This window comes from Canis lupus, chromosome 34, assembly GCF_003254725.2.
Source record: "Canis lupus dingo isolate Sandy chromosome 34, ASM325472v2, whole genome shotgun sequence".
Taxonomy (NCBI): Eukaryota; Metazoa; Chordata; class Mammalia; order Carnivora; family Canidae; genus Canis; species Canis lupus.
The window spans coordinates 3,666,399-3,783,525 of record NC_064276.1 but is presented as its reverse complement, the minus strand read 5'-3'; the positions used below and the strand labels follow the sequence as shown (position 1 = coordinate 3,783,525).

Genomic DNA, 117,127 nt, shown 5'->3' with positions numbered 1-117,127 from the left:
GGTGTGATCCTGGGTCCTGCAGCCTGGGGTGTGATCCTGGAGACCCAGGATCGAGTCCCACATCAGGCTCCTTGCATGGAGCCTGCTTCTCCCTCTGCCTGTGTCTCTGCCTCTCTCTTTCTCTCTCTGTGTGTGTGTGTCTCTCATGAATAAATAAATGAAATCTTAAAAAAAAAAAAGTTAAAAAAAAAGTGGGATAAAAAAAAAGAAAACCTTCAAACTCTCAGGGCAGATTTGAACGCTAGAAAAAGCTGAGTCATTCAGAGCTGAGTCTGGGGAGCAAGGTGAATGATCAAGTTTGAATAAATAAGGCATTTTTGGTGAAAACTGAGAGCTGCCGTTAAACAATGAAACCGGTTTTTCTTTGTGACTCTTAACCTGAATCTCGGGCAAAGACAGCTGTACTCTTTAAAAGTATTTTTTCCCGGGATGACCCACCATGACCTTCTTTAGAGGGGCAAATGTAGGTGTGTTTGTTTTATTTATTTTTTAAAAGATTGTATTTATTTATTTATTTATTTATTTATTTATTTATTTATTATTATTTATTCATGAGAGAGAGAAAGAGAGAGAGAGGCAGAGACACAGGCAGAGGGAGAAGCAGGCTCCATGCCAGGAGCCCGATGTGGGACTCGATCCCAGAACTCCAGGATTGCGCCCTGGGCCAATGGCAGGCGCTAAACTGCTGAGCCACCCAGGGATCCCTTTTTTTTTTTTTTTTAAGATTTTATTTATTTATTCATGATAGACACACAGAGAGAAAAAGAGGCAGAGACACAGGCAGAGGGAGAGGCGTGTTTGTTTTAAAAGCCAGTCGTATTCATTTATTGCCACAAGTGCTGTCTAAACACAAAGCTGAATAGGCCAGAACGATGAAGGCAATGTCCCCCCACAGGCGTCAAGCTGCTCGTTCTGTAAGATGTCCGAGCTGCAGGAAGGAGTCTGTCTGTGGACTGTTACCCATTTCCTTTCCTTTCCCTCCTCACAAAAGTAACAGGGCCCCCCAAGTGAAAGAGCCTCCTCTGCAGGACCAGCTCTCGTCCCTATAGCCCCAGAGGGGCTCCCCATCTGACTATTTCCAGCCTCTCTCCTAAGTGGCTATACTTGGGTCATCCGGAGTTTTTAAGACAGGCCCATTTAGCAGTCCACCCGACATCCATCCCGACCCTCTGCCTTGGTAGCAAAGAACCACCATTCAACCCAGATAAATACATTCCTCTTGCAGCCAGAGGCCCACTGAATGAAAACAGAAGTCATCCCGGCGTCTGTAAAATCTCTAGCTTTCCTGACGAAAGGCACAGACATGGCCACAGCCTGCCCTCGTCTCCCTTCTTGCTGTCTTGAAGGTACACATGATGTCTGGGGCTGCAGCAGCCCTTTTGAAACCAAGAGGAAACAAGATTGAGGATGAAAAGGCAACTTGATGAGCCTGGGTCCCTGGTGCCATCGCTCAGCGGTGACAGTGAGGCCAGCAAGCTCAGACTTCTGGGCTTCCTAGCCTACAGGAACCACAAGGCCATTTGCTATGGCAGCCGGACTCTCTGCTCCCAGCAGCAGATGCAGGCTGACCTAACACATCAGCCGCCCCTGTGCGCATCAAACACATGACCTGCACAGCTGTGCGGCAGGCGGGCAGGCAGGCAGGGTGGGACACTGAGGCCGATCGTTCTTGTCTTGACAGAATCTTGGAATCAATAGTTGTAACATAATTTTTAGAGTCTTATGTAAAGTGCACGAAAGCAATTGTATATTAATAGTTTGAATCTGCAAATGACTCATGTGTTTGAGAGGCCATAATCTTTAGTGGGTGGCAGGGGGAGGGGATCAGATGCTGGTAAGACCCCTGCTCCGGGGAGACGAGAAAGGAGCCTGTGCTAAGCACACACCTGCTCCGCGCCCACGCTGTGCCAGAGGCTCCACCTACATCACGGCGCCGAGTTCCCACACCCTCTTAGACGAAGAGGTCTTACTCTCTCTCTTTCATGCATTTTGAACACGAGTCTCAGAGAGGCTAAGTATTTTGCTCCAAGTCACACAGCTGGTAGAGCAGACCTCAAGCACGCCCGACGCATGAGTAGACTTGAGTCACACTTTCTTGATAGAAATCTATCCGAAAAGAGCCCAGTCCCCACCTGAGAAGCATACTGTTTCCTTGGAGGGGGGAGATGGGGGCAAAATTCATAACTTTAGAGGTTCCTGATTTCCTCCTCCGATGCATTAGCTGAAGGAAATTGCTGGGTTGCTCTCTGGAATATTTAGGGAGAATGTGAGTTAGAAATTGCTGAAAGAGACATTAATAGATGCGAAGTTTCTGTCATGATTAAACCAATGCAGTGTTCATAAGAAACAGACTGAAGAGCCCATCTGTTTAATTCTCCTCTCTTCTTACGAGGACACAGCAGAACCGTGATGGAGTTCCGGGGGGACAGCTCGTGCAGCCCCCCTCCTGCCACCTGTGTGAAAAGAGAGCTCAGGGTCCGTGTCTCACATATTGTAGGCAAATATCCTGTGCCCACACAGTCTGTTCAATTAGCCTCATTCCTACCCAAAAAAGTCCTGAATGCAGTACTGCAACCAAGCGAGCGGATCGAGGGTGTCTGTAGGACAGTTAGCGCACAGTTAGGCGACAGCACGTCTACGCTGATGTCGTCTGATGTCACCCTCCCAGATGGCATGCTCGGAGGAAGGGGGTGGAGATTACCTCGCTCCACGTCATAGGCTGAATTGTGTCCTCTCCTCCTGCCTCAATTCATGTGTAGAAATCCTGAGTCCCGGGATCCCTGGGTGGCGCAGCGGTTTGGCGCCTGCCTTTGGCCCAGGGCGCGATCCTGGGGACCCGGGATCGAATCCCACGTCGGGCTCCCGGTGCATGGAGCCTGCTTCTCCCTCTGCCTGTGTCTCTGCCTCTCTCTCTCTCTCACTGTGTGTGACTATCATAAATAAATAAAATTTAAAAAAAAAAAAAAGAAAAGAAATCCTGAGTCCCAGTACCTCTAACGGACTTTCCTTGGAAACAGAGTTGCTGCAGATGTACTTAGTTAAGATGACTTCATGAGGGCAGCCCCTGGCCCCTAAGAGGTGTCCTTCAGAAAGGGAAAATTTGGACACAGACACATGCACAGGGAGTTGGGCACACAAAGATGAGGATAGGGGTTAGGGTGAAGAGCCCACGAGCCATGGAACGTCAAAGATTTCCAGCATGCCCCCAGCAGCAGGGGAGAGGCACGCACCCCAGTGGGGTGCATGCCTATGTGCACATGCGAGCATATACAAGTATGTGTGTGTCTATATGACAGTGTGTGTGTGATGGTGTACACATAGGTGCGAGTAGACATATGCATAGGTGTGTCTTGTGATTGTGTAGGTGCAAGTAGTAGATGTATGTATATGGGTCTGTGTGTGTGTACACGTAGGTGCGAGTAGACATATGTATATGTTTGTGTGTATGTGATTATGTATACGTAGGTGCGAGTATACGTTTGCATTTGTGTGTATACTTGTGAGTATGGATATGAGTATGTGGGACCGTGTGAGTGTAGGTAAGTGTATAAATGTGTATGTGTGCATATGCTGCGTGGATGTGTATTTAGCAGATGAGAATGGTATGTGAGTGTGCCTATATTTGTGACTGTTTGTGAATGTGTGTTGGCATGTTTATGTTTGTGTGCATTTGTGTGCACATGTTAGTGAGTGAGTGATGAGCATGTGGGAGAGAATGAGTGTTGTGTGCTTGCTTGTGAATATGTTCACATGGGTGATGGTATGGGTGGGAGTGTGTGTGGGAACCAGTCGTGCGGGAGATGTCACAATAAATGTCAGAGGTTTTGTCGCCTGTCACTCTCCTAGCAGAGCCTGAATTTACCACTGGAGAGAAGACCACTGAAAGGTCCCTGGCTGCTCCGAGAGAGGGTTTGGGTCTCACAGGAGCCCAGTGATTCGGAGCCCTCCCCTCCTGATCCCTGGCACCTGTAGATGAGGGGGGTCCTTGGGAACGGATCCCCGGATGTGCACCGCAAGGAAGAGGCTGGTTGGGGCATTTTTACGGGATAGAAACACCGGGAACACGTCACTGTTCCACACGGGGGATCGTTTAATAACTCACCATACGCGCACATAACGGCCTATCATGCAGCCATCGCGAATCAAATTCTCAACTTTTTAATGCCTATGAAAGTTGCTGTGATGGTGGAGAACACCAGGGTTCAAGCTGCAGCTGTAGTGTCTTGAGACTCGGGAGCCTGGCATACTTTCTGGGTTCACATCGGGGTTCAAAGTCAAGGTTGCCATTTGCCAGCTGTGTGACCTTGAGCAGGTAGCTAGATTCTCTCTCCTCATCTTGGTTTCTTCATGTATAAAAGGGGAACGACAAGAGTGCCCACCCCTAGGCAGGGTGTGATAGTAAAGGGTCTCCTGATACAAGGCACCCCCCCCAGTTTGTGGCGTTGCTGACTTATTCGGGAATAGATACAAATTGTCCCCACTATGCAAAAGTAGAGTGTTCCTATGAAAACATCTGTAAGCCAAAATGCAAAACAAGGGAGTAATTACCATTAATTGATGTGAAATTTTTTGAGCCACCCCAGACCCCCCTGAAAATAACCTCTCTTAGGCTTTTCTGATACCTTAGGGCACACTGCTAACAGATGCACCAAGTACATGGAGATAAAGTCCAGATGCTCCAGACACAGCTCAAAGCTCTGGAGGCTGGGACACTGAGCCTGGTTCCAGCGGGAGGAGCCGGATGGGGCCACTGTCCCTGCCCCAGTGACGCTGCTTCGTACCCTGGCTCATCTCTGCGGTGAAACCAATGCTGGACGCTCTTGCTGCTTTTCACCTTCTCTCCTGAAGGTAAAAATCCTCTTTAGATTTCTTTTTTTTTTTAAAGATTTAATTTTTCATTCATGAGAGACAGAGAGATAGAGAGGCAGAGGGAGAAGCAGGCTCCATACAGGAAGCCCGTTGTGGGACTCCAACCCAGGACCCCAGGATCACGCCCTGGGCTGAAGGCAGGCGCTAAACCGCTGAGCCACCCAGGGATCCCTCCTCTTTAGATTTATTTCAGTTAGTGAAAACAGGTATGAATGTAGGCCATCATTCGTAAAAGCATAAAAGCAAAGTGAGTTTTTTTGTTTTTGTTTTTGTTTTTGTTTTTGAGAGTGAGAGCATGAACAGGCATAGGGGAAGGGGAAGAAGGAGACTCCCTGCCGAGCAGGACGTGGGGCTCCATCCTGGGACTCCAGGATCATGACCTGAACTGAAGGCAGATGCTCAAGACAGACGCTTGACCAACTGAGCCACCCAGGGGCCCCTTACTTGGCAGGGGAGACACCATGACCGTGAAGTGAGGTCTTTCACAACACAAATTTTCAAAAAGTGGGAGGACCTGTGCTCCCAGCATGGCCGATTTCAAGCTCTGGATGGTTTAACAACCGATACACAAAATTCTTGAGGACTTAACTGTCACCCTCACAAGCCAGTTGAGGTGAAGAGGGGTTGGCTCCAGCAAGCCACTGCCAGGGTTATTGTGGGGAAGAAATGAATATATGTATTAAACACTGGGAGCAACCAGTAGCACGAAAGACAAATGTCAACCATCACTGCCAACCTACTATATTTTGAAATACAGGACAAAATAAGTCAGTAGAAAGAGGAATGCATGTGCAGGTGACACTGTGTGATGCATCCAGGTACATCTGTACCTGGAAATACATCTGAGGTTCAAAAAATAATTTTTAAATATATATGTGGCTAAAATGAAGTTCACCAACATGCCAAGTGGTGGGACTATGGGCAATAGGCGTAGGTTTGAGGATTTGCCCAAGGTTGGCACAATTAGCACACGAATGTACTAATTTGTTTTAATTTAAAGGTGGGAGGAGTGCTGAAGGTGAAAACACCATCTCTTGGAAGAAGGCTGAGGAAACTCAGCCAGAGGGGAGGGCCTGTGGAGGGTTGCCTAGATGGAGGGGTCTCCTAGCTGCTGAGGTCCTGGACCTTGTCACCTCCCAGTAAGTGGCTCGTGACACCTGCATTCCTTCGGATCCAAAGGGTTGATGTTCTCTGGGCACATCTGGCTTAGATACAGAGAGAGAAAACCAGCCACCTTTCGTCTGGGGCTGTGGGCATCACTGTTGCGTGTGTCAGGTTGAAGAGTGCCCCTTGCCCCCGCCCCCCGCCTTGCCCGAGTCAGGTCCACCTGGAACCCTGGAATGAAACCTCATTCGGAAATAGTCTTTGGAGATGGAATTAAGATGAGATCATTCAAGGTCCTGCTGGAGCAAGATGGGCCCCTAAACCAAGGTGACCAAGGTCTTTATGAGAAAGAAGATGGCCATGCGATGTCGGCCATAGAGATTGGGGTAATGCAGCTACAAGCCAAGGAACCCCAAGAATTGCTGGCAGCCACTAGTGCCTGGGAGAGACGCAGGCAACAGATTGTTTCCTAGAGGCCCCAGATAGGATCAGGCCTGCCGACACCCTCGTTTTGGACTTCTGGCCTCCAGAACTAACAGAACTTCCCTTTTTTTAGGTGAGCCAGTTTGTGGCCCTTGGTTACAGGGCCCCCCCCAAATGAACACACTGGGCGGAGCCAAGAAAGGTCCCCAGCTGGGTGGCTCCTCCTCGGCCAGCAGGCCAGCACTCAGAGTGGTGTCGGGGAGCAGCAGCCCCAGCTCAAGGCTGCCCTCAAAGGGGCAAAACAGTGTCAGGAACGTGCGGGAGCCCGGACAGCTTTCTGGGAACGTTTCCCCTTTCTTCACGTTTGTGATTTGTGTGAGAAAGGAATCCTCCCTCAGCGAAGGGACAGGGTGCGAGATCAGAGGTGAAAGAGGAAAAAAAACAAAAACAAAAGAAAACAAAAAAAGAGGTAAAAGAGGATGGCTGAGTGGGAGAAGTAGCTGCTGGCTCAGCAGGTGGCACCCGGGGTGGGGGTGGGGGGCAGGAGGAAGAGGCCAAGGCTTCGGGTTGGGGGGTGGCAGTGTCACTCCCCGGCTGGCGACCGCTTGCCTCTCCCTGGCTCACCAGCAGCCCCCAAGCTCCTGCCACCACCCCAGGCCCTTCCCCCAGCTCAGCAGGGATGATCCGAGCACCAAGCACCCCCGGAAAGTCCTAGCCCAGCAGCTTAATAGTCACTTCAGAACTAGACCGGTGGCAGATTAAGGGTTGCTAATTTGGAACCAGGGACTGATGGTCTATAAAAAGCAGAGGCTTTGGGATCTGTTTAGTTTTTTATAAAAGTAAGCCATTTTAGAAACTCTTCCTACACAAAAATGATGAAGTCAGAGGAATTAGTCTGCTTTCCTCACTAGTTTCTTCTTTTGTGCGTCCTCCTTTCCAGCTTCCTATCCAAGCCCCCTGCCCGCCCCCCCATACCCCTGTCCTGAGCTTGGGGTGCAGAGGGGACTGCAGAGACCGGTCCAGGCCCCTCAAAACGGGGTCAGCACCTTTCAGGAGACGCGCCCGTCCTTCTAGGCATCAAGGCACAAGGCACAAAGGGCAAGACTGCAGGAGGGGACCACCTGGTGGTTCTGGGGTGGGGGGCCCAGCGCTCCTGCAGTGGAGGGCAGCTGGTGACAGAGGCAGCGCCTGGGAGGGACTCAGGATGGCCCTGCCTTCGGGTGACTCTGCATTTCAGAAAAGCACTCATTCATTCAGGGGAGTGAGTCAGGAAGGCCTTTCTGGGACCCCTCAGATTACACTGGAAATTACCCTGAATCCTTGCCGGGGACGCACATACCCAGAATCTGTCCTGCCTGCTGCCGGGGGCCCGGCCTGGGCCACCTCGCTTCCCTTACTCTGCACGCAGACCGGAGCCCGGAGTGTTGGAACTGGCTGGGAAGAGGGACTTCTAGTCTCTTATCTTCCTCCAACAGAGAGCGAGTCAGCAAGAGAGTAACTTTGAAACGCAGCTCTATGAACGCACACGCACACGCACACACATGCACACACACACATCCTGAAGGGAACGTCTCCAGAAAGCAAATTATGTAGAAGCTGGGAGCCTTGAGTGAACCGATTTCAGCTCTTCTCTGGTGGCAGAAAATATGTAAAGTCATTGTTTTTCTTTTTGTTTTTGAGATTTGCCCCAAACCTGTTCTTCTGGTCCATCCGAAGCCACTCAGGGCATAAGCCTCGCTGCTCCACCCCCCCCCCCAAAGCTCCCTGGCTGGGAAGAGGCCCCCATCTTCTCAGTGGCAAACTCCAGACCGTTCATTTGGAGGCACAACATCTGCTGTGCAGCTATCGAGAGAAATTCTGAAAAGCCCCCAGGGCAGAGCGAAACAGAGACAGGGGTTGGGAAGCAGGGGCACAGGGTGCCCCCGGACCCTGAAATGATTAAGCCTCCCCATCCTCATGGGAAGCAGAGGCTTTGCTCACAGATCAGATGTGATGCAGCAGAAGCAGAGCCTTGGGACGGCTCTGCCCCGGCCAGGGGACACGTGAGGCCACCCCGCTCCTTGGGACACTGGCCTGGAAAGGTCCCCATCACAGGGTGGGGACAGAAGGCCACAGAACCGCAATGCAGGACCAGGAGGATGCTTCCTTCTGCTCCTCTCAGGGGACAAAGAGGTGTCGGGCTACCCAGAGGCGAAGCCAAGGCTCACCCCATTGTTGTGCGCAGGTGTTCCCGTCTCAGAAAAGGTGCCAGCCCTGCAACAGTCAACCCTCTGCCTTGGACTCTTCTCTTTCTAAAGCCGGTTCACTGAAGTACAACATCGTGTCTACTTTATATGGTGTAATTTTTTTTTAAGATTTTATTTATTTATTCATGAGAGACACACAGAGGCAGAGACATCGGCAGGGGGAGAAGCAGGCTCCCTGCGGGGAGCCTGATGTGGGACTTGATCCCAGGACCCCGGGGTCATGCCCTGAGCCCAAGGCAGGCGCCAAACTGCTGAGCCACCCAGGGATCCCTGTACAGTGTAATTTATAGGATTATATAATACCATAGTAGAGCATTGCACATAGTGCAATAATTATATAGTATCGTTTATGTATTTATATACAGTATAATTTAGAAATTATATAATACACATTTAAATATAGTAGAATAATCATATACTATAAAACAACTGGTAGTGTTGTATGATTTATATCATACACGGGTCTATGATCTTTGTCAGATGTATAACCACCACTATAATCAAGACACAGAACAGACCCAGCACCTCCGAAGCCCCCTGAATAACTACGCCCCTTTGGAGGAGGTCTTCTCCCCGCCAACCCCAGGCCCTTTCGACTCCATCTGTCTTCTGCTCCAGCCCGGAGGCCTCCTGAGCCCGGCTGCTCTCAGAGCGTTGCCCACCCCGAGGCCCTGGGGCCTGTGCAGCTTTCTCATTGACCCCACCCATCCCGTAGTTTCCGTAGTGTTATTTTCAAGTTTAAAAATTTTCTTAATATCCCAAATTTTATTTTATTTTTACTTTCCAGGCTTTAAGGAAAGGAAAGTCTGCCATAATGTTTGCAAATATAGTTCTTAGCTTATCTCGTCTTCAATTGGAAGAACTGCCTGGTTTGACAATTAGTCACAACCTGGTAAGGATCTTAAATAATTTTTGATTCATGTCAGCCTACTGAAGTGTGTTTTGCAGGACTTACCCGTGACCGGTATACTGGTATTATTCAACAAACAAACAAAAAAAGTCCCTGAAACATGAAATTCCCTTCCAAACTTAGATCAGGTCTCACTAAGTAAAATTCCTGAAATGTCTACTGTCTCCTCATCTGGAACATGACCTGTCCAGCTTGAATAGGACCTAGAACCGTCACTGTGACCGAGCAGGCCCCTGTCCCCCTGGAAAAGGCCCCTCAGCCAGTGGGGATGGTGGCATCCAGAAGGAAGAGGTCTCATTACCGCTCATGAAGGACATCACGTGTCAGCCCAAGCTAAGCAAAAGGCACACAGTACCTCTATCCCTGTCTCCTTGGTCTTTTTAAAGCAACCGTGTATGTGATGTAGCCAGTCTGTGGGGCCTGCTCAACTCACAGGCTCCATGGGTGCAGGGTGGTGGGGCTGCAGCCCAGGATGACGCAGGGAGGCAAACCGCTTCTGGACAGGATTCCAGGTCCTGGGCACTGCAGGCCACGTCCCTGCTGCCCTCAGCCTGGGGGATGGTCGGCCGCGGGGTGAACCCGAATCTGTCCTCTCAGAGAAGGCCCCTCCCAGGCTCTCCCAGAGGTCTGGAAGCCAGTGGGGCACACGGAGGCAGAGGCTGGGGTCCTGGGGGCTGCTCTTGGTGAGGACTCACACTTCCCGGGGACTGTAGTACCTGCCCCCAGCTCCCCTGCCCAGCTACAGGACAGCCGTCCTAGGTACCCTACCATCATTTGCAGGAAAGCTTGGGCCACTGAGCTCAGCCTCTTCTGCCCCCTTCACGCCCGTGCTGGGCCCTAAGCTGGGCTGAGAGGATAGTGTGGGTGCCAAAGCCTAGAAGGAGAAAATACCAGGTGGAAGGAATGTGTTCAGATGCCTGTGACTCAGGATGTTTGGCTGGAGCAGCAACAGGGAGAGAGGGGAGGGGAGGAGAAAGAAAAGAAGAGGAGGGGAGGGGAGCGGGCCCAGCAAGGGGAAGCCAGTGCTGTGAGCTGGGCTAAGTTGGAGAGAACTCTGGGGTCCAGCTGAAGAGCTGAGATGGTGCCTTACATCAGTCTCTATTTCTGACCCTTCCTTTTATTCTTCATTATGCTCCATCATTCAAGAGGAAGAAGGATTCAGGGGAAGAGCCCAAACACTAGAAGTCCAGCCCAGAGGGGCTCAGGCCAGGTGATGGCCGTGAGAACATTCCAGAAGGAGTGTCACAGAGCAGAAAGCACTGGCTGACCTGTGGCCTTGCAGAGAACATCCTAGGGGAGAGGTGCTCATCTGTGCGCCCAAGTGCGTGCGTGAATGTATGTGTGTGAGAACATGGAGGGGCCATGTGTGCGGACACCACGGACAGCCCCTTGTCAGGGTTAGGAGCTCTGCTATTCCCACCTCCACCTGGGAGAGAGCTTCCAGGCAGCTCTCCCATGAGGGAGCAGGTGGCGGGCACACTGAGCCACCACCACACCCGCAGTTAAGCCCTGCTTCTAAGCCCAGAATAAATCACTTGGTAGAAGAACATGCTGTGCAAGGTAGAAAGGAATAGAAAGTCCCCACGCCTCCCACGCCTGTGGGACTTCTGGCAGGGAAGGGGGATGATGGAAGGCTGAGGCAGAGGCACAAACCACAACTGCACTGCCTGTTATCTAATTACTTATTACTTTTTATGCGGTGCCACTTCCCAGGAGTCGCTGTAAACATTAGCTTTGGGTCACTCTCTGTTCCCTTTCCCCTTACACCTAGGGACACAGACGACAACTCATTTAAGGACAGACCACAACCAGTCCAGAGAAGGAGGCTGTTGATGATTAGCTTAAGGTGATTTTGAGGAAGCGTTGTCTGGGGAAGCAGGTTGAACCGAGTTACCTTTTGCACTGGGAAGTTGAGTGAGGACATGAGTGGAGTCGAAGCATTTCCAGGCAGGTCCTCATCGTGTCCCATCATGCTGGTTGGAGGTCACCATCTCGATTTCTCTACACCATTCTGAAACCTGACTGACCAGGTTTCAGCTGCAAATTAGGCAAGCCTTGTTTCATGTCCTTGGGTTGACATGGAAACGCTGCTGGGCATGCACAGCCCCTTCTGGGGGAACTTCCCCCCTCCCAGGCCCTGCAGGCCACCTTCTGGGCCTCAGCTGAGCTGGCCAGGGATGGGTGGACTGCCGGCTCAAGAGAAATCCACATGGCAGCCTACAAGATGGACTGGTACAGAGCATCTTGCCCAATAAGGAAAGGACTGGGCCCATCGGCTTCCTGGTTTCTAGAATTCATCAAAAAGGAGCAAAGGGTAAAGCTGAAGTCATCTTCTGTAGGTGGAGCAGAGGCCATGGGCAGTCATGAGCTCATCAGAGTTCTGTGAGTGGAAAAATAAGATGAGTCCGGGAAAGGATGTGGGGTCTCAAGTAAGGAAGCCAGTGCTGCGGACGGCCATACAAAGACCAGATCGTGGTGGCCTCCACGGTCCAGGTCACCTCGCCTCGGACCTTTGGGACATACACTCCCAGTGCTGCCAAAGCCTGGCCCACACACGTCATGGCTTGGACCTTCCGGAGATTCTGGATCCTGTTACCTTTGTGACAATAAACTCCATCCCCTAACTTGAGGGACCGGGAGAGCCTCTGCTTCTTGAAGGAGAAAGAAAACCCATGTAACTGCATCAGGCTCTGCCACGCAGGATCTTAAAATTCTTAACAGGGGGCACCTGACTGACTCAGTTGGTCAAGCATCTGACTTTGGTTCAGGTCATGATCTTGGACATCCTGGGGTCGAGTTGTGGGGCTGAGCCCTGTGTTGGGCTCCACGCTCATCAGGGAGCCTGCTTCTCCCTCCTCATCTGCTCCTCCCCCTGCTCCTGCTCTCTCGCACACACACTCTCTCTCTCATGTAAATAAATAAAATCTTAATAAATAAATAAATAAATAAATAAATAAATAAAATTCATAATGGCACAGGGCCATGATCAGAGCCTCAGGGCCCGGCCACTCCTGTGGGTGGGTGATTCCCAGCCAGGCCACCCTCTGCTCCGCAGACCTTGCCCTCCCTTGCCTACCAGCATCCCAGGAGCCATTTTATTGACTATCAGGTGAAATCCATTTCTGTTCCAAGTCTGTAAAAATTGATCACATGGCCACTGTGTGCAGAGCGGTGCAGGGAGGCCATGGAGGATGCATGGGTGGTAGAGATACGATGCCAACCTTCCATCAGGAGAAGCACGTGAAGGAGGCAGCAGGGGATGATGGTGACCAGGAGTCTCTGAGGTTGTGTTAGTGACCACTGGCACATCATCTCTGGCAGGTCTCTGATCTGTTACTCTGGAAATAGACCCAATAAAACCCATCAGTGCACATCGGAAGTAGGGGAAGGGTAACATTACATTGAAAATAAACCTGGCCAATGCCATCTTGGCCAAATAGTCAGGGCAACACCAGCAGTGATAAGTCCTGGTGATAATGTGAACCCTTCATAGGTGAGTGATGGAATTTACTTCTATGGCCTTTCTCCCAAAACCCTCATCTTCATCTATTCATGAGAAAAACACCAGGCAAATTCTGATGGAAAAGCATTCTAGAACATTCCTGACAGAACTCAGAACTGTCAAGGTCATCAAAAACAAGGTAAGTCTGAGAAACTGTCACAGCCAAGAGGAGCCTAAGGAGACATGACAACTAGATGCTATGTGGAATCCTGGATGGGACCCTGTGACAGAAAATGAATATTTGGTGAAAACTAAAGAAATCTGAATAATCTATAGATTTCAGTTAATAATAATGTATCAATACTGCTTCATTATTTATAGCAAATGTACCGCACTAATGATTGCTATTAGTAATAGGGGAAGCTCAGAGCAGGGCATATAGGAACTCTCTGTACTACCCCACTTAATATTCTGTATATTAAAAACTGTTCTAAAAACATAACATTTCTTTAAAAAACACCACCACCACACCTGCGGCATGAGATTTGGGATGGCCAGCCTGAGAGCCAGAATCTCTAGTCTCCATTCTGGGGAGCCATTCAATATCTTTTACTAAGGCCATTTTCTGCTAAGTTAGCTGCAGTGCGAAATCTGTAGTTTACAACTAAAAGCCTAGACCAGTCCATGCGTACCCGTATTTACATACAACATTGAAAAAAAGAGCAAGCTGCAAGAGATCTGGTGTCATCTTCCATTTTGGGTAAAATCGTTTTAGAAAGGCAGGATAATGTGTATGAAGTATCTGGGGACAGAATCGGGGCTAATGAGATAATATTTTCAAAATGCTCTGAGATCCCTGGAGCTACGGAAAGGAAAGGAACACATATTATCATCATTAGAAAAAACATGCTTTGAAATTTTGGCAGAAAGGTGGATATAAGTGGAAATCAGTTCAATTACTCTTGCCTTTCAAAATAGACAAGTTCTATAGAAGTTGAAGTGATTTTTTTTTAATAAATAAAATTCCTCCTTCCTTCCTATGTCAAACATTACTTTCTATGATCTTTCAATTATTTTTGGTTGGGCTCCTTTTGACAATACACCCAAGCAGCTTTAGTTTCTCTGCTTTCAGATTCTCTGGCAGGGTATTCTCATACTTCAAAATCTATCCCCATTTTGAGAAAAAAACAAGACAAAACCTACAGACTAAACCATATCCTTTCCTTTAATGTTATTTGAAATTTCAAAACAAATAACATGATTGAAACCAAATCATTACAATGGTAACAACAGCAGAAAATAATTTTTTCTTTAAGGATACATTTAAAAATATCATCAGCTCACAGAAACATTGAGTGAGCTTGGGGTTTGTATTTATCCCTCTTAAAGAGGAGATTGGAGCTGGTCACCACGCCTCAACATCAGCCTGTTGTGCTATGGTTCTCAAAGTCTGAGGTGAGGTGTAATCAAGAATCTGTGGGTAACTATAAGAATGCCTTCTCCCTCAGTTTGAGGAGAGATATTTTACCTAGAAAATCTCCAAGGTGATTTTATCAATTAAGACCCTGTTGTGATTTGCAGGGATCCTGGTGGCCCAATGCTCCCATTGCACTTGGGCCACCTTTTAACCCAAGCTAGTGTTTTGGGGTTTTGTTTTTTGTTTTAAATCTTGCCAAAGAGGGCAGCCCTGGTGGCTCAGCGGTTTGGTGCTGCCTTTGGCCCAGGGGGCGGATCCTGGAGATGGGGGATCAAGTCCCAGGTCGGGCTCCCTGCATGGAGCCTGCTTCTCCCTCTGCCTGTGTGTGTCTCTGCCTCTCTCTCTCTCTCTCTGTGTCTCTCATGAATAAATAAATAAAATCATAACTAACTAACTAAATAAATAAATCTTGCCAAAGATCACAAGAATTGGCTCACACACTCTATAACATTTTCCTTTTTTTTTTTTTAAGATTTATTTATTTATGATAGACATAGAGAGAGAGAGAGGCAGAGACACAGGAGGAGGGAGAACTAACTAGAAATCCAGTTTAAATGACACAGGGGGATTCACTGGCTCCCATAACGAAAGCCGGAGGTGGGCAGATTTCCCAGAAGGTTGACGAAGGCTCAGTTACGTGATGTAGAAACCGGGTTGTCGTCTTGCTATTATTCCTTTTGTATAGTTTTATTGTGAGGCGTGTTCCCCTTGTGGAGGTCAAAGCCACCTCCTCCCTCCTTAACATCCAGGGGGGACAGAGTGGGTCTGTCTGAGGAGCTCCCAAGTGTGAGGGTCACGTGACTGGGCAGTTCCCACGACAGGATCACCCCTGGACCAATGATGTGACAGGCATTGTAGGGGCACTGATATGCAGAAGTCAGCAGCAGCCCAGCTCCTGGAATGGGGATGTGGTATCGTCTTCCCCCCAAACTCTGGGCTTCCCCAGGGAAGAGGGGGTCCACCCAAATGGAAATCTGGTTACCCTTAGGAAGAGGGAAATGTCAACAGATGCTCCCAGCAGACCCCCTACAGGGACCACTGCTCTGCAGTGAATTACTAGAAGTTATCTTTGGTAGAAACTTGAACTTCAAAATTTCTTCTTGGACGTGTTTTTTTTTTGGCACAGGTGGATGATTAGGGGAAAAGGGAGTTTATTGATAACCTCTGAAATGAGATTTTTCAGTTATGACCTCAAGGAAATAGTCCCTAAATTCAGCCAATACACAGGCTAGATACAAATTCACTTTTTGAAATTCATGGAATTCTTTTCAATTACTTTGTCTTTGAAAGTTTTCAGTTTAAAAAAAGTACAAAGAGACAATTTTAGCAAAGATTCTCAGCACCTATGGCTTGATTTGGGCACATATGTCTTAATAAGGGGAAGTTTATGATTAAACTTCCAAATATAGTTGTCAAATATGATAAGCTTTGCTGAAAGATATCACTTAAAGAAGTTTACAGCTGTATATCTTTTCTCTAGTATTTCAAAAATAGGACTGCCTCTTGCAGCAAGTGAAAATGTGTATTTCACGTGGGCAATCAACAAACTTCCGTGGAGCAGATTGGCATTCAGATCTTCACGAAGCTCCGAGTGAATCATCTGGGGGCTGACGCACTGCTTTTCATATAATTGATTACTGTAAGTTGAGGTTTTCTTATCAATTCCTGGACAGCGCGCTGAAAGGTACTGCTGATGAGGCATGACACAGTGTGTTCCAGAAATGAGAGTGTTTTTCTTTGATTTTCACTCAGTATCTGCAAAGCCCAGCATTTCTGGAGCACCACCAAGGCAGAGCCCCATTAATACTTTTTTCCTATTTGGCCAATTTACTTGGAAGAATTTTCATTCTGCTTCAAAAATATCATGGGCTTTCACTAAGGCCTGAGCAGACCACATTTCTTTTCCAGCAGTGTCTTGAGCCGTGGCGCCTGAGCAGACTATGAAGCTCTATTTCCTCAACTGGCTTATTCATCACAAGTAATAGGGAAAAGAGGGACACAAAAGCAATCTTTTGCAAATCCTGAAGTTTGATGTCCCAAGCAGACTCAGCTAATCATTATTTGATTGAAAAATTGGACTGGCTTGAACAACAATCGGATTTCTTTTTCTTAGACTCTTCTCCAAAGAAAACTTTGGCAGGTATCGGGATGCAAATGTTCACGGGATTTTCTCCATCACGAAAGGCTGGTTTCATTGCTGCTGCTGTCGCTTCAGTTTGGGGGATGGAAAAAGCTGAATCACACAAAGCCTTCAGCACTTCATAGGTTCCTGGTATCATGTTCTAGTTCTGTCCAGTCTTACCTACAGCAGAAAATTTTCTGTTGCAGCAAAAGCAAGCATGTAAACATAAAGTCCTCTTAAAATATTTTGACTAAAATTTCATTTAAATCAAGAATTTCTGGGTGCCTGGGTGGCTCAGTCGGTTGAGCATCTGCCATCGGCTCAGGTCACGATCCCGGGGTCCCAGGATTGAGCCCCACATCGGGCTCCCTGCTCAGTGGGGAGTCTGCTTCTCCCTCTTCTGCTCCCCCTGCTTGTGCTCGCTCTCCCCCCCACCCCGTCAAATAAGTGAATAAAATCTTTAACAAATAAATAAATAAAGAATTCCTGATATAATTATACAACATTTATGGAACTCTGACATACTGGGAAAAAAATACTCCATCCTTTTGTGTGAATCTTTATATGACATTGTCAAACACTTGTGATGCCATCTTCAGCTACCCAAAGGAAAAAAAAAGGGAGGGGGGAGTGAAAATGCAAGGTTTTGACACAAACACCTGGTCTTGCACTTGGAGAATGAAGAAGATTGTGGTGTGCTGTGTGGTGCAGACACCAGACGTGTCTGACACCCACGGTGCTGAGACCACCTTCGTTTCCCAGTCCTGTCCTGGGCCTGAGCCCACCACCTCTAACTGCATGGAGGTAAGATTTTAGTCCTCTCTCAACAATGGTCTAATGTCATCCTTAGAGGGTCAGGACAAGTGCCAACCTGTACAGACAGAAGACGGACCCCGTGTCTATTTTTACACTTTATTACAGTACAGCATTATAATTACATAATCCAATGTTATTTTTAAGATATATGTATATTTGTATTTAAACAGAAAGCTCATATACTGTGTGGCAGGAAACAGCAGAATGCATCCAATTTGATAGACCAGGTGGGCACACACGTTATATTAACACATGAGTTGCCTCTAAAGGCTTTCTCGCTTTGCTTTCTGCTTACCCCCGTCGTTCAGGAGGCTTGTTATCTATTCTCTGTAGTTTGTATATAACATAAATATGCATTTTTAATTTTCCAAGTATAACTTTAGATTAGGAAACTTAATAGGCTTCTCTCCTGCCACCCATATTCTGACATCCTGTCCTACCAAATACCCCATACAAAGTGGTTAATATGAAATGACCCGTCAATGAATCTCAGAGAAGCCAGAACTGTTTTGTGCATCTCAACTACACTGACTTGCTTAAGTGCACATGTGACGAAACATTAAAATAGGCAGTCCTCACGTTATGAACAAAGATGTGTATTAAAGTGCCATTTGGGGCAGCCTGGGTGGCTCAGCAGTTTAGCGCCGCCTTCAGCCCAGGGCCTGATCCTGGAGACCCAGGATCGAGTCCCACGTCAGGTTCTCTGCATGGAGCCTGCTTCTCCCTCTGCCTGTGTCTCTTCTTCTCTCTCTCTCTCTCTCTCTCTCTGTGTCTCTCATGAATAAATAAAATCTTTTTAAAAAATGCCGTTTGTCAGTCATTTATTTGGAATATGGAATCGTAGCTCCATTAAGCAAAATGTTATAAATTGTAGCTCAGCAAGGTCCCCTGTAAATTGAATTATAGGGATCAAGGGCAGCCCCGGTGGCTCAGCAGTTTAGCGCCGTCTGCAGGCCAGGGCCTGATCCTGGAGACCCGGGATCGAGTCCCATGCCAGGGCTCCCTGCGTGGAGCCTGCTTCTCCCTCTGTGCTCTGTGTCTCTCATGAGTAAATAAAATAATAAATTCTTTAAAAAAAATTATAGGGATCGAGTGACTTAGGACATATGTGGCCTCATGTAGACAAACACTAGCCCATCTTTGATTTCATGTTTGGATACTTTGAGAATATACATATCTATCTGTTGCTCTAAGCCACTCAGTTCGCAGCACTTGGTTATGACAGACCCAGGAAGCTAACACAGTCACCCACAAGTCACTGAGACATCAAATTGCTCAAAGACAACATGAGGTTGCACTCAAACAACGTGAAAAGTCCATGTGGGCAGACAACGTGTAGGTTCTCACTGAATATGGGCTTCCCACGTCATGTTAGATTTCCCTGCCCCCAGTTCTGGAGGCCAGCCATCCAAAATCAAGAGGTCCGCAGGGCTGTGTTCTCTCTAAAGGCTCCAGGAGAGGGGTGCCTGGGGGACTCAGTCCTCAAGTATCTGCCTTTGGCTCAGGTCATGATCTCAGGACCCAGGGATCGAGCCTTGCGTTGGGCTCCCTGCTCAGTGGGGAGTTTGCTTCTCTCTCTCCCTCTCCCCTGACTCATGCTCACTCTCTCTTTTGCTCTCTCTCAAATAAATAAAATCTTAAAAAAAAGAAAAGAAAAGACAAGACAAGACTCGGGGAGAGAATCCTTCCTCACCTCTTGCAGCTTCAGGCACTTGCTGGTAGTATTTGGTGCTCCGTGGCTTGGTGGGTGCGTCAGTCCAATATGGCCTCTGTCCTCACATGGCCTTCTCCCTGTGTCTGAGTTTCTGTGCCCAAATGGATTTCAGGTCCACCTTCACCCAGGATGACCTCATCATAACTTGAGGACCTCTTCAAAGACCCTACTTCCCAATAAAGTCCCATTCACAGGTTCTGGGTGGACACGAATTTTGTGGGGGGATTCTCTTCAGCCCTGTGCAGTAACTGAGAGCAACACCACCCAATTCTGTCCTGTTCAGGAGAGGTTCTATTGACTTCTCTCCCTCTGACCTTGGAAAAACCAGCATAGCCTTGATTTGCACCTTCGTTTCCATATTCTGGTCTATAAATGCATCAACTTGCTCTTCAGATTCTCTTTTAAAACAGGTTGGAGCATCTGCTTGGTTTCTTCATTCATGGAATACAATCTTTAACAAGCGTTCATTTTTGTATCTGTATAAGAGTCATTATTTTACTTTTTAATAAAATTATCTAGAATAACTGGAAGGAAAAAGAATGCACAAGGGAATTCCCTTCCCCTTCATAGGCCTTGGGTCAGCCCTGAGCAAACCACTGAAGTAGGTCCAGACAACCTTGAACCATCCCTGCCTTTCCCTCAACACTTGCTCAGCCTCCCAGGAGATGTCTTCTTCGTTTCTCTATGCTGCACACCAAGTGGTTGGACCCCTCACCCAGGGCCTGAACACCTGATGGGGTCACTTCCTCAAGAACCCAGCCCACCTTTCCCATCAGAAGGCTACGTAGTCAGCAGCTCTGGTGTGTGTGCACTCTCAGGGAGTAACTGACCCCCGTCCTTCCCGAACACCTTCACCATCTCCTGCCTTTTAAAAAGACAACACTTGGACGCCTGGATGGCTCAGTGATTGACATGTGCCTTTGGCTCAGGGCATGATCCTGTGGTCTTGGGATTGAGTCCTGCATCGGGCTCCCTGCAGGGAGCCTTCTCCCTCTGCCTGTGTCTCAGCCTCTCTCTCTCTCTCTGTCTCTTTTAATAAATAAATAAAATATTAAAAAATACATAAAAGACAATGCTTGCTGATCCAATTTAACCACAATTCAGTATGATTTCCAGTAGTGTGATTGAGATTCTATTCCTGCTTTTTCCAGTCTTCTCTTCTTTTTGCTGCTGAATTCAAGTGTCTAAAACATTTTTCCCCCTACAGTTGCTTCTTATGTCATAGCAGCATGCAGATAGCTAGAAAGTCATCTGTTATGAATTGGGAAAGTTTTCAGATAAAGCCTTTCTTTTTCATCTTATTTTCTGGAAATGGGCAATTGATTTGCTTAATCTTTTCTATGTATAAATATTTCTATTCCCTTCTTCGGTAGGTGATTTAGTTCAAATTTTCAAAGGTGTTGCAAAGTACATAAATAGTTCCACTTTTAGTAATGACCTTAAGGATTTAAAGATATATTTATACAAGGATGGGCATTGCACTTGCCCACTAGAAACAAATTAAGGGCTCGTCAACATTGGATTGTTTAAGTAAATCATGGTGTGACTGTGTAATCCAATGCTATATAACCATTAAGAAATCTGTAGGTTAGGGGCACCTGGGTGGCTCAGCGGTTGAACATCTGCCTTCAGCTCAGGTCTTGATCCCAGGGTCCTGGGATCAAGTCCTACATTGGGCTCCCTGCATGGAGCCTGCTTCTCCCTCTGCTTGTGTCTCTGCCTCTCTGAATGTCTCTCATGAATAAATGAATAAAATCTTTAAAAGAAAAACAGAAATCTGGGCAGCCCTGGTGGTGCAACGGTTTAGCGCCGCCTGCAGCCCAGGGTGTGATCCTGGAGACTCTGGATCGAGTCCCACGTCAGGCTCTCTGCGTGGAGCCTGCTTCTCCCTCTGCCTGTATCTCTGCCTCTTTCTCTCTGTGTGTGTCTCTATGAATAAATACATAAAATCTTAAAAAAAAAAAAAAAGAAAATTAAAAAAAAAGAAAAAAGAAAAACAGAAATCTATAGGTTAGGGGCACCTGCATGGCTCAGTTGGTTGAACATCTGATTCTTGTTTTCTTCTCAGTTCATGGTCTTGGGTTCCAGGGACTTGGGCTCTGTGCTTAACACCTAGTCTGCTTGAGATTCTCTCTCTCTTCCCTTCTGCCTCTCCCCTTGCCCCCCCCAACTCCCTCCCTCTCTCTCTCTCTCTTGCCCATAAATAAATGAATCTTAAAAAAATAAAGAAATTTGTAGACTAGTATTTATTAGCATGTGCGCCATTTTGCTGTGGCTGTTTTAACAAAGTACCACAAACCCGGTAGCTTAAAAGAACAAAAATTTATTGCCTCACACTTCTGGAGGCCAGATATCTGAAATCAGGGTGTCGGTAGGGCCATGCTATCTCCAAAACCTGGAGAGGATCCTTCCTCACCTCTTCCAGCTTCTGGTGCTTGCCAGACATCCCACCTCTGTCTTCATAAGGCCTCCTTGTGTGTTTCCCTTCTCATCTTAAAAGGACACCAGTTGTATTGGATTAAGGTCCACCCTGTTCCAACATGACCTCACCTTAATTTAACTAATTATATCCGGGGCACCTGGCTGGCTCAGTCAGAAGAGCACATGACTCTTGATCTTTGGGTTGTAAGTTTGAGCCCCATGTTGGGTGTAGAGATTACTTAAAGATATAATTTTAACAAAACCCCACAACTAATTATACCTGCAATGACCCTATTTCCAAATAAGGTCACATCTTGGAGTTAGCACTGCATTATATCTCCTTGGGGGATAGAGTCAACCCATAACAGCATGTAAAGATATCTACAACATATTTTTAAGTGGAAAGAGCTAGAAAAAAGATGCATAATACTATCTCATTTAGGGACGCCTGGGTGGCTCAGTGGTTGAGCTTCTGCCTTTGGCTCAGGTCATGATCCTGAGTCCCAGGATCGACTCCTGCATCGGGCTCCCTGCAAGGACCCTGCTTCTCCCTCTGTCCGTGTCTCCGCTTCTCTCTCTCTGTGTGTCTCTCATGAATAAATAAATAAAATCTTTTTTAAAAATACTATCTCATTTAACTACAGGCCAGGTCTGGTGGACTCCCACAGGTTGGTGGGGAAGTATGTGTTGACTTCCAAGGACAACCAGAAGTGACACTATACTTGCTAAGAACTGATTCTGACTGAAGAGAAAACTGTGAGCCACTTAAAGTTAGATTCTCAATATTTCACGGCATTCACTCACAAGGGTTGAAGTCAGATCAATGGATTTCAGGTTTGGAAGGTTTCAAAGATGTAAATACTCACTGAGACCAGGGAATATCCATGGTTGTACCTTGGGTGGCTCTTCTATCTTCAGGATTGGGGAGTAGCCCCTTTGGCAGGAAAGACTAGGCCTGCCCCAGGAAGGGAACGGCAGGCGGTAGAGGGAGGTTCCAGGAGGCCGAGTTACCCCACTGAACGCCGAGGGTGAAAGTCCAAAGGAGCTTCCCCACATCATGGTGGAAGGGAGCTAATAACTCCAGATCAGGCCTGTGGTTGCAGTAGTCCGGACACTTCTGGAAACTTTCCCATGCTTGTTGTTGCCTGTCCCAGGCCACGAGGAGGGAAGGCAGGCAGAGTGGAGGTGACTATGTTTCACCGCACAGCTGGAGAGGGGCCTTAGGTGTAAAAGGGCTACTAGTTGTTGCCTTAAGGAGGACTGGCTCAAGGAAGAGGAATTGCTGCCACAGCTGCTGGGAGGCTGAGCAGCGGCCAGAGGCTTCCTGGAGACTGCCCAAGAGAGGCCCCCAGTGCGTTGGCTTTGTGGCACCTAGTGGCACTGAGGGTTTGGAGAGTATCATGATGATGTCCTGCCCAACCTGTTTATCCTCTTCACTGCTTCACTCTGTAATCTTCCAGAATTACACTTGGGTCTTGGGTGTCTAGTACTCTCCCCTGCTTCTCTTACGGCTTTTTTTCTGGAATCTGGTATAACTGGAGGCTAGTTTGAGCAGAGGAAGACCAGGGCTCATCCTTCAGGACAGTTAAACTGAAGAAACAATGTGCTTGTGTTCTAAAGAACAACAGTAATGCCAATTCTAACACTTATGTAACGCTTGTTATGTGCCAGGCTCTGTTTTAAGCATTTACATAAATTAGCTCATTTAATCCTCATTAACAAAACTGTGAAGAATGCACTATTACTATTCCCATCTCTACAGACAGAGAAACTAAAGCACAAAGAGGTTAAACGTTAGCCGAAAGACTTCTACTTGTCAAGGAAAGCTCCGGTCTTTCCTTACCTGAGAATTATGTTAATCACGTCCCCTAGGGCAGGCTGATCTTGAAGACTAGTGTGTATTCTGGTAGGCTAGTTGGAGACTGGGAGCTACTGGGCACATTTTTCATTACCAATATCATTCTTTGGGTTCAAACGTGCAGCAGTAGGTCTGAGGGACACACTGGATGGGCATTCCAGTCGGGATCTGGCTGTGTGGAATTTGGGGTAATCAATGATGTTAATAATGATTAAGCTCCTGAGCCAGTGAGAAATGTTTAAACTGTGAGTAAAGCTAGAAACAGTCCCAAATTCCAGATCCTGAGGGGATCTGGATCCGGGAGAGGCACCACTGGGTGGGGAGGAGGCAGGAATTCCATTCTCAGCTCACAGTTGGAGGGGGTGGGCTCTCCTCCCGAGGGCTTTCTTTTGTAGGGACAGGGCCTCCAGCTAGAGGGCTTAAAATAATTTTGGGGGTGGAAGAGACCTGGGCTCTTGGTTTATCTTTCCCTCCTGGAAGGTTTACTGAGTGCTAATGAGTAAGAAGAGCTAATATTAATGGAGTGCTTATTCATAGTTTTCACGTTAACCCTCCTCCATGTAACATTTTCCTCAACCTTGTAAGGCAGGTGTTATTATCCCTAGAAAGGGATGTTCAGTCCTAGAGTTGTTAAATAACTCGCTCAAGCTAGAGAGTTTTTAAGAAATTTATTTAAGTGTGGTGTATGTTGGGAAAAATTGTAAAGGTATAGATTGATGAATTATCTCAAAGCGAACCCATCTGTGCAACCATCTCTCAGGACAATGACTAGGACATGACATACCAAGTGTCCCCCACACCTCCTTGACCCCTTCCCAATCACTGTTCCACCTCCTCTCGTAAGGTAAACATTATTCAGATTTCCAGCAAAAGAGCTTAGTGTTCAAAAAATGAAATTAAGTGAGGTAAATTTGAAGATCTAATTGATTTTATGAAATGATTCATGGGTCAGGTGGCACTTCATCTAGCAAGTGAGGAGCGCTCCAAGGGGTCGTACAAAATGGAAGGTTTTTATAGGAAGTTATTAGGAAAAGAAAAGAATTTGTTCAGGTGAGATCACCTTACTTTAAGGGGCAGGGCAGAGGGTCTCATTATGCAGATGAGCTCATCAGCCTTGTGACGGGTGGGGGCGGGGAACTGAGAAGGCACAGGTGACAGATTACCTCATGGGTGCTGATCAGACAATTCCTGACTGACCCGGGCGGACTACATTTCTAGGGGAGGCTGACATTGCAAGTAGCTTAGGTATTAAGTCCAGATTTGGCTTAAGTGACACCATTTTGGATCTGTGTGTGTGTGTGTGCGTGTGTGTGTGTGCGTTTAAAAATTAGTTTTGCCCTGTGTTTAACTTTCTATAATTAGAATCATACAGTATATGTTCTTTTGTGTTTTGCTTCTTTTGGTCAACATTATGTGGGTGACATTTATTCCTGTTGCTGAGAGTAGCATAGTTTATCCGTTGATGTGGCATTATGGTGTCCCATTGTATGAGGGGACCATCGCAAATTTATCCAGTCTCTTGTTGGTGAACATTTGTATTCTCTTCCTCTAGTTCTTGTCTCTTGCTTCTCCCCCTTCCTCCTCTTTACCTTGATGAATGAACTTCTGTGAATGGCCCAGGCCATGTCTTATTGGACGCATGTACGTTTGTGCTGGATGCATACCCAAGAGCGAATGACTGAGTCACAAGGTTGTTGCTCACTGGGACCAACCAGTTCGTGCTCAACTTTAAGCCTAAGAGTTGTGCCATATGCCACCATGTGCCATGGGCAGTGTCAAGCTGGGGATATGGAGGCAAAACCACAGACAGGCATCCTGAGGAGATGTCTGGTGTGGCAGTGGGAATGGATGGGGATGGAGAGAAGTAGTGGTGCTCCGAGATCTGGGGGGAGTGTGGTGAGCAAAAGGATCCAGTCTCTGGCTTGGGTTCCTGGGCAAGTGGTGGTATCATTTAACTTTGAGGAGGCAGAAAGAGGAGCCAATTTGTGAGAGAAGAGTGTGAGTTCAGCCTGGCCCAGGTAGGGTCCCAAGATGCCCGAGGGACCTTCAGTGGTGTCATCCAGGGGGCAGTATGGCCATGACTTTAACGCTTCCCCCTTTGGTGTGGGGGAAGCCAGAGGGATGGGATCGGAAGGGGAGGATGGTCACAGAGCCAAGAGCCTGAGGACCCCGATGCTGGAGAGTCAGGTTGTCTGCTACCGTCAAGTGGGGCTGGAGTGAGGCGGAAGTGGTAGGCATCCAGATAGCAAAAACGCAGACTGGACCAAATACGGGTGAGTGGCTCTGGGAACCTCACCCACGTTTTTAGGACCCTTCTCTTTGAGCAGGCTGGGCTACAGTCGGGATGCTAAGGGGATGCTAAAGCAAAGAGCCCTAACAGTGCTGGATTGGGGGAAAAAGAAAAAGTTTAGTATGAGATATTTGGAGGATGTAGGGAAAACATTTTAAAAAACTGACTGATATATTGGGTCCCTGGGTGGCTCAGTCAGTTAAGCATCTGTCTCTGGCTCAGGTCATGATCCCAGGGTCCTGGGATCGAGTCCTGCATGGGGCTCCCTACTCAGTGGGGAGTCTGCTTCTCCCTTTACCCTTCCCCTCTGCTTACGATTTCTCTCTCACTCTCTCTCTATCTCAAATAAATAAATAAAGTCTAAAAAAATAGATGGATATAGTTCAGAAATGGGGCCATGCCTCTGACCACCTAGAGAAGCCCAGGATCTGGGGCTCCAGGCATGGGGGAGACTGGCATGGTGAGTGGTGACAAAGTGTTTGCAACACAGACCAGAGAATCATGTGACATCAGAAGAGCTGTGACACTGTGTCCTCTGTAGTACGTGTTGGGGGACATGGCCTGCCAGGGAGAATGGGGACCACCAGAGCCTCTTGGCCATATATGATAACAGTGATGTGGATAACTGTGCTGAACCTCTCACCCGGCACACACGTGTTGTCAGGTTTGAATGAGGGTAATAATGACGGGTTCCCCAGCCAACACGTTCAGCCAGCCAGCAAAAGCAGCCACCATCCGACCAGCATGCTCCAGGTGTGTGTCATACAGACACTGGCCTAGCTGCTCCCCTCAACAGAGGCAGCCTCCTAGCAGGGCTACCTAAATTCAAGGGTGTTTGTTATTCAGGGCCTGCTCTCTGTGGGGTCCTCATCTACACTAGCTGTGGCTTTTCAGAGCAGGACCAAGCTGGGATGCTTTTTTATCCCTCCTGTTAAATCAGTGCTTAACTGATAAATACCATCAATGAAAATGACCGAGGGACAGCAGGTCTGTGGTGATAAAGAAACCAGAAGCCAGGTCTCAAAGCAGAGCCTATCCCTGAGAGGTCCTCACTACCTGGTGAGGGGGACTCAGGAACCAGCTGCCACCATAGCGAATATGGGGCCTGAGTCACTGGAGGGGGAAGAATCCCGCGGAGGAAATCTATGATAAAATGTGCATATTGAGACACTCATTGTGCATCTGCTTCTCTCAGTAAACCAGTTGACTGAAATAACTCCAGATTAGGAGAGGGAAGAATTGAACTTTGGGATTTCATCGTCGTAAACTGGGGATATTTTTGGTCCAAGAATAAAATACCAAAGTGTTCTGGTGAATTGTGGAGAACACCTACACCCTTCCAGCCACGGGACGGGAGGCAGTTGTAGTCAAGTGTAAAGAGGTGCACCAGCAGGAAGTAGTAACTGGGGCCCCGCTGCAATCCAGGCCGCGAAGGAGCAGATATCTTTCCTACAAACTCTGTGCCAGGGTAGGAGCCTCTGGCTCGGGGCGGGGGGTGCTGTCAGGTGGCTTTAGATTTAGGATCCTGTGAAAGGTGGGATTGCGCAGCTGTCTCCTCCATGTGTTCACCCACGAATGTTTCTGGAGCATAGTCTGGACCACTGTTGTAGGATACCATGCGCCAGAACAGTCTCTGTTCTTGAACCTCCAAATTTTAGTTCACAATCCTTCAGCCAGTCTTGCTCCTCTGCAGCCCCGAGGGCACAAGTCCCACTGTCTCCCCCTCTCTGGAGCCACAGGGCGAGGTCCTGAGGGCATGGAGTAAGGGGGATCCCCGCTCCCCAGCTCTGCCCTGGGGAGCTGCAGGGACTACAGGATGGGCAGCCAGACTGAACCCAGGTGACCCAGTCTGTGTCTCCTCTAGGTGGCCACCATTCAGGCAGAGAGCAGGCCTTGTGGTGACATGAATCTGGGTCAGAGCTGGAAATGCCCATTGACTTTAATAGAAAAGAAGCCCCCATGGGACCCTTGGGGAAGTAGGGGAGAGGAAGAAACAGGTGACGGACATCCAATGAGTAACAATGGAAACAGAGAGGGGACACATTGTCTTCACACTTCGGGGACTCAGAGTATTTGGGGCTTTTCCAAAAAGCACGTGCAACTTTTGTCATTTTCAAAAACATGTTTTTTTTTTTTTCTTAGTCACTAAAACACGAACCCTGGAGCCTGTTGAAGATTTCTCTTCCAGAAGCTTTGGTTGTGAAGGCAAGGCAGGTGGGGAGAAGCAGAGCCGTGTTACAATGCAGATCTGACTGGGGTTGTTGATGCCTGAGAACAGGTGCCACTTGATGATGTGAGGACCCTGGGGTGGGGGGTATTAAGAGTCCCCGGGGGGAGGGCTCTGGGTCTGGCTCTAGAGGAGGGGATCTCTTCCATTGGAGGCTGAGAGATGATAAAGGTCAGAGAGGCAGACGAATCTCAGCAAAGGTGAAGGTGGGTACAGTGTACTCGCTCCAGGAGGTTGGTTTCACTTTCAGCGTGGGGCAGGAGGTGAAGACTTTGGGGAGGTGGTGGGTTGGGCTGGAGGGCAGGTGCGGGGGAAGACTTGAGGAGGCCCTGTGGGCACTGGAAGACAGGGTGGTAGGTCTGGCTCTCTGGGAAACCTGCATTGCTGGAGCTAGGGTTGGGGCAGGGGGAGGACCAGGGACTTGCTCCTGGGGCAGATAGGACCGGGATTAGGAGACACTACTCGGAGGGGGATGGGTATGAAGATGGGAGGCAGGGATGGATCAGGACCCCATGGCCCGCAGAGCTCGTACTGCAACTTCCTTTAGGTCTTCATTCCATAGCCCCCTCCTCAGGGGTAGCTTCTCTAGCTCTCTCATCCCTGTTGTAACCCCTGGACTCCTCCCATTTTCTTTCTCTGCTTTAGGGTTTCCTTGGCACTTCATACTATTTAACATACTACGTATTTCATGCATTTATGTTGTTTATTATCTAGCTCCCCAGCAGAATGGAAGCATTCCAAGGGCAAGTGTTATGGGTTGGATTGGGTTCCCCCTAAATTCATACATAGTATTACTAACCCCAGGACCTCTGAAGGTGACCTTATTTGGAAATTAGGTTGTTGCGGATGTATTTAGTTAAGGTGAGGTTTTTAGGGTGGACCCTAACCCAGTAGGACTGTTTTTTTTTTATTTTTTTTAAAGATTTATTTATTTATTTGAGAGAGAGCAAGAATGTGAGCAGGGGGAGGAGCAGAGGGAGAGAATCTTGAAGCAGACTCCCTGTTGAGTGTAGAGCTGGCGGGCAAGGTGGGGCTTGATCCCATGGCCCAAGAGATCATGACCTGAGCCGAAACCAAGAATGGGATGCTCAACCAACTGAGCTGCCCAGGTGTCCCTGACTGGTGTTCTTAAAAAGGGCAGAGGGGGTGATTTGGTCACAGAGACACAGACACACAGAACACCATGTGAAGACAGGGGTGGAGATGGGGTGGGTGCTCCTGCACGCCAAGCAACTCTGAAGATTGCCAGCAAATCACTAGAAGCTGGGGACAGCCATGATACTGATTCTGACAGTGCTCAGAAGAAAGTAGCCCTCCTGACACCTCGGTCTCTCACTTTCCAGCCTCCAGAATTGTGAGAGCGTGCACGTCTACTGATTAAGCGCCCCCAATCTGTGATGTTCTGTTGTGGCAGCCCTAGTCAACTAATACTGCGGGGGGTTGACATTTTCTGATTCATTTGTTCATATTCATCCTCTCTGCCCTTAGCTTTGTCCCCATGGGTACACCCTAATGATATTAGGCCAAATGATAGGTGTAAGTAAACCAAAATGTATGATTCACGATGGTAATCAAAAAAAATTCTGGTTTAGTTTTTGCTTTGACTACGGAATTTACGCTGAATGAGGGAGGGTGGCAGGGAGGCACAGCTCAGAGGCCTCCCTGTCAAGCACGTGGGGGTCCAGGCCAGAGCCTCATGCCATGCCTTGTCGTCGTCCTGTTTCACAAGATGCGCCTCTAGGAGCAGCACCGCCAGCACTGAGGGAGCCCCCCAGCCTCCTGCGCAGGGTAGTTAACACCACTGCATATTAACCCTGCTTTACACGAACCAAGGAAGGTCAGGTTGGAAGCTGATATAGAACCTGGATATCCCCCAGAGTCCTAAGTCTTCCTGCCTAGGGTGGTGCACTGCTTTGTTAATTTCTGAAGACACAAAGACTTGGAAGTGCAAGTGGCTAAAGCAAGTTCATGCTCCCGTGCTTGGTCTTCTACAAATAACTCCAGAAGGTCCCCAGAGACACCTGGGGCTGGTCTAGCAGCCCCGCCTGCTCAGTCAGGTACCAGGGGTTAAAGAGCATCACCCAAGATGGTGAGATCCCCTCTTGAATGCTGGGCATCAAGAAAATTAAGAACTGGTCTTTGAATTTGGTGAACTCCCGGGTTATGAGAAGGAAGAGGGTTCTGCAAAAATCACTGGAAAACAGGGCCCCTCGAGCTAAGAAGAGAGGCATAAGCAATGGAGCGGTGGGAGAAGGGGTGGCCTTTGTCCTTCCACTCAGGGTGGGAGACCAGGCAGTCACAGAGAAGCCTTCCGTTATGTAAGTTGATTAGCAACCAACTTTTGACATCGCATTTGACTCCCCGAATTGGCCTTCAGAATCTCAACCTCAGTCTTAAACAACTTTATTCAGATGGGGACCCAAGGCCTTTGGCCTGGGGCTATACCCTGTTCCTGCCAATTCCCATCAGGAGCAGGAAAAACGCAGAAGAATCGGCAGTAGGTGCACACGAGCACGGACTTCTTCCAAGTATTGAACAGCAAGGGCAGAGACCCTCTCTGAAGGAAATGAAGTTGTTAAATGGTGAGATCCATTCCGATGGCAGTGAGAGGGAGCCTGTGTCTGTCAACTGAACTGCGTTAGGGCCAAACAGCAGCTAATCTCTTTAATAAGGAGATCCAGAAATACACAAAGAGACTTTTCTTTATATTTCTAAGCAGATCAGAAGGGTAAGCTGGTCTCATAACTCTCTAGATGGAGTTCAGGACACTCTAGGGTGCTTCCACTCATTGTCATCAACCCAGGGAAATTTGCAAAAACTCCAAATCAAATAATTTTGGTTTACTGAAACAATTTTTTTTTTTTTTTTTTTTAAACGAGTGACTGAAAGGTGTCCATCTCTGCTCACTTCTACTTCTCACCCAGGCAGCGGGCGGGACTGCGGGGCGCACTGCAGGAGCTGGCTGCACACCTCAAGAGCGCTTCTCCAAACTCTGGTCTTGGGGTTGAATTCTGAGGGGAAGGTGGGAGCCAGGCAGTGGAGTTTCTCAGCCTCTGTGAAGCCTAGCCCAGGGGCCCCAGACTCCCCCGGACACCCGGTCTTCTTCCTTTGACACCAACCACACGGCCCTTCATTTCCTTTTGGCAGTGGCCTTCACTCAGTCCAGACCCCCAGAAAGCAAGACCCAGGCCAGCAAACAGCCTCTCTGAAGCCCTAAAGGCAAGCAAACAGCTATTTTCATTTTAATGAGTTTTATTGCTACTGCCGGGAGACAAGAGGGCTTACAAAATCGGTAAACAGGGATCCCTGGGTGGCGCAGCTGTTTGGCGCCTGCCTTTGGCCCAGGGCGCGATCCTGGAGACCCGGGATCGAATCCCACATTGGGCTCCCGGTGCATGGAGCCTGCTTCTCTCTCTGCCTCTTTCTCTCTCTCTGTGACTATCATAAAAGAAAAAGAAAATCGGTAAACAAGCCGCTTTTTCTTCTTGATTTGCATGCAATTTCTCTAGATTCTGGTGTAAATCGTTGGTAACAGGCAGCACAATTAATGTTTTTCCTACAGTTAGGGTTTTTCTTTCATTCGGCTTTTTTTGGTTTGTTTTTATTTTTTTCTGACTTAAGGTTATATACCCACAGTATATACTCAAGTATACCCACAGCAATAGACATTCAAAAGTCTAGAACCACTGGGTTGCAATTCAACAGCGGTAGAACCATAATAAGAAGCCAGGTTTGTCTGATACCCCAATCCACTCTCCACCCCGGGCCACACTGCCTTTCCTACGAAAAAATAAAAAGAATTTCTCATTCACCTCACAAGGACTAGTTCTCTCTGCAAATGGCAACCTATTTGCAGAATCAGCTCCTTCAGAGCAGTTTATATCATCAAGACTTAGGGAATACCTTCATTTTAATAACAGGGTATGTTAATACTGACTGTGTGCTAAATTCCAGGTAGACTGCAAAGGTTTACAAGCCACTCTCCCATTCCATACCCCCTCAAACCCGGTTATGAACAGTGGAATGGACTTGAATTTGCTCCATCCTCCACCATTCTGCCTTCCAAACAAAGTTGGGGGTAGGATGCCACAACAGGTGCATTCAGGTTTCGGTCTTTAAATACACTGCTTATAATTTTGAAAGATGCTCCTGTTGTAGGTGTTAAGATTAGGTGGACTGTTCCAGAAATATAACTTAGTGTATCTTTTTTTTCTGATCCAAAGACAAATTATTCAACTAAATCAACAAATTGTGTAATTGATCTCCATATAAAACTTTTAAAAACCTCACAAATTAAAATAGTTAATGGAAACTGAAGTCTTGGAGACAATACAATTTCTTGAAATGTTGACTTAGGTGTTGGCAGTTTGGATAAACTACCTTGTTCTTTCTTTTCTTTTAAAGTTTTTATTTATTTATTCATGAGAGAGAGAGAGAGAGAGAGAGAGAGAGAGGGAGAAGCAGGCTCCATGCAGGGAGCCCGATGTGGGACTCAATCCCAGGTCTTCAGGATCACGCCCTGGGCTGAAGGCTGCGCTAAACCGCTGAGCCACCAGGGCTGCACTCTTTTGTTCTTTCTATGCAGATTTTGTACACATAAGTTAACACATATACCTCATTTTGTGTTCTTGTAGCAACATTGAGAATCTATTGTCTTTGTGTTCAAAGGGGCGCATTTCTAAAAGGGGAAAATGATCAGCTTGGACTTGGGGTCTGGTCACTCACAAATGGCCAGCTAGTCCTTATTTGGACGGCTCCAGACGTTTATCTTTCTAGGGAAAACCCCATTCCAGTGCTATTTAGATCTAAATTTCTAAGAAAGAAAGGGAGGAAGTGGTGAACTCAGAAAATAGGGCCTGCATTCAGTTGCTTAGTAATTGGGTGATGAGGACCAGGGGGAGTGGCTGAACTCCAGAAAAGGGTGCGTGGTGCTCAGATCTAGGGCTGCAGCCCCTCCAAGGACCCGGCTCCATCCTGCAGGGACAGTGTCCTAGCTGTCTGGCGTTCCTTCTTTAATGCCACCTGGTGCTGCCACCACACTCGGTGGGGAGAGGGCTCCCAAACCCAGCCCTGCTCTCAGGGGGCACTTCGACTTGTAAATCCCCTGACTTCTTCTAACAGGCCTCTGGAAAGGCTAAAACCAACGCCAACCTTGAAAGCCAGGAAATTCCCAGTGGGAATTTATGTAAATTTGGTCAGTAAGGAGAAACAGAAGCAGATCTCGATTCGGGTATTTTGGGCTTCAGGAAGAAAGCCCCAGGGCAGGAGGAAGCCAGTGCACCAGAGTTCACTACTAGCCCAGGGAACGCTCAGGCTTGGTTGTGTCTTCACCAGAAATCGCCGTGCCCCCCGCCTCCCCCCTGGGCCCCGCGGAGGGCAGGTTCTGAGCCGGCACCCGCGCACCCCAGGCCCCCGGTGACGGCCAGGGCGGTGATCGCCCCCGCAGCACCACACTAGGGTCTCCCTAGGCCTCGCTGGTCAACCCTGCTCCGTCCTCCACCCCCCACCCAGGTATTTTCGACTGTTCCCCACCGAACTTTGTCCTCCCAGGCCAGGGATCAAGCTAGTGCCCAGTGATTTCTCCGCCCGGTGGTGGCCACCTTCGGGTCCCGAGCGCCTTGCACGGCCTGGCCCACGCACGCTCTCAACAGCGGTGGGAAGGACGGGGGTGGGTGTTCGTGTCCCTCGTGGTATCCGCAGCGGCCCCGCGACCCGAGCGGGGCCACTTCTCCAACCCAGGCTCACCGCGGCGCACGGCGTCCCCACGAGGGTGCGGCCCCCGCACACACCCTTCCCCGAGGTCAGGGCCCCCGCCGCACCTCACCCCCGCCCCGGACACACCGGGAGAGGCCGCCCCGGCGGCGGGGCGCGGGACTGGGCCGCGGCCGTGCCCTGCGGCCGCGCTCTGCGTTTGGCGGCCAGCCCCGGGTCCTGCCCGGTCGCGGCCTCACGCGCCTCTGGGTCTTGGCTCCGCAGATGCAGGCGCGGGGGCATCGGCCAGGAGAGGGGAGGAGGGAACCCCGCGAGCTCTGGCCTGGAGCCTTCCGTCTTCACCGAACGCTCCTCCCCGACCCCCGGGACACGGGCCTGGGGTGGCCCTTGCAGGAGCGCACTGCGAGCGGCGGCTGGGGCTCTGGGCGAGCGCGGGCTCTGCGGGCCGCCCCCTCCGGAAGCTCCCCGGTCCTCCGGGCCCCGGGCCCGCGGCGACTCCCCGGTCCTGAGCTCAGAGCGGAGTTGGCCCCGGAGCCCAGTCAACGAGCTCGGTGGCTCCGCTGCCGAGAAACATCCCCCCGCGGCCGGGAGGCCTGGCGCTGCGGGCGGTGCCGGGGCTCGGGGGCTCGGGGGCTCGGGGGCTCCTGCGCGGGCAGCGGCCCAGCTCGCGGCGCCCCCGGCCCGGCGCCCGGGCCCTCGGGCTCCCAGCGCCCCGGCGCGCGTCTCCGGCTCCCCAGCCCGCGGCGGGTGCGCTGGCCCGCGGCGCCCAGAAGCCCTCGCTCCGCGCCGAACTTTTGCCGGGCCCGGCGCGGGGCGGGGAACCCGGGGCGCGGCTCCTCCCGCGCGGCCGCCCCGCCCCCGTCCCCGCCCGGTCCCCGCCCGCGCCCGCCCGCCCGCCGCGCCCGGAAAGCCCCCGCGGCTCCTCCCACCCCCGGGGGCTTTCTCCAGCCTCCGGCGACTTCGGGTCGGGGAGCGCGGCTGCCGGCGCTCGTTCCCGCCGGGCTGGAGCGCGCGGAGCGCGGCTGTTCGGGGGCTGCGGGGCCGAGGGAGGGGCGGTGGCCTCGGTGTCCCGGCCCGCGCCCCGGCCGCCGGGATGGTGCTGCTGGCCGGGCCCGGGCCGGAGGGCGGCGGGGCGCGCCGCGTGTCTCCGCAGACGCCGTCCCCACCCCGGGACGCTCAGGCCGGGGAGGACCCTGCGGACTACGAGGAGTACGAGGACTTCTCGTGCCTGCCCGACACCCGCAGCATCGCCTCGGACGACTCCTTCTACCCCCTGGGAGGCGAGGAGGAACACGGCACCGCGAGCGCCGAGAGCGTCCCAGAGGGCGTCCCGGAGGAGGCGACCCTCCTGCGCGCCGCCTGCGCCAACGACGTGGGGCTGCTGAGGGCGCTGGTGCGGCGGGGGCCGAGCGTGGAGGAGGTGCAGGAGACCGACCGCAACGGCCGGGTAAGGTGGCGTCCGCGCCGGGCACGGGGCCCCTCGGCCTCCCCGCCGCCCTCGGGCCGATCGGCCCCGCCGGGACTCCGCCGCGGCCCGGAGCCGGAGCCCGGGGCGGCCCTGCGCATCCCGGGCCGGGGTCGGGCGGGCGGGGGCGCGGGGCGCGGGGCGCGGGGGGCGCGGGGGGCGCGGGGCGCGGCGCGAGGTCGCGGTGCCCGCGGGAGACGCCGCGCGTCTCGGGCCCTCACCGCCTCTTGGTTTCCCGCCCCCGGAGCCCTCCTGTCCTTGCAGCCCCCCGCCCCACCCGGGGCCCGCGCTCGGATCCGGGTGGGGGCCCCGTCTCCGGGCCCGTTACCCTCCCCGCCTGCCGGGGAAGCGCCCGGTCCGGAGCCCTCGCGGCCGGCCCCCGCCCCCGCCCCCGCCCCCGCCCCCGCCCCCTCACACGGCCCTTGCCCTTTCCCCTCCACGCGCGGACAGCGCCGGGCTCCTCCGGGTCCCCGGGAGTGGGACTTTCCTCCCGGGCCCCCGGCCCCGGCCCCCGCCCCCGCCCCCGCAACCCCCAACTCCGCGGCGCCTGGTGACCCGCCAGAGCCGGCTGCAGAGACGTCGCCCCGAGCCAGTGCCTGGGGGTCCCTGGAGGCCGGGCCCGGGAGGGCGCTGGAGGCGCCGAACCCCCGCCCCGCCCCCGGGCAGGGCAGGCGAGGCTGGGGCGGAGGGATGCCCGCGCTCCCGGGAGGCATTTCAAGGTTCAGGGATGGTACAGGAAGCATTTGAAAGGGAAGGAGAAAGTTGGCTTTCGAAGACCGGAATGCCTGGTTCACAGAACCACCTCCCAAACACCTGCGGGGACCGACCGCAGGATGACAGCGGCCACGCGCGGGGTAGCCGTGCTGGGAGCCCCGCGGCGTGTCACCTTCTCCGGCCCCGAGGGTCTCGCCTCGGCCTCGCACGGGTCCCCAGGGCCTTGCACGGGCTTGTCCGGGCCGCGGTGCTTTTGCTCCCCAGCCCGTGGCTGACGCGAAAATTCCGCGGTTTTACTTGGGATCGGTGAGCCCGAACCTTCGGGTTATCGGGGGAGCCGGGTGGTTTGGGTTCCTGTGCTTTGGGCTGGGCTTTAGTCGTGGAGGAGCTCCGAGTGTCCGTTTCTGCCAGTGTCACACTTGGGCGGCTGACCTGACACAGCGTCTAAAAGCGGGATGCGACTGTGCCTAGTGTACCGTGTGGGGCCCGCTGGCCCAGAGGCCCCTGAACCCTGCTGCCGGCAGAGCCTGCACCCCCCTCCCCGGGGCCCTCGCTGTGGGTGGGCCGCTGGGGCTGCCTCTGCAGCTCTACTTTGGCTTTACTAGGTGAGTTTTCACACACCCCTGTTTGTAGACCTCCCTGGCCTGAAGCAAGTGGCAGGGCCTGCTTTTAAGGAAGCCCCACAAAGATCAAACACGGTGTATGGAGGCAGGGTAGGTCCCATGTCCTGGGCAGCCTGGGGTCTCCAGCAGGCTAGGGTGGGCAGAGGTGGGGCCACTTTGAGGCTCCACTGGGCCCAGCTTTATTATGTTTTTCTTTTAGGGGCAAAATAAAAAAATAAATGTTTGGGGACAGCTGCATTCTAGCCATCCGAGAAGGATGTAAGCAGACCATGGCCAGGGGGTCTGGGCTACTTTTGAAAGCCACTCCGTCAGCATATAGTCTGAGGAGGGCAGTGGAACTGTACAGAACAGGATCCAGCCTCTCTGCCTTGGTTTCCTAGTTGTACCTCCCAGGGTGGTGACAAGAAGCCCCCCTTAGTGCATGGGGCACACGGACAGCCCTCGTTTACCATCTTGTCCTGTTTTACTAGCCTCCGGGCCCCAAAGAACACCTCCTCCAGCACTTTTTTCTGCCAGGCAAAGCTCTTTTTCTCTCTGCTTTTGCCTTTGAGTACAGTCTCTGTTTCTCCGCGTTGAGTGTCCTCCTCCCTGCTCCCCACCAAATCATGATGGAGAAATGGTACATGGCCAAAAAACTGCAAGACCTGTGGGCTCTTGTGTCTTCTGATCAGGAGCAAGTCTTGCCTTATTATTATTATTTTTTAAGTCTTGCCTTATGTGCCAGAGGCCAGAGCTTCTATTCTTCCCAGTGGCTCCTAGATTCTGTTGACCAAACAGCCTCCGTCTTCCTATAGAAACTGTGAATAAAATGTTGTCAAGGGCAAACGCATGGCCCATGGCAAATGGGGTAGCAAGTCACTGCAGAAGGATTTCTTGCAGACATACTGTGTGCAAGGCAATGGCTAGGTACTGTAGGAGCCTGGAAGAGAAATCCGACAGTCCTTGCCTTTGAGAGTCAACCTTTTATTTGAGGAGAGAACTCAGAGTAATAGTACCTGCTGCTTAGAGGGAAAGACTACCCAGTACTTAGAGCCCAGAAGGCAGCCTAGAGAGATGTGGAGCAGGTGCAAGCAGCTCTGACAGTCCTCGGAGCCTAGTGAGGAAAGACTTGGGGGGCTCTGGAGAGGAGGAAGTTCTGCTCTGTTGACTGAGCCAAGAGGGTGGTCGTGGGGTGGGGGCGCAGTATGGTTGGTTGTGCTGTGGTCCAGAGAGGGGGCAATATGGGAGCCAAAGCTGGATAGGCCAACCCATGCCTGATGTAAGAGGCCAGCCCAGAGGACCTAAGAAACAGGAATTTGAGAAGGGAACTGGTTTTGTTCAGTGTGACGATGTTCAGCCTTGGGGCTGAGGTGTGCCTCTGCAGATGGTCACATGACTGGCTCACTCGCAGCCTTCAGGTTCTTGCCTCAGGCGCACCTTCTCAGGGAGGGCTTTTGTCCTACCCCAGTCTAGCCAGCAGCACCTGGAGCCAGGTAAGCACTATCCAGGGGTTCAGGGAATGAGGAGTGGTCATCTGAGAGAGCCGTTGACATTTGACTAAGATGTAGAGAAGATGATGTGGGGGAAAACATTCCTGGTAGAGGGAGTAGAAAGTGCAAAGTCCCTGAGGCATGAGACCTTTGGTCCTGATCTATAAGCTTAATCACAATTAGTGACCGTAAAAACCTCACAGAAAGCCCTAGAGAAAAGTTTGGTGGAGTAGAGGGGTACTTGCTCGAACAACAGAACGTGTAGCTCACAAGCTGCCCACAGCCAGCTTCCTCCCTCAAAGAAAAATGTCTCTAAAGGCTTTGAAGGGAATTCTGGGTACATTTGTTGAGGTAATGATCTCTGGTCAGTTAAGAAGGCAGTTCTGCTGGAGCTGACAGATGTTTCATTCGGTTTGGGTAACTAAGGATCAGATGTGTCTTGTTTTAAGAAAATGTGTTCTTTCTGGCTCCTGAGATGTGTAGTATCTTGGATGTGGCTCAGCATACAATTTTCTTCTAAAATATTTATTGCTCTAAAAGGATTGCATAATTTAATATGCAACATGTAAATATTTGTCAAATAATTCTCCAGTAACATTCAAAATGTGCTCTTGCTGTCATTTAGATTTATGGTTGTTTCGTTCGCTCCGACTTGGCGACAGTGAAGGCTGCCATAATTCTTCTTCTTAATTCTATTCTTCCTCTTATCTCTTGAGGTTCACCTTTATGGCCGTGACAGCTCTGGAGACGGCACTGACACCACAAGGATGGCTTTGTGCTGCTTTCATCGTTGTAGAAAGGCAGTTCGAATGTCAGACAGCTCTTGAACCAAATTAGGCCCAATTATGCCAAATTTAAAATATTGCCTTCCTTTCTTGATGACATTCTTCTCGTGCACATTTGAATTCTAGGGGATCTCCAAAGGCCCCTCCCCTCATTTGCTCTCTAGGTCCACAAATCCCACACCACACACCCAGCGTGTGGGGCTATCTCCCTTCACTCTTGAGGGCCGCGGTGTTTTATAGATTCGCAGCAGTGACCAGGACCTTTATCTTGACACACACACACGAGAAAAAAATTTGTGTTTGATTTGTGTTTTTGTTTTCTGAATGCCACAGGGGGATTTATAAACTTTGGAACCACCTTTTCCCCCAAATGAGAATCAGGTTGTTTGGCATTCACACCCAGCCCTCTGCCTTTACCAGGGCTCAGTACTTGTGCTTAGAATGGGGCTATTTCTGATCAATTTGAGGGTCATCCAGTTGGGTGGGGGGCTGGGGGGCCTGTGGAGAGGGAGCCTGGCTTTGCTGTTTGGGGATGTGTGTTAATGTGTTATTTCTGATGTGTGGGGGGTGAGGAAGGGAGAATGAGCAGATTAGGCTGGAGCCCAAGGGGGCAGGAGCAGAGAAGCAGTGGACTGAAGTGGGCATGCGGCAGGCAGGCTGGCAGGTGTCTGCTGCTTCCTCCCCACGGACGGTGCCAGTGGGGGGGGGCGGGGATGAGGGCTTTGCTCTGGGCCCAGCAGCAGTAGAGGCCTGTGTGTTTTTTTGTGTCTTTGTTTTTTTTAAGAACTTAATTTTTTAAGAATAGTTTTAGATTCATAACCAAATTGAGGGGAAGGTACAGAGATTTCTCCTTTATCTCCTGCCCCCAACACACGCTCAGGCTCTCCCATCACAAGTACCTGCAAGCAGAGTTGTGCGTTTGTTACAACTCATGAATTACGCGGACACATTACCCACCGAAGTCCATGGTTTACATTAGGGTTTACTCTTGGTGTTGTACATTCTGTGAGTTTGGACAGATGTGTAGGGACACGTATCCATCATTATAGTATCATTAAGAGTATCCTGTGTGTGTGTTTTTTAAAAGATTTTATTTGAGAGAGAGAGAGTGAGCGTGAGCACAAGCGGGAAGGTGGGGCAGAGGGAGAGGGAGAAGCAGTTTCCCTGGCAGGGAGACCAAAGCAGGGCTCGATCCCAGGACCCAGGGATCAGGACCTGAGCTGAAGGCTCAGGTGCCCCCCCAGGTGTTGCTGATACAGGTGTGTCAGTTCTTTGTGGCCACAACTATGCCAAATAACAAGTAACTGAAATCTCAAGGGTGTGTAGGACAGTAAACATTTTGCTCAGGATGGCCCGCTCAGCTGATCTTGGCTGGCCTTGCGTTCAGCTGGAGTCAGCTGCAGATGGCAGGATCAGGAAGGTCTTGTCTGGGGTGACTTTGCCCCGTGTGGTTTCTCATCCTCCAGCAGGCTGGCCTTGTCTTACTCTCGGGGGCAGGATAAAGGGTTTCAAGGAGAGAACAAGCAGAGGGCACAAGGTTCCAGGTCACTTCTGCTGAGGAAATCACAAGGCCAAGCCCCGATATTCCCTCTTAAGGGCAAACATGCTTCTGTTTGTAAAGGATATTATTCACCAATATATTTGTTTATTTTAAATTTAGTTTTACGAAGGAACATTTCAGATGGGTACCCAAGTAGAGGGTAGTAAGAGTCCCCACATCCTAACCATCCAGCATCAGGAAGCCATCCATTTCCAAAGGCCTGTTGTAATTTTCACAGAAACGGTGGTTTTTAATGCCGCTCTTTGTGTTTGTGTGGATGACGATTTCAGAAATTTAGAAAGACCCCTGTCATGGGATTTTAAAGATTTCTTATTTTTAGGGAGAGAGAGAGAGAGAGAGCATGGAGAAGAGGCGCAGAGGGAGCAGGAGACAGAAGCCTCAAGCAGAAAGCAGACTCCCTGCTGAGTGCGGGGCCTGACTCAGGGCTCATCTCAGGATGCTGAGATCAGGACCTGGGCCAAAACCAAGAGTCGCATGCCCAGCCATCGGAGTCACCCGGGCGCTCCCACTGTCATGGGATTTTAGAGCTGGAAGGGATTTTAGAGGTTATTTGTCTCCACCTTTTTGTAGTTGAATACAGTGAGGCTCAGAGGCGAGGGCATCTAGTACATCAGGAGAGCCAGGTTCTAGAATGACCCTGAAGCTGCTCTTGCTGCTCCTTTGAACCCTTGTGGGTTTCTCCAAGGGGCTTTTGAGCTTTCTACCCTTGCCTCCTCCCGGATGTACATGAGCAATGAGGCGGTGGCTGGGTGATTTTGAACACCTGATTTCTTTTCCATCTTATAAAGGAAGACTGAGAGAGAGGTGTTACAGAAATCTAAAATAATAACAGGGTATATGAACTCTTAGAATATCATTTTTTCATCTGACATTTGTATCTATATAATTGGCAAATTAACTCAAAGTGATTTTGCATGACAACTTCTGGCACATGTGGCTATGACATAGGAAATGCTCTAAGTACTATTTAACTAATTGTAAATTACAAAATCCAAGTCATCCTATCAGATCTTTAGGTCAGTAACTCTTTAATGGTTGTAGGGTAATTCGGATTTTCTCTTCTTCCTCTGTCCATTATGGTAACGTCTATTTTTTCAAAGAAGTGTCCTATTTTTTTTTCTAAGTTTTAAATGTCAGTAGTCTGAAGTTTTGTAGAGTTCTCAAAATGTTTGTTATAACTGTCTTATATCATGTTTTTCTGTATTTTTGAGTTTGTACTGTTTCTCTTTTGTGACAGATATTTATAAAAAAAATCTGGGATCCCTGGGTGGCGCAGTGGTTTGGCGCGGGCCTTTGGCCCAGGGCGCGATCCTGGAGACCCAGGATCGGATCCCACATCGGGCTCCCGGTGCATGGAGCCTGCTTCTCCCTCTGCCTGTGTCTCTGCCTCTCTCTCTCTCTCTCTCTCTGTGACTATCATAAATAATAAAAATTATCATAAATAATTAAAAATTAAAAAAATGTTAAAAAAAAACCTTAAAAAAAATCTATCCAATCAACCCTTCGGAGAGTCAACTTTTGCTCTGGATCTATTTCTACACTATTTCATCGGTTTCTACCTTTTTTTTTTTTTTTTTAATTCATGAGAGACAGAGAGAAGCAGAGATAAAGGCAAAAGGAGAAGCAGGCTCCCTGTGGGCAGCTTGATGTGGAACTTGATCCCAGGACCCCAGGATCATGACCTGAGCCAAAGGCAGATACTCAACCACTGAACCACCCAGGTGCCCACCTGTTTCTGCTTTTTAAAAAATTATTTTCTACCTTCAGGTTTATTCTGTCTATAATTTTCTCTTGAAGTATAAGTTTTGCTTTGCCCACAAGTGGGGCAAAACTTCTCGTTCTGTTCTAATTCACAGTAGCGTTTCTTTTCTTTCTTTCTTTTTTTTTTTGATCTAGAAGTTATTTCGAATTATATTTAACATTTAAAAATATTTTTTAAGCTTTTTTTTTTGTTTTTATTTATTTATGATAGTCACAGAGAGAGAGAGAGAGAGAGGCAGAGACACAGGCAGAGGGAGAAGCAGGCTCCATGCACCGGGAGCCCGACATGGGATTTGATCCCGGGTCTCCAGGATCGCGCCCTGGGCCAAAGGCAGGCGCCAAACCGCTGCGCCACCCAGGGATCCCTTTTTTTAAGCTTTATTAAACAGACTTTTAAAACCTTATTCAGAGATTATGGCCTCTATGATAACTTCTTTGAAATTTCTTGAGACTGGCTTCACAGCCTATTATTGGGCCAGTAATTCTAAATTTTTTTTAATATTTTATTTATTTATTTATGAGAGGCACAGAGAGAGAGAGAGGCAGAGACACAGGCAGAGGGAGAAGCAGGCTCTCTGTAGGGAGCCCGATGCGGGACTCGATCCTGGACCCTGGGATCACTCCCTGGGCCGAAGGCAGATGCCCAACTGCTGAGCCACCCAGGCATCCCAGTAATTCTAAATTATAACCATGTGATAGTCTATTAAGTCATATTAAGAAAAACAGTTCTCCATATTAAGTCAAACAGTTCCACACATAAAATAATATGTAACTCCTTTTAATTAAAAATAAGAACGTTGTAGTGAAGTTGTTAAAATATGTGAACAAAGAAAATATGTTTTATTCAAGACAGTTGGGAAGTAATTTTTTAGACAGGCTAAAAAATGGGAATGGGAATGATGGTATCATTATGGTATGTGTGTGTGCTTGTGAGTGTGTGCATGTGTGTACCTATGTGTTCTTATGAGGTCAGATTTTAAGATGAAGTAGGATGTTAAGAATCCTTGGTGTCATTCAGTGTGAGTATACATAAAAGAGACTATTTTCAAGTAGTGCTCTTGAATTTGAAAGACAGTTGAAGGTGAATTTTACTTATTTCTACCAAGTCAGAGATAGGAAATTAGGGTACATGTGAAATCCCAAGTGACAGTTGGCTCGGTGGCAAAATTGGATTGGAGTCGTGGGATTGAGAGCAATTTCAAAGTAACAAAAACAGATGTATGCTTCCCAAGACATATTTATGTCAGCTCTGAATAAATTCAACACAAAGTCGCAAGTGATGGGATATGGAGTCAAGCATTTCTCTCTGGCTTCTGTTTCTGGGATTTAAGTGACTCTTGGATTAGATACGACATCAGCCGATCAAGGGCCATTCCAGCCGAGAGAGGCATGGGCAGGAGGTGTGGAGATGAGGCTGGTGAAGAGGCAGGAGTCGTGCTTATGGGAACTGCCTAGCACAGGCTGTTAAATAAGTTTCCTGTGGCCCATTTTCTGAGACAAGGAAGGTGCATGAAGTTGGTTTATATATAAAGGAAGATGGGGGAATTAGGCCAAGTGAAAAAAGTCCATCTCAAAGGATTAGATGCTGTATGATTCCATTGGTGTAACATTCTTGTAATAATGCAGTTGTAGCAATGGAGAACAGGTTATAGGTTGCCTGGGTTGGGTTTCAGGGAGAGGAGTGGGTACCCCTCTAATGGGGCAGCAGGAGGGGGCCTGTGGTGATGGCCAGCCCTGTGTCTAGACTGTGGTGGTCTACACTTGGATTGAAATGAAAGAGGACCACTTCCCCCACTGTACACCTGAACAGGCTCTGGATTGGAACAATGCCCATTTCATGGTGGAGCTCTGGCCCTGTAATTATGTAAGATGTTGACATTGGGGTTGAAAGCTGAAGCAGGTAGCTTTCTGTAGGTCTGTTGCTATTTAAAAATCATGAGTATAATAACAAAGGAAGGCAACTCTTAAAAATGGTTAAGATGGAAATATTTTACCTATTTTGCCACCATAAAAAAATTGGAAAATTAATGAAGGCATGAATTACCTTTTATCGGTAGCCTAACCAACATGAATAGATCAACTTTTAGAAACTAAAGCAGGATCAGGCCTGGTTACTATGTGGGAATGGCACTCATTGGGAATATTAGGTGTTTGAACCATTGCTACCATGCACTGGCATCACCTGAGAGCTTTGCCCAGATACAGGATCCCGGGCCCATCCCTAGACCTCCTGGACCAGAATCTGCACCTTACACAGTTCTTGAGGTGATTAGCATGTATGCTTATTTGAAGAGCTCTAGGACCTTTTTTAGAGCAGGAAGCGAGTTTGGTGGCTAAAGATGGTAGGCTCAGGTTGGCTACATGATCCTGGACCAGTTGCATGATCTTTTGATCCTGAGTTTCCTCTAGATCCCCATCTATAAAAGGGGAATGCTCATTATGAGGATAACAATATTTCCTAGCGACTCTAGGGAGAATACATTGTAGCTTATATATACAGGGGGCCGCATCATAGGCACTCAGTAAATGGAACTATTGTGTCTATGGTGAGTTAATCACAAGATGGTTTCCAGTACTTGTGTTTCAACAATTTTAAGCAAGGGAAAAGGTGGAAGCACATGAATTTGTTGAAGGTAGAGCTCCTGTTGAGTGCTTATACTGCACGAAATTGGCACTTGGTGCCATGGGTGCAAATGAAGCAAGGTGGAGGGGTAGATGGGAGGGGGGAGGGGGGCTGGAGTCACATCTCTGTGCATCTTGGGAGCACCTTGAACCTGGGTGGGGTGGAGTCTGAGACACCACCGCAGGAAGTGGAGTTGGAATAGTCCGGGGTTTGGAGGAGAAAGGGAAAGATCCAGACTCAGGAACAGTGGGGAAGTAGGTTATTTCAAAGAGGGGAAATATGCGCATGTGCTGGGCATCATGACAAGCCTGTTGCTTTCTTCATCATTTTCCTTGAGTACGAGTTAGTGGAGAGAGCCCTGGAGCCCTAGCCCTGGTCCATTGTGGGACTTCCACAGACGCTGTTGCAATGTTCTGTAAGCAAACCGCTGTAGTGGGTTCCCAGAGTTTCCTTACATTTCCACTTTTCCGTGACCTTGTTGAGCTGGGCCTTCCAAAAGGGGGCCTGGCCCTGCCCACTCCTGTCAGGAGGGTCAGTCTGTGTGGCTTCCATACACTGGGCATGGAACCCACTTAAAAAAATCACAAAATCATAATAAATGGAAACACAAGGAACACTAGTCATGTGCTAAACGCAGCAGCAGTGACTCGTTCCTGGGCCAGGGTTGCCCATACAGTGAGTTAGGCCTTTTTTCTTCCATGTTAGATAATGGACGGGGCTCCAGGGGATGAATTCCATCTAGAGCAGTGCCAGGCTACCCTGAACTTAGTTGAGGAGGCTCTGAAGCCAGGATGCTGCACTGTGGAGGCCTTTTGGTACTGGGAGAGGCATCTCCTCATGACGGTCATGCTTTGGGAGGTCCAGATCTTTGGGGGACCTGTTCCATCCACAGTGGGAAGGGACCTAGGAGCAGGGGTAGGAGCAACTCTGGTGCATCTTGACACTAGCATATTCTCCTTTGTTGAAGGCTGGGCTGGTCCAGGCCACCTCTGAGGTCTCCTGGCTTGGCCTCCGTGCACCGTGATGGGTGGGAAGGCTGCTTTGAGCAGGCTCGTGACGGCCCTATAGGGTTATCAGCTGACTTCGTTCTGCCCAGGATTTTCCCACGGTGGCACTGAAAGCCTTGCATCCTGGGACAGCCCTGTGCCCCTGGCAGGTTGAGTTGGTTGGTCACCCTACCTGTGAAGAAGGCACTCATGTGTTGGGGCCACGGACTAAATGAAGAGAAGCTAAAAGACCTGCTGGACTACAGATTTCCTCCTTTAGCAGTATCTGGAATTCTTACTTTGGAGGAAAGCTGTGGTGTTAATTTATATTTTGGAGTGGGGGAGGATTATCACTGGGAGGGAAGCATTTGCCTAAATTTAGTTGCTTAGACTGTTTTGTTTTTAAATAGCTCTTTGCCCAGTGTGGGGCTTGAACTCATGGCCCCAGATCAAGAGTTGCATGCTCTACTAATGGAGCCAACCAGGAGCCCCAAGACTTTTTTTTTTTTTTTTAATTATGCCAGAGAGCTGTCACCCAGGTGGGACACGGGACAGGAGTATCTTCTTGAGGGTACTTTTGGGAGGCAAGGGAACCCCTGATCAGGAAGGGCCCTGGAGAGGCGGAGGGTCCTGGAGAGGAGGGTTGGATCTCCATTGCCATATGTGAAAAGTAGGATAAATACATTTCTCTGAAAAATTCAGTTACTTAAAATGCACCATGAACTTTGTGGTGAGTTCAAAATTTTCTTTGGTGTAAACAGATCTAAATCCATTGGTTTTCTTTTCAGTTTTTTTTTTTTTGAAAGATTTTATTTATTTACTCATGGGAGACACACAGAGAGAGGCAGAGACACAGGCAGAGGGAGAAGCAGGGTCCTCACAGGGAGCCTGTGGGACTCGATCCCAGGACTGGAGATCACGCCCTGAGCCGAAGGCAGACGCTCAACCACTGAGCCACCCAGGCGCCCCTAAATCCATTGGTTTTATTTTTATTTTTTATTTTTATTTTTTCCATTGGTTTTAGAATGAGGTACAAGTGTATCGAATTATTAAAAAAACAAAACAAAACATTTCATTTGTTACAAGCGGTGTCTCATAGTGATTCTACTAATAAGTTTACCTGGTCCCCCAATACTTAAGGGGCTATTGACTTATTTGTAGAGGTTTCCTAATGTTAATTCAGTGGAGGAGCCCTTTGAAAATAACTAAAAACTCATTTGTTTGCATCTGGCGGTTTACATTTACTGCCAATTTGCAAATGGCTTGCTTCTGACATAGGAGTTTTAGCTAATACATAGAGGCTGTTTCCTTATCAGTAACGTGTGCTTAAGAAAAAAATTTTTGTAAAAAGGAAAAAAGCTCATTTTTCAGAGGAGTGCCTCATTCCTGAATGTTTGCTGTAAATCGGGTTTTATTCCATTTGGGTGGCTGTGACAGAAATTTGCAGACTGCGTGGCTCACAGCAGCATTTATCGCTCCCTCCCGGTGCTGGAGTCCGACATCAGGTGCTGTGGGAGGGGTGCCCGGTGGGTCCTGCTCCCTGGCTGCCCGGGCTCTGAGCAGGTGGTTTCTTACTGCCCTCACATGGGGGAAGGGGGAAGGGCTCTCTTATCAGGCACCCATTTCATCACAGGACTCTACCCTCATGACCTAATCACACCCAAAAGGCCCCACTTCCTAATACATCAAATGCTGAAGAGATTTTTAAAAATGCATTTAAAATGTTTCCCCTTGCAGGAGAGCTGTATAGTTTATTTCTCTAATATGTGAATGGAACCACACATGTATGGCATCCACTCAAAAACCCTAGGGTTGTCCACCTGGCGAGTTGGATGGTTCACCTGTAGATGATCTCCATCTCCGAAAGGATAGAATTCTGTTAATCTAGGACTTAAAAAAAATGTTTACATGAGTAAAATTAGATAATTAAGTCATCATAGAATGTCCAGGAATAGAAAACATTTTTTTAAAAAGAAAGCAAAGCTAATTTAAGCCCTTAAAGTTCTAAGTGATGGGGAATCCCCAAAATGCAAAATAAAAGGAAGTAATTTGAAGGAAAAAGTGAAGAAAAGAGTGTTTTAACAACAGCTGCATTGATACATAATTCACATACCACACAGTTCTCCTACTTACAGTGGACAATTCTGTGGTTTTGGGGACATTCCCAGATGTATGCAGGCATCACCTCGGAGAGAAACCTTGTGCCATCCAGCTGTGACACCCCTATCCAACCGGCCCCTCCAGCCCTCGGCAACCACTCATCTACTTTAACCATTTACATTATTTATAAAAGTTTTAGGAAAGAAGAACTAGATCCTTGCCACTTTATGACCACATATGTTGACCTTTTACTCAATAAAGAACATTCAGGGACACTCAACCCCTGGGTGGCTCAGTGGTTGAGCATCTGCCTTTGGCTCAGGGCGTGATCCCAGGGTTCCGGGATCGAGTCCCGCATTAGGCTTCCTGCACGGAGCCTGCTTCTCCCTCTGCCTGTCTCTGCCTCTCTCTGTCTGTCTCACGAATGGATGAATAACATCTTAGTATTCAACATTCACTTCACCACGGGAAGTGCCGCACCCATAGACCGAGTGACATGTGCCCGTTCTACCTTCAAATGTCTTACCTTAAGTTTCCTATAAGTTCCAATGTATGATAGGAATTACATTTTTTTTTAAAGATTGTATTTATTTATTCATGAGAAACACACAGCCAGGACACGGGATCATGACCTGAGCGGATGGCAGATGCTCAACCACTGAGCCACCCAGGCATCCTTCGGAGTTAAGGTTTTCACACAAGTGAGCCAAGCCCCACACATGACCCGTTTCGCACTGTGCATCAAGCCAAACTCACCTCTTGGTCATCCCTCCTCGGTCTTGCTGACCTGCCACTGAGGTCCTCCAAGTGTGGTCAGCGGCACCTGGGGACTCACTCCAGACTTCTTGAATCTGAAATTCCGGGCTGGGGTCGGCCCTCTGTGTTCCCCGAACCCCGCAGGGGGTTCTGACGCTCACTTTTGAGAACCACTGATGGGTGGCACGTACATCTTCTGGTCAGTGTTCCAGTTCAGCCTGAGAGGCTTTCTCTTCTGCTCAGGTGCATCCTGGCTCTGTGCTTTGAAGAGGAGAGGGAGGTAGCTTTCCTCAGGCTTGTCCCCCCACACTCGGCCCCCCTTTCCTGCTCCTGACTCAGGAATAGCTGGGAGGCTGGCCAGGCTGATTTTGCCCTTGACCTGCCTTGGGACAGGGGTCAGGAGAAGCGCTCAGTAAAGGTGACGAGCACTACTGCTGTGCAGCGTCCTACCCGTCCCCTCTGAGCACGAGGCCCCGCCCCCGATGACGAGCCCCCCCCCCGCTCCAGGCCCCGCCCCCGAGGATGAGGCCCCTCCCACCTGAGCATGAGGCCCCGCCCCCGAGGGCGAGGCCCCGCCCCCAGCAGAGCCCTCCCCTCTGAACACGAGGCCCTGCCCCGGGTGGGTTTGGACCCGCCCCCTAAGTCCCGGGCCCCTATCCATTGCTGTGGGCATGGCCTCTCCCATCTTGTCCTCTCTGCTAATTCTTTTCCTTCTTGTTGCATCACATTTGGAACCCTCCTCATAAACAAGGGGATAAAATTCCAACCAAACAAGCCCCAGACCCACTGGCGGCGGGTTGGCCCTGACAGGCCCCTGCCGTCCTATGCGGCCCCAGCCAAAGGCATATGGGGCGGGCGGGTCTGTGGCCGGTGCCCAAGGCCCGGCTGTGGCCGTGGGGTCTGTTCCGCCCCTGCTCACTCAGGACTCCACCCTTCAGGCTTTGCGGCTCTCCCTCTGGCTCTGTTGTCAGATGTTGTGAAAGGCCCCGCCTCATCCTCTCCAGTTATTTTTTTCTTCCAGCCCATCTGCTGAAACTGCCCCTGGCCTTGGCAGGACTGCCCCGCCCTCTCCAGCATTTTGGGCACGGTTGTCAGCGATGGAAAATGACATCCCTTCCGGGAGGAAGGTGAGAGCTGGCAGGCCTGTGCCAGGCGCAGGTTGGCGCACAGCTGGGCTGGGTTCCAGCCGCTTCCTCTCCCGTCAGCCAAGTGTCCCTGCTGTCAGCAGTTGGCTGCATCCTGACAGTGGCCTGACCTCGGGACTCCTAACCCTTTGAGGCCTGGTGAAGTGCTACACAGTTGGGGTCATCACCTCCTTGCACCCCATGGGTTTCTTGTGCCCTGGCAGCTATGGAGACTTTTAAGGAGATTCCCCATCCCTAATGTGGGTGGGCCTAGTCCAATCAGTCGAAGGCCTTAGGAACAAAAACTGAAGTTTCCTGGAGCAGGAGAATTTTGCCTCAAGACTAGCATGAGCTCCTGCCTGAGTTTGCAGCCTGCCAGCTCTCAGGCTTGTCCGACCGGTTCCTTAAGATACATCTGTGTGTCTATATCTCCTGCTGGTCGTCTCTCCATCCCTCCTGAGAGCCCTGACTCACGTGCCCTGAGGAACGTTGCCTGCTGTAGAGCCCCCGAGGCCCGTTCTGCTGCCAGCCCTCAGCCCCGGACAGCTCTCCCAGGAGTCTCACTTGCATTCAGATCATCTGCAGGATTTCTTGTGCCAGCCTTCTCCCAGCATCTCCTGCTTTACGTGTTTGAAGCACAGCTCATCACCGCCCTCCACCATTTGGCATTGTTGCTGCTGCCTCCAGGGCGGGCCCCGTGGGTGTGCCACCTGTGCAGTACCCAGGGCCTCAGTGCTTTAAAAGGCGCCCTGTTTGGTGTAACGCTTTGCTGTGGCTGTCTGGAAATTTCTTAAATGATTTTTGAACGAGGGCCCAGCATTTTCATTCTGCAAGGGGGCTGCAGATTCCGTAGCCGGCCCTGGTTGTCTCCACGCGGCTACTTGCCCATAACTGCAGTCCTGGAGTAGGCCCATCCTCCTCCATCTCCTGCATCTAGTCACTTCTACATACTGGACTGGCCTGTGATGGCCTCCCACTCTTCTTTGGGATCACACTGCTGCTGTAATTTGGGGCTTTGTGACGTCCCCCTGAAATAGACGCCATACTTCCTCTCCAGTTCCCCCTCCTCCCCCGCATCTTGCCACTTTCCACTCTGTTCTGCTGACACCTCTGGATTTATGTTTGTACATGTGGCTTTTAGTACAGTGGCAACATCTTCGGAAGCTCTTCCTTCAGGTCTTCCTACAAGAATGCTTCCAAATTCCTGATTTTCTACTGCTTCCCTTTGTGTCAGCGAGGTGACTGAGCCGAGGTGACTGAGCCAGGTGACTTGTTACCTCCCCCCCCGCCCCCCCATGTGCTGTGCCAGCTCCACGCCCTGACGTAGATCCTTATTGTCCCTGGACCCATACTCTACTCTTCTCCCTACCTCAGGGCAGTCTCAGATGTTACCCTCGCTGGGATCTTTCTCCAGCACCTCCTCCTCTCCAGGTGGCTTCTCTCTGGATTCTTGGCACAGTTTGCAACTTGTTTATAAAACTCTTTTCTTTTGGCTTTGTTTGATATTGCTTGGCCAGTGCTTCCTCACTAGACTCTCTAAGCTCCAGGAAGGAGAGAGCATCAACATCGTTCAGTTTCTGTCCTCTTCAGTCTGGCAGAGTTTGGTGCACGTAGTAGGTGGTTTATACATTCCTATTGGATAAAATTGGGAAGCTGTGTCTGGCTGTCAGCTAGATACCTGGATTTTGAAATATTTAAAGCCACAGTTTCAGGTCACACATTTCAGTTTTTAGTCCACTCTGTTGATTTTTGTGGATGGTGTAAGATAAGGATCCAATGTCATCCTTTGCATGTGGATATCCAGTTTCTCCAATTTCATTTACTGAAGAGATGGTCTTTTCCCCAGTATGTATGTTCAGGGTGCCCTTGTCAAAAATCAGTTGACTGAGATGCCTGGGTGGCTCAGACTTTGAGTGTCTGCCTTTGGCTCAGGGCGTGATCCTGGGATACGGGATCTAGTCTCACATCGGGCTCCCTGCATGGAGCCTGCTTCTTCCTCTGCCTGTGCCTCTGCCCCTCTCTCTCTTTGTGTCTCTCATGAATAAATGAATAAAATCCTTTAAAAAAAAATCACTTGACTTTCCATACTTGAATTTTTTTTCTAGGTTCTGTTCTGTTGATCTGAGTGTCTCTGCTTTTGTGCTGATACTATCCCGTCTTCATTACGATAACTTTGTAATATTTGAAATCAGGGAGTGTGATGCCTTCAGCATCGTCTTCTTTCTCAAGATTGCTTCTGCTATTTGGGGTCTTTTAAGGTTCCAAACAAATTTTAGAACTCTTTTTTCTATTTCTGTTAAAAATGTCTTTGGAATTTTAATAGGGATAGCACCAAATCTGTATATTGCTTTGGGTAGTTGACTATTTTAACAATATTAATCCATGAACACAAGATACCTATTTATTTGTAGTTTCTTCCATTTCTTTCATCAGTGTTTTATAGTTTTAAACATATGGATCTTTCATGTCCTTGGTTAAATTTATTCCTGTGCGTTTTACTCTTTTCGATGCTATCATAAATGGGATTGTTTTCTTGATTTCCTTTTCAGATAGATCTTGATTGGGGTAGAGAAATGTGACTCATTTTTTGCATGTTGATTTTGTATCCGGCAGCTTTCCCAACTCATTTATTAGTTCTAACAGTTTTCTGTGGAGTTTTTAGGGCTTTCTATGTATAGGATTATGTTATCTGCAGAGATAATCTTACTTCTTTCTGATTTGGATGCATTTTATTTCTTTTTCTTGTCTGATTGCTCTTGCTAGTACTTCCAGTACGGCGTTGAGTAGAAATGGTAAGAGTGGACATCCTTGTCTCATTCCTGACCTTAGAGGAAAGCTTTCCATTTTTCCCCCTTGATGAGGAAGTTCCCTGTGGGCTTTTCACAAATGGCCTTTATTATGTTGAGGCTTCTCTACCTTGGCATTACTGACAGTTGGGGCCAGGTAATACTTTGTTGTGGGGATTGTCCTGTGCCCTATAGGATGCTGAGTGGCATCCCTGGCCTCAGCCCACTAGATGCCAGTAGCACCCATCCCCCCCAGTTGTGACAACCAAAAATGTCTCCAGACATTGACACATGACCCTCAGGGAACAAAATCACTCCCCAGTTGATGCTCACTGAAATAGAGAATAAAGGTAGCAAAATTGTTTTGAGTTGTGAGCGTGGGTGTCTTTATGTGCAGAGAAATTCCTGAGGTCATAGAAGAATCTATAGTATTTGGCATGCCTGGTTGCTCTCTTCTGCCTCTTACTCACCAAATGTTTTGTCAGGTGTTTTTGAAATTTACACTGCTTCATTGGAAAATTGTGTTTAGCAGCTCCTGCGAGATGCTCCTATTCCACAAATTGAGAAAAGCCTGTAGCTGCAGCCGTCAGCACTGTAAACACATCTTAGACTCTTCGTTGGAGTATTTGTTGTTCGACTCTGAACGTTATACTTCATTTTCCCCTTGGAAAATACTCATAATAGGACAAGTTGTGCTTTTAAAAATGTAATATGAGGAGATGAGCTGCAAGAGGCATGACGCATCCACTCAAATTTCACAGAGTTTGCCTTTTGTGATGTTCGCTCCAGCTTTATCCGGTGCTAAGGAGGACGTCTGGAGGCGGCCACCACATGCTCTTGGAAATTTAATTGATAGTGAAGCCAACGAGGAGCCAGAGATGACCCATTTCATGCCTGGCAAGACTTTGTGATGTGCATTCTATCAAGTAAACTGCATTTGGTTTTGATTTCAAAATCATAACATATTTATTAACTAATAACACTTCAAGCGAACACTGGGCTGCAGTTCTTTCTTTAAAAAATACTACAGACACTATTTGCATGAAATATGCTTCGTGATTTTGGTTCTTGAGTTTTGAAGTTACCTTCTTTTCATTTTAATGGGTTCATTGATTTAGCAAATATTTATTGAACAGGTGTACCTTGCAGTGGGCAGTGTTCTAGGGACCGGAGAGCTGAACAGAGTGAAATCCCTACTTGAATGGAGCTCATATACGTTTGGGGGAGAGAAACAATAAACAAGACAATTAAGTAAAAGGCATAAAACCCCTAGCATGCGATGGATGCTGAGGAGAAATGGTAGCAAGCAAGGTGTGAGTGCATAGTGTGGGGCTGATCTGAAACTTGCCCTCCAGGCTGAGGAGAGAACCTTTGAATAAAAGCATGAAAGAAGTGAAAGTCTTGCTGTGCTGTTGTCTAGAGGAGGAGCAGTCCAGATGCAGTGGCAAGAACCATGGGCTGTGGGGTGGGAACTCCTGGAATGTTCTGGAACCGCCAGGAAGCCAGAAGGCTAAGAGCAGAATGAAGAGGGGAGCTAGCAGGAGAGGTCAGAGGGACCGGGGAGATCACTTGATGAGAGAAGGCCAGCCTTGGGCAGTGAGAGTTAGAGGCAGGATAAAGACCCAGGGTGTTATTCTGTATGTTGGCAAATTGAACACCAATAAAAAATAAATTTATTATTAAAAAAAAAAAAGATAAAGACCCAGTTCCACTCAGAAGTGAAAGTTTGAATAATGTCCTGGGGTGCTCCTTCCAGTGGATGGGGCGGCCACAGTGTCGGGGGCCAGACACCCTTCAGGACTGCTTGTGGTGAGCATGGCTGGTACATCATACTTAACTGGATTTTAGTGCCTTTTAACAGTCCTGTAACTAGATCAGGTATTCTATGGATACATAGTGGGTTGAGAGCCAGGGTCCCCAAATGTGGTCCTTGGTTGACAAGTCTGTATTTGGGCTGCTCATCTCTGTCCTTAAACTTTAGCTGTTTAGGTCAGACTTCAAGTCTGGGTGGATATTTCCCTTTGATGTAGGAAGCTTACAAATGGGATGATGAGAGTCTGTGGAGCGCCAGGCTTCACTCTTGGGAAGAGAGACCCCAAGAGAAACCTGAGAACTGGAAAGCACTTCTGGGGTGCTTGTGGTTTCCTCTGTCAGCCTCTATGGCCTGGCTGCCCAGAAGCTCGCTGCCAGAAGGTGTGCTAGGTGCCCTCCCATGAAGAGGTCCGGGACTCTGGTGTTTGATAGGCTTCCACCTGGGGCTGGGGGCACCAAGTGGGACATATATAAAGCAGAGCCATGGTTCTGGGGTGAGTGGAGGGCTGCACCTCGGCTTCACTGCCATGGCCCCTTCTCTCCTTCCTCACCTGGATCGATCCTCCATTGATTGAGCCATCAATCGTCCACCCAACCCCAGATCTTCACCTGAGGCTTTTCCACGCCAGGCCCTCTTCAGGAGACTGGAAGCCTGGAGAAGTACAAGCCCTGGAGCTCTGCCTCCAAGGAAGGAACAGATGGCCACACCACTCTGTGAAGACTGCGAATTCTGCATTAATGAGGGTCTTGAGAGTTTCTCCATCAGCTACACCTAGTACCAGGTAGTATTTCTTCCAGTTGTGACAGCAAGAAATAATGCAGCCCTATATATGAAAGAGAAAGAAAGGGTGGTGTTGGTCCCACAGCCAGGAGCTTTTTAGTTGGTCTGCAAGTCAGCATATACATCTGATGCACTGTGAAAATACAGTGTGCATGCGGTCTCTGTAACTCAGTGTGCGTGCATCCGTGCCTAGGGGTGGAGTGGGGGGGTCCCTGTAACTCAGTGCACGTGCATCTGTGCCTGGGGGGTGGAGTGGGGGTCCCTGTAACACTGCGCATGCATCCATGCCTAGGGGTGGGGTGGGGGTCCCTGTAACTCAGTGCACACGCGTGCGTGCTTGCTGCTTTCTTCTCTCTATACGGTTTCTAACAACATTTAGGCCAGCAGAGTGGTTATCCTCAGTTTTCATGCTAAATTTTTTGTGCATCATCTTAATGTGTAATTTAAGAAATTGCTGTTGGTCTCCTAACGTCAGAACAGATTCAAATGGGGAAAGCTCTTTCTAGTGCAAATGTGGGTCTTTTACAATTACATTTACGTTTACCGGGGAGCTTATTCACGTGTTTCCTGGTTCTCAGCAGCAGTTATGTGCTAAGAGGTTGGGAGAACATTTTGCTTGCTGAATTTCAAGGTGCAATGAAGTTGGAAGCCTGAAGTTTTCATTGTGGTGTAATGTTTCTGATTTTAGTGATTTGTGACAATCCTTCTGGATAGAGTTTGGCTTTCCCTGTGAATGATCACACCGCCCTCTGATCCTTACTCCTTTACTCTGACATATGGCAGTAATATTTGTTGGATTTTTTTTTCTGCTTCCAATATAAATATTTAGGTGTGGAAAATGAAAACAAAAACAAAGCAAGAAAGAGCCAAGTATGAAGAAGATATAAATGAATACCGCTGATAGGAGGAGATAATGAAGTTAAAGTTTGACATGATCTGTCCGTCTTTTTATCTATCTCTAAGGTTTGTCCTATAAATACAGTCTTGGATTCTGCTTTTGTCACTTAGAAGCATCTTCTGAGCTCATTTCTGTTAAAAGTACTTCAGAATCTTGATTTTTAAAACCTATTCCTACATACATCACTGTTTAATCATTTGTTGAGCATTTTCATTGTTTGTAGATTTTCGTTATTTATACTAATGCTCTCATGAATAGATGTCTTGGTATATCTTGTATTGGTGCTCGGAACATTTCTTTTTGGATCAAGTTTTAGGAGGTAGATTATCTGTTTTAAGAGTATGGGCCTCTTAAAGGCATCTTGCTATCTAGGAAGACTACTGATTTTTCCTTCCACCAGCAGTCCTATGAAATTGCCTGTTTTGCTGGATCCTTGTGACATTGCACATGAATTATTAAAAGTATTGAAATGGGTTTGTTGGTCTTTGAAAGATTAAAGTCACGCATTCATATTGTAAGATATCTAGGTAATACAGAAAGGCAAAATGCCAAAGATGAAAATCTCTGATGTAGAGATAATGAAATGTTTTAGGTATGACTTCACAGTCATTTAATATAATATGGTACATATAATCTGCTTTTTTCCTTGGCAGCTTATTGAGGACATCTTTCCATGTCAGCAAATACTCATCATTATTTTTAATGACTGCAATATATTCTGTTTTCTGTATATTTTCCTTTATTTAGCTTATGACTTCCTGATGGACACCGAGATTAATTCGTTTATCCTTTATAAGCAATACAGCAGTTTACATATACCTTTACAAATTGAGATAATCTATTTATTTATTTATTTATTTATTTATTTATTTATTTATTTATTTATTGACATTGTTAGGTCTTGAGTTTGGATGTGCATGGTGGGTCATTTAATTTTCATGAAAAATTCTGCCTCTCCCTGGAGCACGAGCAGACTTCTCTCTCTGTAGCATTACATTCGCTCATTTCCCTTGCTCTGACCAAATCAGTGTAACCTTTGGCCATCAATGTTAAGACCCATGGGGTTTGGGTTTCCTTCGCAGTGAGGCTTGGAAATATCCCTGATAGAGCCTCCTGCGTCAACTCGTGTCCTAAAGGGAAGACAATGTCGCCCACCGACGGTGGATGGGTCATGTGAGCAAGCAGACATCTGTCACAAGCCATTGGAATTTGGAGATTGCTTGTTACTGTCATACAATGTAGCCTATCCTGACTGATGTGATACATAATAATAAATTGCCCTCTAGAAAGAGGGAACTTCTTTATGCTCATCATATCATTAGCAAGATAGGAAATTTACCTTTCCTTTCATACTTTGCAATGCTAGTTATTACCCTCTTTTTAATCTTTCCTAACTCATGGTAAGAAAAATGATATGCCTGACTTTGACATGGGTGTCTCTGATGATGAGTGAGGTGGGAACAAGTTTCATATAACATGATCTTCTTCATATCTATCCTTTACCCATTTGTTTGGATTAGTCTGTTTTCTTCTTGAGTTCTAAGAATTTTTAAAATCCGCCAAAGTTATTCTTTGTCTAGCATATGTTCCACATTCTTTTTCCAGTTTGTATTTATTTTTTAAACCTTCTTCAGAGTTTGTAGAACTTCTTGAATTTATGGCTTGATGTCTTGTCAGTTCAGGGACATTCTCTGCTGTTGTCTTGTCAAATATTGTTTTGTCTCATTCTTTTTTCCTTCCCAGCATGTGACACCAGCATCACGTACGTTATACCTTTTCCACCGTGCTCCATGGGACTCTTATGTGTTTTTTTCTTATCTTTCCATCCTTTTTTTCCTATCTGGGCATTTTTGGTTCACTCATCTTCCAGTTCGGTGTATCCTAATCTGCTTCTTAACTCCTTTTTATTTATTTGTTTGTTTATTTTAAAAGATTTATTTATTTGAGAGAGAGAAAGAGTGAGTGTGAGCATTAGCTGTGGGGAGGAGCAGAGGGAGAGGTAGGAGCAAACTCCCGCTGAGCCGGGAGCTCCATGCTGTGGGGCTTGATCCCAGGACCCAGATGAGGTCATGACCTGAGCCGAAGGCAGATGCTAACTGAGCCCCCCCAAAGCACACCTTAACTCATTTTTAAATTCTTAGTTTCAGTTATTCTATATTTTATTTCCAAAATTTTAACTTGATTTTAAATTGATGCTTTTTAAAAAATAGATTCTAGTTCTCTGCTAAAACTTCCCATTTGTCATTATTCTCTCTTATGTATATAATCACAGTTAGTGTAAAGACTGATCACGCCAATATCAGTATGTCCTGGAGATATTTTTTCTGGTTTCTTTTTCTCCTGATATGTTTGGTAATTTCTTTTTTTTTTTTTTAATGGTAGAGGCTGTATGTGAAAAATTGAAGTAGCTTTAAATGGTGTTATCTTCCTCCAGAGAGGATTTAATTTGCTTCTGGCAGACAGAGTGGGCGGATGAAAGCAGGCTGGGTTGCGGTCTTTGTGAGGTCTGGTCTATTTCTGGCTTGCCCCACTCCCCGGGCTAGCCCTTTGGGCTTGCTACAGAAAATGTGGCATGTTTGACAGGCCTGGCTTACTTGGCAGGCCATGAACTCCAGTTTTGTCTTCTTAACCCCCAAGACTGTGATAGACTTTGCCTAATGCCTCTAATCTGCAGCTACTGCTCGCTGCTTGGTTTCTGGGTCTCTCAGGCTTATGAATCAGCAAATACTGTGAGGGGAAGAGAGTGAGAATGGAACCTTGTCTCAGGGCTTTTACATTCTTTCTGGGATATAGAGCCTGCAAGTCCTGCTTGTTTTGGAAGTCGGATGCTTCCAAATAGATTTAAAAAAAAAATGCAATTTTACTTGTGCTCTCAGTGGCACAGTAGATGTGATTGAATTGAGCTTTTCATAGCTGAAGTTGAAAGTGCCTATTACCCGTCTTTTTACTTTGTTTATACTGTTTTTTTTTTTTTTTTTTTTTGCTGAAGAGGTGTAGATTCTTGTATACTCAGATTTATCTGTCTTTTTCTTTATGGTTTCTGGCTTTGCTATTATGCTTCAAAATGCTTTTTTAAAGCCAAGTTTATAGAAATCGTCATCTAAATTTTCTTCCAGTGTTTTTTCGATCGTATATTTAATGATTCATTTTGGCATAAGGCTTGAGGTAAAGGTCCAATCTTACATTTCCCCATATGGCTAGGGCATTTATCCAACACCATTAACTGAGTAATCTGTCTTCTGTGAATAACTGAAATATAATCTTTTTTGTTAAGTACATGGTGTCTCATTAATATTTTAATTTTCACCACTTTGCTTACTAGTGAGATTATATGTATTTCACACATATTTGTTGATTCTTTGTTTTCTTCTGATTTTTCTTTATCCACTATGTAATGCTGATATTTAATACATTTCTGTATGTTTAAATAATCCTGTATATGTCATTAATTTTGGTCATTGTTTTTAAATTTCTATTTAATTTTGCTTCTGATTTTTTATTTATTTTATTTATTTTATTATTTTTTAATGATTTTTAAAAGGTAAATGAATAATTATGTTTTCACATAAAGTGAATTTATATTTTTGTTATTTTATACGTAGCTATTATGCTTTCAAGTCCCTTCCTTGTGATCAATGACATTAACTATTTTAACTACTTTAGAATGTGAGTATGTATGTATGTATGAATAGATATGTTTTTTGCCCTTAATTTTTTAGTCCTTTTGATATATGGTATATGTGTGTATACTTTGCCTGCTTAATAATCAATGTTCTCAGCAATGTTGGTTAAATAACCCATCCATTTTCTATATTATCCCTTTAACAGCCTCAAAATTTAATGACAGTGGTCTTATTCTGTGCCATCTGTTGTATTTTTTCCCATTAATGTACTTTTTAATTCTTGTTAGTACTCTTTTTTTTTTTAATTGAGGTAGCATTGACATGTAATAGTACATTCGCTTCAGGTGTATAATGTAATGATTTGATATTTATATATATTGCAAAGTGATCACCGCAGTAACTCTGGTTAACATCCACCACCACACAGAGTTACGAGTTACAGCTTTTTTTCTTGTGATGAGAACGTTTAAAATCTATTAACAACTAGCAATTTTTGAATATGCAACACGGAATTGTTAACTATTGTCACTGTGCTGGACATGACATTCCCCTGGCTTGTTTAATTTGTAATTGGAAGTTTATATCTTTTACCCCCTTCACCCATTTTTGTTCAAGTCTTTGTTATATCCTAGAAGATATTCTTGCTGGTGGGCTTGTGGATGCACCTCAGACCTTTTCTTGTTTGTCTGCTTTCCAGAAGGGGTTGTTTTGACTCATTCCCATATCTTCTGGTGGTCACCTCCCCGCTGATGGACAGCTTGCTCATAATGGGTGTTTCGATTTATCCATTCGGAACAATGCTAATGACTCCCTGCAATGACAGATGGATGCCCCCCTCTCTCCAATCAGACACACTACTCATAGTTTTTCATGTTTATTGTTCTAATGCCTTATTGTTTTGTGTTCTCAGCCTATCAGTGGTGATACTACCAACTACAAAAGCATGGGGCTCTCACCTGGGCATTTCCCCAGTCAGAGCCAATGTTGTTCTGGAGCAGTCCTTGTGGTTCTTACTATGATTGCAAGTTCCCCTGAGCAGTAATCATCAGGAAACTCTGAAACCTGGGATTGAGTGCAGGGAGGAAGGGAGGGAGGGTCAGAAGGAGGGAAGGGAGGAAGACAGGTGGCAAGGACCAAGAGGAGGGGGAGGCGGCTGTGTGTGTGGGGTAAGGGGAGAACCCTGATAGGCCTGTAGTTCTGCATTTGTTGGGGTTGAGATGGGACCTAGGGTTTTGGTGGTTCACTCTTTATTGGTGAATTTAAAACACGAAGTGGAATTATGGTGCAGGAGGGGTAGGCGAACAGTCTGGCAATCTAGAGTTATCTAGGTCACCCAGGGCTTTCTAAAAAGAGTAACATCAGGGGCGGGGCAGCCTGGCTCCTTATCTAGTTGAATAACTGGCCCTGTGTTGACTCAAGATGGATGTCTTAAAGTGGATTCTTTGGAATCAAAAGTGTAATGTTAGGCGCTTAGAATTGAAAAAGTTAATTGTCAGGCACCTGCACTGCACTCTATAATATCTTTTATTTCAACCTTGATTGCTTTGCCATAGTTTTAGTCAGTATTCTGACTCCTGTGTTGGGAAGGATGTTCCTAACCTTACCCTTAACTTCCTCTCCCCACGCCCACCTCTCCTGTCCTCATTATGTTTCCACTGATGAGATTAATAGCACTTTCTCTCATCTGTAATTATGCCTCTGTATATCTCCATTTTACCCATGGTTGGAGTCCAGCAGTTGAAAACAATTAACATTGATAGTCCTCTGACAAGATAGCTGTTAGTTGAAGAATCAGCTAGGGTACTAGACCACCTTCCCTTCTCTATGCAATAACGTATTTTTAAGTTTTATGGCATATATTTACTCTATGTTTCCTTTTCATTTTTGCAAAGCTTTAGCTAATTAACCTATTAAGCTCTTTAAACAAAAAAGACCGGTCTTAGCTTTTATTGCTTCACTGTTGGAAGTTGGAATATAGTAGCATTGGCCCTACTTTGTTCTGGACGTCATTTCAGTTACTAAAACTTTGCAGGTAGGGGAGCCTCTCTGCCTTGCATTCAGTTCTACTGTGAACCTGAAACTGCTAGAAAAAATAGTCTATTAAAACAATGACAACAGCATTTTGCAGGTGGATGTTTGGAGCATTCGCTTAGTCTATGAGTGCTGGTTTTGGGAATACTAAGAGTTACACGAACTCTATAGAGCTGCAAGCAGAAGGGATTGGAAATAGCTGTGGTACAAGCAATGGCATGAACTTTGGCCCCATCTCCCTGTGGGCTTAGAAATACCCTGCATTCCCAATATTCCTGTGGGTGAAGGCAGGTGGACCCTGCTCAGGACTGTGTTGCAGGAACTAACTGGAAGCCTAAGTGAGTGAGGGCTCCCCTGTTGCTGATAAGGGATGCTCTCTGATAGTGTTAGTTGCCCAGATGGGTTGTTTCTTTTTGAGGCACAGCATTGATGTCTTAGGGCTCTATTTGCAGAGTATTTATCCCACTCATTTCCCTAATCAGCCATATTTTACCATGTACTAAAAGTTGAGGTTGCCAGTGGCTGGAGAAGAAAAGCTAAACAAGTGACCAGGCATCTTGAGTATTTCCGTGCACAGCACGGTTGAATCTGATTTTTGCAAATGCACCGCCTCAGTACTTGCTTCTACTGTAACAGGTGTCACTGGCATGGTGCCCGCCCAGGCCTGGGACGGGGGCAGAGGCCAGCCTGAGGGCAGCTGGCGGTTACAGGACTGGACACTTGTAAGCACAGAGAACACTTGAGTGTGGAGGGTGCAGGGGAGTCAGGCCAGGAGGCAGGTGACCTGATGGGGGCTTTTGCTGCCGTTGGGGGCCAGTGAGGGCCTTATCCAAAGGTGGTGTGTGCTGAGCAGGAGGGGAGGGGGAAGGCTCAGGGGACACAGGGCGAATGCGGCAGTGGAGTGTGGACATGTGGGTTAGGGCTCTGGGAGCAAATTAGCATGAAGTTGGCAGCTTCCACAACACATCTTCCCTCTCACAGTTCCAGAGGCTGGAAATCCCAAATCGAGGGGCCGGCAGGTTCGTGCTCTCTGTGAAGACCCTGGGCCAGGGGGTGGTCCGGCCTCTTCCAGGCTCTGATGGCCCCAGACGTTGGTGTGTCTACACCGCTCTGCTCGCCGTCTCTGATTTCACATGGCTTCCCTGTATCTCAGTCTCATCTCCAGGACTACCTCATCTCAAGACCCTTAACTTTTTAAAAGAATATATTTTATTTATTTATTTGAGAGAGAGAGAGAGAGAGAACGCGCAGGGGGAGGAGCAGAGGGAGAAACAGGCTCCCCGCTGAGCAGGGAGCCCAATAGGGGCTTGATCCCAGGACCCTGGGGTCACGACCTGAGCCAAAGGCAGGTGCTTCACTGACTGAGACCCTCAGACACCTCTCAGGATCCTTAACTTGATTATACCTGCAAAGACTCTTTCCAGATAAGGCCACATTCACAGGTTCCAGGGTAGATGAGGGAGAGAGGGTCGTGGCTCAGGCCTGAGTGAGGGGCCTTTCTCAGAGGAGGGACCTGGGGGTGGGGGGCAGGGTGTGGCAAGGGGAGGCCCTGAACGCCCCTCCAGGAAAGAAACGAATCCTCAGGGGGTCGTCACTGCTCATGAGGCCACTTTTCTGGGCTCGTCCCTGCACCCCAACTGGGTACCCCAACTGGTCACCACCATCGGGATGATTATGACTCTAGAAATCTCTGTCCGTTGTCTCAGTGAACAGGCAGGTGTGATGTGTGGACAGCAGAGGAAGGCCCTTCTAACACTTTAGTCAGACCAAAGGAATGGCGTTCCCTGACTCAGGGAAAAGCTTGAGGACATGCTGTCTTGCGTGTGCCTGGAGGATATATTGTTTTTGACATAAGCTAGGCAAACCGTAGCCAGCCAGAACAAAACAAAACAACAAAATGACTGAACCGTGCTCTCACGTGAGTCCCTGATTCCAGTAGAATCTGTCTGGTGTGGATGTGAGACTCTTCCTGTGGTTGGTTTTAGATCCCTGGCCCTTCATTTGTTTACTAGGAGCACTGGATTTTCTTGCTGTGCTGTTTTCCTTGGCCGGTGACTTTGATATTTTCTTAGAAGCCCACGTCAAGCCAGTCACCTCTTCTTACGTCATGCCCAACGTCACGTGGTGGTTCGCCTGTCTGACCACCTCTGGCTCTGCTCCCTCAGCACCCGCCATGCCTGCCCCTGATTCAGTGCTGCTGGCTCCTTCCGGGGGACCTCCTGATGGGAGGGTCAGCTTGCTTTCCCACCTCTGGGCCTGCTCTTCCCCACGCCCTTCACGGCGCCATCCATGCCTTGTTGCTTTTATTTATTTATTAAAGATTTTATTTATTTATTCATGAGAGACACACAGAGAGAGGCAGAGACACAGGCAGAGGGAGAAGCAGGCTCCATGTGGGGAGCCTGAGGCAGGACTTGATCCCAGGACCCTGGGATCATGCCCTGGGTCAAAGGCAGATGCTCAACCACTGAGCCACCCAGGCGTCCCTGCCTTTTTTGCTTCTAAACCATATTTTGTCATAATAGTAGTTTATTGAGGTATAATTTGCATATAGTGATTCTAAATGAACAGCTGGATGATTTTTTTTTTTTTTTTTTCAGCTGGATGATTTTTGACAAACTCGTGCACCTGGGCTTTGTCCCACAGCTCAAGATAGAATTTCCTCTAGTTTCTGCTCAGCAACGCCCCCCCCCCCCCCCCGCCCCTGCCATCAGAAGCACACACCACTCCGATTTCTATCACCATGGATTAGTTTTGTCAGTGCTGGGACGGGTGGAATCACACAGTGTGTGCGGTGGTGCCTGGCTTCTTTCATGTGACAATGATTCTGAGATCTGCCCGTTTCATGCATATATCTCTAAGTTGCTTTTCTATCTTTTTTTTTTCATTTTTCACAGATTCACTGAGATATAATTCAATATATATCATACACTTTGTCCATTCAAGGTATAGATCTAAACAGTTTGGGGCACACTCCATTGTGACTTCTTTTTTTTAGTGTGGTGAATATGTACATAACATAAAACTTCCTTTCTAAGCATTGTAACCAGTGTACAATTGAGTGGCATGACTTATGCTCACGCTGTTGTGCAACGGTCACTATCGTCTGTTTTTATCACTCCGGGCAGAAACCCTGTAACCGTGAAGCAGTAACTCTCCATTCCTCCTCCCCTGAGTTCTGGGAACCTCTAACCTACTTTCTGTCTCTGAGTTTGCCTATTGTAGATATGTCACATGGACGGAATCCTATGTTTGTCTTCTTGTGTCTGGCTTCCTGCACCCAGCATGATGCCTTCACGGTCCATGGTGCTGTAGCAGGTGCTTAGAATTTCACTCCTTGATTTAAAGACATAACCTCCTGTCATCTGAGACCACATCTTGTTCATCCATGCTCATGGATACTTGGGTTGCCTGTAACCTTCAGCTCTTGTGCATGATGTTGCTGTGCGCACAAGTGTACAAATGTCTGTTTGAATTCCTGCCTTAAGTTCCTCTGGGTACATACCTAGGAGTGGAATTGCTGGGTCATATGGCCGGTCTTTCTCTCTCTCTCTCTCTTTTAAAGATTTATGTATTTCTTTTAGAGAGCTAGAGAGAGAGCAGGGGCAGGGGCAGAAGAAGAGGGAGAGAGAGAGAATCCACAAGCAGACTTCCCACTGAGTGCAGAGCCCAACACACAGGGCTCCATCCACCAATCCTGAAATCATGACCTGAGCCGAAATTGAGAGTCGGCTGCCCAACTGACTGAGCCACCCAGGCGTCCTGATAAGGCCATTCTATATCTAGCTTTCTCAGGAGCGTCCAAACTTTTCTACGGCGGTCACACTATTTTACATTCCTACCAGTGGTGCCCGCAGTCCAGTTTCCCCACATCCTCACCAACGCTTGTTTTTTTTTTTTTTTTGATGATAGACATCCTAGCAGATGTGTAATGAGATCTCATTGTGGGTTTGGCCGTTTGTAGATCTTTGGCTAAGTTGGTTTCCGTCTGTCTTACTTCACTGAGGTGTAATTTGCACACAGAGAAAGGCAGAGCTCTTCAGGGTACAGCCCAGTGAATTTTGACAAATGAGTATACACGTTTAAATATTATGCAGTTTGAGATATAGGACATTTCCATTACCTTAGAAAGTTCTCTCCTACTCCTTCCAACAATCCCCTTTACTGTTTTTCATCACTATAGATTAATTTTGCTCATCCTCGGGTTTCATTAAATGGAGTCAAACAGCATGTGCTTTTTTACGTCTGGCTTATTTCTTTCGGTGCAGTGTGTTTGAGACTTTTTGGGGTTGTTGCATGTACCAGGATTCTGTTCTTTTTGGCTGCTGAGTAGTATTCCTAAGCTTGTGGATAGCAAGGCTTCCTCAACCAGCCAGTCTTTTGATGATGAATATTTGCGTTGTTTGCAATTTTTGGCTGTTATGAATAAAACCCTCCTAAGCGTTTTTATACACATCTTTAAATGAATATAGACTTTATTTCTTCTGAGTTTCTTCCCATGAGTGGAATTTGCTGGGTCATAAGGTGGGCGTGTGGTGAATTCTATTAGAAACTGCCAGTTTTCAAATATGGTTGTTCCCCTTGACACCCCCACCTGCTGGGAACACGAGATATCCACACCCTCACCAGCATTTGGTATTGTCTTTTTTTAATTTTAGCCGTTCTGGTGGGTGTATGGCAGTGTCTCAGTGTGGATTTAATTTGCATTTCCCCGATGACTAATGATATCAAGAACCTTCACATTTGGAAAAGGTTATAATTTAAATTTTTTACATTAAAAAAAGTTAAGTTAGAAGATATTAACGAGCACCTGGAGAAGAGACATCCCGCATGTTCGTTGAAGCCGTCAGCCCTGACAGGTAGGCATCAGACACACAGCTGTCAGTTTCAATTATACCTTAAATCACAAAGGAGTTGCCACATTGGTTAAAAAAAGGGGAGGGGGGGCACATATTTAATGAATATTTTGAAAATAGAAGAAAATGACTTCTACCTGCCACCAGAAGCAGTTTTTTTTTTAATTTTTTTTAATTTTTAATTTTTTTATTTTTTTATTTTTTAAATAAAGAGTTTGTTTATTTGTTTGAGAGAGAGAAAGAACAAGCAGGGGGAGGGGCAGAGGGAGAGGGGGCAGCAGGCTCCCCACAGGACTTGATCCCAGGACGCTGAGATCATGACCTAAGCCAAAGTCAGACACTTAACCAACTGAGCCACCCAGGCACTCCTGGAGGCAGGCTTTTATTTTTTATTTATTTAATTTTATTTTTAAAAAAGATTTTATTTATTCATGAGATACACACAGAGAGGCAGAGACCCAGGCAGAGGGAGAAGCAGGCTCCATGCAGGGAGCCCGACGTGGGACTCGATCCCAGGACCCCGGGGTCACGCCCTGAGCCGAAGGCAGATGCTCAGCCACTGAGCCAACCCCGGTGCCCTGGAGACAGGCGTTGCGAAGGAATATCTGATCACGATGCGTCCTGCCTCAGACCTGGGTTGGTTCTCCCAGGCTTCAGACACAACTCCGGCTCCTTAGCCCTCCTCGCCGACGCTTCACGATCGCCCGGATTCCCCGGGAGCTCTCAGCGCCTGGCCCTTGCACCCCTTCGCCCAACACGCGGGCCGCCGGCCTCCTCTTCCCTGGCTCCGCTGGGCCTCCTGCTGTTGTTTGGCTCCGCTGGGTGGGTGCCAGCCTCCTCTCCCGACTGACTTCTGGTCCCTTGTCCTCCTGTGGTCCTCTGGGCAGGCCTTGTCGCAGTTGTTTACTTTCCTGTCTGCTTCCCCAGACTGAATTCCCCAGGGCAAGGACTGTCTGATTTCAAGTTCACCTTTGCCTTCTCGACACCCAGCCAGGCCTTGGAGCTCGTCAGTACCGGCTTGCCTGCTGGTGGCCAAATACCCAGGGGTGGCCAAAGGAGCCTTCTGAAAGCAGTGTGACCGCCTGCCCCGGGAGCCCGCTTCCCGCTGGATCTGTTTTCCTGCGCCACTGCAGGGCCCCCACCCCCAGATCTCTAAGACAAATACAAACCGTGGAGTCTTGCTGTGTCGCCTTCTCACCCCGTGACCCTTCCATTGCAGCCTTCTACCAGGGATGACTGGGGATGCAGGATGTAGGAGCAGGTGGCAGACAGGCCCGATGAGGTGGCATTGGGGGGGCAGGCGGAGGCACCTGGGCCAGGGCTAGTGCAGTCAGGCAAAATCAAAAATCAAAATCAAATCAAACAGAATAAAAAAATAATAAACATTAAGAGGAAAGTAAAATAAAATGAAAATAAAGTCAATCGAAATAAAAATTCCTGGGAAAAGCAAGCCGAGCTGTATTTCGGGCACCCCAGCAGTGGGGGGCTCCTGGGCGCTGTGCAGCCACCATCGGTCCATCTGAGCCGCACCCGGCTTCTGCCAGCAACTTGGATTTTTTTGTCTGAGAGACCAGCTGGAGGCTTGTGGAATGTGCGCTCTGATTCACTGGGTCTGGGTGGACCGGGTTCTGGAATCCTGTCAAGCTCTTGGGGATGCTCCTGCGTTTTGCGGGTCCAGGGAGCCTTCTCTGAGTGGCCAGGGCCGAAGGCAAACCCGTGAGAACACAGTAAGTAGGTCACCTGGGGGGCTAAGGAGCCCAGTAGTTTATTCTCCATTGATTGGTTTGGACGGTATTGTGTTATGCCACACTCAGTGTCACACAAAACCAGTATCTGTACTACAGACTCAGTATTTGTGAAAAAAATTTGCCTTAAAAAAATCCATGTAGAGTTTATTTATCATGAGTAGAGCACACTGTTGTCTGAGACGCTCGGGTGGACCGGCTGGGCAGAGCTTTGGCGTGAGCAACACTTGGCAGACGGGCTGGATATCCAACAAGCGTGTCGATTCTTTGAGGCTGGTGTCATGGGCAATTTGGATTCCTCTTTTGAAACTTTATGGAGCGTTTTTGCAAGAAATGAAGCTGACGGTAACCCACGGCTCCTGGAAGGGCCAATCCATTTTTTGTTTGTGGATTGCTTGCTTGATTGTAAATCTGTTTCTACCTTTTTCAGCTCTTTCCAGAAAAGGGCAGGCACCAGCTCTCTCTTTTTGGTACTGGTTCCTCCCAATCTATGAATTTACGAAGTTGAACAAGCAGGACACTGGGAAGTCTTATCAGAATTTTTTCTTCCTTAAAAATTTTTAACTTTCTGATTATTAAATAGAAGTGTTCATTGTAGTAAAAACAGGGCTTTTTACTACAGAAAAATATAAAGAAGCCACCTATAATGTCACCTTCTAGAATCAATCACCACTGAAAATTTGGTGCATTTCTTTCTAGTTTTTTTTTTAAGGTTTTATTTATTCATTTGAGAGAAAGAGAGCAGGAGTGGAGGGGAGAGGCAGAGGTGGAGGGAGAAGCAGATGTCCCGCTGAGCAGGGAGCTCGATAAGGGGCTTGATACAGCACCCTGGGATCATGACTGAGCCCAAGGCCAAGGCTTAACCAGCTAAACCACCCAGACGCCCCCTAGTGTTTTTTTTAAATGTGTTGATAATTTTGTAAATCTATTCATTGAAGTATATGTTTTTCATTTTATATTACGATTTAAGCCTTTTCTTCATGACTAGCATTCTTCAAATACCTCATTTTTACTAATGCTTGATAACATGTAAGATTTTATAATAGAACAATGTTCTTTAACTCTTTTCTAATCTCAAAAGGAGAACATTTTTGAAAAAAGGAAAAAAAATAGCCTTGTGCTCATATCTTCTAATATGGTGAGTTCTGACTCTAAGCCCAGCAGGGAAATTTTCTTAGCTGGTTTGTGGCATTAATTATATTGCCTTGTACCTAGCATAATATTTAATAGATTTTAATGGTTGGTTATTAATGAAATCCTAGTACACTTTATTTAATTATGTATTTCTTTGCATAAACATACATTCAACCTTAGTCCAAGAATCTGGTTCTTAAGATGGAAACAGGAGTTGCTAATATGTGTGGGGTGCAGAAGCATATGAATGTGTATGTCAGTAGTTCCTCTTTTTTTTAAAAAAAGATTTTATTTATTTATTTATTTATTTATTTATTTAAAAAATATTTTATTTATTTATTCATGAGAGATACAGAGAGAGAGGCAGAGGGAGAAGCAGGCTCCATGCAGGGAGCCCAACATGGGACTCGATCCCGGGTCTCCAGGATCATGCCCTGGGCTGAAGCAGCGCTAAACCACTGAGCCACCCGGGCTGCCCAAGATTTTATTTATTTATTCATGAGAGACACACAGAGAGAGGCAGAGACACAGGCAGAGGGAGAAACAGGCTCCATGCAGGGAGCCCAAAGTGGGACTCAATCCCGGGACTCCAGGATCACGCCCTGGGCTGAAGGTGGCGCTAAACCGCTGGGCCCCCTGGGGCTGCCCATCCAGTAGTAGTTACTCTTATGACTCACTGGTGTCTATCTAATGCCACATAACATGGCCTCAGAGTATAGTGGCCTGAAAGAAAATTAGCATTCATATCCTCCCCCAGTTTCTGGATTCAGGAGTAGCTTGGCTGGTCTGACTTAAGGTCTCACCTGAGGTACCTGCCAAGCCTTGGCTGGGCTGTGGTCTGAGGGCCTGATGGGGACCGGATTTGGATTTGGGTGGTGAGGTTGTAGCACACCCTTTTCCAGCCCTTTCTCACTGGCAGGGTGGTTTCTTTCCCATTCTGTTTTCTTTATTTTGTTCTTCTAGTTCTTCTCTCTCTTTCTCTCTCTCTCTCTTTTAGATTTTATTTATTTATTCATGAGAGAGAGAGAGAGAGAGAGGCAGAGAGAGAGGCAGAGACACAGGCAGAGGGAGAAGCAGGCTCCATGCAGGGAGCCTGATGTGGGACTCGATCCTGGGTCTCCGGGATCATGCCCCGGGCCGAAGGCAGGTGCTAAACCACTGAGCCATCCAGGGATTCCCCTTCTCTCTCTTTAAAGTTCTGTTTTGAGCTTTGTGTATCTGTTGTAAAAATTTGGGATTAATGATGAGAGGAGCATGTCCTTACTATTGACAGTGTCTGCCTGCGGAGCATCTCTTGGTGACCAGGCCTGGTTTATCTCACTGAATGTAAGATGACCGAAAACCACTGCCATTATTGGGAAAATAAGACAAGCCTGATACACATATAATATATAATGTATATACTGTATGTAATATATCTCTATCTACCTACCTATATATATGCTGGGTTTAAAGAGACCCTAGGGTGGAACACAGTCATTTCCTAAAGTGACTAACATTCTAAAGTTATAAATCCACACAAGAGGTTTGCAATGATGATAAAATTCACATTGTTTGCAAAATTTAGTCTAAAGGGAAATTGTTTTGAATTACAACTTTGAATTTGTCTATTCCTAACCCAGAGGCTACTAGGTGAGGCCTGCCTCTAAAAGAATTTTCCTGATATATTTTATCCATCTTATCCATAGTAATGTTCATTTTTATTTATTTAAAACAACTTATTAGGCATCTCTTTATAATGATGCAGGAATACATGAATTCAAATATAAAGATAACCTATAACTCCATTGCCAGAATTATTCTGTTTGTATACTTAAAAATGTGTATGCCTTGAAAAGACTTTGAAACAAATCTAAAGCATTTAATAAAACCTCTAAGTCCCCTCACTTACAATATGTGTCTTCAAGATGGCTAGTTAGGTTTCTTACATCTCCTTTCAGGAGAAATGAAAGATCACTTAGGAACATAGACATTCCCGGAGCTATGCACACGTTTGAGGAGTTCACCCCAAAAGAGGTTGTATCACATGCCCCGTTCTGACCTGTGGTTCGGTTGTTTTGCTAATATTGTCACCTGAAGAGCTTTCCGTCTCAGCACCTGCATTCCAACCCCGTTCCTGTGGGGGTGACAGAGCGTCCCACGGCCTGGGTTTAGTTAGCCCATCATCTCTTGATGTGGATTTGGGTTGTTCTCAGGCTTTTGCAATTACAGTTCTTTATGCAGATCTCTTGATGTACCGTTAATGTCCTTGAAGGACATCGTGACCTTCCTTGTGGTAGGACTCTTGAGCCTGCTTTCCATTTCTTTGCATTGGCTTGTTGCTTTCACGTCTGTGTTATTCAGACCCAGATCGGGTGGCACCAGCCTAGGGTGATATTGACCACACTGTGGGCAACTGTGTTCTTTGAGGTTCCCGGGGACCTCACGGAATTTCCTCGTTTGAATGTGTTAGTAAGATAAAAAGCTCAAAGCTCGTCACCACGTGTCGGATCCTTGGTGGAGACAGTACACGCAGCCTGGGTGAGCTGGGAGGTACGGAAACACGTCAGGGGCATTTCATTCATTCACCAGATGCCTGTCGAGTGTCTTGTAGATGTCAGGCACTGGGGAAACAGAGTCAGAAAGATGGGGTGCTTCTCCATTGGGGCCCACCTTCCAGCAAGAGGTGCTCCTAGGCTGAGGAGAGCACCTGCAGACGGGTGCAGAGGGCCCAACCCAAGAGGAGCAGGAGGGTCAGACGCGTGCCTGGCACTGGGCCATGTGGCGGGGGCGGTGGGGGGAGGATGGTGCTCCAGGTAGAGGCCACGCCAGGGGCAGAGGCTTGGTGGCACGGAGCCGCCTCAGGACTGGTGGCGGAGGTTGGCACTGGCCAGAACCCAACCATGGGGACGCCGTGTGGCCATGTTAGAGGTCAGGAGCCACGGGGGGCAACACGCTCCGGCGCTCGGATACCCTTTCTGGGTGGCCTGGAGCAGTGGTTACCCGGCTGGAGGACTGCCTGGTGTGGGTGTTTTTGGAACATGTGTCATGCCATAGTTATCAAGCTTTTGTTTTGCAAGCTAAGAAAGAAAAATATAATCATAAACTCTTATCTCCATCCCATTCTAAGTGAAAGTACATTTTATGCCCAATCAAGTAGCAAGGACCTAATCTTAAAATAAAGGGTGTTTCTCCCCAAGGAGAGTAAAACGACTGACACGTATAAGCATACAGTTGCACATGTTATTTATATATGTGTGTGTCTGTAGGTTGTGTTTGGATATGGTGTGTGTGCTGTGATGAGGAACACCCCCCAAGTCGCTGGGACTTAAAATAAAAAGATTCACTTCTTGCTCATTCATGCTCTTGTGGGTTGGCTGGAGGTGTGAGTGGGGCTCTACTCTCCAAGCGCTCACCCAGACCCAGTCTGAGTAGAGACATTCCATCTCTTGGGTTTAAAGGATAGTCAACGCAGAAAAAAAAGGAATGTGGCACAACATGTACTGTCTCCTAAAACTTCCTGTCTGGAAGTGACAAATGCCATCTCACTTACACTTTATTACCTAAAGCTGATCAGTCACTCTGAACTTCTGGAACTGTGGGTAAATGCAGGTCTACCAAGCAGTTCTGGCAAGAGAACCAGGAGCGTAGGCGTAGCTCTAGTGACTCCCACAACTGGATGGCCCTTGATTTTTGTTTTTTGTTTTTTGTTTTTTTGTTTTTTTTTTTAGAGTAGGGAGGTAGGGAGAGGGAGAGAGAGAATCTTAAGCAGGCTGCATGCCCAGTGCAGAGCCCAACTCAGGGCTCGATCCCACAACCCTGTGATCATGACCTGGGCCAAAACCAAGAGTCAGATGCTTGACTGAATGAGCCACCCAGGCACCCCCTCCCCATTTGCTTTTTTTAAAAAAAGTTCTGTTGTGTACCTTACCAGACCCATCATGGACCGTCAACCCACATGTGTGCGGGTGTGTGTCCTATGTAAGCGGAAGATAGGAGAAGGGGATGATGGGAATGTCTATCAGGATTTTTGGGGGAATGCTAAAGGTTACTTGGGACAGCAAAACCCCCTAGATGGTGAGATTTCAACCACCTGTTTTTCTGCTAGACTCTCAGTGAATTCATCTTCTTATTTATAACTTCACATTATTTTTTTTTAATTTTTATTTATTTATGATAGTCACAGAGAGAGAGAGAGAGAGAGAGGCAGAGGGAGAAGCAGGCTCCACGCACCAGGAGCCCGACGTGGGATTCGATCCTGGGTCTCCAGGATCGCGCCCTGGGCCAAAGGCAGGCGCTAAACCGCTGCGCCACCCAGGGATCCCAACTTCATATTATTGAATCAACAACTTTCAATGGCAATTTCCTTTGCCACTTTCCAGGAGATGCAGCAGAAGCTCACATGTGGAGGTTTCAGCATTTCAGCATGACTCAGAGCACCCTCTCAGCACTTACTGCCTCATTAGCATCTCATTAAATTTTTTTTCATTAAATTTTTTAATGTCAATCATGTGTTATAATCATATTTGGGTTATGTTGGATTAAATAACATACATCGTTAAAATGAATTTCACCTGATTCTTTCAGCTTTTCCTAATGTGGCCACCAGAACACTTAAAATTAAGTGTGTGGCTTAAATTTGTGGCTCCTGTTGTATAGTGCTGACTTCGAATACGTAAAGAACTCAAACTGATCAATAAGGAAAAGAAGCCAGCAGGAACTGGGCAAAGAATATGAATCAGTCATTCACTAGAGAGGAAAAACGAGTGGCCAATAAACATGGAAGATCTTCAATCTGTCGATTGGGAATGCAGGCTGAGAATAATAACAAGGACTTCCCATCCAATTGGTGAAAGAAAAGAAGCAGGATTACTCAACAGTAATGAATATTGGTTGGAATGAAGAAGGTTGTGGCTTGTATACCAGTGGTGGCCTGTAAGAAATTGCAAACACTTGGGAAAGCATTTTGACAGATCCTACCCCCATCTGGTCCACTTCTAGGCAGTTCTCACCTGGGGATGGTGGTGGGGGACCGTTGACCATGTCTGGAGACATTTTTGGTTGTCATTAATGTGGGATAATGGATGCTCCTGGTGTTTAGTGAATAGTGGCCCAGGATGCGGTTAAACATCCTACAATACATGGGATCACCTCTCACGATAGAGAGCCATAGGGCCCTGAATGCAAATGGTGCTGTGGTCGAGAAGCCCTGATTTTTAGATGTTGATTCCCAGGTGGCTCTAACTCAGGTGCATTAGGAGATACAGACCAAGGTTTTAACTCAGTGCTCCATATTTATACTTATGGGACTTTGGCACCATTTTAAATTTGATGTCTCTCAGTTTGGGGGTATAGATGACTAATGAGGGATGCATGTGCTTGCCTGATATTTGGGCTTATCTGACATCTAGCACTGAGTAAATCAGGTTGTGGGCTCATATGTACACGGAAATACTATTTTTTGTAAATATTTAAAATATAAACTAACACTGTATGTTTAATGGATTGTTTATGGATCCATGCATGGATAATAAAAATTCAAAAGCCAAGTCAGGGTACCTGTCGGTGCACAGCTGGTTGCCCCTGGGGAGGAGGGATCAGCTCTTTCTGGAACATTGACTTCTTACAGAAGTGTGAAGCTATTATGACAGGACGTTAGCCTTTGCTAATGTAGTCAGTGTGACGAGGGTGTTATATTGCTTGCTTTCTATGTTACTCTTCTCAGTATTTGGAATTGGTTTACAGTCAACACTCCTGCGTCCGTCCTGGGGAGAGCTGCCGGAGTAGGGGCCGCCTGAGCGGAAGCATATTATCAGGGGCTATGCTGGTTTCTGTCTGGTTCGCTGGAGTCCCCACCGGCATTGACGTGTGCTTGGCACAAGCAGGCCCTCAGGAAGTCTGTGTTGCACGAGCTGGCCATGGAATGTTCCATGGGACTCCTTCCTGTGAGCTGGCTTGTGAGAGGTCCTGGGGCCATGCCCTACAGTGGGAGGTGCCTTTGGGACCTGCCTGCTGGCCAGGTGGTCACCCCAACCCCTCTGCTCCCGACCTGCGCCTCCCTTTATCCCCCAGACTTCTGATAACACATCACAGGAAGTAATTCGGATCAAGATGCTAAAAAAAAAAAAAAAAAAAAAAAATCACACCTAGGCAGTCTCATAAGTGTGTGTCTTTAGAGCAAAACAGATACCCTATCATAGAAATGGCACGAATTCCTAGGGAGACACTTCTGAGAGGAAGTTTGCTGCCCGGGCTTGGCGGTGGAGTTCATTCAACTCTCCTCAGACAGTTGGGAAGGGTTTGGCTCGAGCGACAGCCGTTTCTTAGTTTAATGAATTGAGAGGAGCAGTCGGGCTTCTCTACCAGGTGGTTCGTGTTAAGGACTTTCTACCTTGCAGGTGCACGGACCTCTCCTACGCCGTCCACATCGGGCCCCTGCAAAGCATTCCTGCCTGTGGAGCTGGACTTGTAGCTTCATTACTCACCTTTTTCCTGTCCTATGTTGAAATAATGAGCTAGTGTTAAGGGAAGATGTTTGTTTTTGTTTTAAATTTTTTTTTTAAATTTATACTCTATTTGCCAACATATAGCATAACACCCAGTGCTCATCCCATCAAGTGCCCTTCTTAGTGCCTGTAGGGGAAGACTTTTATAGAATACCCCTTCCTTTGGAATCTCATTGGGAGAATAGCTTCATTAGTTGGTAAGGAGGTGTTTTCAGAAGACCATCAGAGTGGAAAATCTGAGTCAGTCTAGTGCTTGCGCCTGGCTGGGAGTCCTTGCACCATCCTGTGAGGCTGAGCCAGGAACCCGCCCCTCGCAGGGACCTCACCCTTCTCATGCCATTGTCTTTGTTGCAGCCAATGGTCTGGTTTATTTTTATCCTGGATTTCCACCTCCACCCTGCCCTGGAATATTCTTTTCTCAGGCCCCTGATTTTAATTCACATCATCTTAAAAGTTAACAAAGGAAATCTTTGCTGTGATTTTAGTTCTAGAAGGCCAGCCTAGGATGTGTTTTCTAAAACATCTGACAGACATCCAGACTTGCAAACAACCCTTCTCCCAAGTTTATGGGTTTTCCTGACCATTCCCCCACTGTTCCCTTGACCTAACCAGCCATCCCAACTGTGAGCATGTCTCAGGGGACCAGAAACATTTCTCAGAGTAAAATGTCTCCTCATAGAAGCTGCAAATGTTTTATGAGGTGAAGAACACAGAAGCAACATTTCACAAAGTGATAGTTTGGTGAGAATTATTTAAAGCCTGCAAGCTCAGGCAATGTTTGTGTGATCATAGTTGCTGGATTTTTTTGCCTTCAAATGGGCAGGAGCAATGTCTGTAGGTGTCAGGGCCAAGCTGGGGGTGGTGGAAGGCTGATGGTGAACATCACCTGCTGTCCAGAGGGTCCTGGCCACACCTTTGCCATCAAAATGCGGTAGTGCAAAGGTCAAATCCATTGACCATCTGGAAAGAAACTGTTTACTAGAAATCCTAGTATTCTTTTATTTGTTCAATAAATATATAACAGCTCAGCACTGTCCTTGGAGCTGGGGACTTGGCAGTGATCAAAATAGATCAGATTCTCATCCTGGGATTTACCTTCTCTCCATGGTGCTTATTAATCATAAATAAGATTAATGGATCTATGCCAGACACACTTGGCCCAACAAATCACACCCATGCTAGCGGTAACTCATGGCACCTTTTAGAAATACCATACATTTTATTTTATTTTTAAAAATATTTTTATTTATTTGTTTGAGAGAGATCTAGAGAAAGAGCGAGAGCACAAACGGGCAGAGGGAGAGGGAGAAGCAAACTCCCTGCTGAGCAAGGAGCCCAACACTGGCTCGATTCCAGGATCCTGAATTGTGACCTGAGCTGAAGGCAGAAGCTTAACCCACTGAGCCACCCAGGCACACCCAAAATACCATATATTTTATAGGACTGAGATTCTTAAGTTCTTTCACAAAGCTGCATAAAGTCAGTGGTATTATTGTGGAGAACAGAGAAAGATATTGCCTAGAAGTGGATTTTGGAGTAACTCAAGCTTCTTCTCCTGGTGCCAAACTTTAAAAAATTGTACTACAAACTATGGTATTTTTTTTTTCTTATTTTAGAACATGGGTAATCTCCATTTTCTTCTGGATAATCAGGATAATTACTGTATTTTTGTACCACATGGCCGTGGGGTCTGTATGTCCTTCTTGGTGTCTGGGTCTCTTTGCTTGGCTATTTGTCAGCTCCTGTTGTCTCCCGCCAGCTGCCCCTCCTCCCCCCTCACAGTTGGGTTCTCTTCTCCACTGTTTACAGTGGTTGTTAGAAAACTGTGTTTCCTAATGAGAACATCATGAATGTAGACATCATTACCTGTACTTGTTTTTTCATTGTGCATTAAAAATCATGTTAAGTTTCTCACAAATACAACTTTGTTTTAAAGGACATGAACTGTATGGAAACACACAGAATAAAAAGCAGTTCCTTCAAAGTGTTCCTTTCTTCCCTGCCTTGTCTTAATCAGGAGTCTCCAGAAAAACAGACCAGTCGAGTCTGTGTGTGCCTCTGTGGACATCCATATTATCTATGTCCATATATCTCCGTATATCTTTAGCTGGATGCACACACATGTAGACACATGTCTGTATGTAACCATATCCAGCTATATATACACACAGATATACACACAGATTTTTGCTGTTGAGGAATTGGTTCACACAATTGCGGAGGCTTGGCGAATCCAAGATCAGCAGGGTGGGCTGGCAGGCTGGAGACCCAGAGAAGAGCTGTGGTTCAAGTCCAAGGCCTTCCCTTGGCACAATTCCTGCCTGCACAGGGGAGGCCTGTCTTTGTTCTCTTCAGGCTTTCAGCTGATTGAAGGAGGCCCACCCACGTCATGGAGAGCAATCTGCTTTACTCAGTATACTGATTCAAATCTTAGTCTTATAAAACAAAACAAAACAAAAAACACCTTCACAGAAACATCTAGAGTAATGTTTGACCAAACATCTGGGTACAACATAAAATTGTGACACATAAAATTAACCATTACGTTTACCCTACTTCCTTTCCTTTTGCAGAGGGCATTAATACTTTGGTATAATTCATCTAGATGTTTCCTGTGCATTTTCTTGTGTGTGTGTGTGCGCACGCTAATGACCTTTCTTTCTCCTGCCTCCATCTTTCATCTGTCAATATATAATAAATGATGTTACTAAAACCCTGGTGTTAGATCCTCCTTTCTCTCTGCAAGGAATGGGGTTTTGGTTTGTGTATATATATATATATATATATTTTTTTTTTTTGATGTGCAGACTTGCAGTTCTTAAACAGAAATATCTCAACTCATTTTTTTTTTTGTCGTGTTGTGCCAATGTTTCTATGGTGTGTAGACTTAGAAATTAAGCTCATGTTTTGAGGGACTTGAATTTCTAGCTGATGTCCAAATAGATAGTTTATTTTTTTTTTTAAAGATTTTCTTTATTTATTTGACACAGAGGAGAGAAAAAGAGAGAGGAAATACAATCAGGGGAGCTACTGAGGGAGAGGGAGAAGCAGGCTCCTTACTGACGTAGGGCTCGATTCCAGGACCCCGGGCTCATGACCTGAGCTGAAGGCAGACACTTAACCAACGGAACCACCCAAGTGCTCCTTATTTTTTCTTAAGAATATTATTTTATTCTCATGGACATCTTGCTTGAAATTAAGAAAAAAAACAGCCTATATGTGGCCTCAGCGACCATCTGCAAGTGAGCTTCTGTCAGTTTAGCGAGTGGTTAATATTTATTTGCCTTCGTGACAAGTCTTTTGTTGCGGTTTGTCTTGGGAGACCATGGTCTGAGGGTGCCAAAGATTGTACCTCCTACCGTCCTGTCGGGCACCAAGATGTTCCAGCTACCACAGAGTTAACACTAGTTAAACCCTAGTTTTACACATGGAAATGTCAGACTTTTGGAGGGAGCCCCTTAGAGGGTAGGGAACAAAGGTAATTTTTCTTTTTCTGAAGGTAATTGTTTTTAATAGTAACGTAAATCAGTCTGTGTTGGGAGATGACAGGTATCACTTCTGCGTCCGATATCATTTTATCCTGAGCCCTCAAAATTTAGGTTTCTATTTTTTTCCCCTGGTAATCATCATTTCTAACCTGAGGTTGTGCTAAGATTTCTTTCTTTCTTTCTTTCTTTCTTTCTTTCTTTCTTTCTTTCTTTCTTTCTTTCTTTCTTCTTTCTTCTTTTCTTTTCTTTCTTTTCTTTCTTTTCTTTTTCTTTCTTGATTTCTAAGACTACTGTCAGCAGTGGTATGCTGCACACTTGGGAAGTCTTACCTTGGTGGCCAGTAGGGGCTGTGGTTCCAGAACATGGGCCCTCTCAGTGGTTGTGGTAGCAAGGAATGGAGGTGAGCATGATCCCAAAAGAGCAGAATCAAGAGCCAGGTGCTCAGGAGCTCACAAGAGCATCGCTTTATTGAAATTCTCCTTTATTAAATTTGTCCTTTTAACCCAGAGCCCTTAAGTAAAGATTGGATGTCCAGATTGGCAAAAGTGGGTACCCTTTGGGATATTTTTGAAGGGCCAGTTTTCAATATGTGTTCAAAGCTTTCAGAATATCTCTTTCCTTTAATGCAGAAATACTGCTTCTAAGAATGTCTCCTGAGATCCTAAGGAATGAGATTCATGAAGCCATGATTCTAGGGATTTTCACTGCCAGTTTTACTCAGAATACAGAAAAATGGGAATCAATCTCCGCGTCCAAGAGTGGGGATTCATCAGATAACTATGATTCTGCCGTAGTAGAATATAATGTTCCACATTTGCTGGAAATGTTGACACAAAAGTGTTTCCATTGATGTGAAAAGATGTTGCTGATCTATTCCTCATTGAAACATATAGCAAACAATCTATTTTGGTATAGAAAAGACGTCCGTGTGTGTGTGCACATGTGTGTACATCTTGTGTTTGTGAGATTGTGTGTGTCTAGATAAGTTTTTTCCTTCTCCGTTATTGGATTTTTTTTTCCTGTAATAAAGATGAGCTTCTAGTGTAATGATGTAAAAAGGAAGAAGCTGCATTGTGTTCAGCATGCCTTGCTTATAAGTCAGGAAATTGTCAGATACTTGAGAACTACCTCCATCCAAAGAATTCAAAAAATGAGATTTTGGTGCTTACCAAGTGGAGTCACCAGTTTTCTGGACCACTCGTGCAGCAGTGAGCAGACACGTTGGGTGGGAGAAGGCGGGTGGTGGGGGCAGTGAACCCTCGGGATCGGAGACATTGAAAGCCGTAGCCGCTTAATAAGTAGAGTCGGGGGATCCCTGGGTGGCGCAGCGGTTTGGCGCCTGCCTTTGGCCCAGGGCGCGATCCTGGAGACCCGGGATCGAATCCCACGTCGGGCTCCCGGTGCATGGAGCCTGCTTCTCCCTCTGCCTGTGTCTCTGCCTCTCTCTCTCTCTCTGTGACTATCATAAATTAAAAAAAAAAAAAATTAAATAAGTAGAGTCGGCCTGGGCTCACTCCTGCTCTCCTGTCTTTTATTTTATTAACAATTTTATTTATTTATTTGACAGAGAGGGCATGAGCGGAGGGAAGAGGGAGAAGCAGGTTCCCTGCTGAGCGGGGAGCCGGATGGGGGGCTCCATCAGACCAGGACCATGATCTGAGCCCAAGACAGACACTTCATGACTGAGCCGCCCTGGTGCCCCTGTTGCAAAGTGTTTAGTCAGCGCGGCTGCTGTAGCAAAATGAAAGTGGATGGCTGATCAACTAGCAGAAATTCATTTCTCACCATCCTGGAGCCTAGAAATCTGGGGTCCTGGTGAGGGCTTGCTTCCTGGCTCATGGATGACTGCATCGTCCCCTGGCCAGCCTCTGCAGGAGTCCCCTGTGATGGGTTTTTTTCTGACACTAGTGGTTTTCCCTTACCAATTCTCCACTTCTCTGGCCACCACCAGGGTCTCTAGTGATCCGATTAATTCTGACCCTCACTATCCAGAGTTAGCAGAGACCCCAGAGGTGTAGGGCCAGTCCCACCAGACCTCCTCTATTTCAGACTCCAGGTCCCAACCCAGGGGTTACCTTCTTTTTTTTTTTTTTTTTTAATTTATTTATGATAGTCACAGAGAGAGAGAGAGAGAGAGGCAGAGACACAGGCAGAGGGAGAAGCAGGCTCCATGCACCGGGAGCCTGATGTGGGATTCGATCCCGGGTCTCCAGGATCGCGCCCTGGGCCAAAGGCAGGCGCCAAACCGCTGCGCCACCCAGGGATCCCCAGGGGTTACCTTCTGACCAACTGGCTACAAATTTGGGGGTTCCCACACCCCCCTTCAAGTTTGAGAGTTCGCTAGAATAACAGAACTCAGGAAAGCGCTTTACTTACTATCATTGGTTTATTATAGAGGATAAAAGCCAGGAACAGCCAAATGGAAGAGGTGCTCAGGGCAAGGTACGAGAAAGGGGTTTGGCGCTTGCGTTGCCTTTTCCCCGGGGGGCACCACCCTCCTAAGCACTTCAATGTGTTCATCAACCCAGAAGCCCCTCAGGCCCCACTGCTTTGGGGTTTTTATGAAGTTTTCAGTAAGTAGGCATGATTTGCTCTAGATTATTCAGTCATTGGCCATTGGTGATTGAACTCAATCTCCAGGCCCGTTCCCCTCCCTGGAGGTGGGGTTGGGAGTGTGCAGAGAAGCAAGATCTAACCTACTTCCATGGTAGTCGGTCTTTCTAGAGACTGGCCCCCATCCTGAAGGTACCAGCATTGTCTCCCACCCCAGTGAAGCATCTCACTGGCATGTAAGAATTGGTGATTTCTGAGGGTTTTCAGAGCTGAGTGCCAGGAACCTGGGACAAAGACCAGATACACATATTTTTTTATTATACCACCACTCCCAACGGGTCTCCCCACTTCGAGGCCTGTGTCCTGGAGTCTATTTCCATCCAGCTGCTCGACTTGATGAAGATACTTGACAAGTGACTGCTCAAAATGCCACCTGTCTCAGGATTTGTACTGTGACCTCTGGGGTTCTGATGCCCCCTTGACCTCCTCCTTCTGGCTCACAGGGCTCCGGCCCACGGGCTTCCCAGCTGGATGCTCCCCCCATGGCCCTTGGCCCTTCCTCGCCTCCTTGCCATCTTTGTCCAGTGTCCCCTTCCCAGGTAGCCCACCCGAGCACCCTATATGACACTGAGCCACGCCGCCCCTGCACTCACAGCCTCCCTTACCCTAGCCCCCTTACCAATCCACGGTCAGGACTCATCTGGCAGGTCTGCGGTTTGCTGTTTTTCCTCCTGTTAGAAGGCAAAGCGAACGGGGCAGGGACCTTGCTTCCCGAGGTTTCCCAGGCGTCCTTCCTCTCTCGTGGTCAGCATGGAACAGTTGAGAGGACACATGGCTGGCTGGTTCTAAACTGCCAGCCAGAACCGAGACTCGGGGTTCTGTGTGTTCACCTGGCTGCTGGCCCAGGCTCCCTCCCCTGGGAGACCCTGTGTGCACAGGGGGTGCAGCGGTGATGCTCGGGCTCAGCCCCCTCTGACCGCTTCCCTCTTCACTTCTAGACTGGCCTCATTGTCGCCTGCTACCACGGCTTTGTGGACACTGTTGTGGTCTTAGCCGAGTGCCCTCACGTTGACGTCAACTGGCAGGACAAGGAGGGGAACACAGCTCTAATCACAGCCGCGCAGGCAGGTAAGACCCACGTTTCCTTCCCTCCTTGGCGGGGAGCAGCTGCCAAGAGGTGAGGGATGGTGGAGGGGGGCACGCTGCACGTGAACTCAGCTCAGGAGATAAACCTTAGGATGGGAATGGTCCAGAAATCTGTCCTACTACATTAAGAGGTACAAGGAGAGGCCGATCCATCCTCGGACACATTTTTGTTGTGCCTTTGGGACGATGCAGAGTTTGTTTGCACAGAGCTCACCGTGGGGCACCTCTTGCCCTGCTGCGTCCAAAGTCTTGGAATGTGAAGTTGCACCAGAAACCCAGCCTTGTCATCCCTTCACCTAGAGCATCGCGCCCCAGGCAGTGTTGGAGATGGGGAACGGAGAGATGCTGGTGAACTCACTACTCTCGCTCACTAGTGATAGTGTATCAGGCATATTTACACTTGACCTATAGGTGTAAGGAAAAGCCAGGTGCTGCTTGCTGAGGGTGTATCTGTGTAACACGGCGGGACCATTAGGGAGAGAGCCTGGCAGGTATACGTGTACATCCCAGTACGTGTGCTTCAGCCCAGGACGGTCATTGCAAGAAGTGGCACTTCTGCTCCGTCTGCTGAGTGCATCGCGGCTGTCCTCTTCTAGGATTGTTTTCGGACATTTTTGGAGACAAACACAAAGCTGTGCTTGTGCCTTCAGGACCACACTCTGTTTGTACTCGTGGTATTTAGTGGGTTTGTTACTTGACCACTTTGAAAATTCTTGGCTGCCAAGATGAATTTGTTGGATCATTCAGGCTCTGAGCTGTGAAGAAGCTGCTTCTGGCTGAGTTGGGGAGAAAAGGCGTTTGCTTATTAGTGGAATGCAGGACACCTCACGATGTCATTGGGAGCTGTTGGGTATCAGACTCAAGGCTGCAGAGCTGGAGAAAATGCCCCAAACCATCTGCTGCCACCACCAAAGAGAGACCTCCTTGTCCCGTTTTGCATCACGGGCTCCTAGGTCAAAGCCGGCACGGGTGACTGATCCAGGGAACCCAGGGAACCCAGGGAGCCCAGCCTAGCCAGCATCTTCCTGTGATGAAATGGGAAGTAGTCCATACACACTGCTTTTCGGTCAATATGGGTAAATGGAGAACTCCCTCAATTTTGCCAGTGTGTTGACCTCAGCAGCTTTTAGAGTGCAGAGCTTTGCCAACGGAGGCACTCCAGGCTTTGAAAGCTGAGGTCCATAGTGTCCTGAAGTGCAAGAGTGTAAGAGTATATCGCATGGCATTCAGCGATCATGGGCTCCCCATTCATCGCCTCCCACCGGCCTGGGAACTGGGGATACCCAAGTGATGGGCGGTTCTACGTTGAACTAATTCTCCAGCTCAGTAGGCATCTGATGGAGCTCTGATGGAGGGTGTGCTGGGGACCACAACTAGCTGTGTGGTTTAGGACAGGGCTCATGGAAGAGGGGGTTGTGGCAGAGGTGGACTTGACCTGAGTGCCGAAGAAGTCAGAGGGAGGCTGTTGCAGCCGAGGTACCCAGGTGCCAAGAGGGAGCCCAGCACGCCTCTGGTGATGTGGCAGTAAGATTGCATTCGGCTAGGAGAGGTGAGAGGTGGCCCCACAGGGAGCAGGGACCAGCTCATTAAGGGTCTAGATGCAATGCGAGGGAATGCATTCAGTGCCACGAGGCTGGCTGTGTGATGACGGAGCCTGGATAGTCTCCAAGGGCCCAGAGGCAGAGAAGGAGCAAGAACCAGCTGGCAGAAAGTGGTGTGATGTGGATGGTGGAGGAGAGGCGGCATCCGGGAGAGCTTCTAGCGTCTGGACAGGGGATGATGAATTGCAAAGGGGTTTATGTAAAGTAATAGATGGAGAAGCATTGGCTCTGTTCGGTGCTCGGGCTGTTTGAGATGTGAGACATCTACATAAGAGGCCTCAGCAGCAAGCGGAGGGCATGGAGGTCCAAACTCCAGTGCCCGTTGGGGTACAGACCAGAGGGTTCAGGGGTAGCTGGGGGGGGGGCATGCTGTGGTGTAACACCCAGGGGCTACCTTCTGAATTCTTGCCTATCTGAAAATAATAGGAATAACGACTTGTCCTTTGCCTTTTTTTTTCCCATTGAGTGTTGCAGGGGAATAGTCTGATTCCAGCCTGCTTTTGTATCTTTGTTGATACCCTGATCTTGTGAGACTCGTAAATATCTCCCCGCTTGTCCTTGACATTGAAAACAGCCCCCTGCCCCAGCTATATACAGATCTCAGCTCCTTCTCTCTGCATTTGTTTTGACTTATATTAGGTATATTTTCAGGAAATTGCTGTTAATCTCTTTGAAACACTATCTGCCCTATTTTGTTCTTTTTTGCTGAGATTTGCTCTTAGGCATAGAATAACTTGGTCCTCATGCCACGACTTTCTGTCTCATCCCCCCCCTCCATTGTATTACTCTAAGATTTGGGCAAATCCTGTATATTATTTCATTATTTTGTTTCTGTTCCATTTGTTGGATTACATTTACTTTATTCTTTTTGAGCATCCCTCAAGTCTCAGTCTGTTTCGGCTTCTATAACAAAAATCCCACATCCAGGGGGATTAAACAACAGAAGCTTGTTTCTACTGTTCTGGAAGCTGGGAGCCCAAGATTGGGGTGATAGGGGATTTGGGTCCTGGTGAGAGCTCTCCTCTTGGCATGCACGGGGCACCTCTTCTGTGTCCTCATGTGATAGAGAGAGAGAGAGAGAGAGAGAGATCTGTCTCTGGTATCTCCTCTTCTAAGGACACCTGTTCTCTTGCAGCAGGGCTCCACCCTTGTGGCCATAGTTAATCTTAATGCCTTCCACAAAGGCCCTATTTCCAAACTCAGTCGCTTTGGGGGTTGGGAGCCCAACAGAGGAATCTGGTGATACAACCATTCATTCCATCACACTCATCCTTTACGCAGGGGCTGTGCTTTTCCTGGATTGATGTATTATAAGTCACAGATGACACAGGTCCTCTCAGGGGAAGAGAGAGGCCCAGCAAAGGGAGAAGCTCATGTCCCTTCCAGGCTCAGGACCTGGGGCCGGCAGTGCAGATGGAGAAATTTGGAGCTAAGGGCAGCCCAGCGAGGGACACCTGGGAGGCTCAGAGGTTGAGCATCTGCCTTCGGCTCAGGGTGTGATCCTGGGGTCCTGGGATCGAGTCCTGCATCAGGCTCCTGTGGGGAGCCTGCTTCTCCTTCTGCCTGTGTCCCTGCCTCTCTCTCTGTATCTCTCATGAATAAGAAAAATCTAAGGGCAGCCCAATGGCTTCTCCCATCCCTGCTTCATCCCTGTCATCTCACGTCCGAGTTGTGTGGGAGGGGAGCAGCACAGCCTGTGTCTGTAGAGGGTGGCCCCCACATTGGCCTGGTGGCTCTGCTGTCTGCTGTGCTGGGGTGCAGGAAATGGCATTGGCGGTTCAGTGTGGCCCACAGCCCACCTTTCCTTCTGCTCCTGCCCTGCGCATTGGGGCTGCGGCTGAACTTCCCCAAGGTCTTGATGTCCGGCCTGACCTCCCCTACTGCTTGCACCCGCGTCCACCGCCAGCAGGCCTCCTGTGGTTTCTGGCAGTGCCACTGCCTTCTCTCTGCTCTGTGGTCACCTGTGCGAAGCAGAGAAGGGGACAAGACACCTGTGTTCATGCCCCTGCAACTGTGACCTCAAGGGAGGCGATGGTCCCTGGGGGAGCCTCTCCTCCCACAGGAGTGAGATTATAGCTTGGTTAGATCGTGAGGATTGCCAAAGCTGGCATGTATTTAATTTTCTGGGCCCCACATGTAAGGGTGTAGCGGAGAGGTGTTGGGGCTGTGACCAGACTGGGTTGCACAGGACGATGGCTGCTCTGGGTGCTTTCTCTACTTGGCACCGCTGATGGTCTACTAAGTTGATGATACGATAAAATACAGTGTTTGGGAGAAAACCACATAAGCAGCTCAGGTTAAACACAGAAAGCCAGTGAAGTTCAGGGTGAAAATCTCCTAGCTTCTCACTAGTTCTGTCACCTGGAGGTAACCATTGTTAATTTGATGGGTACATGGGTTCTCTTCCATCTTCATAAAGAACTATATTTCCCTTTCTTACTTTTTTTTTTCAAGATTTTATTTGCTTATTCATGAGAGACCCAGAGAGAGGCAGAGGGAGAAGCAGGCTCCCTGAAGGGAGCCTGATGTGGGGCTCAATCCCAGGACCCTGGGATCACCCTGAGCCAAAGGCAGATGCTCAACTGCTGAGCCACCCAGACGTCCCTCCTTTCTCATTAAGTTTTCTCTTCCTACTGGTGTCTAGATCATTACCTTGTTTACTGGTTTGCTCAAGCTATGTATGCTGCCGGCTGGGTCCCGGGCCCACCCTCTTCTCTGCCTGGCACCCACTCCCTGCACCTGGGCTCTGATCCCTGGGACACCCACCCTAGGCCTGCTTTAGAACTGAATTGTCTGGGGATATGGGTGAGGAGGGGTGACGTGGTGGTTTTTTTTTGTTTGTTTTTTTTCTTTTTTTGCTTTGTTTTTTTTTTTTTCACCTTAAAAAAATCTGGTTAAAGAGCATTTCCTTGTTTGTCTTAATCGCCTCACTGGGAGGAAGAGATTTTTCCCTAATTTGTTTCTAAAGGTTGTGACAGGCCCTCCCGGGCTGCCCCACTCCCTGTGAGCACCATACTTTAGAGCGCAGCCTGCTTCTCAGCCTGGAGCCTCCCCCCATGGGGGGGGGTGGTGGCTAATCTGTGTTTTGATGCAGATTTGGTTAGAACAGGGATTGCCCAGCTCTACCCCCTGAGTTTCAGATTGAAACTGATTGGGGAGGGGCCTGAGAATGTGCCTCTCAAGGGGTTCCCACAGAGTTGCTGGTCTGGGGAACCCAGGCTGAGAACTGGGTGTTGGGGGCACCCATACCAAGGGGTGACCGGGGTGGCCCTCGGTGGCCATTCAAGGCTGGGGAGGCCACACAGCCCGGACAGACATCAGAGGGACACACAGCCATCATTAAAGCGGGGAGAAAGGCAAGCAGTCGAGGTGTTCCTGAAACAGTAGGGAGAGGCATGAACTCTAAAATAAAGTCACCTCTTCTTCCCCTTCCCCACCCATACTCTCTAAATGAATGAATGAATGAATGAATGAATGAAATCTTAAAGAAAAAAAGAAAGAAGCATTTATTCTTGGCTTTAAGGAGGCCCTCCCCAAATCCGGTTCATGAGCCAAGCCATGCACGGGCAGTCTGAGGCACACCCCCCCCACCCAACCCCTGCCTTCCTACCCCGCACCCCCCAGAGCCTCAGTGCCACTCTGTCCTCTGCAGCGAGCAGCATGCATAATGCCAGGCTGGCCCTCCCTGCATTTCCTTCAGGATTATAAAAATAAGCTCAAGGAATAACAAGTTTCAAGGATGCACCAGAGGTTACTTGTACCCAACCAACCTTATCACCAGTTTAAAAAGACACCTGCTGGGCAGCCCCGGTGGCGCAGCGGTTTAGCGGTTTAGTGCCGCCTGCAGCCCGGGGTGTGATCCTGGAGACCTGGAATCGAGTCCCACATCAGGCTCCCTGCATGGTGCCTGCTTCTCCCTCTGCCTGTGTCTCTGCCTCTCTCTCTCTCTAGCTGTGTCTCTATGAATAAATAAATAAAATCTTAAAAAAATAAAAAGACACCTGCTACTCTCTCACTTAGCCACACTCCTGCCCTTCTGCTAAAGAGGAACAAGTGGTGAAGTAAACACACAACTCCACCCCTGAGACTTACTCATTTCCTTGGTTATCTTTCTTTATATTTTGCTTTTGTTGGGGGAGGTAGGATAGAAGTTGGAACTGCAGCGAGAAAGAGCTTCTCTCTTTTTTTCTTTAAGATTTCATTCATTCATTCATTCATTCATTCATTCATTCATTTAGAGAGTATGGGTGGGGAAGAAGAGGTGACTTTATTTTAGAGTTCATGCCTCTCCCTACTGTTTCAGGAAAGACTCTGTTTGGGTTTTTAAGCTAGAGATGGTCGTGTCCCATTTTAATCCGATTCCAAAACCAGTTTTATTTATATGATGGTTTCTTAATTCCAAAAGATGTCTAGTAATATGTGCTTACAGTAAAACAAAACAAAACACAAAAAACAAAAACCAACCACAGAAGTATTCCTTTTTTTTAAAGTCGCAGTCCACTCTCCCACATCCTCTGTCTCTCAAATCTCCCGCTGTGCAGCCACCCACACTTCCAGACCTCTCTCCCTTCAAGCACACACGTGTGTGCCTGTGCTTTTTATGTACATGCGCATGGATAATTCTGTAGAGCTTTTCACTCGAATTTTTTTCACTTAGTAGATCTAGGAGATCTTTTCACATAGACCTGTGGACATGAGATTTACCTTGTTCTTCCTACAGCACATTCTGGAGTGTGATTGTGTGTCGCTGGCCGCATCCTCTGTGTCCTGTAACTGTGAGGCGGTTCAGTAAGCTGTGACTCATCCACTCGGTACAGAATCCTCTTTTAAAGCAAATATTTGTTCAGCAATTACTTCATGTCCAAGGGCTACCACGGGGAGCCAAGGCACACAGCTCCTGCCTTCCAGGGGTTTCCGAACTAGCCGGTGCAGGCAGTGCTGCAGTGAGTGGCGGGGGGTGCATTTCTGAGCAGGGTGTTTTGAGCAGCAGGTGTTCTCAGAGGGCTGGAGGGACGAATTGTAGGGGCTCTGTCCCTGGAGGAGGCCGGCAGAGTTAGGGGCGGGAGCCCAGGCAGGGGGCTGCCCCTCAGCACACCTGCCACCCTCAGCTGGCAGCCTGTGGGGCGGGAGGTGGGCGGGGGCGCAGGGGAGAGCACCCCCGTGTCTCCTTCTGCCCCGGCCCCAACTGAGCCACACCAGACACCTGAGGGCTGAGAACAGGCCGGTGCTGGGTCGAGGCCAGCCTTGGGCAGAGAAGGAAGAGGAAGCAATGTGCAGATAGATTCTTAGAACTCAATTGCTTCGTCAGGACATGCATGTTTACATAGCTGCTGCCAAGGGGCCTTTAGGGAAAAAAAAACTCACGTATTTATGCTTTCCACCAAGTTCCCAAGGGTATTCTTGCCAACCCTGGAAAAGATCAGTTCTTAGTGTTTGCCAGTCCTTGGATTACAGTTTGCAATTGTTTCCCTGATTCTCATTGGAGGCCAGGATCTGTTATGTTCTGGGTGCAGCTGACTGGATACCCAGTGAAACAGGGCTTCGGAGAAGAAACTGTCTTCTTTTGCAACATGACGTGTCTGAAGGCCACAGTTAGGGGGTTGCTTCATTGAATTGCCCCATGACACCAGGATGGGGGGCCAGCTTCTCAGAAGTGCTGGTCACCTTTTCCTCGCGATGCCAAGACTATAGCACATGGAGGCCTTGGGAGAGAGGAGTGAATGTGTCTGTGTGTCCTGTTCTCTAGGGCAGGAAGACATTTCCAGAAGCCTCCAACAGAGTTCCATTTATAATTCACTACCAGGGTTATGTCACACGCCCTGTGCCAAAACAAGTCACTGGCAAGGGTGACAGAATGACCCCAAATGACGTGGTCTAGTCAACATCAGCCCCAGCAGGATCTGTGTGGTTAAGGGAAACTTTCAAGCGACCATAGGTTTATATTATTTGATATCACACCTGCACTGAAAGTCCTGGCTTTCTTTTCTATGGCATTCACTCAGCATTTGTGAGTATGAATTAGGGTACAAATGCTTTGATCTGCCTGTCGCGTGTTCTCTAAAAAGTCTAACCTCTTCAGATACTTAATGTGTGATAAAAATTCAACCGAATCTGTATTAGGCCTTTACAATGGAGAGGATGTATGAAAAGAAATCCCTCAAATAATCCCTAGGTCTCGTTTAGCCAGCAGTTCCAACTTCTATCCTACCTCCCCCAACAAAAGCAAAATATAAAGAAAGATAACCAAGGAAATGAGTAAGTCTCAGGGGTGGAGTTGTGTGTTTACTTCTCCACTTGTTCCTCTTTAGCAGAAGGGCAGGAGTGTGGCTAAGTGAGAGAATAGCAGGTGTCTTTTTAAACTGGTGATAAGGTTGGTTGGGTACAAGTAACCTCTGGTGCATCCTTGAAACTTGTTATTCCTTGAGCTTATTTTTATAATCCTGAAGGAAATGCAGGGAGGGCCAGCCTGGCATTATGCATGCTGCTCGCTGCAGAGGACAGAGTGGCACTGAGGCTCTGGGGGGTGCGGGGTAGGAAGGCAGGGGTTGGGTGGGGGGGGTGTGCCTCAGACTGCCCGTGCATGGCTTGGCTCATGAACCGGATTTGGGGAGGGCCTCCTTAAAGCCAAGAATAAATGCTTCTTTCTTTTTTTCTTTAAGATTTCATTCATTCATTCATTCATTCATTCATTTAGAGAGTATGGGTGGGGAAGGGGAAGAAGAAGAGAGAGAGCATCTCAAGTAGACTCCTGTGCTGAGTGAGGATCTGGACATGGGGGTCCAGCCCACCACCCTGAGATCGTGACCTGAGCTGAAACCAGGAGTTGGACACTTAACCAACTGAGCCACCCAGTTGCCCCCTAAATGCCTCTTTATTTTTATTTATTTTGTTATTACCTCACGTGACCATGATTTTAGCCTGACTTCATTCTGATTTTTATTTTTATTTTTCGACATGTTTTCCTTTTTCTTGATTTCTAGTGTTTCAATTAAGAAATTCGAGCTTGGCAAGTCTCTGGGCTTTCCTAGAGTTGCCTTACCTATTCCTGTAATCTCCAGTTTTCTGAGCCCTTCTCACTGGCTGCTGCAGTGTCCCTCCCCCAACAGTTTACCCTGCTGTTAATTCAGACACCTGCCTCTCCCGAAGACCAAGGGGAAGCCTGTCTGTAGGGCCCTCCCACCCTCCCCTATGTCTATCTCCCCCCTCCCAGTCACACCTCCACCCTTGGGGAGCACCTATGGACTCCAGTGCTGTAGTCTGATGTGACATTTCCAAAGTCAACGGTTCCCTCTACTGGCCTAGTTTGGAAAAGTACATTTCAAGTACCTGGAATCGAACCAGTCAAATCTTTAGGCCACTCAAATTCTGTAACATTTTCTCAGTTTTAGAAGAACATGGGTGTTTTGTCTGTTTCCTTCCCTTGAATAAAAGAGTAAATGAGATTCTTAACCTAAGACTGGTATCCAGTAAAATGTCGAGTGAATTAACAATTAATACTTATGACGTCCATGTAATTTTTAGGTAATGTGGGTTATAGCTTGATAATTGACAACCTTCTTGATAAGTGTATTTTTTCCAAGTCAGAGGTAGTGATCCCTGAATCTTATCATTTACCAAATATGTATTGAGTTTGCAGTCAGTTGGAAGTTTTGGATGTATGAGTAAGGTCCTGAGGGTTGTAGTGGTGGTAATCTACAGCCACATGGGAATGTGGACATGGGATATTATGGTTCAGTTGCCTAATCCAGGCCTGGGGGACCAAGGAAGAGCCTCCGTTGGAATAGATGACTCATCAAGTAGCAGGGTAACAAAAGAAAAACAAGTTTATAGACATGTATACCTCATGTATACATGGGAAACACCCAGGGAAAAGTGAGTAACTCAAAGAGGTGACTTAGAACTCCAGCTTATATGGGATCTCCTGTCCTGGAGAAATGACAGGATAGAGGAAAGTAGCTTTTGGCTTCCAGAGATGCCACTCGGTGGGAAGGTTGACTGGTAGGTAAAGACTGGAAGGTTTGTTATGTAGATTTCTCTAGTGCCATCTCCAGGCTGAGAGGATCTGCAGGTGCCTTGGTGATTAACTTTTGTCCGTCCTGGTATAGAGGGAAGGAGAGACTCCTTTGGAAATTTCTACCCTGCTTCTAGGCAAATGGAAGAGGGCAGGGAGCTTTTCTTGTGTCCACCCTCAGTTCAAAATAATCTATGTCAAAGTAGCATAATTTGGGGTGGCATCTTCTACCTTTCAGGGAGTAGGGCTAGATTACATTAAAAGGAGCTAGCTTATTAAAAGAGTTGGGACTTGATCTAAGTCCCAAGTAGAAACCATTATGTGCTTTAAGTAGTAGTGTTGGTCAGAAGAGCTTCTTCTTGGAGTTACCATGTTGGTAGTGTGGAGAGTTGTTGGGAGGGCAGAAATGGGACCAGGGAGGATGGTTAGGAAAGGGGCTGTAGCCCAGTGGGGATGTGGTGGACCAGATCAGGATGTAGATATGGGGATGGAGCAACAAGGATAGACTTGCAAGGCATTTAAAAGATGGAGATTGGGCAGCCTGGGTGGCTCAGCAGTTCAGCTCCTGCCTTCAGCCCAGGGTGTGATCCTGGAGACCCAGGATCGAGTCCCACATTGGGCTCCCTGCATGAAGCCTGCTTCTCCCTCTGCCTGTATCTCTGCCTCTCTCTCTCTGTCTCTCATGAATAAATAAAATCTTAAAAAAAAAAAAAGATGGAGATGAAAAATAAAAAAAATAAAAGATGGAGGTTGGCAGAGTTGCATGATAGTTTGGATGGGGCAAACGTAAGGGAGGGCTGAAGACAAAGCCTAGATCTCTGGCTTGGGAACCTATTCTATTAGTGATGTTTATCATTGAATATGGAACGTTGGAGAGAGGAGCAGGTTTAGAAGAAATACGTTTTGGGTTTGATTTGTTTGTGGGACACTCAAGATGAAATATCCATTCAAAAGATATTAAAATAGGAAAGTCAGGAAGAGAGACAGAGATAAGAGTTCTAGGGTGATAACTGCATCTGGGAGAATGGATAGGTCACCAAGGAAGAGTGTATGGATAAGAGGAGGGCTTCGTCATGCATCTGCAGCACAGCAGCATTTCAGAAAGGAGAGAACAGAGAAGCTCATTAAGGAAATTGAGACAGAGTGGCCAGAGAGATAGGAGGAAGATCAGAAGGGTGAACAGTCTGGATATACTTGAAAAGAGTGTTTCAAAAAGGATGGAATAGACAAGGGGTAAACACTGGAGAGGTCAAATTAGAGGAAAATTGACTCATTGGGTTTTCCTACAATATGGTCACTGGGGACTGATGGAAGTCACTTTCAGGAGGATTGGGGGAGTGTAAGTAGCAAGAGCAAGAGTGGATGACTCTGGAAGTTGAACTGAGAAGTTGGATGACTAAGGGTCAGGGCTAGAGTTGGGAGACAGGTCCATAGGAACATTATCAGTCATTATGATGGACTGGATGTTTATGTTCCTTCCAAACTTGTGTTAAATCCTGACCCCCAAGATGATGGTATTAGGAGATGGGCTTTTGGGAGGGGATGAGGTCATGATGGTGGAGGCTTTAGGAATAGAATTAGTGCTCTTAGAAAAGAGACTCCAGAAAGTACCCTCCCTGCTTCTGCCATATAGGGACCCAACCAGAAGACAGCAGTCTATGATAATCAGGAAGCAGATCTGACCAGACCCTGGGTCTGCTGGCATCTTGATGTTGGACTCCCCAGCCTCCAGAACTATGAGAAATAAATATGTTATTTAAGCTCCCCAGTCTATGGTAGTTTGTTAGAACAGCCTAATTATACATAATTATTTTTTTAAGATGGGATACCCTTGTGCATGCATATCCAGTTAGATATTGTTGTGTAACAAGCAGCCCCAAACTCCAGTTTAAGATATGTTTATTGTTCACACATCATTGAATGGCTGGGGATCGGATAATCTAGACTGCTTGCGCTCACAAATTTGTGAATGAGCTGGACCCTGTTCTGGGGGCTGCTTGTGGACTTCAGCTGGGCCAGCTCTGCTCCACACGTTTCTTATCCTCTTCCTGGGACCATCAGGCAAGCCTGGGCATGTTTTTCTCATGAAGATGGCTAGACTCTCTAGATGGCTAGATGGGAGTCTAGCCAAGTAAGTGCATTCCAAGCTTCTGCTTGCATCATGCCTTTAAATGTCCCATTGGCCAACGTGATGGAAGGGCAAGGTGAAAAACTTGGGCCATTGCTGCAATCTGATGAGAGTGGATTTGCAAGGAGGGAGAAGTTGAAGAGAAGAGGTCATCGGTAGTACAGATACTCCATGGAAGTGGGTGAAGAGTGTTTTTAAAGCATTGCAAGGGGAGGAGAGATTGCTATTTATAAGTAGAAGAGTCACCCTTCTTTTATCCTAAGGAGGGAAGGAAAGACTGCTTAAGGATGTGGGGAAATTTGTGGGGAAACGAGGGAATGTTAAGGGGGTTCCCTTTTTTGTAGTTTCTGTTAGGTAGAAGGTGTGTCATCTCCTGATAATGGTGTTGGCTGGGGGAGGTAGGTGACTTAAGAGTGGAAAAGTTTGTGCTTGCTTAGGCAGCCATATGCTAAATCAGAACAATACAGAGATTAGCATGGCCTCACTGCAAGGATGCCACACGAATTCATGAAGTCCCATATTAAAAAAAAAAAAAAAAAGCAGTGAGCAAATTAAAAATTTTCCATCTGGGGTTTGGGAGAGAGTCAGAGTGTAGGTGGGCTATGGGTGGAGGATCCAGGCAAGCTTGCCTGTCTGTGGGCACCGCAGGCATCATGGATTCCCACCCTCAGATGGTCACTCAGCGAACAAGACATTGGCCAACCATATAGTAGAGCTGAAAAGTTGTTGGTGGGGTGATACCAGAAGTCATCTTGGGCTTTTTAGTTTCTGTTGTTGGGTCATCAAGTCCTGTCCATTCACTTCTTTAGGAACGCACAATGTCAGCCACGCCTTCCACTGCCTGCCTGCCCTCACGGGGTTCACTGTGTGCCCACCACCAGGGGAAGTCCTGGGTATAGTGGGGACAGGATCACAGCCAGCTGCCCACCCAGAATCATTGTCCCTACATTGTATTTTTGTCAAGGGGCCCTATGCTAGGTTTTCCTTTATTTTTTTATTTTTTATTATTTTTAAAAAGGTTTTATTCATTTATTTGAGAGAGAGTGTGTGAGTGAGAGAGCACAAGCAAGGTGAGCAGCAGGAGAGGGAGAAGCAGGATACAGGGCTCAATCCCAGGACCCCAGGATCATGACCTGAGCCAGGGACAGACGTTTAATCAACTGAGCCATAGATCAGGTGCCCCATAGATCCCCTTTTTAAAAAATAAACATTTTTGATTTTAGAATAGTTAGACTCACAGAAGAGCTGCAAAGAAGGTACAGAGAGTCTCATCTACTTGTACCCAGTATCTCCTGTTGTTGGGATCCTACATTAGTGGGATAGATTTGACACAATGAATGAACCAGTATTGATGCTTTATTATCATAAACTCGTCCATTCTTTACTCAGATTTTCTCAGTGTTTCTCTAATCCCTCCTTCTGTTCCAGGGTCCTATTTGGGGGCCCACATTACATTCAGCTGTAATAGCAGGCTCCTCTTGGCTGTGATGGTTTCTCCCACTTTCCTTGTTTTTATGGTCTCGACAGTGTGAAGAGTACTGGTCAGGGAGTTAGTGGAATGTGTCTCAATTTGGGTGTGCCTCATGTGTGCTCATGATTAGACTAGAGTTGTAAGTTGGGGGAGGTGGGGAAGACCAAGGAAGAAACACCATTCTCATCACATCTTATCAAGGGTACCATTAAAAGAAAAAATGCAGTGACACTTATTTTTTTAAAGATTTTTTTTATTTGTTCATGAGAGAGAGAGAGAGGCAGAGACATAGGCAGAGGGAGAAGCAGGCTCCGTGGGGGGAGCCTGATGTGGGACTTGATCCCCAGGACCCTGGGATTGTACCCTGAGCTGAAGGCAGACACTCACCCGCTGAGCCACCCAGGCTTCCCCCCTCCAAAATGCAGTGACACTTATAAAGATAGTAAAGTAGACTTCATTCAGGACCACTGTAATAGGAGCTGGGACCACCACAATGAGATTTTGGGTTGGGGGAGAGTTGTTGGCTCAACTCTGAATATGGCACAGGCTAGTGGGAGTTTATAGCCAAGGAGCAGGGTGGGGGTCAGCGGGTGGGAAATTACTCAGGGGTAACAGAAGTTGTGGCTAAACTGAGCTAATGGGGTTTGTGCTGAAGGCAGGTCAGGGTGACCCGTCATCTCCCTGGGGGTGTGTAGAGAATGAGGACTACGATCAGATATGGAGGGTGGGGTGCTGGTCAAACTGAGCAGAGTTCTTGCTGAAACTTGATTTTCCAAGGAAGTGCCCAGATGGGCCTAGGAGAAGGTTCAGGAGCCTGACTAAAGTTTGGTCAAGCAAAGAGACTTTGGCAGTACAGCTGTTGACATGACTTAACACCACTGGTGCTCACCTTGGTCACTAGGCTGAGGTCGTGTTTGTCAGGTTTCTCCACTGTCCCCTCCCTGCCTGCTATAGTCTCCTCTTTGGAAAGAAGCCACAATGCATAGCCCACGAGTTAAGGAGTGGGTTGTTATCTTCCTCCTCCCTGAGAGTGTAGTATCTGCAGGAATTATTTGGAATTTTTTCTGCAAGGCACTTGTTACACACACTGTCTTCTGTAAACCTCACAGGGGTGAGGTTGATATTATTTCCCATTTTCCAGAAGTGGAAACTCAGTGAAGTTGATGCACCTTCCCAGGGCTACCCGGATTTTAAGTGGCAGTCTGGGACTTGAACTTAGGTGTTCTCACAGTCAGCTCTTCTAAGTCCAAAGTTCTCTGTCTACATTGGCATTTAATCATGCCACTGAAGCTAATTTATCGAGAATTCACTTAACCCCTGGGTCACTTGTGCTCTTCCCTTAGGGAGGCTCATGGGGGGTGCATTTGGGGGTGTCTGTAGTGAGCCCACCCTTTGAAAGGGCTTTGTTGGAAGACTTCATTCATCAAATCCTATGCCAGAAGGTTGGACTGGGCTAAAACAAAGGTTCAGTATGGTGCATGTTCTGTAGGGAAGACTGTGTGTTAGCCTGTCTTCTCTGTCTCTCTGCCTATCTATGAAATATGTCTCTGTCTTACTAAAGAAAAGGAAAGCTCCTCTTGTTTAATTGTCATGGTTTTAAAGAAATGTTAAAAGAAAAACTGCAGCAAATTAAAAATGTTGAGTTTGAGCAAAAGTTGATTCAAATTGGGTAGCGTCCCATCTAGCAGATACAAAGGTGCTCCAAGGAGTTGTACAAAGTAAGAGATTTTTGTAGTCAGATGAGGAAGGAAGGGGAGGAGGGAGGAAGAATAAGGGAGCTATTTAGGGCAGAAAAGTGGGTTGGTTACTGCCAGGTCACTTTCCTTTGGGGAAGGGCAGGGGTCTATCGGGCAGATGATCAGGATCACTAGTGTTGATCAGGAAATTCCTGATTGATTGGTTTAAGATTCTGTCTCTGGGAGAGGCAAAACTAATTAAGCCTTGGTTTGGTGACTGAGGCCTTAGCATAAGCGACTCCATTTTGGACCTGTTGTCCTGTTTTTCACAGAAGAGAAAGGTTAATGCCTGTGTATACTTAGAGGCATCTTGTCCACCTATGATTTCAGTGAACGGGCCCCTCTGTGGGATAAGAGGTATTATTCTGCTGTCCTAAGAAAGCCAGTGGGGAGGCAGGATGGATCTCACGGATCACTGAAAGCTTGTGCCTGTAGTCAGAACAAGTTGGCTGCATGTTAGTTCTTCTGAGCCCAACATAATAAGCAGAGCCATTCTGTATAATGGGTGGTTTGCTTTGTGATTTTTCCATTTTTCCTCTCCCTGCCTGTTCAAAGTGTTTAGGATATAATGGTGCAGAGGATATCCTGCTGGAATTTACAACAGACATGCTTTCACATTTTAAAAGAAACGACTCTAAGCAAATTGCAGTTTGTTTCACTCTAAATCTGGGTGATGGGCACTTGGCAGGATGAGCACTGGGTGTTATGCTATATGTTGGCAAATTGAACTCCAATAAAAAAATAAAAAAAAATAAATCTGACAGGTGCTGCAAAGCGTTTAGCTGGGTGAGGAACCGGAGATCAAAGGACCCTCCTCCCCCCACAGTTAAGAGCAATTAAGCTGCTCTGGGCACCTGACCGCCAGCATCATCCCCGCCCCAACACCTTCGATGGCATGAATGGAGGGCCTAGTGAGCAAAGGAGTCAAAAAGCACCAGCTGTGGGTTGGAATCCGTGAGTCACAGAGCTAGCAGGTCACACCCATTTGTTTGTAGCTTATTTCCGGCAAGGTCATGCTAGTCAGTGTTTCTGTCTCAGAAAGCTTCATGGCTCAGTTTTTAATTTTTGCCATGACTTCAGGAGATGGGCTGAGGTCCACGGTCAGCAGACAACAATGGGTTCCAGAGGGGTCCGCACTCCAGTTTTTGTGGAAAGCAGGCAGCCATGAGGCCTCACCTCCTCTGCCACGATGTCCCAGGGCTCGTGCGCTAACTGTCCTGGGGTCAGCCAGGGAAGGGGCCCCATGGGTCTGGCATCTCAATAGCGCCGAGGCCTCCCTTGGGGGGAGGAAGTGATGCTCAGTTAATGACAGAGAGCCCTGGAGTGTCCACGAGACCCCCGCCTGCAGCCTGACATGAGGGGTTCCCCAGGACCATGTGTGCACTGGGAAGGAGGGGGATTTCAGAGGGCTGGATCCCCAGCCCCTCCACCAGCGCACAGGAGAGGGGCTCCTTCCTGCAGGCTCCTCGCACTCTCCACAGATGGTTAGCCAATGTTGGCAGAGACCAGGGTGGGGATGGCAGCTCAGAGAAGGACATGGGGATGCAGGGGCCCCAGGGGAAGAGAGCCGTCTCCCACCTGGGTGCATTTGATCCTGAAACAGTGAAGTCTGAGCTTCTAGGACCAGGTGAGTTTTCTAACACAGGGGATATCTAGCAATGGCACATTTTTGGTTGTCATACCTGGGGAGAAGGAGAGATGTGGTCACTACTGGTGTCTAGTGGGTAGAGCCCCAGGGATGCAGCTGCCAGGACAGCATCAGTGCACAGAACGTTCCTGTAACAAGAATGACCTGGCCCCAAAGGTCAGTAGTGCCAAGGTTGGGGCCCTGCTCTAGGTGATTGATGAGGAAGGGAGTGCATTTCACACTAGGACTTCAGCATAGCCAGTGGGCATCGGGCAGCATGTTCATTTGGCCTGAGAACCTCTTTATGTGGCCCTGATGGTTCTCTTTGAAGAACTCCCTCAGTCCATTTTGATTTTCTGTGGGTGAGCCTAGAGAATCCTGGGAATAATGCTTTTTACATGATGTTCCCCTTATTCACCCTTATCTAACAATTTGTGGGCTTTTTAAGAACCCGTCTGGGCATGAACAGAAAATCAGGTCCTTTTGATTTTGTTTTTTTAAAGATTTTATTTATTTATTCATGAGAGACACAGAGAGAGAGGCAGAGACAGGCAGAGGGAGAAGCAGGCTCCCTGCGGGGACCCCGATGTGGGACTCAATCCCAGGACCCCGGGATCACGCCCTGAGCTGAAGGCAGATGCTCAACCACTGAGCCACCCAAGTGTCCCCATTCAGGTCTTTTTGGAAGTGCAAGGTGAAAAAGGGGAGAATCTGTATTATCAAATGAATGTTCTTACCTGCTTGGGTTATGGCTGAGGGTTTGGGTAACAACGTTGCCCACATTCCCTGCCTCTGCACATGTGTTTGTGTGTGAGAGAGAGATAGAGACAGACAGATGGACCCCTCTGAGTGGTAACAGCAGGTGACAGCATGAATTGGCGTATCCTCTTGTTGTGTAGATGACCTTCTCCCAGGGAGCCCTGAGAAATGGCTCCAAGGTTCATTTTTAGTTGTGCATCTGTTTGCATTGGCATCTCCCGGGGCGCCGACCGCGTCCAGGACCTCCCTGCTGGTCACCGGTGTCCCGGAGGCTAGCTCAGCTGTTTCCCCATGCCACCTCCACAGCCTGCTGGCTCCCCACTGTCCCTCTCACCACTTTGACAGACAGCTGAGCTCCCAAGCGGGTGGGCCGAAGAGAACCAGAATGAACTAGGGTGGCGCCCTGTGTCTTGCTGGCTCCAGGAGAATTAGTTCTTGTGTCTGAGGGGCAGGCCCGCCCCCCCCCCCCCCCCCCGCCCCAACGGGCTGGTCCTGGAGGTCGACCACGTGATCTTCCTCTGGGAAGGCTTCCTGGCATGTCGCTCTGGGTGGAATGTGGTCAATAAACGTGTGTAATTCTCTTTGTAGGGCACGTCACCATCACCAACTACTTGTTGAACTATTTTCCTGGTCTTGACCTTGAAAGGAGGAACGTGTTTGGGTTCACGGCCCTGATGAAAGCTGCCATGCAGGGCCGGACGGAGTGCATCCGAGCCCTGATGCTAGCAGGTATGTCTCTGCTTGTCCTGTGAGGTCCCGAGGGTCTCGGCAAATGCTAATTTTGCTCCTTTGAAGAACATGTATTGAGGTGAATCAGTTCCATAGAGACAGAGCCTAGTGGATGCAACAAAGAATAGTTTCTATGGGGTGTGTGGCCATCCTCATCTGAGCTAAAACCAAGGACAGCAAGCCCTTCGAGCTAGGGTGGGAGGTCACAGTCCAGATCACCCTGCAAGAAACCCCTCCTTGCTCTCTGATAAACTCTTCCCTCACCCTTCGCTTCCTCTTGCCTATATTTGTTCTTTAGAAATGTGTGTTCTGGCCTTGGCTCTGAGTGCAAGCCTGTCCACTGAGGGTGGGCACTGGGATGGTGGGGCGGGCCCAGTAGCCATCCTAGATCCCCACTTGCTGGTGTTTGGAGTCACCTGCTGATGTAGGACGCAGCAGTTTCCTTTGTCAGTGCCATGTAGCAGAATGGAAAGTTCTCAAGCTGTAGCTTCGGATCAACAGGTACCCCCTCCTCGCCCTTTCTGACTTGGTCATGTTGGAGGGGGCACTTCCTTCTCTGAGCCTCCTGTTTCCATCTGTGCAATGGGAGTCATTCCTTCCCACCCCCCAGGATGAACCGTGACCCTGCCTTGCGAGCTCTCCAGGGCTGTGCAGAGGTCAGGCACCCCCGAGCTGGAGTCCCTGCAGCCGCCCTCCAGCTGCTGTCCCCTAGAGTGCAGTCCCTGCTCATCTTTAACTCTGCCGCGCTGGGTTAGTTTGAGAAATACACAAGAAGATGTGTATCATGCACCACAAAGGGTCAGGTGCAGAGTTAGCATCGAGTGATCTGATCAGTGTGAGGTGCTGCGACAACATGATGTCATTTCATTACTTTGCTTCATGTTGTCATTGTTCTCGGCACCGGGTTCAGCCGATCCCCCCTGGCCCCACGAGCTCCCGCACAGGTGGCCTTTGCCCTCCCATGACGATCTCCGAGGGCGCGGCAGCGTTCTGCTGGGCGTCAGCCTAGGCTGGTAGTTCTGTTTACACAATTTGCTGCTGTCCTTTTTTTTTTTTTTTTTTTTTTTAGAGTAAACCTTTATTTTGCAATAATTTGGATGTATGGAAAGTGACAAAAATAATACAGAGTCCCACACGGCCCTTGCTCAACCCCATGCGTGTTAACGTCTTACGGAGGGGCCGACACTGGTATGTTAATTACTATTAACTGAACTCCAGGCTCTACTCAGATTTCACCTGTGCTTCTGGTGCTGTTCCCTTTCCCTCCCAGGGTCGCATCCGGGCTCCCACATGTGCTTGTCCTGTGTCCCCAGTGTCTTGTGGTCTCTGTGCCTCACCTCTTCGCTCATGACCTCAGGTCCCCATCCTGGCCTGGATACAGTGTCCTCAGCCTGTCATTTCCCTTGGGATTACACGGGGGTTATAGGATTCACAGCTTGCTTGGATTTTTTTTCCCTCTCCCACTTTAATCTGTGTGTTGTAGGGGATGCTGGAAAAAAAATAACTTCAGTAAGTGATGACAGGCCTCAAAGATGAAAACTTTCATGAAAATAAAAAAAAGAGCATAATTAGATTTAATGGCATGGATTGTGCTTTTGACGCAGTGACAGTTTCATTTTTTTGAAAGGCAAGATAACAATTTCAGTTGAGGCCTTGCCTGTTGTTTAGCAACAAGAGGTGGTTCCTCCTAATTAAATGGTGTTTTTGATGCTCTTTTGTTTGGGGGAAGCTTTATCTGCTTTTACTACTTCTGGAGCTAGTTCTAATTGAGTGTAGGTTTCTAGTGAATTACTCCCCTCCAACTATGATTGATTGATTTTAATGTTTCAAGTCTTAAATTCTAGTTAGTTAACATGTAGTGTACTATTAGCCTCAGGAGTAGAATTTAGTGATTCATCGCTTATGTAGGACACCAGCACTCATCACAACGCGTGCTCTCCTTAATGCCCACCCCCCTCCAGCCACCCTCAGTGGGTTCTCTGTGATTAAGAGTCTCTCTTAGGGTTTGCCGTCCTCACTTTTTTTCTTTTCCTAGTAATTTACATTTTAACCAAGAATTTATGATGTCAGCCACTTTGTCACTGCATTTTTCCTGATGACTTCACTTGAATTACAAACCTTTTGTTTTGGGGTCGATTGCCTTTCCGATCACTCTGGGTAATGCAGGGGTTTTGCTGTCATTCTGCTTCTTTCCCGGGGCTGGTGGAGGTTTCTGACATTTGCTAAGCGTTTAGAAGATGGCAGAAACATCTCTGGGGTCTCTTGAGAGATGGGCCGGGCGTCCAGTGCGGTGCCACATTGTTCTCTTCCCCCTCCATTACGGATAATGAATTTGGTGTTAGGTTTGAGGTACCATCCTTTCTTTCCCTCCCCCCGAGCCCAGCCGCATCCAAGTCTAGAACAGTCCATATGAGTGCAGACCTGTGGTCAGCGGAGTTAACTTGGAAGCCAGGACCCCTGGTTTCAGACTCCAGCCCCCTTCACTTATCCCCTCCATATGGGGGCCGGTCGCCTGATGCTCTGAGCCTCAGTTTCCTCTTCTGTGCAGCGAGTGGATGACACTGTGGGAAGGCTGGATGGGGACTGAATGAGCTCCCCAGTGGACTAGTGCTTGGGTGCATGTCTGGCACGGAGTCAGTGCTGGTTGTCATTATTGTTACTGGTGAATTTGTGTGCTCAGTAATTATTTGTTACATGAATGAAAAGCAGTGGTATGGCTTTCCCCTTGACAAGTACCCTTGCAGTGAAACAAACTTGCCTGCTGAGGGTGATAGGCCTGTATGCTCGGGTTTCTGAGCCCTGGCACTGTTGACATCTGGTGTCAGGTAATTCTTTGTGGTGGGGAGGGTGTTGTCCTGGGAACTGTAGATGTTTAGCAGCATCCCTGGCCTCTGCCCACTAGGTGACTCCAGCACCCCAAGTCGTGACAATGAAAAATGTCTCTGGACATTGCCAAATGTCCCCGGGTTGGGGCTGGGGAGGTGAAGTCCTCTCCTGTTAAGAACCACCGATGTGATTAAATGGGAAAGGATAGAAAAAATGAAAAGAGAAGCTTTTCCCTCTAATATGCAATTCCTCCTTCCAGCTTTTTCTATATTCCTTCTTAATGTAAAAATCTGACACCTTTTTCAGGGAGTTTGAGTGGCCCTCTAAGATTTTGGTTGTTTAATTTCTAGAAGATTTAAATTTTCTATTACTAAGGTAGCTCATACTTCTTTTTCCCAGGAAAATACATTTTCCTTTTACATAAGTAGATGTGCATGTTACTTTTTTCTTTTTTCTTTATTTTTCTTTCTTTATTTATTTTACTTTTTTCTTTTTTAAGATTTTATTTATTTATTCATGAGAGACACAGAGAGAGAGACAGAGACACAGGCAGAGGGAGAAGCAGGCTCCTAACAGGGAGCCTGATGTGGGACTTGATGCCAGGACCCTGGATCACGACCTGAGCTGAAGGCAGATGCTCAACCACTGAGCCACCCAGGTGCCCTGCATGTTATGTTTAACTTTAAAAAAAAAAAAAATATATATATATATATATATGCACGTTACATTTTAAAAGGAAAAAAAAGGTGTGATCGAAGTCTCTCATGGATTGGGTGCATAACAATAAGGAGACTTGTGGGGATATTTAAAAAATTTGCACGAGTATTTTAAGATCTTCTTGTTTACATTTAACGTATTAATATTTAGTAAAATTAAAGCCTTGGGACACCTCGGTGGCTCAGTGGTTGAGCATCTGCCTTTGGCTCAGGTCGTGATCCTGGGGTCCTGGGATCGAGTCCCACGTCAGGCTCCCTGCATGGAGCCTGCTTCTCTCTCTGCCTGTGTCTCTGCCTCTCTCTGTGTGTCTCTCGTAAATAAAAAATAAATAAAATCTAAAAAAAAAAAAAAAAAGAAAAAGAAAAAGCCTCTAAAGATACTAGTGCCGGCGTACTTCTTTGGATTGACGTTTCAACATCAAGGGCGTTTGTGTGCAGCTGTGGAAGGTCCCTTGAGAGCTAATCACAGAATGGTCATCTTGTGATCAATTCAAAAGCAAAAGGCACAAAGTGCTGTAACGTGTGAATGGCTAAGGTAGAAATGGGTATCTCATCCTCATTTTTTCAAGTGCAAGCATTCTCCTGTACCTGAGTGTATTTCTGCACCTGAGTTGAATTTCTGAGTTGCAATTTCATTCCATTCAGTACGAACCATTTCCTTTTAGAAATGATGGATCACGGAATTGGATGCCCCCCTAAACTGTTTAGATTTTCCAGTGGTTCATAACATACAGACACATACCAGCTCTTATCTCTTACCTTGTCAGGCAGAACGAAATAATGTGAGAATTATCAATACTTTGGATTTTAATAAAAATGTAACCAGGGTCTGAAAAGCTGATTTGTTGGCTCTTTGGTTTTTGGCTTCTCCAGGAATAATGTCAGTTCTGCTGATAAGAATCGCAAGTGGGGCTGTGGATTCTTGTTAATTCAACGGAATATTAATGCCTTGAAGTGACAGGTCTATTTAAATAAGTGGCTCCGAGAAGCCATAACGAGGATTTGATTTTCTCTGAAGAGAAGCAGAGCTCAGTGGAGGCTGGCAGGCTCCAGACTTGCTTAAGAGAGCTGGTTTTTATACCTGAAGCGTGGTCTGATTGCTGCGGCATTTGGGAAGCAGACGTAGGCAAACAAGATGCTCGACTCTTCCTGTGATTTCGGGCAACAAAGCAGACACCTCGGAAGGGGTGGGAGGCTGGTTTAATGGGGGAGAGGCACTGCTGTTGTTGGTTGGTCCTGTGGTCATTCTTGTCCCAGGCAAGCCCCGACGGTGTGCTCCCGAAGCCAAGTGGTAACGGTATCACTGCAGAGGTTTCTTTCTGTTTATAAGGAAAATATGGTTTTCCTGTGACCTGAGAATTTGCCAAGTTGGAATAGTTTCAAATTATTATGCAGAGAAAGGGCTAAAAGTCAGGCATTCCGTGTCACCAAGGGCAGTGTCTTCGCCTGGGTATTTAGCTTGGCACAAAAGCAAACCTTGAGAGAAGGACTTGAGGGCAACTAGGTTTTCTGAAAGGTGAGCCAGGAAGCTGCGTGAAGGATGGGGAAGGGAGCCCTTCGGTAACCGGGAGTCGGCCCTGCTGAGACCCTCTGAAAGACCAAGTACAAGATCTCTTTGGAAAATGCTTCCGGGGTGGACCAGGCTGGAAGCAGATGTCCATCCTCCCCGCCCCCAAATTAGGCCTCTCCTGAGACCCCGCATTCTGATTTACCGTATCGCTTATACCCTGAGTACCCCAGATACAGGCCAGGATGGCACAGGAGGGGACATGCAGGGGTCCCATGTGACCAGAAAGGCCTCCTGGTGGGAGGGGGACCGGAGCGGGGCTTAGAAGGGTAGATAACGTGGGGGGCTGGCAGAGAAGCCGGCCAGGAAGCAACACGGCCCGGGCTCTGGCTGCCTGCGCCGGTCCTGTGCACCTGGCCGCGACTCTAGGGGAAGCTTCTAGGATGAATGATGGAAGGTAGCTTGTCTTCCTTTAGCACCTGCTTAGAGTGCTTTCTGCTTCCAGTCAGACATCCTGCCTTGCCCGTGGCTGAAAGAAAACAAGCACGTTTTTCTCACCTCACCGAAAGTCTTGAAGTGGGCTGTCACTGTGCAGCTGGCCTTGGGCTCCGTGAGGACATCACAGAACTAGGTTCTTTTATGCGTTGACCCAGCACCCCATCACCCATCCTCCCCACCACGGGGAGTTCACCAGAACTGTGGGCTTCAGATAGGCAGCGGCACCTCCAACCATAGTGGTCACTTTTATCAGGGCACAAAAGCATTCTTTTTGGGGCTCACTGTCCAGCTGTAAGGGAGGCTAAGAAAAAGGGGCAACAGGATTGCAGTTACTGGGTAGACCAGTAATTCCCCACCAGGGGTGGGGGCTGCCCCCTAGGAATAGCCGGTAATGTCTGGGGACGTATTTGGCTGTCACAACTGTGGAATGCTGCTGGCACTTACTGGGCAGAGATGGGGGTGCCGTTACAAGTCGTAACAATGCACAGGACAGCCCCCACACCAAATAATGATCTGCCCTAAACATCAATAGTACCTAAGTGGCAAAACCCAGGTTTACACCAGGCATGATGCATTGCCTAGAACTGAGTATGTTGCTGCCTGGAATAAACTAGAGGACTTTGTGTAGACAGCTCACAGCACTCAATGGCGTGGTGGCAAGTGGATGCATGGGCAGGAGCCCACCTTTGGGCTGCGTGGCTGGAGCTCTGGGCGAAACAGCACTGGGTAGGGGGTGAGAACAGGATGCCAGAAATTCATGAGGAGAAGATGCAGATGCCGGCCCATCAGAATTCTCTGTTTCCTAAAAGGCTTGTGTATCGAGTGTTGATCACCGGTGCCAGCCTTCCATGATTTAGTCACTCCACCCGGGCCATGAATATTACCCATACCGATTGCGGAAGGAAGTGAATCCCCATGGGATCCCTGGGTGGCTCAGCGGTTTAGAGCCTGCCTTCAGTCCAGGATGTGATCCTGGAGACCCTGGATCGAGTCCCACGTAGGGCTCCCTGCATGGAGCCTGCTTCTCCCTCTGCCTGTGTCTCTGCCTCTCTCTCTGTCTCTCATGAATAAATAAATCTTAAAAAAAAAAAAAAAAAAGGAAGTGAATCCCCAAATGGTGGCACAACTCCTACCCTTAGGCTGCGCTGCCATTCTGCCAAACGTGTGTGGGTTCCAAGATCATTTTGAAAAGGCACGAAAGCAACAGGAAGAAGTGTGCGTGCTACACTTTGGACAGCTGTTCCTTTAGTTTTCCATTAGCTTTTGAAAAATGTCTTTCTCAAGCCATGTTCATTAAGATTTTAATTTTGCAGTTTGTACCTTTTTAAGTGACATGCAATTAATTAAGGTTTAATGTGTCATCTATTTTTTGTGGCGACATTTTTACTGCCCCCTTTTCATTTTTGTCAGTTTATAAATTGTACTCGGGCTAATGAGTTCCATCCCGATCTCCAGTTCCAAATAATTACCACTCTTCTAATATGCCTGTTTTTTAATATGCCCCTGAATGAAGAGCATGATGAGGCAATCTCAGGTGAGCTGGGTCTGCCCAGGCTGGGGTGGGGGGTCGCTGGAGGGGTGCTGGGGCAGGGGGGCCACTGAGCCCTTCTCGCCTCTGTTCTGCACTGAGCCACCGCCGCACGTCAGCCACCTGGGTCTGTGTGGGATATAAATGCAGAAGCCTCTGCCAGTCCTGGTCCCTGGGGAGCTCACAGACTAGATAATTGCCCTAGTTCTCCACATTGCTTTGCCAGAGAAAGTATGACTAATGTGACCTGAAATCCTGAATGATTTTTAACTGTGTACGGGGCTGGGATTGGACCAAGATTAATTGAACAGCAATTCCTTATTAATTTCTCTTATACGACCATGCTGAAATTTATGAACATTTCATCAAGTTGAGTTGAAGTTTAAATTTGCAGTATTAGGAGGGGGCAGTGGGTGGTATGGGTGAAATTTATTAAGGAAGTGACTGAGGATATAGGAGTCAGGGTTCTCTAGGGACACAGAACCAATAAGAGGTACACATGAAGAGATTTATTTTAATGAATTGGCTCACGTGATTTTGTGGGTTGGAGAGCCCAAAATTAGTGGGCGCAGGCCATCCTGGAAACTTGGACAGGAGTTAATGGTGCAGTCTTGAGGCCGAGTTTTTTTTTTCTCCAGAGAACTGTAGCTATTGTTCTTAAGGCCTTCAACTGATTGGATGAGTGAGGCCCACCCAAATTGTTGAGGGCAATCTCCTTTACTCAGTCAACTGACTGTGAATGCTAACTGCACCTACAAAATACCTTCACAGTCCACCTAGACTTGAGTTTAAATCCCTGGGTACTATAGTCTGGCCACGTTGACGCAGAAAACTGTCATAGAGGAAGCAGCCCTCCCTGTGGGGTGGCAGGAAGTGCATGGGGCTGAGACCTTCACTTTTACCAGCTTGGAGGCCTCAGGTAGGTCCCTTGGCCACTGTGACTACCACCGTCTGTAACATATCTTTATTAAATGCACGCCTCCACCAGCCAGGACAAGATGTGTCAAGGAAACCGAAACGAGTAAGAGGTGGACTCTGTGGTGGAGAAGCCCACAGTTTGGTGAAGAGGATAGATCTAGGACCTGCCAACCACACAGTATAAGCAGTGAGGGACTGCACATTTCCTGGAAAATGTGAGGTGATAAAGAAATGGGATGCCAAGCACTTTGCAAGTGATTATTCCTTTTAGTATTCTGGAACATTCTAGTAACATCATTGAAGTGTTCAGGAAGCACCTTGGCTGTCTAGTCATCTCTCCATTGCTGGAAAGCCACGAAGTCTTATTTCTTTAAAAATCGCACGATTTAGGTGCTGGGTTCAGGCAGTTTTGTTTAGGAAAAGTAAGCCAGTAGCTGGAGCACTTCAAGGTGGGCTGTGTCTAATGGTGCTCGCAGTTCAGGGGCAGAGGCAGGGTCATCCAGGTGCCACAGCTCCAGGTGGTCAGTTACTAGGTTTCCCAGGTTCTGCCTCTGATCCATTTCAGTCTTTCCCTTCCTGCCATTGGCCGCGTTGTTCTTGGCGCATTCTCTCCCATTGCCGTTTGTGTTTGCATATTTTTCAGGGGCAGACGTCCATGCCAGGGACCCGCGCCGCGGGATGGCGCCCCAGGAGTGGGCGGCTTACACCGGACGGTTGGAGGCGGTCCGCCTCATCCAGAGGCTGCTGGAGCGACCCTGCCCGGAGCAGTTCGGGGAAAGGTACAAGCCAGAGCTGCCGCTGCCCGCGGAGGCGGTTCTGAAGCCGTCGGGCTCCAAAAGCTGCTTGCAGAGGCTTGCCGAGCTTGTGCGCGCCACGCTGACCTCGCGCTCACGCCAGGGCCCGGAGGATGGGGGCGTCCTGGACCACATGGTCAGGATGACCACGAGCCTCTACAGCCCCGCCGTGGCCATCGTCTGCCAGACCGTGTGCCCCGAGGACGCCCCCTGCGTGGGGAAGAGGCGCCTGGCGGTGCAGGAAATCCTGGAGGCGCGGGGGAGCCGGGACACGCGCGCCCAGGAGGGTGACAAGATAGAGGGCCCCGAGCCGCCGTTCCGGACCTCGCGGGCCGTGGGCGTCTCCAGAGAGGGGGCCCCGAGAGCCGGCCTCCCGTCCCCGCAGCAGCCGGGCGCCCCGCGGAGGGCCAGCCTCCTGCCCCTGCAGCTGCTGCGGAGGAGCAGCGTGCGGCCCGGCGTGGTCATCCCCCGGGTGCGCATCAGCAAGGCGCCCGCGCCCACCTTCCAGCCCGAGCGGGCGGCCGCGAGGGGCAGCACCAAGGACAGCGCGCACCTGCAGCTGCCCAAGTGGCGGTACAAGGAGGCCAAGGAGGAGAAGAGGAGGGCGGAGGAGGCGGAGAAGCAGCGGGCGGCGGCGGCGCAGAAGGACAAGCGGGCGCCGTCCTGGAGGAAGAGGACGTGAGCGGCGGGCTCCGGGGGTCGGCGGGGCTGCGCGGGGGAGGGTGCGGCTGGCCCCCCTGCTGGCCCGCGGCCCGTGTCCCCGCAGCCCCCGTGTCCCCGCGGCCCCGCAGCCCCCGGCCCCGGGCCAGGCTCGCACGGGGCCCAGACGCGCGCCGTCGGTGTCGGTTCCGGCTGCACAGTGAATGGGGGAGGGCGCAGGTCCACGAGCCTAAAACCGGTTCCCCTGGCAATCCGTACACCTAGTGGGCAAATTTGCCCCAAAAGCCTATCTCTAGAACCTCACTTGAGAAAATTTTAAGACCAATTTATCGAAGGGTCTGAATAATTTTGTATTTTTAATCATGATCCAATTTGCAGCATTTTACTGGTGATGGGGCTGTTTGTATTTGAGACAGTTTTAACACGTTTGCCTGAAGACCCTTTAACATACTGTTTCTAGCAATAATTATTTGTGATATCTATGATTTCATACAGAATTTGTGGAAGTCTCCCCTTTCTTGCCATTTGTCTTTCCTTCTCACCACAGGTGTGCGTGAGCATTGTATGTTCTTATTGATTTGATTAACCTATTCTGAATATTTGTTTCTACTTGATGGAGGCACTTACTTTTCCAGCAAAATGATGAAGTAAGTCAGGGGAATCAGATTTCCTTTGTATCTTATTTGAAAGCTCTCTTACTTATACGGTAATAATAATGAAGAAAAACCTGTTGTCAAAGCACGAAACCATGCATAGAGAAGCATGTATTTATTGCTAGAACTAAATATTTTAAGCAAGGGACTTTAGATAAACTGGATGCAAAGCCTTTAACATATTAAAAAATAGATTTGCAAAAAATCTATTATTTAATAAAATGGGGGCAAATGTAATAGAATTTTACTAGAATTACAAAATTAAGTCCTCTGTGCTCTTAGGTAAATTGAATTCAGATATCCTTAAAATGTAAAAAAGATACAAAAGAATAAGCCATCAGAGTGATACAAATCACTGGAAAGGGGGAGAGGACTAAACAAACAGATTAGAACTGAATATTAAGCAAACTTGTTTTAGGCAAATTCTACTGGAGTGAGTCCGGAGGAGGGCTGCTCCCTCCTCCAGACTCAATTCCAAAGAGCTCCTGGTGTGGAATTACTTGTATTTTTTCCTTTGATGACTGCCTGTGATGTTCAGTTTATCCTTATGCTGGCTTTGTAGAATTTCCAAGATATGGGGACTTGGGCAGAGCACGGATGTGATTTGCCCTGAGCCCTGAGCTCAGTGGGAGTTTTTGTCCAGACTTTTTATCTCCAAAGCACTGAGAAATTATAATGAATCTCTGGCCATGTGGGTTGCAGAGTATCTGTCACATATGCACTACTGACGGCACTTTATTTAAAAATTATCCTGCTTGGAAGCCATAGATCTAAAATAGTAGAGACTGATTTGGAAGCTTTTTCTCATAACCCTGGATTCACATGTCAAATCGTGCTCCCTGGCTGTGTCATGATGAGCACCTCTCTCATGATGTGGGCACGGGTGGCGCCGGCCTCTCTCTGGTCCCTCCCTCTTGGCACCATGAAGCATTGCGCTCTCTGGGGCCTCATGCTCCTCTCTCCAGAAACTTCAATCATCAGGCTACTGGGCAGCACCAGCCTGATGGGTAGGTGTGATGATAATGCAGCTCTCAAAGTCAGATTTTAGTGAGCCTTTCCCTTTTTTCAGAATGGCATAGAGGTCTGGAACCACTTTTAGCATCACTGATACTAAGGGTAGCTGCAGCTCCAAGAGTTGGGATTGGCCGAGTCTCCTTGGAAGAGATGAGGTGAAGAGAAACACCCCTCGTCTCCCTCACAGTCTGATCCAGCACCTGTTGAGATCATTTTCTGGTTTGTGTATTTTCATTGCTTTGGGTGGCTGGCTGTATTTTCTCACTGAGGGGTCACCTTTTGCTGCCTTGCTTCTAGTGTTGGTTGGGGGCAGGGGCGATGATGGGCAATGACCTCCTTCTGCTCTGTGGGCACATTCATTCCTTGCCACCCCCTTCACCTTCTCTCTTCCTTGCTTGCCTCTCCTTCCTTTGCCTGTTTTCTTCTCCAGTTTTGGCTAAATATCCTGATCCTCCTTGGCACCACCACTCTGAGGTCTAAAAAGGGCAGAAAAGGAAGGCGATCATGAGAGGCAGTTGAGTTATCATGTAGTGACCTCCACCTACCCAGTGAATGAAGGACAGATTTCCCCACTTTCTGTGCAGAGAGTTTAGGATTTCAGCACAGCCCCACATGCCTTTTTGTTGTTGTTGTTTTAAGATTTATTTATTTTGAGAGAGAATCTTTCAAGCGGACTCCTTGCTGAGCAAGGAGACCCAATGCAGAGCTTGATCCCATAACCCATGAGATCATGACCTGAGCCAAAACTAAGAATTGGATGCTCAACTGACTGAGCTCCCCACCCCCTTACCCCTGTCCAAGAGAGGGAGACCTAGTTTGCTCTCCTGCCAGATGACAGACACTCTGCTATACAAAGGAGGACAAGCCGGTGTCTGCTTGCACCCCTGATGTTTATTAACTGTAAATAGTGAATTACAAGTTGACAGGTACCTTCTCAGGGATTTATATATAAATGTAGTTAGAAGAAAAGATGAAGTATATTTTAATACTTTTATTAAACTGTTCGAGTGAGTTATGATTACACTAGACAGAAGAAATATTTCTGAGATGATGTCAGTGGTGTCTTCCAGGGAGAGGCCCGCGATCTCCCTCAGTTGAGATTTTCTGGTTATTGGAGACCTGGGACTTTGGCAGCTAAAATGGCTCTGGAGTGGACATGAAGTCACCTCAGCACCTCCCGATACCTCCTGTGGATGTGAACCCTCGTATTTAAAACACTTCAGTCTGTGTGTGAAGTGGCCGTGAGAACACAGATGGGCGACTCACCGATTTTACCTCTAGAACTGGCTTCCCCCTGTCTGCTACTGGGGTGTGCAGGGTGCCAGTGCCAGTTTCTTGGCCTGGCTTCTGTGAATCCAGTGTTCTGTAGGCAGCCCAGCGCCAGGTTCACCGCTGGAAGGAGGGCGGAGAACAGCTGGGAGAGGTTCGTCTGCAGGAACCTCAGGGCTCAGTGCATGGAGTCTCCAGGTCTTGGCCATGCTGGAGAACACAGCCCAGAACACTAGGACCTTCCTGAGTCCCTGCGGCTCCTCCCAGTGGCAGCACTGGATACCCCAGCCACGTGAATGGAGACCCGAGGGGCCCATTCAGCAGAGGACAGAGGGATCGTGAGGTCAGCCGGAGCACGGGCCATTGCAGGCTGCGTCTGCCCACCTCCTTCCGAGCTGCTGGGGGTGAGCAGGCCTCCGGGGGCCCAGCGCCTGAGGGGAGGCCAGGCGGCTGTGTAAAAGGAATTGCACCAGGTGGGCCAAGCCCCAGTCCAGAAATGGATGCAAAGCTGGCTATCCTTGGGGAAGAATCAGAGGTACCAAGTTATGAAAAGAGAGTTCATGAACCCTGAGAGTTCAGTAAAGGGGCCAAGATGAGGCTGTTCTTGCAGCCTCTGGCAAGAACCCTGTACCTCCGCCCTCTCGTTCCCATTACAGTCCGAGAGAAGACCGTCTTTTCCTAATGAACCTGTTCGCTCTGCGCAAGGAGTTCCAGGCCTGCTGTAAGTCAGGTGCGCCTCTCCCAGGGTGTGCCTCTCCCCAGGTGTGCCAGGAGAGCCCGCCCGCTCCCCTTGTCTCCTCCTGCCCCCCCGTGGCCTGGAGAGCCACCACCTACTCTGTAAGGTCTACATGGGCTTGTAGGTGATAAAACGCTTGCACTTGTTCTCTTTTACAGCCTTTGGGGGAAACGCTAACACGACGCTCCCTGGGTATTTGCCCAGGATGCTTCCGGCCCTTGCAGGTAACGAGTGGGCCGGGCTGTGGCTTCTCCTGCCCTGGAGGGCAGGGAAGGTGGCGGGTCCATCACCGCCGGCGCCTGCACTACGACAGTCCCGTTTAAGGCGGCAGCTGGACTTGGGGGGATGACTGTCACGGCCAGGGTGCTGCTGCCCACAAAGAACTTAGAACAAAACCGTTCTTCCCCGGAGGCGGATTGCCGTGTTCCCCGTTTCACACCTCGATGCGTTTAGAACTTGCTTCATTCGTCTGTGTCACTTTGGAGTGACACTCTGGAGTCAGCTGCTTATTTCTGGGACCTTGGGTTCACATGTTTCTTCACTAACATTTAAAATAAGTGGCTTAAAAAAATTCTTCTGGAGGTTGTTTTTTTGGGGGGGAAAAAAGAGAGAAACACAAAACCCACCACTACCTGAACTGATTTAGCTAATTTTCGAGTGACCCGGTTGAATGGCTGCTGTGCTGTGCACACAGTTTCCTCACTGTGACCCAGCCTGAAGCAAGGCTTCTGTGAAAGGCACAGCCACTGCAGTGCTCTGCTGGCCATTGGCTGCAAGCCATGCTAAAGCGGTCAGTGTGCTAAGGTGAAGGTGTGCACGCGCGCACTCGTGCACGCACACACACACAAACACACACGTGTGCTCACAAACACACAGATGAACAGAAGGAAGACTGGGTTTTGTGCTCGCCAAGGTGACCCCTGCTGTGGCTCCAGGGAATGTCAGGTGTGACCTGCTTTGATAGTGTGTTCAGGAGGGTTGGACTGCCCCAGACTCACGGGGAGCACTTTGTTCGATGGGACACATAGCATAGCCCGCCCGTCGTAACCCAGATCTTACTGTGGGGCAGTGTTGGCCCCGACGGCTTGTGCAGGAGCTCCTTGGCGACGTCCAGTAGCCGAATCCGGGTCACCTCTCGGCCTTTGATGACATCCTCTGTCATTGAGAGGCCGAAGCCAGAGAAGACTGCTCGGGGAGCTCCACCAGGCATTCGGCGGTGGCCACGCTGGATTTCTTGGTACTTGGTGCCAGGTTAGCTGTAGAGTCAGCACCATCTTACCCTGAGGAAGCGCTAGGATTTTCGCCAGTCTGCCCGAGTCTTAGGTAGTCTAACTGAAGCTAACACAGTTGGGTTTTTAAGAGAGATCGGCTCATCCCTGTGTTACACCTTTGTATTGTGTTAAAAGGAAATGTAGGCCAGAAACAAAAATGAAGCTAGTCATTCCAGGTAGAGCAGTGACCTGAGTTGACCTGACACTTTATAATGTTTTGGGAGGTTGCATTGAAGCACTTTAATGCCAGTTTTTGAGCAGACGTTCTAGAAGCTGGTTTGGAACTGCACAACTCTAGAGAACTGGATGAAAACTATGTAAGGATCCTATAAACCTGGAGACGTTCCTGGCAACCCTGTGAGCCGTGGGGACATCCCAGGGAACGTCAATGATATGCCTCCGGTCAATGCCCAGAAAAAGTCCCATTGGCATTCGCTTCCTTCAAACCATTATTCTGCCCGGCTTGTTGGGCATCTGAGGACGTGTATTTTTAATAAGGGCAGCTCTGTGACAGCCTAAGGGCTGAACAGACTTCTCGCACACGGGGTGCCAGGTGGCAAGTTACGCCATCTTGGTCTATAGGCTGTGTTTTCTGAATGTAAAGCTGTTGTCATTGTCCATTCTGAAAATGGATATTGTAACAATGTTGACTCTGGATGGAATTGTGTACATTTCATAGGTCTTTATTTCAAGGTGAGATTTGTTACAGTTTATAAAAGATATTTTCCTATTTAGACCTCAGGGTTACATGTGACTCCCAGCAGCTTCAAATTCCTCTATCCAGAACATCCAGAAGGTTAATAATCTTTAAGTTAAATATGATACCTTATTCAGCAGAAAGAATGTGTCTGTCCCTTTCAACTTCTAACAATTTCTGTAATATTTTAAAAATATAGAAAAAATAATGTAAAAATATGGGGGAGGGGATTGTGGCTACAGGATTAAACATCACTTGTGAAATCAACATTCTTGTGGTACAACGGTGTGGTATTGGAATAAACCAAAGTGTGTATTAATGAGAAAATGAGACAAATTTGCCAGTTTGTTTATTTATGTATTTATGTATTTATTTATTTTTAAAAGATTATATTTATTCATGAGAAACACACAGAGAGAGGCAGAGACATAGGTAGAGGGAGAAGCAGGCTCCTCACACGGAGCCTGATGTGGGACTCGATCCTGGGACCCTGGGATCATGACCTGAGCCGAAGGCAGACGTTCAACCCCTGGCCACTCCGGTCCCTCATTTTTATGACTCAGGTCAGCATTTTTATTGTCACTTACTTTGCTTGAAATCGATGGGCACTTCTTCTGATACACTTTCACTTTACTTTTGGATGGTAAGGTTTTTTCTTTTTTTTTCCTTTTTTTTTAAAGATTTTATTTATTTATTCATGAGAGACACAGAGAGAGAGAGGCAGAGACACAGGCAGAGGGAGAAGCAGGCTCCATGCAGGGAGCCCGATGTGGGACTTGATCCCGGGACTCCAGGATCACGCCCTGGGCCGAAGGCAGGCGCCAAACCGCTGAGCCACCGGGGCTGCCCGGTAAGGTTTTTTTTTTTAATTAATGATTTATCCAGGAATATTTTTACTTATGTTAAAATGATCCCGTTGCAGTTCTCCGGGTGCCCACCAGCGGTGGGCACCCTGCAGCCTTGTTTCCTTGTATTTACATAACATGGGTCAAAACAAAAATCCAGTTTTGTTTTTGTCTTTACCTCACTGGTACAATGTAAA

At 47.9% G+C, this 117,127-nt stretch overlaps 1 protein-coding gene, 3 long non-coding RNA genes and 1 pseudogene across 7 annotated transcripts; 2 read left to right on the top strand and 3 right to left on the bottom strand.

The window, feature by feature from the left end:
- Positions 1-797: 797 nt before the first annotated feature.
- LOC112662795 (uncharacterized) lies at positions 798-7,889 on the bottom strand. The gene is made up of 3 exons (XR_003138833.3): positions 7,736-7,889; positions 4,623-4,842; positions 798-4,513 (listed from the first exon to the last, which is right to left on the bottom strand). It is a non-coding gene; the product is annotated as an uncharacterized LOC112662795 (long non-coding RNA).
- Positions 7,890-34,571: 26,682 nt separating this feature from the next.
- Positions 34,572-116,421, top strand: ANKRD33B (ankyrin repeat domain 33B). 4 transcript variants are annotated; one of them, XR_004811999.2, is made up of 6 exons: positions 34,572-35,078; positions 82,789-82,918; positions 100,858-100,998; positions 109,635-110,463; positions 112,168-112,331; positions 113,183-116,421. XR_004811999.2 is itself a non-coding variant. In XM_035710328.2 (5 exons), the coding sequence occupies exons 1-5, from the start codon at positions 34,725-34,727 to the stop codon at positions 112,175-112,177; spliced, it is 1,464 nt and encodes a 487-aa protein (XP_035566221.1). In that variant the 5' UTR covers positions 34,572-34,724; the 3' UTR covers positions 112,178-116,421. The 4 variants fall into 4 exon arrangements, 2 of the variants coding, with proteins under 2 accessions (XP_035566221.1, XP_025307040.1); XR_004812000.2 differs by having other exon boundaries at positions 112,168-114,111; positions 114,276-116,421; XM_035710328.2 differs by having other exon boundaries at positions 112,168-116,421.
- LOC112662668 (uncharacterized) lies at positions 47,330-48,948 on the bottom strand. Its single transcript, XR_003138744.3, has 2 exons — positions 48,475-48,948; positions 47,330-47,508 (listed from the first exon to the last, which is right to left on the bottom strand). It is a non-coding gene; the product is annotated as an uncharacterized LOC112662668 (long non-coding RNA).
- LOC112662669 (uncharacterized) lies at positions 81,605-82,794 on the bottom strand. The gene is made up of 2 exons (XR_003138745.3): positions 82,470-82,794; positions 81,605-82,074 (listed from the first exon to the last, which is right to left on the bottom strand). It is a non-coding gene; the product is annotated as an uncharacterized LOC112662669 (long non-coding RNA).
- On the top strand, positions 95,104-95,201 carry LOC112662919 (U6 spliceosomal RNA; annotated as a pseudogene).
- Positions 116,422-117,127: the final 706 nt, after the last annotated feature.

Coding starts and splice junctions, on each gene's coding strand:
- ANKRD33B (XM_035710328.2), top strand. CDS start 34,725: ATGGTGCTGCTGGCCGGGCCCGGGCCGGAGGGCGGCGGGGCGCGCCGC. Junction 82,919..100,857: donor AATCACAGCCGCGCAGGCAG/GTAAGACCCACG, acceptor TTCTCTTTGTAG/GGCACGTCACCATCACCAAC. Junction 100,999..109,634: donor CCGAGCCCTGATGCTAGCAG/GTATGTCTCTGC, acceptor CATATTTTTCAG/GGGCAGACGTCCATGCCAGG.